General features: G+C 43.5%; 3 protein-coding genes and 1 long non-coding RNA gene across 7 annotated transcripts; 2 read left to right on the top strand and 2 right to left on the bottom strand.

Annotated features, from left to right (window-relative positions):
• Window positions 1-76157: 76157 nt before the first annotated feature.
• On the bottom strand, window positions 76158-96862 carry bend4 (BEN domain containing 4; the record flags this gene model as incomplete). The annotated part of the gene is made up of 7 exons (XM_079497420.1): window positions 76158-76390; window positions 77561-77801; window positions 79709-79735; window positions 83610-83701; window positions 84116-84404; window positions 86748-87094; window positions 96307-96862. 7 exons carry the CDS (start codon window positions 96860-96862, stop codon window positions 76158-76160), a joined length of 1785 nt encoding a protein of 594 aa, XP_079353546.1.
• A 7461-nt stretch (window positions 96863-104323) lies between these two features.
• Window positions 104324-110195, top strand: LOC306920599 (class I histocompatibility antigen, F10 alpha chain-like; the record flags this gene model as incomplete). The annotated part of the gene is made up of 5 exons (XM_079497410.1): window positions 104324-104512; window positions 105897-106172; window positions 108136-108435; window positions 108937-109361; window positions 110094-110195. Exons 1-5 carry the CDS (start codon window positions 104458-104460, stop codon window positions 110193-110195), a joined length of 1158 nt encoding a protein of 385 aa, XP_079353536.1. The 5' UTR covers window positions 104324-104457.
• Window positions 110196-115693: 5498 nt separating this feature from the next.
• Window positions 115694-129659, top strand: LOC306929436. Of its 4 annotated transcripts, none has more exons than XR_013790785.1 (6): window positions 115694-115754; window positions 115892-115925; window positions 116096-116160; window positions 117513-117637; window positions 117930-125470; window positions 129435-129659. It is a non-coding gene; the product is annotated as an uncharacterized lncRNA (long non-coding RNA). The 4 variants fall into 4 exon arrangements; XR_013790786.1 differs by having other exon boundaries at window positions 116096-116353; XR_013790787.1 differs by lacking the exons at window positions 115892-115925; window positions 116096-116160 and adding an exon at window positions 116216-116353 and having other exon boundaries at window positions 115706-115754.
• On the bottom strand, window positions 127724-128342 carry LOC306923589 (large ribosomal subunit protein eL20-like). Its single transcript, XM_079501775.1, has one exon. The coding sequence runs from the start codon at window positions 128322-128324 to the stop codon at window positions 127794-127796; it is 531 nt and encodes a 176-aa protein (XP_079357901.1). The 5' UTR covers window positions 128325-128342; the 3' UTR covers window positions 127724-127793.
• Window positions 129660-144179: the final 14520 nt, after the last annotated feature.

Genomic DNA, 144179 nt, shown 5'->3' with positions numbered 1-144179 from the left:
CCACGTAGCACTTTGATGCCTAGAGAATTTTGACAGTTCCATCTTTGCGTCCCTGAGTGGGCTCGAACCACCATCCTCTCGGTTAACAGCCGAGCGTGCTAGCCAATTGCGCCACAGAGACTTCTTACTGGAGTGATTTCTCTTTTTTTCGTGCCTGGTTTGGTACAGCCCAATCTGAAAAATACTTTAGTTTTTTATTCGAAAACAGCGGAGCTTACTTCGGCTAACGACTCTGGTGGGACTCGAACCCACAGCCTTTGAATATCTCTATTGATATGCCTAGAAGTCCAATGCGCTATCCATTGCGCCACAGAGCCTCCACCTCAAAGCTTGCAGTGGGTGGAGCCTCACTTAATTGAAATCTACTGGCGCTGGGTTCCAAATGACCTATAATGCCTGATAATATTGCAAGAACAAAAGCTTGGGCTACAAGGCACTGCTGGGAGTTGAACCCAGGATCTCCTGTTTACTAGACAGGCACTTTAACCAACTAAGCTACAGCGCCAATGTTTGCACACAGTTTTGCTTCCATTGGAGAGTAAAAGAAAACATATTGAGTGATTAAAGGCTAAACTAACTGAACTGTGTTGCTCGATGCTATGCAACCTTATAGAAAACCTTGGGTAGGGGGAAATAGCAGACTCAGAATTCACACTGACATAAACCAGAAACTTTCAATAGTACTGCCGTGTCGGATTGCTTATGTTGGGCACAACTAGGAAGCTTCCCACGTAGCACTTTGATGCCTAGAGAATTTTGACAGTTCCATCTTTGCGTCCCTGGGTGGGCTCGAACCACCATCCTCTCGGTTAACAGCCGAGCGCGCTAGCCAATTGCGCCACAGAGACTTCTTACTGGTGTGATTTCTCTTTTTTTCGTGCCTGGTTTGGTACAGCCCAATCTGAAAAATACTTTAGTTATTTATTCGAAAACAGTGGAGCTTACATACTTCGGCTAACGACTCTGGTGGGACTCGAACCCACAGCCTTTGAATATCTCTATTGACATGCCTAGAAGTCCAATGCGCTATCCATTGCGCCACAGAGCCTCCACCTCAAAGCTTGCAGTGGGTGGAGCCTCACTTAATTGAAATCTACTGGCGCTGGGTTCCAAATGACCTATAATGCCTGATAATATTGCAAGAACAAAAGCTTGGGCTACAAGGCACTGCTGGGAGTAGAACCCAGGATCTCCTGTTTACTAGACAGGCACTTTAACCAACTAAGCCACAGGGCCAATGTTTGCACACAGTTTTGCTTCCATTGGAGAGTAAAAGAAAACCTATTGAGTGATTAAAGGCTAAACTAACTGAACTGTGTTGCTCGATGCTATGCAACTTATAGAAAACCTTGGGTAGGGGGAAATAGCAGACTCAGAATTCACACTGACATAAACCAGAAACTTTCAATAGTACTGCCGTGTCGGATTGCTTATGTTGGGCACAACTAGGAAGCTGCCCACGTAGCACTTTGATGCCTAGAGAATTTTGACAGTTCCATCTTTGCGTCCCTGGGTGGGCTCGAACCACCATCCTCTCGGTTAACAGCCGAGCGTGCTAGCCAATTGCGCCACAGAGACTTCTTACTGGAGTGATTTCTCTTTTTTTCGTGCCTGGTTTGGTACAGCCCAATCTGAAAAATACTTTAGTTTTTTATTCGAAAACAGCGGAGCTTACTTCGGCTAACGACTCTGGTGGGACTCGAACCCACAGCCTTTGAATATCTCTATTGATATGCCTAGAAGTCCAATGCGCTATCCATTGCGCCACAGAGCCTCCACCTCAAAGCTTGCAGTGGGTGGAGCCTCACTTAATTGAAATCTACTGGCGCTGGGTTCCAAATGACCTATAATGCCTGATAATATTGCAAGAACAAAAGCTTGGGCTACAAGGCACTGCTGGGAGTTGAACCCAGGATCTCCTGTTTACTAGACAGGCACTTTAACCAAGTAAGCTACAGCGCCAATGTTTGCACACAGTTTTGCTTCCATTGGAGAGTAAAAGAAAACATATTGAGTGATTAAAGGCTAAACTAACTGAACTGTGTTGCTCGATGCTATGCAACCTTATAGAAAACCTTGGGTAGGGGGAAATAGCAGACTCAGAATTCACACTGACATAAACCAGAAACTTTCAATAGTACTGCCGTGTCGGATTGCTTATGTTGGGCACAACTAGGAAGCTTCCCACGTAGCACTTTGATGCCTAGAGAATTTTGACAGTTCCATCTTTGCGTCCCTGGGTGGGCTCGAACCACCATCCTCTCGGTTAACAGCCGAGCGCGCTAGCCAATTGCGCCACAGAGACTTCTTACTGGAGTGATTTCTCTTTTTTTCGTGCCTGGTTTGGTACAGCCCAATCTGAAAAATACTTTAGTTATTTATTCGAAAACAGTGGAGCTTACATACTTCGGCTAACGACTCTGGTGGGACTCGAACCCACAGCCTTTGAATATCTCTATTGACATGCCTAGAAGTCCAATGCGCTATCCATTGCGCCACAGAGCCTCCACCTCAAAGCTTGCAGTGGGTGGAGCCTCACTTAATTGAAATCTACTGGCGCTGGGTTCCAAATGACCTATAATGCCTGATAATATTGCAAGAACAAAAGCTTGGGCTACAAGGCACTGCTGGGAGTTGAACCCAGGATCTCCTGTTTACTAGACAGGCACTTTAACCAACTAAGCCACAGGGCCAATGTTTGCACACAGTTTTGCTTCCATTGGAGAGTAAAAGAAAACATATTGAGTGATTAAAGGCTAAACTAACTGAACTGTGTTGCTCGATGCTATGCAACTTATAGAAAACCTTGGGTAGGGGGAAATAGCAGACTCAGAATTCACACTGACATAAACCAGAAACTTTCAATAGTACTGCCGTGTCGGATTGCTTATGTTGGGCACAATTAGGAAGCTTCCCACGTAGCACTTTGATGCCTAGAGAATTTTGACAGTTCCATCTTTGCGTCCCTGGGTGGGCTCGAACCACCATCCTCTCGGTTAACAGCCGAGCGCGCTAGACAATTGCGCCACAGAGACTTCTTACTGGAGTGATTTCTCTTTTTTTCGTGCCTGGTTTGGTACAGCCCAATCTGAAAAATACTTTAGTTTTTTATTCGAAAACAGCGGAGCTTACATACTTCGGCTAAAGACTCTGGTGGGACTCGAACCCACAGCCTTGGATTATCTCTATTGACATGCCTAGAAGTCCAATGCGCTATGCATTGCGCCACAGAGCCTCCACCTCAAAGCTTGCAGTGGGTGGAGCCTCATTTAATTGAAATCTACTGGCACTGGGTTCCAAATGACCTATAATGCCTGATAATATTGCAAGAACAAAAGCTTGGGCTACAAGGCACTGCTGGGAGTTGAACCCAGGATCTCCTGTTTACTAGACAGGCACTTTAACCAACTAAGCCACAGCGGCCATGTTTGCACACAGTTTTGCTTCCATTGGAGAGTAAAAGAAAACATATTGAGTGATTAAAGGCTAAACTAACTGAACTGTGTTGCTCGATGCTATGCACCTTATAGAAAACCTTGGGTAGGGGGAAATAGCAGACTCAGAATTCACACTGACATAAACCAGAAACTTTCAATAGTACTGCCGTGTCGGATTGCTTATGTTGGGCACAACTAGGAAGCTGCCCACGTAGCACTTTGATGCCTAGAGAATTTTGACAGTTCCATCTTTGCGTCCCTGGGTGGGCTCGAACCACCATCCTCTCGGTTAACAGCCGAGCGTGCTAGCCAATTGCGCCACAGAGACTTCTTACTGGAGTGATTTCTCTTTTTTTCGTCCCTGGTTTGGTACAGCCCAATCTGAAAAATACTTTAGTTTTTTATTCGAAAACAGCGGAGCTTACTTCGGCTAACGACTCTGGTGGGACTCGAACCCACAGCCTTTGAATATCTCTATTGATATGCCTAGAAGTCCAATGCGCTATCCATTGCGCCACAGAGCCTCCACCTCAAAGCTTGCAGTGGGTGGAGCCTCACTTAATTGAAATCTACTGGCGCTGGGTTCCAAATGACCTATAATGCCTGATAATATTGCAAGAACAAAAGCATGGGCTACAAGGCACTGCTGGGAGTTGAACCCAGGATCTCCTGTTTACTAGACAGGCACTTTAACCAACTAAGCCACAGCGCCAATGTTTGCACACAGTTTTGCTTCCATTGGAGAGTAAAAGAAAACATATTGAGTGATCAAAGGCTAAACTAACAGAACTGTGTTGCTCGATGCTATGCACCTTATAGAAAACCTTGGGTAGGGGGAAATAGCAGACTCAGAATTCACACTGACATAAACCAGAAACTTTCAATAGTACTGACGTGTCGGATTGCTTATGTTGGGCACAATTAGGAAGCTTCCCACGTAGCACTTTGATGCCTAGAGAATTTTGACAGTTCCATCTTTGCGTCCCTGGGTGGGCTCGAACCACCATCCTCTCGGTTAACAGCCGAGCGTGCTAGACAATTGCGCCACAGAGACTTCTTACTGGAGTGATTTCTCTTTTTTTCGTGCCTGGTTTGGTACAGCCCAATCTGAAAAATACTTTAGTTTTTTATTCGAAAACAGCGGAGCTTACATACTTCGGCTAACGACTCTGGTGGGACTCGAACCCACAGCCTTTGAATATCTCTATTGATATGCCTAGAAGTCCAATGCGCTATCCATTGCGCCACAGAGCCTCCACCTCAAAGCTTGCAGTGGGTGGAGCCTCACTTAATTGAAATCTACTGGCGCTGGGTTCCAAATGACCTATAATGCCTGATAATATTGCAAGAACAAAAGCATGGGCTACAAGGCACTGCTGGGAGTTGAACCCAGGATCTCCTGTTTACTAGACAGGCACTTTAACCAACTAAGCCACAGCGCCAATGTTTGCACACAGTTTTGCTTCCATTGGAGAGTAAAAGAAAGCATATTGAGTGATCAAAGGCTAAACTAACTGAACTGTGTTGCTCGATGCTATGCACCTTATAGAAAACCTTGGGTAGGGGGAAATAGCAGACTCAGAATTCACACTGACATAAACCAGAAACTTTCAATAGTACTGACGTGTCGGATTGCTTATGTTGGGCACAACTAGGCAGCTTCCCACGTAGCACTTTGATGCCTAGAGAATTTTGACAGTTCCATCTTTGCGTCCCTGGGTGGGCTCGAACCACCATCCTCTCGGTTAACAGCCGAGCGCGCTAGCCAATTGCGCCACAGAGACTTCTTGCTGGAGTGATTTCTCTTTTTTTCGTGCCTGGTTTGGTACAGCCCAATCTGAAAAATACTTTAGTTTTTTATTCGAAAACAGCGGAGCTTACATACTTCGGCTAACGACTCTGGTGAGACTCGAACCCACAGCCTTTGAATATCTCTATTGACATGCCTAGAAGTCCAATGCGCTATCCATTGTGCCACAGAGCCTCCACCTCAAAGCTTGCAGTGGGTGGAGCCTCACTTAATTGAAATATACTGGCACTGGGTTCCAAATGACCTATAATGCCTGATAATATTGCAAGAACAAAAGCTTGGGCTACAAGGCACTGGTGGGAGTTGAACCCAGGATCTCCTGTTTACTAGACAGGCACTTTAACCAACTAAGCCACAGCGCCAATGTTTGCACACAGTTTTGCTTCCATTGGAGAGTAAAAGAAAACATATTGAGTGATTAAAGGCTAAACTAACTGAACTGTGTTGCTCGATGCTATGCACCTTATAGAAAACCTTGGGTAGGGGGAAATAGCAGACTCAGAATTCACACTGACATAAACCAGAAACTTTCAATAGTACTGCCGTGTCGGATTGCTTATGTTGGGCACAACTAGGAAGCTGCCCACGTAGCACTTTGATGCCTAGAGAATTTTGACAGTTCCATCTTTGCGTCCCTGGGTGGGCTCGAACCACCATCCTCTCGGTTAACAGCCGAGCGCGCTAGCCAATTGCGCCACAGAGACTTCTTGCTGGAGTGATTTCTCTTTTTTTCGTGCCTGGTTTGGTACAGCCCAATCTGAAAAATACTTTAGTTTTTTATTCGAAAACAGCGGAGCTTACATACTTCGGCTAACGACTCTGGTGGGACTCGAACCCACAGCCTTTGAATATCTCTATTGACATGCCTAGAAGTACAATGCGCTATCCATTGCGCCACAGAGCCTCCACCTCAAAGCTTGCAGTGGGTGGAGCCTCACTTAATTTAAATCTACTGGCGCTGGGTTCAAAGTGACCTATAATGCCTGATAATATTGCAAGAACAATAGCTTGGGCTACAAGGCACTGCTGGGAGTTGAACCCAGGATCTCCTGTTTACTAGACAGGCACTTTAACCAACTAAGCCACAGCGCCAATGTTTGCACACAGTTTTGCTTCCATTGGAGAGTAAAAGAAAACATATTGAGTGATTAAAGGCTAAACTAACTGAACTGTGTTGCTCGATGCTATGCACCTTATAGAAAACCTTGGGTAGGGGGAAATAGCAGACTCAGAATTCACACTGACATAAACCAGAAACTTTCAATAGTACTGCCGTGTCGGATTGCTTATGTTGGGCACAACTAGGAAGCTGCCCACGTAGCACTTTGATGCCTAGAGAATTTTGACAGTTCCATCTTTGCGTCCCTGAGTGGGCTCGAACCACCATCCTCTCGGTTAACAGCCGAGCGTGCTAGCCAATTGCGCCACAGAGACTTCTTACTGGAGTGATTTCTCTTTTTTTCGTGCCTGGTTTGGTACAGCCCAATCTGAAAAATACTTTAGTTTTTTATTCGAAAACAGCGGAGCTTACTTCGGCTAACGACTCTGGTGGGACTCGAACCCACAGCCTTTGAATATCTCTATTGATATGCCTAGAAGTCCAATGCGCTATCCATTGCGCCACAGAGCCTCCACCTCAAAGCTTGCAGTGGGTGGAGCCTCACTTAATTGAAATCTACTGGCGCTGGGTTCCAAATGACCTATAATGCCTGATAATATTGCAAGAACAAAAGCTTGGGCTACAAGGCACTGCTGGGAGTTGAACCCAGGATCTCCTGTTTACTAGACAGGCACTTTAACCAACTAAGCTACAGCGCCAATGTTTGCACACAGTTTTGCTTCCATTGGAGAGTAAAAGAAAACATATTGAGTGATTAAAGGCTAAACTAACTGAACTGTGTTGCTCGATGCTATGCAACCTTATAGAAAACCTTGGGTAGGGGGAAATAGCAGACTCAGAATTCACACTGACATAAACCAGAAACTTTCAATAGTACTGCCGTGTCGGATTGCTTATGTTGGGCACAACTAGGAAGCTTCCCACGTAGCACTTTGATGCCTAGAGAATTTTGACAGTTCCATCTTTGCGTCCCTGGGTGGGCTCGAACCACCATCCTCTCGGTTAACAGCCGAGCGCGCTAGCCAATTGCGCCACAGAGACTTCTTACTGGTGTGATTTCTCTTTTTTTCGTGCCTGGTTTGGTACAGCCCAATCTGAAAAATACTTTAGTTATTTATTCGAAAACAGTGGAGCTTACATACTTCGGCTAACGACTCTGGTGGGACTCGAACCCACAGCCTTTGAATATCTCTATTGACATGCCTAGAAGTCCAATGCGCTATCCATTGCGCCACAGAGCCTCCACCTCAAAGCTTGCAGTGGGTGGAGCCTCACTTAATTGAAATCTACTGGCGCTGGGTTCCAAATGACCTATAATGCCTGATAATATTGCAAGAACAAAAGCTTGGGCTACAAGGCACTGCTGGGAGTAGAACCCAGGATCTCCTGTTTACTAGACAGGCACTTTAACCAACTAAGCCACAGGGCCAATGTTTGCACACAGTTTTGCTTCCATTGGAGAGTAAAAGAAAACCTATTGAGTGATTAAAGGCTAAACTAACTGAACTGTGTTGCTCGATGCTATGCAACTTATAGAAAACCTTGGGTAGGGGGAAATAGCAGACTCAGAATTCACACTGACATAAACCAGAAACTTTCAATAGTACTGCCGTGTCGGATTGCTTATGTTGGGCACAATTAGGAAGCTTCCCACGTAGCACTTTGATGCCTAGAGAATTTTGACAGTTCCATCTTTGCGTCCCTGGGTGGGCTCGAACCACCATCCTCTCGGTTAACAGCCGAGCGCGCTAGACAATTGCGCCACAGAGACTTCTTACTGTAGTGATTTCTCTTTTTTTCGTGCCTGGTTTGGTACAGCCCAATCTGAAAAATACTTTAGTTTTTTATTCGAAAACAGCGGAGCTTACATACTTCGGGTAAAGACTCTGGTGGGACTCGAACCCACAGCCTTTGAATATCTCTATTGACATGCCTAGAAGTCCAATGCGCTATGCATTGCGCCACAGAGCCTCCACCTCAAAGCTTGCAGTGGGTGGAGCCTCACTTAATTGAAATCTACTGGCGCTGGGTTCCAAATGACCTATAATGCCTGATAATATTGCAAGAACAAAAGCTTGGGCTACAAGGCACTGCTGGGAGTTGAACCCAGGATCTCCTGTTTACTAGACAGGCACTTTAACCAACTAAGCCACAGCGGCCATGTTTGCACACAGTTTTGCTTCCATTGGAGAGTAAAAGAAAACATATTGAGTGATTAAAGGCTAAACTAACTGAACTGTGTTGCTCGATGCTATGCACCTTATAGAAAACCTTGGGTAGGGGGAAATAGCAGACTCAGAATTCACACTGACATAAACCAGAAACTTTCAATAGTACTGCCGTGTCGGATTGCTTATGTTGGGCACAACTAGGAAGCTGCCCACGTAGCACTTTGATGCCTAGAGAATTTTGACAGTTCCATCTTTGCGTCCCTGGGTGGGCTCGAACCACCATCCTCTCGGTTAACAGCCGAGCATGCTAGCCAATTGCGCCACAGAGACTTCTTACTGGAGTGATTTCTCTTTTTTTCGTGCCTGGTTTGGTACAGCCCAATCTGAAAAATACTTTAGTTTTTTATTCGAAAACAGCGGAGCTTACTTCGGCTAACGACTCTGGTGGGACTCGAACCCACAGCCTTTGAATATCTCTATTGATATGCCTAGAAGTCCAATGCGCTATCCATTGCGCCACAGAGCCTCCACCTCAAAGCTTGCAGTGGGTGGAGCCTCACTTAATTGAAATCTACTGGCGCTGGGTTCCAAATGACCTATAATGCCTGATAATATTGCAAGAACAAAAGCATGGGCTACAAGGCACAGCTGGGAGTTGAACCCAGGATCTCCTGTTTACTAGACAGGCACTTTAACCAACTAAGCCACAGCGCCAATGTTTGCACACAGTTTTGCTTCCATTGGAGAGTAAAAGAAAACATATTGAGTGATCAAAGGCTAAACTAACAGAACTGTGTTGCTCGATGCTATGCACCTTATAGAAAACCTTGGGTAGGGGGAAATAGCAGACTCAGAATTCACACTGACATAAACCAGAAACTTTCAATAGTACTGACGTGTCGGATTGCTTATGTTGGGCACAACTAGGAAGCTTCCCACGTAGCACTTTGATGCCTAGAGAATTTTGACAGTTCCATCTTTGCGTCCCTGGGTGGGCTCGAACCACCATCCTCTCGGTTAACAGCCGAGCGCGCTAGCCAATTGCGCCACAGAGACTTCTTACTGGAGTGATTTCTCTTTTTTTCGTGCCTGGTTTGGTACAGCCCAATCTGAAAAATACTTTAGTTTTTTATTCGAAAACAGCGGAGCTTACATACTTCGGCTAACGACTCTGGTGAGACTCGAACCCACAGCCTTTGAATATCTCTATTGACATGCCTAGAAGTCCAATGCGCTATCCATTGTGCCACAGAGCCTCCACCTCAAAGCTTGCAGTGGGTGGAGCCTCACTTAATTGAAATCTACTGGCACTGGGTTCCAAATGACCTATAATGCCTGATAATATTGCAAGAACAAAAGCTTGGGCTACAAGGCACTGGTGGGAGTTGAACCCAGGATCTCCTGTTTACTAGACAGGCACTTTAACCAACTAAGCCACAGCGCCAATGTTTGCACACAGTTTTGCTTCCATTGGAGAGTAAAAGAAAACATATTGAGTGATTAAAGGCTAAACTAACTGAACTGTGTTGCTCGATGCTATGCACCTTATAGAAAACCTTGGGTAGGGGGAAATAGCAGACTCAGAATTCACACTGACATAAACCAGAAACTTTCAATAGTACTGCCGTGTCGGATTGCTTATGTTGGGCACAACTAGGAAGCTGCCCACGTAGCACTTTGATGCCTAGAGAATTTTGACAGTTCCATCTTTGCGTCCCTGGGTGGGCTCGAACCACCATCCTCTCGGTTAACAGCCGAGCGCGCTAGCCAACTGCGCCACAGAGACTTCTTACTGGAGTGATTTCTCTTTTTTTCGTGCCTGGTTTGGTACAGCCCAATCTGCAAAATACTTTAGTTTTTTATTCGAAAACAGCGGAGCTTATATACTTCGGCTAACGACTCTGGTGGGACTCGAACCCACAGCCTTTGAATATCTCTATTGACATGCCTAGAAGTCCAATGCGCTATCCATTGCGCCACAGAGCCTCTACCTCAAAGCTTGCAGTGGGTGGAGCCTCACTTAATTGAAATCTACTGGCGCTGGGTTCCAAATGACCTATAATGCCTGATAATATTGCAAGAACAAAAGCTTGGGCTACAAGGCACTGGTGGGAGTTGAACCCAGGATCTCCTGTTTACTAGACAGGCACTTTAACCAACTAAGCCACAGCGCCAATGTTTGCACACAGTTTTGCTTCCATTGGAGAGTAAAAGAAAACATATTGAGTGATTAAAGGCTAAACTAACTGAACTGTGTTGCTCGATGCTATGCACCTTATAGAAAACCTTGGGTAGGGGGAAATAGCAGACTCAGAATTCACACTGACATAAACCAGAAACTTTCAATAGTACTGCCGTGTCAGATTGCTTATGTTGGGCACAACTAGGAAGCTTCCCACGTAGCACTTTGATGCCTAGAGAATTTTGACAGTTCCATCTTTGCGTCCCTGGGTGGGCTCGAACCACCATCCTCTCGGTTAACAGCCGAGCGCGCTAGCCAATTGCGCCACAGAGACTTCTTACTGGAGTGATTTCTCTTATTTTCGTGCCTGGTTTGGTACAGCCCAATCTGAAAAATACTTTAGTTTTTTATTCGAAAACAGCGGAGCTTACATACTTCGGCTAACGACTCTGGTGAGACTCGAACCCACAGCCTTTGAATATCTCTATTGACATGCCTAGAAGTCAAATGCGCTATCCATTGCGCCACAGAGCCTCCACCTCAAAGCTTGCAGTGGGTGGAGCCTCACTTAATTGAAATCTACTGGCACTGGGTTCCAAATGACCTATAATGCCTGATAATATTGCAAGAACAAAAGCTTGGGCTACAAGGCACTGCTGGGAGTTGAACCCAGGATCTCCTGTTTACTAGACAGGCACTTTAACCAACTAAGCCACAGCGCCAATGTTTGCACACAGTTTTGCTTCCATTGGAGAGTAAAAGAAAACATATTGAGTGATTAAAGGCTAAACTAACTGAACTGTGTTGCTCGATGCTATGCACCTTATAGAAAACCTTGGGTAGGGGGAAATAGCAGACTCAGAATTCACACTGACATAAACCAGAAACTTTCAATAGTACTGCCGTGTCGGATTGCTTATGTTGGGCACAACTAGGAAGCTGCCCACGTAGCACTTTGATGCCTAGAGAATTTTGACAGTTCCATCTTTGCGTCCCTGGGTGGGCTCGAACCACCATCCTCTCGGTTAACAGCCGAGCGCGCTAGCCAACTGCGCCACAGAGACTTCTTACTGGAGTGATTTCTCTTTTTTTCGTGCCTGGTTTGGTATAGCCCAATCTGAAAAATACTTTAGTTTTTTATTCGAAAACAGCGGAGCTTACATACTTCGGCTAACGACTCTGGTGAGACTCGAACCCACAGCCTTTGAATATCTCTATTGACATGCCTAGAAGTCCAATGCGCTATCCATTGTGCCACAGAGCCTCCACCTCAAAGCTTGCAGTGGGTGGAGCCTCACTTAATTGAAATCTACTGGCACTGGGTTCCAAATGACCTATAATGCCTGATAATATTGCAAGAACAAAAGCTTGGGCTACAAGGCACTGGTGGGAGTTGAACCCAGGATCTCCTGTTTACTAGACAGGCACTTTAACCAACTAAGCCACAGCGCCAATGTTTGCACACAGTTTTGCTTCCATTGGAGAGTAAAAGAAAACATATTGAGTGATTAAAGGCTAAACTAACGGAACTGTGTTGCTCGATGCTATGCACCTTATAGAAAACCTTGGGTAGGGGGAAATAGCAGACTCAGAATTCACACTGACATAAACCAGAAACTTTCAATAGTACTGCCGTGTCGGATTGCTTATGTTGGGCACAACTAGGAAGCTGCCCACGTAGCACTTTGATGCCTAGAGAATTTTGACAGTTCCATCTTTGCGTCCCTGGGTGGGCTCGAACCACCATCCTCTCGGTTAACAGCCGAGCGCGCTAGCCAACTGCGCCACAGAGACTTCTTACTGGAGTGATTTCTCTTTTTTTCGTGCCTGGTTTGGTACAGCCCAATCTGAAAAATACTTTAGTTTTTTATTCGAAAACAGCGGAGCTTATATACTTCGGCTAACGACTCTGGTGGGACTCGAACCCACAGCCTTTGAATATCTCTATTGACATGCCTAGAAGTCCAATGCGCTATCCATTGCGCCACAGAGCCTCTACCTCAAAGCTTGCAGTGGGTGGAGCCTCACTTAATTGAAATCTACTGGCGCTGGGTTCCAAATGACCTATAATGCCTGATAATATTGCAAGAACAAAAGCTTGGGCTACAAGGTACTGCTGGGAGTTGAACCCAGGATCTCCTGTTTACTAGACAGGCACTTTAACGAACTAAGCCACAGCGCCAATGTTTGCACACAGTTTTGCTTCCATTGGAGAGTAAAAGAAAACATATTGAGTGATTAAAGGCTAAACTAACTGAACTGTGTTGCTCGATGCTATGCACCTTATAGAAAACCTTGGGTAGGGGGAAATAGCAGACTCAGAATTCACACTGACATAAACCAGAAACTTTCATTAGTACTGCCGTGTCGGATTGCTTATGTTGGGCACAACTAGGAAGCTTCCCACGTAGCACTTTGATGCCTAGAGAATTTTGACAGTTCCATCTTTGCATCCCTGGGTGGGCTTGAACCACCATCCTCTCGGTTAACAGCCGAGCGCGCTAGCCAATTGCGCCACAGAGACTTCTTACTGGAGTGATTTCTCTTATTTTCGTGCCTGGTTTGGTACAGCCCAATCTGAAAAATACTTTAGTTTTTTATTCGAAAACAGCGGAGCTTACATACTTCGGCTAACGACTCTGGTGAGACTCGAACCCACAGCCTTTGAATATCTCTATTGACATGCCTAGAAGTCCAATGCGCTATCCATTGCGCCACAGAGCCTCCACCTCAAAGCTTGCAGTGGGTGGAGCCTCACTTAATTGAAATCTACTGGCACTGGGTTCCAAATGACCTATAATGCCTGATAATATTGCAAGAACAAAAGCTTGGGCTACAAGGCACTGGTGGGAGTTGAACCCAGGATCTCCTGTTTACTAGACAGGCACTTTAACCAACTAAGCCACAGCGCCAATGTTTGCACACAGTTTTGCTTCCATTGGAGAGTAAAAGAAAACATATTGAGTGATTAAAGGCTAAACTAACTGAACTGTGTTGCTCGATGCTATGCACCTTATAGAAAACCTTGGGTAGGGGGAAATAGCAGACTCAGAATTCACACTGACATAAACCAGAAACTTTCAATAGTACTGCCGTGTCGGATTGCTTATGTTGGGCACAACTAGGAAGCTTCCCACGTAGCACTTTGATGCCTAGAGAATTTTGACAGTTCCATCTTTGCGTCCCTGGGTGGGCTCGAACCACCATCCTCTCGGTTAACAGCCGAGCGCGCTAGCCAATTGCGCCACAGAGACTTCTTACTGGAGTGATTTCTCTTATTTTCGTGCCTGGTTTGGTACAGCCCAATCTGAAAAATACTTTAGTTTTTTATTCGAAAACAGCGGAGCTTACATACTTCGGCTAACGACTCTGGTGAGACTCGAACCCACAGCCTTTGAATATCTCTATTGACATGCCTAGAAGTCCAATGCGCTATCCATTGTGCCACAGAGCCTCCACCTCAAAGCTTGCAGTGGGTGGAGCCTCACTTAATTGAAATCTACTGGCACTGGGTTCCAAATGACCTATAATGCCTGATAATATTGCAAGAACAAAAGCTTGGGCTACAAGGCACTGCTGGGAGTTGAACCCAGGATCTCCTGTTTACTAGACAGGCACTTTAACCAACTAAGCCACAGCGCCAATGTTTGCACACAGTTTTGCTTCCATTGGAGAGTAAAAGAAAACATATTGAGTGATTAAAGGCTAAACTAACTGAACTGTGTTGCTCGATGCTATGCACCTTATAGAAAACCTTGGGTAGGGGGAAATAGCAGACTCAGAATTCACACTGACATAAACCAGAAACTTTCAATAGTACTGCCGTGTCGGATTGCTTATGTTGGGCACAACTAGGAAGCTGCCCACGTAGCACTTTGATGCCTAGAGAATTTTGACAGTTCCATCTTTGCGTCCCTGGGTGGGCTCGAACCACCATCCTCTCGGTTAACAGCCGAGCGCGCTAGCCAACTGCGCCACAGAGACTTCTTACTGGAGTGATTTCTCTTTTTTTCGTGCCTGGTTTGGTACAGCCCAATCTGCAAAATACTTTAGTTTTTTATTCGAAAACAGCGGAGCTTATATACTTCGGCTAACGACTCTGGTGGGACTCGAACCCACAGCCTTTGAATATCTCTATTGACATGCCTAGAAGTCCAATGCGCTATCCATTGCGCCACAGAGCCTCTACCTCAAAGCTTGCAGTGGGTGGAGCCTCACTTAATTGAAATCTACTGGCGCTGGGTTCCAAATGACCTATAATGCCTGATAATATTGCAAGAACAAAAGCTTGGGCTACAAGGCACTGGTGGGAGTTGAACCCAGGATCTCCTGTTTACTAGACAGGCACTTTAACCAACTAAGCCACAGCGCCAATGTTTGCACACAGTTTTGCTTCCATTGGAGAGTAAAAGAAAACATATTGAGTGATTAAAGGCTAAACTAACTGAACTGTGTTGCTCGATGCTATGCACCTTATAGAAAACCTTGGGTAGGGGGAAATAGCAGACTCAGAATTCACACTGACATAAACCAGAAACTTTCAATAGTACTGCCGTGTCAGATTGCTTATGTTGGGCACAACTAGGAAGCTTCCCACGTAGCACTTTGATGCCTAGAGAATTTTGACAGTTCCATCTTTGCGTCCCTGGGTGGGCTCGAACCACCATCCTCTCGGTTAACAGCCGAGCGCGCTAGCCAATTGCGCCACAGAGACTTCTTACTGGAGTGATTTCTCTTATTTTCGTGCCTGGTTTGGTACAGCCCAATCTGAAAAATACTTTAGTTTTTTATTCGAAAACAGCGGAGCTTACATACTTCGGCTAACGACTCTGGTGAGACTCGAACCCACAGCCTTTGAATATCTCTATTGACATGCCTAGAAGTCAAATGCGCTATCCATTGCGCCACAGAGCCTCCACCTCAAAGCTTGCAGTGGGTGGAGCCTCACTTAATTGAAATCTACTGGCACTGGGTTCCAAATGACCTATAATGCCTGATAATATTGCAAGAACAAAAGCTTGGGCTACAAGGCACTGCTGGGAGTTGAACCCAGGATCTCCTGTTTACTAGACAGGCACTTTAACCAACTAAGCCACAGCGCCAATTTTTGCACACAGTTTTGCTTCCATTGGAGAGTAAAAGAAAACATATTGAGTGATTAAAGGCTAAACTAACTGAACTGTGTTGCTCGATGCTATGCACCTTATAGAAAACCTTGGGTAGGGGGAAATAGCAGACTCAGAATTCACACTGACATAAACCAGAAACTTTCAATAGTACTGCCGTGTCGGATTGCTTATGTTGGGCACAACTAGGAAGCTGCCCACGTAGCACTTTGATGCCTAGAGAATTTTGACAGTTCCATCTTTGCGTCCCTGGGTGGGCTCGAACCACCATCCTCTCGGTTAACAGCCGAGCGCGCTAGCCAACTGCGCCACAGAGACTTCTTACTGGAGTGATTTCTCTTTTTTTCGTGCCTGGTTTGGTATAGCCCAATCTGAAAAATACTTTAGTTTTTTATTCGAAAACAGCGGAGCTTACATACTTCGGCTAACGACTCTGGTGAGACTCGAACCCACAGCCTTTGAATATCTCTATTGACATGCCTAGAAGTCCAATGCGCTATCCATTGTGCCACAGAGCCTCCACCTCAAAGCTTGCAGTGAGTGGAGCCTCACTTAATTGAAATCTACTGGCACTGGGTTCCAAATGACCTATAATGCCTGATAATATTGCAAGAACAAAAGCTTGGGCTACAAGGCACTGGTGGGAGTTGAACCCAGGATCTCCTGTTTACTAGACAGGCACTTTAACCAACTAAGCCACAGCGCCAATGTTTGCACACAGTTTTGCTTCCATTGGAGAGTAAAAGAAAACATATTGAGTGATTAAAGGCTAAACTAACTGAACTGTGTTGCTCGATGCTATGCACCTTATAGAAAACCTTGGGTAGGGGGAAATAGCAGACTCAGAATTCACACTGACATAAACCAGAAACTTTCAATAGTACTGCCGTGTCGGATTGCTTATGTTGGGCACAACTAGGAAGCTGCCCACGTAGCACTTTGATGCCTAGAGAATTTTGACAGTTCCATCTTTGCGTCCCTGGGTGGGCTCGAACCACCATCCTCTCGGTTAACAGCCGAGCGCGCTAGCCAACTGCGCCACAGAGACTTCTTACTGGAGTGATTTCTCTTTTTTTCGTGCCTGGTTTGGTACAGCCCAATCTGAAAAATACTTTAGTTTTTTATTCGAAAACAGCGGAGCTTATATACTTCGGCTAACGACTCTGGTGGGACTCGAACCCACAGCCTTTGAATATCTCTATTGACATGCCTAGAAGTCCAATGCGCTATCCATTGCGCCACAGAGCCTCTACCTCAAAGCTTGCAGTGGGTGGAGCCTCACTTAATTGAAATCTACTGGCGCTGGGTTCCAAATGACCTATAATGCCTGATAATATTGCAAGAACAAAAGCTTGGGCTACAAGGTACTGCTGGGAGTTGAACCCAGGATCTCCTGTTTACTAGACAGGCACTTTAACGAACTAAGCCACAGCGCCAATGTTTGCACACAGTTTTGCTTCCATTGGAGAGTAAAAGAAAACATATTGAGTGATTAAAGGCTAAACTAACTGAACTGTGTTGCTCGATGCTATGCACCTTATAGAAAACCTTGGGTAGGGGGAAATAGCAGACTCAGAATTCACACTGACATAAACCAGAAACTTTCATTAGTACTGCCGTGTCGGATTGCTTATGTTGGGCACAACTAGGAAGCTTCCCACGTAGCACTTTGATGCCTAGAGAATTTTGACAGTTCCATCTTTGCATCCCTGGGTGGGCTTGAACCACCATCCTCTCGGTTAACAGCCGAGCGCGCTAGCCAATTGCGCCACAGAGACTTCTTACTGGAGTGATTTCTCTTATTTTCGTGCCTGGTTTGGTACAGCCCAATCTGAAAAATACTTTAGTTTTTTATTCGAAAACAGCGGAGCTTACATACTTCGGCTAACGACTCTGGTGAGACTCGAACCCACAGCCTTTGAATATCTCTATTGACATGCCTAGAAGTCCAATGCGCTATCCATTGCGCCACAGAGCCTCCACCTCAAAGCTTGCAGTGGGTGGAGCCTCACTTAATTGAAATCTACTGGCACTGGGTTCCAAATGACCTATAATGCCTGATAATATTGCAAGAACAAAAGCTTGGGCTACAAGGCACTGGTGGGAGTTGAACCCAGGATCTCCTGTTTACTAGACAGGCACTTTAACCAACTAAGCCACAGCGCCAATGTTTGCACACAGTTTTGCTTCCATTGGAGAGTAAAAGAAAACATATTGAGTGATTAAAGGCTAAACTAACTGAACTGTGTTGCTCGATGCTATGCACCTTATAGAAAACCTTGGGTAGGGGGAAATAGCAGACTCAGAATTCACACTGACATAAACCAGAAACTTTCAATAGTACTGCCGTGTCGGATTGCTTATGTTGGGCACAACTAGGAAGCTTCCCACGTAGCACTTTGATGCCTAGAGAATTTTGACAGTTCCATCTTTGCGTCCCTGGGTGGGCTCGAACCACCATCCTCTCGGTTAACAGCCGAGCGCGCTAGCCAATTGCGCCACAGAGACTTCTTACTGGAGTGATTTCTCTTATTTTCGTGCCTGGTTTGGTACAGCCCAATCTGAAAAATACTTTAGTTTTTTATTCGAAAACAGCGGAGCTTACATACTTCGGCTAACGACTCTGGTGAGACTCGAACCCACAGCCTTTGAATATCTCTATTGACATGCCTAGAAGTCCAATGCGCTATCCATTGTGCCACAGAGCCTCCACCTCAAAGCTTGCAGTGGGTGGAGCCTCACTTAATTGAAATCTACTGGCACTGGGTTCCAAATGACCTATAATGCCTGATAATATTGCAAGAACAAAAGCTTGGGCTACAAGGCACTGGTGGGAGTTGAACCCAGGATCTCCTGTTTACTAGACAGGCACTTTAACCAACTAAGCCACAGCGCCAATGTTTGCACACAGTTTTGCTTCCATTGGAGAGTAAAAGAAAACATATTGAGTGATTAAAGGCTAAACTAACTGAACTGTGTTGCTCGATGCTATGCACCTTATAGAAAACCTTGGGTAGGGGGAAATAGCAGACTCAGAATTCACACTGACATAAACCAGAAACTTTCAATAGTACTGCCGTGTCGGATTGCTTATGTTGGGCACAACTAGGAAGCTGCCCACGTAGCACTTTGATGCCTAGAGAATTTTGACAGTTCCATCTTTGCGTCCCTGGGTGGGCTCGAACCACCATCCTCTCGGTTAACAGCCGAGCGCGCTAGCCAACTGCGCCACAGAGACTTCTTACTGGAGTGATTTCTCTTTTTTTCGTGCCTGGTTTGGTACAGCCCAATCTGAAAAATACTTTAGTTTTTTATTCGAAAACAGCGGAGCTTATATACTTCGGCTAACGACTCTGGTGGGACTCGAACCCACAGCCTTTGAATATCTCTATTGACATGCCTAGAAGTCCAATGCGCTATCCATTGCGCCACAGAGCCTCTACCTCAAAGCTTGCAGTGGGTGGAGCCTCACTTAATTGAAATCTACTGGCGCTGGGTTCCAAATGACCTATAATGCCTGATAATATTGCAAGAACAAAAGCTTGGGCTACAAGGTACTGCTGGGAGTTGAACCCAGGATCTCCTGTTTACTAGACAGGCACTTTAACGAACTAAGCCACAGCGCCAATGTTTGCACACAGTTTTGCTTCCATTGGAGAGTAAAAGAAAACATATTGAGTGATTAAAGGCTAAACTAACTGAACTGTGTTGCTCGATGCTATGCACCTTATAGAAAACCTTGGGTAGGGGGAAATAGCAGACTCAGAATTCACACTGACATAAACCAGAAACTTTCATTAGTACTGCCGTGTCGGATTGCTTATGTTGGGCACAACTAGGAAGCTTCCCACGTAGCACTTTGATGCCTAGAGAATTTTGACAGTTCCATCTTTGCATCCCTGGGTGGGCTTGAACCACCATCCTCTCGGTTAACAGCCGAGCGCGCTAGCCAATTGCGCCACAGAGACTTCTTACTGGAGTGATTTCTCTTATTTTCGTGCCTGGTTTGGTACAGCCCAATCTGAAAAATACTTTAGTTTTTTATTCGAAAACAGCGGAGCTTACATACTTCGGCTAACGACTCTGGTGAGACTCGAACCCACAGCCTTTGAATATCTCTATTGACATGCCTAGAAGTCCAATGCGCTATCCATTGCGCCACAGAGCCTCCACCTCAAAGCTTGCAGTGGGTGGAGCCTCACTTAATTGAAATCTACTGGCACTGGGTTCCAAATGACCTATAATGCCTGATAATATTGCAAGAACAAAAGCTTGGGCTACAAGGCACTGGTGGGAGTTGAACCCAGGATCTCCTGTTTACTAGACAGGCACTTTAACCAACTAAGCCACAGCGCCAATGTTTGCACACAGTTTTGCTTCCATTGGAGAGTAAAAGAAAACATATTGAGTGATTAAAGGCTAAACTAACTGAACTGTGTTGCTCGATGCTATGCACCTTATAGAAAACCTTGGGTAGGGGGAAATAGCAGACTCAGAATTCACACTGACATAAACCAGAAACTTTCAATAGTACTGCCGTGTCGGATTGCTTATGTTGGGCACAACTAGGAAGCTTCCCACGTAGCACTTTGATGCCTAGAGAATTTTGACAGTTCCATCTTTGCGTCCCTGGGTGGGCTCGAACCACCATCCTCTCGGTTAACAGCCGAGCGTGCTAGCCAATTGCGCCACAGAGACTTCTTACTGGAGTGATTTCTCTTATTTTCGTGCCTGGTTTGGTACAGCCCAATCTGAAAAATACTTTAGTTTTTTATTCGAAAACAGCGGAGCTTACATACTTCGGCTAACGACTCTGGTGAGACTCGAACCCACAGCCTTTGAATATCTCTATTGACATGCCTAGAAGTCAAATGCGCTATCCATTGCGCCACAGAGCCTCCACCTCAAAGCTTGCAGTGGGTGGAGCCTCACTTAATTGAAATCTACTGGCACTGGGTTCCAAATGACCTATAATGCCTGATAATATTGCAAGAACAAAAGCTTGGGCTACAAGGCACTGCTGGGAGTTGAACCCAGGATCTCCTGTTTACTAGACAGGCACGTTAACCAACTAAGCCACAGCGCCAATGTTTGCACACAGTTTTGCTTCCATTGGAGAGTAAAAGAAAACATATTGAGTGATTAAAGGCTAAACTAACTGAACTGTGTTGCTCGATGCTATGCACCTTATAGAAAACCTTGGGTAGGGGGAAATAGCAGACTCAGAATTCACACTGACATAAACCAGAAACTTTCATTAGTACTGCCGTGTCGGATTGCTTATGTTGGGCACAACTAGGAAGCTTCCCACGTAGCACTTTGATGCCTAGAGAATTTTGACAGTTCCATCTTTGCATCCCTGGGTGGGCTCGAACCACCATCCTCTCGGTTAACAGCCGAGCGCGCTAGCCAATTGCGCCACAGAGACTTCTTACTGGAGTGATTTCTCTTATTTTCGTGCCTGGTTTGGTACAGCCCAATCTGAAAAATACTTTAGTTTTTTATTCGAAAACAGCGGAGCTTACATACTTCGGCTAACGACTCTGGTGAGACTCGAACCCACAGCCTTTGAATATCTCTATTGACATGCCTAGAAGTCCAATGCGCTATCCATTGCGGCACAGAGCCTCCACCTCAAAGCTTGCAGTGGGTGGAGCCTCACTTAATTGAAATCTACTGGCACTGGGTTCCAAATGACCTATAATGCCTGATAATATTGCAAGAACAAAAGCTTGGGCTACAAGGCACTGGTGGGAGTTGAACCCAGGATCTCCTGTTTACTAGACAGGCACTTTAACCAACTAAGCCACAGCGCCAATGTTTGCACACAGTTTTGCTTCCATTGGAGAGTAAAAGAAAACATATTGAGTTATTAAAGGCTAAACTAACTGAACTGTGTTGCTCGATGCTATGCACCTTATAGAAAACCTTGGGTAGGGGGAAATAGCAGACTCAGAATTCACACTGACATAAACCAGAAACTTTCAATAGTACTGCCGTGTAGGATTGCTTATGTTGGGCACAACTAGGAAGCTGCCCACGTAGCACTTTGATGCCTAGAGAATTTTGACAGTTCCATCTTTGCGTCCCTGGGTGGGCTCGAACCACCATCCTCTCGGTTAACAGCCGAGCGCGCTAGCCAACTGCGCCACAGAGACTTCTTACTGGAGTGATTTCTCTTTTTTTCGTGCCTGGTTTGGTATAGCCCAATCTGAAAAATACTTTAGTTTTTTATTCGAAAACAGCGGAGCTTACATACTTCGGCTAACGACTCTGGTGGGACTCGAACCCACAGCCTTTGAATATCTCTATTGACATGCCTAGAAGTCCAATGCGCTATCCATTGCGCCACAGAGCCTCCACCTCAAAGCTTGCAGTGGGTGGAGCCTCACTTAATTGAAATCTACTGGCGCTGGGTTCCAAATGACCTATAATGCCTGATAATATTGCAAGAACAAAAGCTTGGGCTACAAGGCACTGCTGGGAGTTGAACCCAGGATCTCCTGTTTACTAGACAGGCACTTTAACCAACTAAGCCACAGCGCCAATGTTTGCACACAGTTTTGCTTCCATTGGAGAGTAAAAGAAAACATATTGAGTGATTAAAGGCTAAACTAACTGAACTGTGTTGCTCGATGCTATGCACCTTATAGAAAACCTTGGGTAGGGGGAAATAGCAGACTCAGAATTCACACTGACATAAACCAGAAACTTTCAATAGTACTGCCGTGTCGGATTGCTTATGTTGGGCACAACTAGGAAGCTGCCCACGTAGCACTTTGATGCCTAGAGAATTTTGACAGTTCCATCTTTGCATCCCTGGGTGGGCTCGAACCACCATCCTCTCGGTTAACAGCCGAGCGTGCTAGCCAATTGCGCCACAGAAGATTCTTACTGGAGTGATTTCTCTTTTTTTCGTGCCTGGTTTGGTACAGCCCAATATGAAAAATACTTTAGTTTTTTATTCGAAAACAGCGGAGCTTACATACTTCGGCTAACGACTCTGGTGGGACTCGAACCCACAGCCTTTGAATATCTCTATTGACATGCCTAGAAGTCCAATGCGCTATCCATTGCGCCACAGAGCCTCCACCTCAAAGCTTGCAGTGGGTGGAGCCTCACTTAATTGAAATCTACTGGCGCTGGGTTCCAAATGACCTATAATGCCTGATAATATTGCAAGAACAAAAGCTTGGGCTACAAGGCACTGCTGGGAGTTGAACCCAGGATCTCCTGTTTACTAGACAGGCACTTTAACCAACTAAGCCACAGCGCCAATGTTTGCACACAGTTTTGCTTCCATTGGAGAGTAAAAGAAAACATATTGAGTGATTAAAGGCTAAACTAACTGAACTGTGTTGCTCGATGCTATGCACCTTATAGAAAACCTTGGGTAGGGGGAAATAGCAGACTCAGAATTCACACTGACATAAACCAGAAACTTTCAATAGTACTGCCGTGTCGGATTGCTTATGTTGGGCACAACTAGGAAGCTGCCCACGTAGCACTTTGATGCCTAGAGAATTTTGACAGTTCCATCCTTGCGTCCCTGGGTGGGCTCGAACCACCATCCTCTCGGTTAACAGCCGAGCGCGCTAGCAAATTGCGCCACAGAGACTTCTTACTGGAGTGATTTCTCTTTTTTTCGTGCCTGGTTTGGTACAGCCCAATCTGAAAAATACTTTAGTTTTTTATTCGAAAACAGCGGAGCTTACATACTTCCGCTAACGACTCTGGTGGGACTCGAACCCACAGCCTTTGAATATCTCTATTGACATGCCTAGAAGTCCAATGCGCTATCCATTGCGCCACAGAGACTCCACCTCGAAGCTTGCAGTGGGTGGAGCCTCACTTAATTGAAATCTACTGGCTGGGTTCCAAATGACCTATAATGCCTGATAATATTGCAAGAACAAAAGCTTGGGCTACAAGGCACTGCTGGGAGTTGAACCCAGGATCTCCTGTTCACTAGACAGGCACTTTAACCAACTAAGCCACAACGCCAATGTTTGCACACAGTTTTGCTTCCATTGGAGAGTAAAAGAAAACATATTGAGTGATTAAAGGCTAAACTAACTGAACTGTGTTGCTCGATGCTATGCACCTTATAGAAAACCTTGGGTAGGGGGAAATAGCAGACTCAGAATTCACACTGACATAAACCAGAAACTTTCAATAGTACTGCCGTGTCGGATTGCTTATGTTGGGCACAACTAGGAAGCTTCCCACGTAGCACTTTGATGCCTAGAGAATTTTGACAGTTCCATCTTTGCATCCCTGGGTGGGCTCAAACCACCATCCTCTCGGTTAACAGCCGAGCGCGCTAGCCAATTGCGCCACAGAGACTTCTTACTGGAGTGATTTCTCTTTTTTTCGTGCCTGGTTTGGTACAGCCCAATCTGAAAAATACTTTAGTTTTTTATTCGAAAACAGCGGAGCTTACATACTTCGGCTAACGACTCTGGTGGGACTCGAACCCACAGCCTTTGAATATCTCTATTGACATGCCTAGAAGTCCAATGCGCTATCCATTGCGCCACAGAGCCTCCACCTCAAAGCTTGCAGTGGGTGGAGCCTCACTTAATTGGAATCTACTGGCACTGGGTTCCAAAAGACCTATAATGCCTGATAATATTGCAAGAACAAAAGCTTGGGCTACAAGGCACTGCTGGGAGTTGAACCCAGGATCTCCTGTTTACTAGACAGGCACTTTAACCAACTAAGCCACAGCGCCAATGTTTGCACACAGTTTTGCTTCCATTGGAGAGTAAAATAAAACATATTGAGTGATTAAAGGCTAAACTAACTGAACTGTGTTGCTCGATGCTATGCACCTTATAGAAAACCTTGGGTAGGGGGAAATAGCAGACTCAGAATTCACACTGACATAAACCAGAAACTTTCAATAGTACTGCCGTGTCGGATTGCTTATGTTGGGCACAACTAGGAAGCTTCCCACGTAGCACTTTGATGCCTAGAGAATTTTGACAGTTCCATCTTTGCATCCCTGGGTTGGCTCAAACCACCATCCTCTCGGTTAACAGCCGAGCGCGCTAGCCAATTGCGCCACAGAGACTTCTTACTGGAGTGATTTCTCTTTTTTTCGTGCCTGGTTTGGTACAGCCCAATCTGAAAAATACTTTAGTTTTTTATTCGAAAACAGCGGAGCTTACATACTTCGGCTAACGACTCTGGTGGGACTCGAACCCACAGCCTTTGAATATCTCTATTGACATGCCTAGAAGTCCAATGCGCTATCCATTGCGCCACAGAGCCTCCACCTCAAAGCTTGCAGTGGGTGGAGCCTCACTTAATTGGAATCTACTGGCGCTGGGTTCCAAAAGACCTATAATGCCTGATAATATTGCAAGAACAAAAGCTTGGGCTACAAGGCACTGCTGGGAGTTGAACCCAGGATCTCCTGTTTACTAGACAGGCACTTTAACCAACTAAGCCACAGCGCCAATGTTTGCACACAGTTTGGCTTCAATTGGAGAGTAAAAGAAAACATATTGAGTGATTAAAGGCTAAACTAACTGAACTGTGTTGCTCGATGCTATGCACCTTATAGAAAACCTTGGGTAGGGGGAAATAGCAGACTCAGAATTCACACTGACATAAACCAGAAACTTTCAATAGTACTGCCGTGTCGGATTGCTTATGTTGGGCACAACTAGGAAGCTTCCCACGTAGCACTTTGATGCCTAGAGAATTTTGACAGTTCCATCTTTGCATCCCTGGGTGGGCTCAAACCACCATCCTCTCGGTTAACAGCCGAGCGCGCTAGCCAATTGCGCCACAGAGACTTCTTACTGGAGTGATTTCTCTTTTTTTCGTGCCTGGTTTGGTACAGCCCAATCTGAAAAATACTTTAGTTTTTTATTCGAAAACAGCGGAGCTTACATACTTCGGCTAACGACTCTGGTGGGACTCGAACCCACAGCCTTTGAATATCTCTATTGACATGCCTAGAAGTCCAATGCGCTATCCATTGCGCCACAGAGCCTCCACCTCAAAGCTTGCAGTGGGTGGAGCCTCACTTAATTGGAATCTACTGGCACTGGGTTCCAAAAGACCTATAATGCCTGATAATATTGCAAGAACAAAAGCTTGGGCTACAAGGCACTGCTGGGAGTTGAACCCAGGATCTCCTGTTTACTAGACAGGCACTTTAACCAACTAAGCCACAGCGCCAATGTTTGCACACAGTTTTGCTTCCATTGGAGAGTAAAATAAAACATATTGAGTGATTAAAGGCTAAACTAACTGAACTGTGTTGCTCGATGCTATGCACCTTATAGAAAACCTTGGGTAGGGGGAAATAGCAGACTCAGAATTCACACTGACATAAACCAGAAACTTTCAATAGTACTGCCGTGTCGGATTGCTTATGTTGGGCACAACTAGGAAGCTTCCCACGTAGCACTTTGATGCCTAGAGAATTTTGACAGTTCCATCTTTGCATCCCTGGGTTGGCTCAAACCACCATCCTCTCGGTTAACAGCCGAGCGCGCTAGCCAATTGCGCCACAGAGACTTCTTACTGGAGTGATTTCTCTTTTTTTCGTGCCTGGTTTGGTACAGCCCAATCTGAAAAATACTTTAGTTTTTTATTCGAAAACAGCGGAGCTTACATACTTCGGCTAACGACTCTGGTGGGACTCGAACCCACAGCCTTTGAATATCTCTATTGACATGCCTAGAAGTCCAATGCGCTATACATTGCGCCACAGAGCCTCCACCTCAAAGCTTGCAGTGGGTGGAGCCTCACTTAATTGGAATCTACTGGCGCTGGGTTCCAAAAGACCTATAATGCCTGATAATATTGCAAGAACAAAAGCTTGGGCTACAAGGCACTGCTGGGAGTTGAACCCAGGATCTCCTGTTTACTAGACAGGCACTTTAACCAACTAAGCCACAGCGCCAATGTTTGCACACAGTTTGGCTTCAATTGGAGAGTAAAAGAAAACATATTGAGTGATTAAAGGCTAAACTAACTGAACTGTGTTGCTCGATGCTATGCACCTTATAGAAAACCTTGGGTAGGGGGAAATAGCAGACTCAGAATTCACACTGACATAAACCAGAAGCTTTCAATAGTACTGCCGTGTCGGATTGCTTATGTTGGGCACAACTAGGAAGCTGCCCACGTAGCACTTTGATGCCTAGAGAATTTTGACAGTTCCATCTTTGCGTCCCTGGGTGGGCTCGAACCACCATCCTCTCGGTTAACAGCCGAGCGCGCTAGCCAACTGCGCCACAGAGACTTCTTACTGGAGTGATTTCTCTTTTTTTCGTGCCTGGTTTGGTACAGCCCAATCTGCAAAATACTTTAGTTTATTATTCGAAAACAGCGGAGCTTATATACTTCGGCTAACGACTCTGGTGGGACTCGAACCCACAGCCTTTGAATATCTCTATTGACATGCCTAGAAGTCCAATGCGCTATCCATTGCGCCACAGAGCCTCTACCTCAAAGCTTGCAGTGGGTGGAGCCTCACTTAATTGAAATCTACTGGCGCTGGGTTCCAAATGACCTATAATGCCTGATAATATTGCAAGAACAAAAGCTTGGGCTACAAGGTACTGCTGGGAGTTGAACCCAGGATCTCCTGTTTACTAGACAGGCACTTTAACGAACTAAGCCACAGCGCCAATGTTTGCACACAGTTTTGCTTCCATTGGAGAGTAAAAGAAAACATATTGAGTGATTAAAGGCTAAACTAACTGAACTGTGTTGCTCGATGCTATGCACCTTATAGAAAACCTTGGGTAGGGGGAAATAGCAGACTCAGAATTCACACTGACATAAACCAGAAACTTTCATTAGTACTGCCGTGTCGGATTGCTTATGTTGGGCACAACTAGGAAGCTTCCCACGTAGCACTTTGATGCCTAGAGAATTTTGACAGTTCCATCTTTGCATCCCTGGGTGGGCTCGAACCACCATCCTCTCGGTTAACAGCCGAGCGCGCTAGCCAATTGCGCCACAGAGACTTCTTACTGGAGTGATTTCTCTTATTTTCGTGCCTGGTTTGGTACAGCCCAATCTGAAAAATACTTTAGTTTTTTATTCGAAAACAGCGGAGCTTACATACTTCGGCTAACGACTCTGGTGAGACTCGAACCCACAGCCTTTGAATATCTCTATTGACATGCCTAGAAGTCCAATGCGCTATCCATTGCGGCACAGAGCCTCCACCTCAAAGCTTGCAGTGGGTGGAGCCTCACTTAATTGAAATCTACTGGCACTGGGTTCCAAATGACCTATAATGCCTGATAATATTGCAAGAACAAAAGCTTGGGCTACAAGGCACTGGTGGGAGTTGAACCCAGGATCTCCTGTTTACTAGACAGGCACTTTAACCAACTAAGCCACAGCGCCAATGTTTGCACACAGTTTTGCTTCCATTGGAGAGTAAAAGAAAACATATTGAGTTATTAAAGGCTAAACTAACTGAACTGTGTTGCTCGATGCTATGCACCTTATAGAAAACCTTGGGTAGGGGGAAATAGCAGACTCAGAATTCACACTGACATAAACCAGAAACTTTCAATAGTACTGCCGTGTCGGATTGCTTATGTTGGGCACAACTAGGAAGCTGCCCACGTAGCACTTTGATGCCTAGAGAATTTTGACAGTTCCATCTTTGCGTCCCTGGGTGGGCTCGGACCACCATCCTCTCGGTTAACAGCCGAGCGCGCTAGCCAACTGCGCCACAGAGACTTCTTACTGGAGTGATTTCTCTTTTTTTCGTGCCTGGTTTGGTATAGCCCAATCTGAAAAATACTTTAGTTTTTTATTCGAAAACAGCGGAGCTTACATACTTCGGCTAACGACTCTGGTGGGACTCGAACCCACAGCCTTTGAATATCTCTATTGACATGCCTAGAAGTCCAATGCGCTATCCATTGCGCCACAGAGCCTCCACCTCAAAGCTTGCAGTGGGTGGAGCCTCACTTAATTGAAATCTACTGGCGCTGGGTTCCAAATGACCTATAATGCCTGATAATATTGCAAGAACAAAAGCTTGGGCTACAAGGCACTGCTGGGAGGTGAACCCAGGATCTCCTGTTTACTAGACAGGCACTTTAACCAACTAAGCCACAGCGCCAATGTTTGCACACAGTTTTGCTTCCATTGGAGAGTAAAAGAAAACATATTGAGTGATTAAAGGCTAAACTAACTGAACTGTGTTGCTCGATGCTATGCACCTTATAGAAAACCTTGGGTAGGGGGAAATAGCAGACTCAGAATTCACACTGACATAAACCAGAAACTTTCAATAGTACTGCCGTGTCGGATTGCTTATGTTGGGCACAACTAGGAAGCTGCCCACGTAGCACTTTGATGCCTAGAGAATTTTGACAGTTCCATCTTTGCGTCCCTGGGTGGGCTCGAACCACCATCCTCTCGGTTAACAGCCGAGCGTGCTAGCCAATTGCGCCACAGAAGATTCTTACTGGAGTGATTTCTCTTTTTTTCGTGCCTGGTTTGGTACAGCCCAATCTGAAAAATACTTTAGTTTTTTATTCGAAAACAGCGGAGCTTACATACTTCGGCTAACGACTCTGGTGGGACTCGAACCCACAGCCTTTGAATATCTCTATTGACATGCCTAGAAGTCCAATGCGCTATCCATTGCGCCACAGAGCCTCCACCTCAAAGCTTGCAGTGGGTGGAGCCTCACTTAATTGAAATCTACTGGCGCTGGGTTCCAAATGACCTATAATGCCTGATAATATTGCAAGAACAAAAGCTTGGGCTACAAGGCACTGCTGGGAGTTGAACCCAGGATCTCCTGTTTACTAGACAGGCACTTTAACCAACTAAGCCACAGCGCCAATGTTTGCACACAGTTTTGCTTCCATTGGAGAGTAAAAGAAAACATATTGAGTGATTAAAGGCTAAACTAACTGAACTGTGTTGCTCGATGCTATGCACCTTATAGAAAACCTTGGGTAGGGGGAAATAGCAGACTCAGAATTCACACTGACATAAACCAGAAACTTTCAATAGTACTGCCGTGTCGGATTGCTTATGTTGGGCACAACTAGGAAGCTGCCCACGTAGCACTTTGATGCCTAGAGAATTTTGACAGTTCCATCCTTGCGTCCCTGGGTGGGCTCGAACCACCATCCTCTCGGTTAACAGCCGAGCGCGCTAGCAAATTGCGCCACAGAGACTTCTTACTGGAGTGATTTCTCTTTTTTTCGTGCCTGGTTTGGTACAGCCCAATCTGAAAAATACTTTAGTTTTTTATTCGAAAACAGCGGAGCTTACATACTTCCGCTAACGACTCTGGTGGGACTCGAACCCACAGCCTTTGAATATCTCTATTGACATGCCTAGAAGTCCAATGCGCTATCCATTGCGCCACAGAGCCTCCACCTCGAAGCTTGCAGTGGGTGGAGCCTCACTTAATTGAAATCTACTGGCTGGGTTCCAAATGACCTATAATGCCTGATAATATTGCAAGAACAAAAGCTTGGGCTACAAGGCACTGCTGGGAGTTGAACCCAGGATCTCCTGTTCACTAGACAGGCACTTTAACCAACTAAGCCACAACGCCAATGTTTGCACACAGTTTTGCTTCCATTGGAGAGTAAAAGAAAACATATTGAGTGATTAAAGGCTAAACTAACTGAACTGTGTTGCTCGATGCTATGCACCTTATAGAAAACCTTGGGTAGGGGGAAATAGCAGACTCAGAATTCACACTGACATAAACCAGAAACTTTCAATAGTACTGCCGTGTCGGATTGCTTATGTTGGGCACAACTAGGAAGCTTCCCACGTAGCACTTTGATGCCTAGAGAATTTTGACAGTTCCATCTTTGCATCCCTGGGTGGGCTCAAACCACCATCCTCTCGGTTAACAGCCGAGCGCGCTAGCCAATTGCGCCACAGAGACTTCTTACTGGAGTGATTTCTCTTTTTTTCGTGCCTGGTTTGGTACAGCCCAATCTGAAAAATACTTTAGTTTTTTATTCGAAAACAGCGGAGCTTACATACTTCGGCTAACGACTCTGGTGGGACTCGAACCCACAGCCTTTGAATATCTCTATTGACATGCCTAGAAGTCCAATGCGCTATCCATTGCGCCACAGAGCCTCCACCTCAAAGCTTGCAGTGGGTGGAGCCTCACTTAATTGGAATCTACTGGCACTGGGTTCCAAAAGACCTATAATGCCTGATAATATTGCAAGAACAAAAGCTTGGGCTACAAGGCACTGCTGGGAGTTGAACCCAGGATCTCCTGTTTACTAGACAGGCACTTTAACCAACTAAGCCACAGCGCCAATGTTTGCACACAGTTTTGCTTCCATTGGAGAGTAAAATAAAACATATTGAGTGATTAAAGGCTAAACTAACTGAACTGTGTTGCTCGATGCTATGCACCTTATAGAAAACCTTGGGTAGGGGGAAATAGCAGACTCAGAATTCACACTGACATAAACCAGAAACTTTCAATAGTACTGCCGTGTCGGATTGCTTATGTTGGGCACAACTAGGAAGCTTCCCACGTAGCACTTTGATGCCTAGAGAATTTTGACAGTTCCATCTTTGCATCCCTGGGTTGGCTCAAACCACCATCCTCTCGGTTAACAGCCGAGCGCGCTAGCCAATTGCGCCACAGAGACTTCTTACTGGAGTGATTTCTCTTTTTTTCGTGCCTGGTTTGGTACAGCCCAATCTGAAAAATACTTTAGTTTTTTATTCGAAAACAGCGGAGCTTACATACTTCGGCTAACGACTCTGGTGGGACTCGAACCCACAGCCTTTGAATATCTCTATTGACATGCCTAGAAGTCCAATGCGCTATCCATTGCGCCACAGAGCCTCGACCTCAAAGCTTGCAGTGGGTGGAGCCTCACTTAATTGGAATCTACTGGCGCTGGGTTCCAAAAGACCTATAATGCCTGATAATATTGCAAGAACAAAAGCTTGGGCTACAAGGCACTGCTGGGAGTTGAACCCAGGATCTCCTGTTTACTAGACAGGCACTTTAACCAACTAAGCCACAGCGCCAATGTTTGCACACAGTTTGGCTTCAATTGGAGAGTAAAAGAAAACATATTGAGTGATTAAAGGCTAAACTAACAACTGTGTTGCTCGATGCTATGCACCTTATAGAAAACCTTGGGTAGGGGGAAATAGCAGACTCAGAATTCACACTGACATAAACCAGAAACTTTCAATAGTTCTGCCGTGTCGGATTGCTTATGTTGGGCACAACTAGGAAGCTTCCCACGTAGCACTTTGATGCCTAGAGAATTTTGACAGTTCCATCTTTGCGTCGCGGGTGGGCTCGAACCACCATCCTCTCGGTTAACAGCCGAGCGCGCTAGCCAATTGCGCCACAGAGACTTCTTACTGGAGTGATTTCTCTTTTTTTCGTGCCTGGTTTGGTACAGCCCAATCTGAAAAATACTTTAGTTTTTTATTCGAAAACAGCGGAGCTTACATACTTCGGCTAACGACTCTGGTGGGACTCGAACCCACAGCCTTTGAATATCTCTATTGACATGCCTAGAAGTCCAATGCGCTATCCATTGCGCCACAGAGCCTCCACCTCGAAGCTTGCAGTGGGTGGAGCCTCACTTAATTGAAATCTACTGGCGCTGGGTTCCAAATGACCTATAATGCCTGATAATATTGCAAGAACAAAAGCTTGGGCTACAAGGCACTGCTGGGAGTTGAACCCAGGATCTCCTGTTTACTAGACAGGCACTTTAACCAACTAAGCCACAGCGCCAATGTTTGCACACAGTTTTGCTTCCATTGGAGAGTAAAATAAAACATATTGAGTGATTAAAGGCTAAACTAACTGAACTGTGTTGCTCGATGCTATGCACCTTATAGAAAACCTTGGGTAGGGGGAAATAGCAGACTCAGAATTCACACTGACATAAACCAGAAACTTTCAATAGTACTGCCGTGTCGGATTGCTTATGTTGGGCACAACTAGGAAGCTTCCCACGTAGCACTTTGATGCCTAGAGAATTTTGACAGTTCCATCTTTGCATCCCTGGGTGGGCTCAAACCACCATCCTCTCGGTTAACAGCCGAGCGCGCTAGCCAATTGCGCCACAGAGACTTCTTACTGGAGTGATTTCTCTTTTTTTCGTGCCTGGTTTGGTACAGCCCAATCTGAAAAATACTTTAGTTTTTTATTCGAAAACAGCGGAGCTTACATACTTCGGCTAACGACTCTGGTGGGACTCGAACCCACAGCCTTTGAATATCTCTATTGACATGCCTAGAAGTCCAATGCGCTATCCATTGCGCCACAGAGCCTCCACCTCAAAGCTTGCAGTGGGTGGAGCCTCACTTAATTGGAATCTACTGGCACTGGGTTCCAAAAGACCTATAATGCCTGATAATATTGCAAGAACAAAAGCTTGGGCTACAAGGCACTGCTGGGAGTTGAACCCAGGATCTCCTGTTTACTAGACAGGCACTTTAACCAACTAAGCCACAGCGCCAATGTTTGCACACAGTTTTGCTTCCATTGGAGAGTAAAATAAAACATATTGAGTGATTAAAGGCTAAACTAACTGAACTGTGTTGCTCGATGCTATGCACCTTATAGAAAACCTTGGGTAGGGGGAAATAGCAGACTCAGAATTCACACTGACATAAACCAGAAACTTTCAATAGTACTGCCGTGTCGGATTGCTTATGTTGGGCACAACTAGGAAGCTTCCCACGTAGCACTTTGATGCCTAGAGAATTTTGACAGTTCCATCTTTGCATCCCTGGGTTGGCTCAAACCACCATCGTCTCGGTTAACAGCCGAGCGCGCTAGCCAATTGCGCCACAGAGACTTCTTACTGGAGTGATTTCTCTTTTTTTCGTGCCTGGTTTGGTACAGCCCAATCTGAAAAATACTTTAGTTTTTTATTCGAAAACAGCGGAGCTTACATACTTCGGCTAACGACTCTGGTGGGACTCGAACCCACAGCCTTTGAATATCTCTATTGACATGCCTAGAAGTCCAATGCGCTATCCATTGCGCCACAGAGCCTCCACCTCAAAGCTTGCAGTGGGTGGAGCCTCACTTAATTGGAATCTACTGGCGCTGGGTTCCAAAAGACCTATAATGCCTGATAATATTGCAAGAACAAAAGCTTGGGCTACAAGGCACTGCTGGGAGTTGAACCCAGGATCTCCTGTTTACTAGACAGGCACTTTAACCAACTAAGCCACAGCGCCAATGTTTGCACACAGTTTGGCTTCAATTGGAGAGTAAAAGAAAACATATTGAGTGATTAAAGGCTAAACTAACAACTGTGTTGCTCGATGCTATGCACCTTATAGAAAACCTTGGGTAGGGGGAAATAGCAGACTCAGAATTCACACTGACATAAACCAGAAACTTTCAATAGTTCTGCCGTGTCGGATTGCTTATGTTGGGCACAACTAGGAAGCTTCCCACGTAGCACTTTGATGCCTAGAGTATTTTGACAGTTCCATCTTTGCGTCCCTGGGTGGGCTCGAACCACCATCCTCCCTGTTAACAGCCGAGCGCGCTAGCCAATTGCGCCACAGAGACTTCTTACTGGAGTGATTTCTCTTTTTTTCGTGCCTGGTTTGGTACAGCCCAATCTGAAAAATACTTTAGTTTTTTATTCGAAAACAGCGGAGCTTACATACTTCGGCTAACGACTCTGGTGGGACTCGAACCCACAGCCTTTGAATATCTCTATTGACATGCCTAGAAGTCCAATGCGCTATCCATTGCGCCACAGAGCCTCTACCTCAAAGCTTGCAGTGGGTGGAGCCTCACTTAATTGAAATCTACTGGCGCTGGGTTCCAAATGACCTATAATGCCTGATAATATTGCAAGAACAAAAGCTTGGGCTACAAGGTACTGCTGGGAGTTGAACCCAGGATCTCCTGTTTACTAGACAGGCACTTTAACGAACTAAGCCACAGCGCCAATGTTTGCACACAGTTTTGCTTCCATTGGAGAGTAAAAGAAAACATATTGAGTGATTAAAGGCTAAACTAACTGAACTGTGTTGCTCGATGCTATGCACCTTATAGAAAACCTTGGGTAGGGGGAAATAGCAGACTCAGAATTCACACTGACATAAACCAGAAACTTTCATTAGTACTGCCGTGTCGGATTGCTTATGTTGGGCACAACTAGGAAGCTTCCCACGTAGCACTTTGATGCCTAGAGAATTTTGACAGTTCCATCTTTGCATCCCTGGGTGGGCTTGAACCACCATCCTCTCGGTTAACAGCCGAGCGCGCTAGCCAATTGCGCCACAGAGACTTCTTACTGGAGTGATTTCTCTTATTTTCGTGCCTGGTTTGGTACAGCCCAATCTGAAAAATACTTTAGTTTTTTATTCGAAAACAGCGGAGCTTACATACTTCGGCTAACGACTCTGGTGAGACTCGAACCCACAGCCTTTGAATATCTCTATTGACATGCCTAGAAGTCCAATGCGCTATCCATTGCGCCACAGAGCCTCCACCTCAAAGCTTGCAGTGGGTGGAGCCTCACTTAATTGAAATCTACTGGCACTGGGTTCCAAATGACCTATAATGCCTGATAATATTGCAAGAACAAAAGCTTGGGCTACAAGGCACTGGTGGGAGTTGAACCCAGGATCTCCTGTTTACTAGACAGGCACTTTAACCAACTAAGCCACAGCGCCAATGTTTGCACACAGTTTTGCTTCCATTGGAGAGTAAAAGAAAACATATTGAGTGATTAAAGGCTAAACTAACTGAACTGTGTTGCTCGATGCTATGCACCTTATAGAAAACCTTGGGTAGGGGGAAATAGCAGACTCAGAATTCACACTGACATAAACCAGAAACTTTCAATAGTACTGCCGTGTCGGATTGCTTATGTTGGGCACAACTAGGAAGCTTCCCACGTAGCACTTTGATGCCTAGAGAATTTTGACAGTTCCATCTTTGCGTCCCTGGGTGGGCTCGAACCACCATCCTCTCGGTTAACAGCCGAGCGCGCTAGCCAATTGCGCCACAGAGACTTCTTACTGGAGTGATTTCTCTTATTTTCGTGCCTGGTTTGGTACAGCCCAATCTGAAAAATACTTTAGTTTTTTATTCGAAAACAGCGGAGCTTACATACTTCGGCTAACGACTCTGGTGAGACTCGAACCCACAGCCTTTGAATATCTCTATTGACATGCCTAGAAGTCCAATGCGCTATCCATTGTGCCACAGAGCCTCCACCTCAAAGCTTGCAGTGGGTGGAGCCTCACTTAATTGAAATCTACTGGCACTGGGTTCCAAATGACCTATAATGCCTGATAATATTGCAAGAACAAAAGCTTGGGCTACAAGGCACTGCTGGGAGTTGAACCCAGGATCTCCTGTTTACTAGACAGGCACTTTAACCAACTAAGCCACAGCGCCAATGTTTGCACACAGTTTTGCTTCCATTGGAGAGTAAAAGAAAACATATTGAGTGATTAAAGGCTAAACTAACTGAACTGTGTTGCTCGATGCTATGCACCTTATAGAAAACCTTGGGTAGGGGGAAATAGCAGACTCAGAATTCACACTGACATAAACCAGAAACTTTCAATAGTACTGCCGTGTCGGATTGCTTATGTTGGGCACAACTAGGAAGCTGCCCACGTAGCACTTTGATGCCTAGAGAATTTTGACAGTTCCATCTTTGCGTCCCTGGGTGGGCTCGAACCACCATCCTCTCGGTTAACAGCCGAGCGCGCTAGCCAACTGCGCCACAGAGACTTCTTACTGGAGTGATTTCTCTTTTTTTCGTGCCTGGTTTGGTACAGCCCAATCTGCAAAATACTTTAGTTTTTTATTCGAAAACAGCGGAGCTTATATACTTCGGCTAACGACTCTGGTGGGACTCGAACCCACAGCCTTTGAATATCTCTATTGACATGCCTAGAAGTCCAATGCGCTATCCATTGCGCCACAGAGCCTCTACCTCAAAGCTTGCAGTGGGTGGAGCCTCACTTAATTGAAATCTACTGGCGCTGGGTTCCAAATGACCTATAATGCCTGATAATATTGCAAGAACAAAAGCTTGGGCTACAAGGCACTGGTGGGAGTTGAACCCAGGATCTCCTGTTTACTAGACAGGCACTTTAACCAACTAAGCCACAGCGCCAATGTTTGCACACAGTTTTGCTTCCATTGGAGAGTAAAAGAAAACATATTGAGTGATTAAAGGCTAAACTAACTGAACTGTGTTGCTCGATGCTATGCACCTTATAGAAAACCTTGGGTAGGGGGAAATAGCAGACTCAGAATTCACACTGACATAAACCAGAAACTTTCAATAGTACTGCCGTGTCAGATTGCTTATGTTGGGCACAACTAGGAAGCTTCCCACGTAGCACTTTGATGCCTAGAGAATTTTGACAGTTCCATCTTTGCGTCCCTGGGTGGGCTCGAACCACCATCCTCTCGGTTAACAGCCGAGCGCGCTAGCCAATTGCGCCACAGAGACTTCTTACTGGAGTGATTTCTCTTATTTTCGTGCCTGGTTTGGTACAGCCCAATCTGAAAAATACTTTAGTTTTTTATTCGAAAACAGCGGAGCTTACATACTTCGGCTAACGACTCTGGTGAGACTCGAACCCACAGCCTTTGAATATCTCTATTGACATGCCTAGAAGTCAAATGCGCTATCCATTGCGCCACAGAGCCTCCACCTCAAAGCTTGCAGTGGGTGGAGCCTCACTTAATTGAAATCTACTGGCACTGGGTTCCAAATGACCTATAATGCCTGATAATATTGCAAGAACAAAAGCTTGGGCTACAAGGCACTGCTGGGAGTTGAACCCAGGATCTCCTGTTTACTAGACAGGCACTTTAACCAACTAAGCCACAGCGCCAATGTTTGCACACAGTTTTGCTTCCATTGGAGAGTAAAAGAAAACATATTGAGTGATTAAAGGCTAAACTAACTGAACTGTGTTGCTCGATGCTATGCACCTTATAGAAAACCTTGGGTAGGGGGAAATAGCAGACTCAGAATTCACACTGACATAAACCAGAAACTTTCAATAGTACTGCCGTGTCGGATTGCTTATGTTGGGCACAACTAGGAAGCTGCCCACGTAGCACTTTGATGCCTAGAGAATTTTGACAGTTCCATCTTTGCGTCCCTGGGTGGGCTCGAACCACCATCCTCTCGGTTAACAGCCGAGCGCGCTAGCCAACTGCGCCACAGAGACTTCTTACTGGAGTGATTTCTCTTTTTTTCGTGCCTGGTTTGGTATAGCCCAATCTGAAAAATACTTTAGTTTTTTATTCGAAAACAGCGGAGCTTACATACTTCGGCTAACGACTCTGGTGAGACTCGAACCCACAGCCTTTGAATATCTCTATTGACATGCCTAGAAGTCCAATGCGCTATCCATTGTGCCACAGAGCCTCCACCTCAAAGCTTGCAGTGAGTGGAGCCTCACTTAATTGAAATCTACTGGCACTGGGTTCCAAATGACCTATAATGCCTGATAATATTGCAAGAACAAAAGCTTGGGCTACAAGGCACTGGTGGGAGTTGAACCCAGGATCTCCTGTTTACTAGACAGGCACTTTAACCAACTAAGCCACAGCGCCAATGTTTGCACACAGTTTTGCTTCCATTGGAGAGTAAAAGAAAACATATTGAGTGATTAAAGGCTAAACTAACTGAACTGTGTTGCTCGATGCTATGCACCTTATAGAAAACCTTGGGTAGGGGGAAATAGCAGACTCAGAATTCACACTGACATAAACCAGAAACTTTCAATAGTACTGCCGTGTCGGATTGCTTATGTTGGGCACAACTAGGAAGCTGCCCACGTAGCACTTTGATGCCTAGAGAATTTTGACAGTTCCATCTTTGCGTCCCTGGGTGGGCTCGAACCACCATCCTCTCGGTTAACAGCCGAGCGCGCTAGCCAACTGCGCCACAGAGACTTCTTACTGGAGTGATTTCTCTTTTTTTCGTGCCTGGTTTGGTACAGCCCAATCTGAAAAATACTTTAGTTTTTTATTCGAAAACAGCGGAGCTTATATACTTCGGCTAACGACTCTGGTGGGACTCGAACCCACAGCCTTTGAATATCTCTATTGACATGCCTAGAAGTCCAATGCGCTATCCATTGCGCCACAGAGCCTCTACCTCAAAGCTTGCAGTGGGTGGAGCCTCACTTAATTGAAATCTACTGGCGCTGGGTTCCAAATGACCTATAATGCCTGATAATATTGCAAGAACAAAAGCTTGGGCTACAAGGTACTGCTGGGAGTTGAACCCAGGATCTCCTGTTTACTAGACAGGCACTTTAACGAACTAAGCCACAGCGCCAATGTTTGCACACAGTTTTGCTTCCATTGGAGAGTAAAAGAAAACATATTGAGTGATTAAAGGCTAAACTAACTGAACTGTGTTGCTCGATGCTATGCACCTTATAGAAAACCTTGGGTAGGGGGAAATAGCAGACTCAGAATTCACACTGACATAAACCAGAAACTTTCATTAGTACTGCCGTGTCGGATTGCTTATGTTGGGCACAACTAGGAAGCTTCCCACGTAGCACTTTGATGCCTAGAGAATTTTGACAGTTCCATCTTTGCATCCCTGGGTGGGCTTGAACCACCATCCTCTCGGTTAACAGCCGAGCGCGCTAGCCAATTGCGCCACAGAGACTTCTTACTGGAGTGATTTCTCTTATTTTCGTGCCTGGTTTGGTACAGCCCAATCTGAAAAATACTTTAGTTTTTTATTCGAAAACAGCGGAGCTTACATACTTCGGCTAACGACTCTGGTGAGACTCGAACCCACAGCCTTTGAATATCTCTATTGACATGCCTAGAAGTCCAATGCGCTATCCATTGCGCCACAGAGCCTCCACCTCAAAGCTTGCAGTGGGTGGAGCCTCACTTAATTGAAATAAACTGGCACTGGGTTCCAAATGACCTATAATGCCTGATAATATTGCAAGAACAAAAGCTTGGGCTACAAGGCACTGGTGGGAGTTGAACCCAGGATCTCCTGTTTACTAGACAGGCACTTTAACCAACTAAGCCACAGCGCCAATGTTTGCACACAGTTTTGCTTCCATTGGAGAGTAAAAGAAAACATATTGAGTGATTAAAGGCTAAACTAACTGAACTGTGTTGCTCGATGCTATGCACCTTATAGAAAACCTTGGGTAGGGGGAAATAGCAGACTCAGAATTCACACTGACATAAACCAGAAACTTTCAATAGTACTGCCGTGTCGGATTGCTTATGTTGGGCACAACTAGGAAGCTTCCCACGTAGCACTTTGATGCCTAGAGAATTTTGACAGTTCCATCTTTGCGTCCCTGGGTGGGCTCGAACCACCATCCTCTCGGTTAACAGCCGAGCGCGCTAGCCAATTGCGCCACAGAGACTTCTTACTGGAGTGATTTCTCTTATTTTCGTGCCTGGTTTGGTACAGCCCAATCTGAAAAATACTTTAGTTTTTTATTCGAAAACAGCGGAGCTTACATACTTCGGCTAACGACTCTGGTGAGACTCGAACCCACAGCCTTTGAATATCTCTATTGACATGCCTAGAAGTCCAATGCGCTATCCATTGTGCCACAGAGCCTCCACCTCAAAGCTTGCAGTGGGTGGAGCCTCACTTAATTGAAATCTACTGGCACTGGGTTCCAAATGACCTATAATGCCTGATAATATTGCAAGAACAAAAGCTTGGGCTACAAGGCACTGGTGGGAGTTGAACCCAGGATCTCCTGTTTACTAGACAGGCACTTTAACCAACTAAGCCACAGCGCCAATGTTTGCACACAGTTTTGCTTCCATTGGAGAGTAAAAGAAAACATATTGAGTGATTAAAGGCTAAACTAACTGAACTGTGTTGCTCGATGCTATGCACCTTATAGAAAACCTTGGGTAGGGGGAAATAGCAGACTCAGAATTCACACTGACATAAACCAGAAACTTTCAATAGTACTGCCGTGTCGGATTGCTTATGTTGGGCACAACTAGGAAGCTGCCCACGTAGCACTTTGATGCCTAGAGAATTTTGACAGTTCCATCTTTGCGTCCCTGGGTGGGCTCGAACCACCATCCTCTCGGTTAACAGCCGAGCGCGCTAGCCAACTGCGCCACAGAGACTTCTTACTGGAGTGATTTCTCTTTTTTTCGTGCCTGGTTTGGTACAGCCCAATCTGAAAAATACTTTAGTTTTTTATTCGAAAACAGCGGAGCTTATATACTTCGGCTAACGACTCTGGTGGGACTCGAACCCACAGCCTTTGAATATCTCTATTGACATGCCTAGAAGTCCAATGCGCTATCCATTGCGCCACAGAGCCTCTACCTCAAAGCTTGCAGTGGGTGGAGCCTCACTTAATTGAAATCTACTGGCGCTGGGTTCCAAATGACCTATAATGCCTGATAATATTGCAAGAACAAAAGCTTGGGCTACAAGGTACTGCTGGGAGTTGAACCCAGGATCTCCTGTTTACTAGACAGGCACTTTAACGAACTAAGCCACAGCGCCAATGTTTGCACACAGTTTTGCTTCCATTGGAGAGTAAAAGAAAACATATTGAGTGATTAAAGGCTAAACTAACTGAACTGTGTTGCTCGATGCTATGCACCTTATAGAAAACCTTGGGTAGGGGGAAATAGCAGACTCAGAATTCACACTGACATAAACCAGAAACTTTCATTAGTACTGCCGTGTCGGATTGCTTATGTTGGGCACAACTAGGAAGCTTCCCACGTAGCACTTTGATGCCTAGAGAATTTTGACAGTTCCATCTTTGCATCCCTGGGTGGGCTTGAACCACCATCCTCTCGGTTAACAGCCGAGCGCGCTAGCCAATTGCGCCACAGAGACTTCTTACTGGAGTGATTTCTCTTATTTTCGTGCCTGGTTTGGTACAGCCCAATCTGAAAAATACTTTAGTTTTTTATTCGAAAACAGCGGAGCTTACATACTTCGGCTAACGACTCTGGTGAGACTCGAACCCACAGCCTTTGAATATCTCTATTGACATGCCTAGAAGTCCAATGCGCTATCCATTGCGCCACAGAGCCTCCACCTCAAAGCTTGCAGTGGGTGGAGCCTCACTTAATTGAAATCTACTGGCACTGGGTTCCAAATGACCTATAATGCCTGATAATATTGCAAGAACAAAAGCTTGGGCTACAAGGCACTGGTGGGAGTTGAACCCAGGATCTCCTGTTTACTAGACAGGCACTTTAACCAACTAAGCCACAGCGCCAATGTTTGCACACAGTTTTGCTTCCATTGGAGAGTAAAAGAAAACATATTGAGTGATTAAAGGCTAAACTAACTGAACTGTGTTGCTCGATGCTATGCACCTTATAGAAAACCTTGGGTAGGGGGAAATAGCAGACTCAGAATTCACACTGACATAAACCAGAAACTTTCAATAGTACTGCCGTGTCGGATTGCTTATGTTGGGCACAACTAGGAAGCTTCCCACGTAGCACTTTGATGCCTAGAGAATTTTGACAGTTCCATCTTTGCGTCCCTGGGTGGGCTCGAACCACCATCCTCTCGGTTAACAGCCGAGCGCGCTAGCCAATTGCGCCACAGAGACTTCTTACTGGAGTGATTTCTCTTATTTTCGTGCCTGGTTTGGTACAGCCCAATCTGAAAAATACTTTAGTTTTTTATTCGAAAACAGCGGAGCTTACATACTTCGGCTAACGACTCTGGTGAGACTCGAACCCACAGCCTTTGAATATCTCTATTGACATGCCTAGAAGTCAAATGCGCTATCCATTGCGCCACAGAGCCTCCACCTCAAAGCTTGCAGTGGGTGGAGCCTCACTTAATTGAAATCTACTGGCACTGGGTTCCAAATGACCTATAATGCCTGATAATATTGCAAGAACAAAAGCTTGGGCTACAAGGCACTGCTGGGAGTTGAACCCAGGATCTCCTGTTTACTAGACAGGCACGTTAACCAACTAAGCCACAGCGCCAATGTTTGCACACAGTTTTGCTTCCATTGGAGAGTAAAAGAAAACATATTGAGTGATTAAAGGCTAAACTAACTGAACTGTGTTGCTCGATGCTATGCACCTTATAGAAAACCTTGGGTAGGGGGAAATAGCAGACTCAGAATTCACACTGACATAAACCAGAAACTTTCATTAGTACTGCCGTGTCGGATTGCTTATGTTGGGCACAACTAGGAAGCTTCCCACGTAGCACTTTGATGCCTAGAGAATTTTGACAGTTCCATCTTTGCATCCCTGGGTGGGCTCGAACCACCATCCTCTCGGTTAACAGCCGAGCGCGCTAGCCAATTGCGCCACAGAGACTTCTTACTGGAGTGATTTCTCTTATTTTCGTGCCTGGTTTGGTACAGCCCAATCTGAAAAATACTTTAGTTTTTTATTCGAAAACAGCGGAGCTTACATACTTCGGCTAACGACTCTGGTGAGACTCGAACCCACAGCCTTTGAATATCTCTATTGACATGCCTAGAAGTCCAATGCGCTATCCATTGCGGCACAGAGCCTCCACCTCAAAGCTTGCAGTGGGTGGAGCCTCACTTAATTGAAATCTACTGGCACTGGGTTCCAAATGACCTATAATGCCTGATAATATTGCAAGAACAAAAGCTTGGGCTACAAGGCACTGGTGGGAGTTGAACCCAGGATCTCCTGTTTACTAGACAGGCACTTTAACCAACTAAGCCACAGCGCCAATGTTTGCACACAGTTTTGCTTCCATTGGAGAGTAAAAGAAAACATATTGAGTTATTAAAGGCTAAACTAACTGAACTGTGTTGCTCGATGCTATGCACCTTATAGAAAACCTTGGGTAGGGGGAAATAGCAGACTCAGAATTCACACTGACATAAACCAGAAACTTTCAATAGTACTGCCGTGTAGGATTGCTTATGTTGGGCACAACTAGGAAGCTGCCCACGTAGCACTTTGATGCCTAGAGAATTTTGACAGTTCCATCTTTGCGTCCCTGGGTGGGCTCGAACCACCATCCTCTCGGTTAACAGCCGAGCGCGCTAGCCAACTGCGCCACAGAGACTTCTTACTGGAGTGATTTCTCTTTTTTTCGTGCCTGGTTTGGTATAGCCCAATCTGAAAAATACTTTAGTTTTTTATTCGAAAACAGCGGAGCTTACATACTTCGGCTAACGACTCTGGTGGGACTCGAACCCACAGCCTTTGAATATCTCTATTGACATGCCTAGAAGTCCAATGCGCTATCCATTGCGCCACAGAGCCTCCACCTCAAAGCTTGCAGTGGGTGGAGCCTCACTTAATTGAAATCTACTGGCGCTGGGTTCCAAATGACCTATAATGCCTGATAATATTGCAAGAACAAAAGCTTGGGCTACAAGGCACTGCTGGGAGTTGAACCCAGGATCTCCTGTTTACTAGACAGGCACTTTAACCAACTAAGCCACAGCGCCAATGTTTGCACACAGTTTTGCTTCCATTGGAGAGTAAAAGAAAACATATTGAGTGATTAAAGGCTAAACTAACTGAACTGTGTTGCTCGATGCTATGCACCTTATAGAAAACCTTGGGTAGGGGGAAATAGCAGACTCAGAATTCACACTGACATAAACCAGAAACTTTCAATAGTACTGCCGTGTCGGATTGCTTATGTTGGGCACAACTAGGAAGCTGCCCACGTAGCACTTTGATGCCTAGAGAATTTTGACAGTTCCATCTTTGCATCCCTGGGTGGGCTCGAACCACCATCCTCTCGGTTAACAGCCGAGCGTGCTAGCCAATTGCGCCACAGAAGATTCTTACTGGAGTGATTTCTCTTTTTTTCGTGCCTGGTTTGGTACAGCCCAATATGAAAAATACTTTAGTTTTTTATTCGAAAACAGCGGAGCTTACATACTTCGGCTAACGACTCTGGTGGGACTCGAACCCACAGCCTTTGAATATCTCTATTGACATGCCTAGAAGTCCAATGCGCTATCCATTGCGCCACAGAGCCTCCACCTCAAAGCTTGCAGTGGGTGGAGCCTCACTTAATTGAAATCTACTGGCGCTGGGTTCCAAATGACCTATAATGCCTGATAATATTGCAAGAACAAAAGCTTGGGCTACAAGGCACTGCTGGGAGTTGAACCCAGGATCTCCTGTTTACTAGACAGGCACTTTAACCAACTAAGCCACAGCGCCAATGTTTGCACACAGTTTTGCTTCCATTGGAGAGTAAAAGAAAACATATTGAGTGATTAAAGGCTAAACTAACTGAACTGTGTTGCTCGATGCTATGCACCTTATAGAAAACCTTGGGTAGGGGGAAATAGCAGACTCAGAATTCACACTGACATAAACCAGAAACTTTCAATAGTACTGCCGTGTCGGATTGCTTATGTTGGGCACAACTAGGAAGCTGCCCACGTAGCACTTTGATGCCTAGAGAATTTTGACAGTTCCATCCTTGCGTCCCTGGGTGGGCTCGAACCACCATCCTCTCGGTTAACAGCCGAGCGCGCTAGCAAATTGCGCCACAGAGACTTCTTACTGGAGTGATTTCTCTTTTTTTCGTGCCTGGTTTGGTACAGCCCAATCTGAAAAATACTTTAGTTTTTTATTCGAAAACAGCGGAGCTTACATACTTCCGCTAACGACTCTGGTGGGACTCGAACCCACAGCCTTTGAATATCTCTATTGACATGCCTAGAAGTCCAATGCGCTATCCATTGCGCCACAGAGACTCCACCTCGAAGCTTGCAGTGGGTGGAGCCTCACTTAATTGAAATCTACTGGCTGGGTTCCAAATGACCTATAATGCCTGATAATATTGCAAGAACAAAAGCTTGGGCTACAAGGCACTGCTGGGAGTTGAACCCAGGATCTCCTGTTCACTAGACAGGCACTTTAACCAACTAAGCCACAACGCCAATGTTTGCACACAGTTTTGCTTCCATTGGAGAGTAAAAGAAAACATATTGAGTGATTAAAGGCTAAACTAACTGAACTGTGTTGCTCGATGCTATGCACCTTATAGAAAACCTTGGGTAGGGGGAAATAGCAGACTCAGAATTCACACTGACATAAACCAGAAACTTTCAATAGTACTGCCGTGTCGGATTGCTTATGTTGGGCACAACTAGGAAGCTTCCCACGTAGCACTTTGATGCCTAGAGAATTTTGACAGTTCCATCTTTGCATCCCTGGGTGGGCTCAAACCACCATCCTCTCGGTTAACAGCCGAGCGCGCTAGCCAATTGCGCCACAGAGACTTCTTACTGGAGTGATTTCTCTTTTTTTCGTGCCTGGTTTGGTACAGCCCAATCTGAAAAATACTTTAGTTTTTTATTCGAAAACAGCGGAGCTTACATACTTCGGCTAACGACTCTGGTGGGACTCGAACCCACAGCCTTTGAATATCTCTATTGACATGCCTAGAAGTCCAATGCGCTATCCATTGCGCCACAGAGCCTCCACCTCAAAGCTTGCAGTGGGTGGAGCCTCACTTAATTGGAATCTACTGGCACTGGGTTCCAAAAGACCTATAATGCCTGATAATATTGCAAGAACAAAAGCTTGGGCTACAAGGCACTGCTGGGAGTTGAACCCAGGATCTCCTGTTTACTAGACAGGCACTTTAACCAACTAAGCCACAGCGCCAATGTTTGCACACAGTTTTGCTTCCATTGGAGAGTAAAATAAAACATATTGAGTGATTAAAGGCTAAACTAACTGAACTGTGTTGCTCGATGCTATGCACCTTATAGAAAACCTTGGGTAGGGGGAAATAGCAGACTCAGAATTCACACTGACATAAACCAGAAACTTTCAATAGTACTGCCGTGTCGGATTGCTTATGTTGGGCACAACTAGGAAGCTTCCCACGTAGCACTTTGATGCCTAGATAATTTTGACAGTTCCATCTTTGCATCCCTGGGTTGGCTCAAACCACCATCCTCTCGGTTAACAGCCGAGCGCGCTAGCCAATTGCGCCACAGAGACTTCTTACTGGAGTGATTTCTCTTTTTTTCGTGCCTGGTTTGGTACAGCCCAATCTGAAAAATACTTTAGTTTTTTATTCGAAAACAGCGGAGCTTACATACTTCGGCTAACGACTCTGGTGGGACTCGAACCCACAGCCTTTGAATATCTCTATTGACATGCCTAGAAGTCCAATGCGCTATCCATTGCGCCACAGAGCCTCCACCTCAAAGCTTGCAGTGGGTGGAGCCTCACTTAATTGGAATCTACTGGCGCTGGGTTCCAAAAGACCTATAATGCCTGATAATATTGCAAGAACAAAAGCTTGGGCTACAAGGCACTGCTGGGAGTTGAACCCAGGATCTCCTGTTTACTAGACAGGCACTTTAACCAACTAAGCCACAGCGCCAATGTTTGCACACAGTTTGGCTTCAATTGGAGAGTAAAAGAAAACATATTGAGTGATTAAAGGCTAAACTAACTGAACTGTGTTGCTCGATGCTATGCACCTTATAGAAAACCTTGGGTAGGGGGAAATAGCAGACTCAGAATTCACACTGACATAAACCAGAAACTTTCAATAGTACTGCCGTGTCGGATTGCTTATGTTGGGCACAACTAGGAAGCTTCCCACGTAGCACTTTGATGCCTAGAGAATTTTGACAGTTCCATCTTTGCATCCCTGGGTGGGCTCAAACCACCATCCTCTCGGTTAACAGCCGAGCGCGCTAGCCAATTGCGCCACAGAGACTTCTTACTGGAGTGATTTCTCTTTTTTTCGTGCCTGGTTTGGTACAGCCCAATCTGAAAAATACTTTAGTTTTTTATTCGAAAACAGCGGAGCTTACATACTTCGGCTAACGACTCTGGTGGGACTCGAACCCACAGCCTTTGAATATCTCTATTGACATGCCTAGAAGTCCAATGCGCTATCCATTGCGCCACAGAGCCTCCACCTCAAAGCTTGCAGTGGGTGGAGCCTCACTTAATTGGAATCTACTGGCACTGGGTTCCAAAAGACCTATAATGCCTGATAATATTGCAAGAACAAAAGCTTGGGCTACAAGGCACTGCTGGGAGTTGAACCCAGGATCTCCTGTTTACTAGACAGGCACTTTAACCAACTAAGCCACAGCGCCAATGTTTGCACACAGTTTTGCTTCCATTGGAGAGTAAAATAAAACATATTGAGTGATTAAAGGCTAAACTAACTGAACTGTGTTGCTCGATGCTATGCACCTTATAGAAAACCTTGGGTAGGGGGAAATAGCAGACTCAGAATTCACACTGACATAAACCAGAAACTTTCAATAGTACTGCCGTGTCGGATTGCTTATGTTGGGCACAACTAGGAAGCTTCCCACGTAGCACTTTGATGCCTAGAGAATTTTGACAGTTCCATCTTTGCATCCCTGGGTTGGCTCAAACCACCATCCTCTCGGTTAACAGCCGAGCGCGCTAGCCAATTGCGCCACAGAGACTTCTTACTGGAGTGATTTCTCTTTTTTTCGTGCCTGGTTTGGTACAGCCCAATCTGAAAAATACTTTAGTTTTTTATTCGAAAACAGCGGAGCTTACATACTTCGGCTAACGACTCTGGTGGGACTCGAACCCACAGCCTTTGAATATCTCTATTGACATGCCTAGAAGTCCAATGCGCTATACATTGCGCCACAGAGCCTCCACCTCAAAGCTTGCAGTGGGTGGAGCCTCACTTAATTGGAATCTACTGGCGCTGGGTTCCAAAAGACCTATAATGCCTGATAATATTGCAAGAACAAAAGCTTGGGCTACAAGGCACTGCTGGGAGTTGAACCCAGGATCTCCTGTTTACTAGACAGGCACTTTAACCAACTAAGCCACAGCGCCAATGTTTGCACACAGTTTGGCTTCAATTGGAGAGTAAAAGAAAACATATTGAGTGATTAAAGGCTAAACTAACTGAACTGTGTTGCTCGATGCTATGCACCTTATAGAAAACCTTGGGTAGGGGGAAATAGCAGACTCAGAATTCACACTGACATAAACCAGAAACTTTCAATAGTACTGCCGTGTCGGATTGCTTATGTTGGGCACAACTAGGAAGCTGCCCACGTAGCACTTTGATGCCTAGAGAATTTTGACAGTTCCATCTTTGCGTCCCTGGGTGGGCTCGAACCACCATCCTCTCGGTTAACAGCCGAGCGCGCTAGCCAACTGCGCCACAGAGACTTCTTACTGGAGTGATTTCTCTTTTTTTCGTGCCTGGTTTGGTATAGCCCAATCTGAAAAATACTTTAGTTTTTTATTCGAAAACAGCGGAGCTTACATACTTCGGCTAACGACTCTGGTGAGACTCGAACCCACAGCCTTTGAATATCTCTATTGACATGCCTAGAAGTCCAATGCGCTATCCATTGTGCCACAGAGCCTCCACCTCAAAGCTTGCAGTGGGTGGAGCCTCACTTAATTGAAATCTACTGGCACTGGGTTCCAAATGACCTATAATGCCTGATAATATTGCAAGAACAAAAGCTTGGGCTACAAGGCACTGGTGGGAGTTGAACCCAGGATCTCCTGTTTACTAGACAGGCACTTTAACCAACTAAGCCACAGCACCAATGTTTGCACACAGTTTTGCTTCCATTGGAGAGTAAAAGAAAACATATTGAGTGATTAAAGGCTAAACTAACTGAACTGTGTTGCTCGATGCTATGCACCTTATAGAAAACCTTGGGTAGGGGGAAATAGCAGACTCAGAATTCACACTGACATAAACCAGAAGCTTTCAATAGTACTGCCGTGTCGGATTGCTTATGTTGGGCACAACTAGGAAGCTGCCCACGTAGCACTTTGATGCCTAGAGAATTTTGACAGTTCCATCTTTGCGTCCCTGGGTGGGCTCGAACCACCATCCTCTCGGTTAACAGCCGAGCGCGCTAGCCAACTGCGCCACAGAGACTTCTTACTGGAGTGATTTCTCTTTTTTTCGTGCCTGGTTTGGTACAGCCCAATCTGCAAAATACTTTAGTTTATTATTCGAAAACAGCGGAGCTTATATACTTCGGCTAACGACTCTGGTGGGACTCGAACCCACAGCCTTTGAATATCTCTATTGACATGCCTAGAAGTCCAATGCGCTATCCATTGCGCCACAGAGCCTCTACCTCAAAGCTTGCAGTGGGTGGAGCCTCACTTAATTGAAATCTACTGGCGCTGGGTTCCAAATGACCTATAATGCCTGATAATATTGCAAGAACAAAAGCTTGGGCTACAAGGTACTGCTGGGAGTTGAACCCAGGATCTCCTGTTTACTAGACAGGCACTTTAACGAACTAAGCCACAGCGCCAATGTTTGCACACAGTTTTGCTTCCATTGGAGAGTAAAAGAAAACATATTGAGTGATTAAAGGCTAAACTAACTGAACTGTGTTGCTCGATGCTATGCACCTTATAGAAAACCTTGGGTAGGGGGAAATAGCAGACTCAGAATTCACACTGACATAAACCAGAAACTTTCATTAGTACTGCCGTGTCGGATTGCTTATGTTGGGCACAACTAGGAAGCTTCCCACGTAGCACTTTGATGCCTAGAGAATTTTGACAGTTCCATCTTTGCATCCCTGGGTGGGCTCGAACCACCATCCTCTCGGTTAACAGCCGAGCGCGCTAGCCAATTGCGCCACAGAGACTTCTTACTGGAGTGATTTCTCTTATTTTCGTGCCTGGTTTGGTACAGCCCAATCTGAAAAATACTTTAGTTTTTTATTCGAAAACAGCGGAGCTTACATACTTCGGCTAACGACTCTGGTGAGACTCGAACCCACAGCCTTTGAATATCTCTATTGACATGCCTAGAAGTCCAATGCGCTATCCATTGCGGCACAGAGCCTCCACCTCAAAGCTTGCAGTGGGTGGAGCCTCACTTAATTGAAATCTACTGGCACTGGGTTCCAAATGACCTATAATGCCTGATAATATTGCAAGAACAAAAGCTTGGGCTACAAGGCACTGGTGGGAGTTGAACCCAGGATCTCCTGTTTACTAGACAGGCACTTTAACCAACTAAGCCACAGCGCCAATGTTTGCACACAGTTTTGCTTCCATTGGAGAGTAAAAGAAAACATATTGAGTTATTAAAGGCTAAACTAACTGAACTGTGTTGCTCGATGCTATGCACCTTATAGAAAACCTTGGGTAGGGGGAAATAGCAGACTCAGAATTCACACTGACATAAACCAGAAACTTTCAATAGTACTGCCGTGTCGGATTGCTTATGTTGGGCACAACTAGGAAGCTGCCCACGTAGCACTTTGATGCCTAGAGAATTTTGACAGTTCCATCTTTGCGTCCCTGGGTGGGCTCGGACCACCATCCTCTCGGTTAACAGCCGAGCGCGCTAGCCAACTGCGCCACAGAGACTTCTTACTGGAGTGATTTCTCTTTTTTTCGTGCCTGGTTTGGTATAGCCCAATCTGAAAAATACTTTAGTTTTTTATTCGAAAACAGCGGAGCTTACATACTTCGGCTAACGACTCTGGTGGGACTCGAACCCACAGCCTTTGAATATCTCTATTGACATGCCTAGAAGTCCAATGCGCTATCCATTGCGCCACAGAGCCTCCACCTCAAAGCTTGCAGTGGGTGGAGCCTCACTTAATTGAAATCTACTGGCGCTGGGTTCCAAATGACCTATAATGCCTGATAATATTGCAAGAACAAAAGCTTGGGCTACAAGGCACTGCTGGGAGGTGAACCCAGGATCTCCTGTTTACTAGACAGGCACTTTAACCAACTAAGCCACAGCGCCAATGTTTGCACACAGTTTTGCTTCCATTGGAGAGTAAAAGAAAACATATTGAGTGATTAAAGGCTAAACTAACTGAACTGTGTTGCTCGATGCTATGCACCTTATAGAAAACCTTGGGTAGGGGGAAATAGCAGACTCAGAATTCACACTGACATAAACCAGAAACTTTCAATAGTACTGCCGTGTCGGATTGCTTATGTTGGGCACAACTAGGAAGCTGCCCACGTAGCACTTTGATGCCTAGAGAATTTTGACAGTTCCATCTTTGCGTCCCTGGGTGGGCTCGAACCACCATCCTCTCGGTTAACAGCCGAGCGTGCTAGCCAATTGCGCCACAGAAGATTCTTACTGGAGTGATTTCTCTTTTTTTCGTGCCTGGTTTGGTACAGCCCAATCTGAAAAATACTTTAGTTTTTTATTCGAAAACAGCGGAGCTTACATACTTCGGCTAACGACTCTGGTGGGACTCGAACCCACAGCCTTTGAATATCTCTATTGACATGCCTAGAAGTCCAATGCGCTATCCATTGCGCCACAGAGCCTCCACCTCAAAGCTTGCAGTGGGTGGAGCCTCACTTAATTGAAATCTACTGGCGCTGGGTTCCAAATGACCTATAATGCCTGATAATATTGCAAGAACAAAAGCTTGGGCTACAAGGCACTGCTGGGAGTTGAACCCAGGATCTCCTGTTTACTAGACAGGCACTTTAACCAACTAAGCCACAGCGCCAATGTTTGCACACAGTTTTGCTTCCATTGGAGAGTAAAAGAAAACATATTGAGTGATTAAAGGCTAAACTAACTGAACTGTGTTGCTCGATGCTATGCACCTTATAGAAAACCTTGGGTAGGGGGAAATAGCAGACTCAGAATTCACACTGACATAAACCAGAAACTTTCAATAGTACTGCCGTGTCGGATTGCTTATGTTGGGCACAACTAGGAAGCTGCCCACGTAGCACTTTGATGCCTAGAGAATTTTGACAGTTCCATCCTTGCGTCCCTGGGTGGGCTCGAACCACCATCCTCTCGGTTAACAGCCGAGCGCGCTAGCAAATTGCGCCACAGAGACTTCTTACTGGAGTGATTTCTCTTTTTTTCGTGCCTGGTTTGGTACAGCCCAATCTGAAAAATACTTTAGTTTTTTATTCGAAAACAGCGGAGCTTACATACTTCCGCTAACGACTCTGGTGGGACTCGAACCCACAGCCTTTGAATATCTCTATTGACATGCCTAGAAGTCCAATGCGCTATCCATTGCGCCACAGAGCCTCCACCTCGAAGCTTGCAGTGGGTGGAGCCTCACTTAATTGAAATCTACTGGCTGGGTTCCAAATGACCTATAATGCCTGATAATATTGCAAGAACAAAAGCTTGGGCTACAAGGCACTGCTGGGAGTTGAACCCAGGATCTCCTGTTCACTAGACAGGCACTTTAACCAACTAAGCCACAACGCCAATGTTTGCACACAGTTTTGCTTCCATTGGAGAGTAAAAGAAAACATATTGAGTGATTAAAGGCTAAACTAACTGAACTGTGTTGCTCGATGCTATGCACCTTATAGAAAACCTTGGGTAGGGGGAAATAGCAGACTCAGAATTCACACTGACATAAACCAGAAACTTTCAATAGTACTGCCGTGTCGGATTGCTTATGTTGGGCACAACTAGGAAGCTTCCCACGTAGCACTTTGATGCCTAGAGAATTTTGACAGTTCCATCTTTGCATCCCTGGGTGGGCTCAAACCACCATCCTCTCGGTTAACAGCCGAGCGCGCTAGCCAATTGCGCCACAGAGACTTCTTACTGGAGTGATTTCTCTTTTTTTCGTGCCTGGTTTGGTACAGCCCAATCTGAAAAATACTTTAGTTTTTTATTCGAAAACAGCGGAGCTTACATACTTCGGCTAACGACTCTGGTGGGACTCGAACCCACAGCCTTTGAATATCTCTATTGACATGCCTAGAAGTCCAATGCGCTATCCATTGCGCCACAGAGCCTCCACCTCAAAGCTTGCAGTGGGTGGAGCCTCACTTAATTGGAATCTACTGGCACTGGGTTCCAAAAGACCTATAATGCCTGATAATATTGCAAGAACAAAAGCTTGGGCTACAAGGCACTGCTGGGAGTTGAACCCAGGATCTCCTGTTTACTAGACAGGCACTTTAACCAACTAAGCCACAGCGCCAATGTTTGCACACAGTTTTGCTTCCATTGGAGAGTAAAATAAAACATATTGAGTGATTAAAGGCTAAACTAACTGAACTGTGTTGCTCGATGCTATGCACCTTATAGAAAACCTTGGGTAGGGGGAAATAGCAGACTCAGAATTCACACTGACATAAACCAGAAACTTTCAATAGTACTGCCGTGTCGGATTGCTTATGTTGGGCACAACTAGGAAGCTTCCCACGTAGCACTTTGATGCCTAGAGAATTTTGACAGTTCCATCTTTGCATCCCTGGGTTGGCTCAAACCACCATCCTCTCGGTTAACAGCCGAGCGCGCTAGCCAATTGCGCCACAGAGACTTCTTACTGGAGTGATTTCTCTTTTTTTCGTGCCTGGTTTGGTACAGCCCAATCTGAAAAATACTTTAGTTTTTTATTCGAAAACAGCGGAGCTTACATACTTCGGCTAACGACTCTGGTGGGACTCGAACCCACAGCCTTTGAATATCTCTATTGACATGCCTAGAAGTCCAATGCGCTATCCATTGCGCCACAGAGCCTCGACCTCAAAGCTTGCAGTGGGTGGAGCCTCACTTAATTGGAATCTACTGGCGCTGGGTTCCAAAAGACCTATAATGCCTGATAATATTGCAAGAACAAAAGCTTGGGCTACAAGGCACTGCTGGGAGTTGAACCCAGGATCTCCTGTTTACTAGACAGGCACTTTAACCAACTAAGCCACAGCGCCAATGTTTGCACACAGTTTGGCTTCAATTGGAGAGTAAAAGAAAACATATTGAGTGATTAAAGGCTAAACTAACAACTGTGTTGCTCGATGCTATGCACCTTATAGAAAACCTTGGGTAGGGGGAAATAGCAGACTCAGAATTCACACTGACATAAACCAGAAACTTTCAATAGTTCTGCCGTGTCGGATTGCTTATGTTGGGCACAACTAGGAAGCTTCCCACGTAGCACTTTGATGCCTAGAGAATTTTGACAGTTCCATCTTTGCGTCCCGGGTGGGCTCGAACCACCATCCTCTCGGTTAACAGCCGAGCGCGCTAGCCAATTGCGCCACAGAGACTTCTTACTGGAGTGATTTCTCTTTTTTTCGTGCCTGGTTTGGTACAGCCCAATCTGAAAAATACTTTAGTTTTTTATTCGAAAACAGCGGAGCTTACATACTTCGGCTAACGACTCTGGTGGGACTCGAACCCACAGCCTTTGAATATCTCTATTGACATGCCTAGAAGTCCAATGCGCTATCCATTGCGCCACAGAGCCTCCACCTCGAAGCTTGCAGTGGGTGGAGCCTCACTTAATTGAAATCTACTGGCGCTGGGTTCCAAATGACCTATAATGCCTGATAATATTGCAAGAACAAAAGCTTGGGCTACAAGGCACTGCTGGGAGTTGAACCCAGGATCTCCTGTTTACTAGACAGGCACTTTAACCAACTAAGCCACAGCGCCAATGTTTGCACACAGTTTTGCTTCCATTGGAGAGTAAAATAAAACATATTGAGTGATTAAAGGCTAAACTAACTGAACTGTGTTGCTCGATGCTATGCACCTTATAGAAAACCTTGGGTAGGGGGAAATAGCAGACTCAGAATTCACACTGACATAAACCAGAAACTTTCAATAGTACTGCCGTGTCGGATTGCTTATGTTGGGCACAACTAGGAAGCTTCCCACGTAGCACTTTGATGCCTAGAGAATTTTGACAGTTCCATCTTTGCATCCCTGGGTTGGCTCAAACCACCATCCTCTCGGTTAACAGCCGAGCGCGCTAGCCAATTGCGCCACAGAGACTTCTTACTGGAGTGATTTCTCTTTTTTTCGTGCCTGGTTTGGTACAGCCCAATCTGAAAAATACTTTAGTTTTTTATTCGAAAACAGCGGAGCTTACATACTTCGGCTAACGACTCTGGTGGGACTCGAACCCACAGCCTTTGAATATCTCTATTGACATGCCTAGAAGTCCAATGCGCTATTCATTGCGCCACAGAGCCTCCACCTCAAAGCTTGCAGTGGGTGGAGCCTCACTTAATTGGAATCTACTGGCGCTGGGTTCCAAAAGACCTATAATGCCTGATAATATTGCAAGAACAAAAGCTTGGGCTACAAGGCACTGCTGGGAGTTGAACCCAGGATCTCCTGTTTACTAGACAGGCACTTTAACCAACTAAGCCACAGCGCCAATGTTTGCACACAGTTTGGCTTCAATTGGAGAGTAAAAGAAAACATATTGAGTGATTAAAGGCTAAACTAACAACTGTGTTGCTCGATGCTATGCACCTTATAGAAAACCTTGGGTAGGGGGAAATAGCAGACTCAGAATTCACACTGACATAAACCAGAAACTTTCAATAGTTCTGCCGTGTCGGATTGCTTATGTTGGGCACAACTAGGAAGCTTCCCACGTAGCACTTTGATGCCTAGAGAATTTTGACAGTTCCATCTTTGCGTCGCGGGTGGGCTCGAACCACCATCCTCTCGGTTAACAGCCGAGCGCGCTAGCCAATTGCGCCACAGAGACTTCTTACTGGAGTGATTTCTCTTTTTTTCGTGCCTGGTTTGGTACAGCCCAATCTGAAAAATACTTTAGTTTTTTATTCGAAAACAGCGGAGCTTACATACTTCGGCTAACGACTCTGGTGGGACTCGAACCCACAGCCTTTGAATATCTCTATTGACATGCCTAGAAGTCCAATGCGCTATCCATTGCGCCACAGAGCCTCCACCTCGAAGCTTGCAGTGGGTGGAGCCTCACTTAATTGAAATCTACTGGCGCTGGGTTCCAAATGACCTATAATGCCTGATAATATTGCAAGAACAAAAGCTTGGGCTACAAGGCACTGCTGGGAGTTGAACCCAGGATCTCCTGTTTACTAGACAGGCACTTTAACCAACTAAGCCACAGCGCCAATGTTTGCACACAGTTTTGCTTCCATTGGAGAGTAAAATAAAACATATTGAGTGATTAAAGGCTAAACTAACTGAACTGTGTTGCTCGATGCTATGCACCTTATAGAAAACCTTGGGTAGGGGGAAATAGCAGACTCAGAATTCACACTGACATAAACCAGAAACTTTCAATAGTACTGCCGTGTCGGATTGCTTATGTTGGGCACAACTAGGAAGCTTCCCACGTAGCACTTTGATGCCTAGAGAATTTTGACAGTTCCATCTTTGCATCCCTGGGTGGGCTCAAACCACCATCCTCTCGGTTAACAGCCGAGCGCGCTAGCCAATTGCGCCACAGAGACTTCTTACTGGAGTGATTTCTCTTTTTTTCGTGCCTGGTTTGGTACAGCCCAATCTGAAAAATACTTTAGTTTTTTATTCGAAAACAGCGGAGCTTACATACTTCGGCTAACGACTCTGGTGGGACTCGAACCCACAGCCTTTGAATATCTCTATTGACATGCCTAGAAGTCCAATGCGCTATCCATTGCGCCACAGAGCCTCCACCTCAAAGCTTGCAGTGGGTGGAGCCTCACTTAATTGGAATCTACTGGCACTGGGTTCCAAAAGACCTATAATGCCTGATAATATTGCAAGAACAAAAGCTTGGGCTACAAGGCACTGCTGGGAGTTGAACCCAGGATCTCCTGTTTACTAGACAGGCACTTTAACCAACTAAGCCACAGCGCCAATGTTTGCACACAGTTTTGCTTCCATTGGAGAGTAAAATAAAACATATTGAGTGATTAAAGGCTAAACTAACTGAACTGTGTTGCTCGATGCTATGCACCTTATAGAAAACCTTGGGTAGGGGGAAATAGCAGACTCAGAATTCACACTGACATAAACCAGAAACTTTCAATAGTACTGCCGTGTCGGATTGCTTATGTTGGGCACAACTAGGAAGCTTCCCACGTAGCACTTTGATGCCTAGAGAATTTTGACAGTTCCATCTTTGCATCCCTGGGTTGGCTCAAACCACCATCGTCTCGGTTAACAGCCGAGCGCGCTAGCCAATTGCGCCACAGAGACTTCTTACTGGAGTGATTTCTCTTTTTTTCGTGCCTGGTTTGGTACAGCCCAATCTGAAAAATACTTTAGTTTTTTATTCGAAAACAGCGGAGCTTACATACTTCGGCTAACGACTCTGGTGGGACTCGAACCCACAGCCTTTGAATATCTCTATTGACATGCCTAGAAGTCCAATGCGCTATCCATTGCGCCACAGAGCCTCCACCTCAAAGCTTGCAGTGGGTGGAGCCTCACTTAATTGGAATCTACTGGCGCTGGGTTCCAAAAGACCTATAATGCCTGATAATATTGCAAGAACAAAAGCTTGGGCTACAAGGCACTGCTGGGAGTTGAACCCAGGATCTCCTGTTTACTAGACAGGCACTTTAACCAACTAAGCCACAGCGCCAATGTTTGCACACAGTTTGGCTTCAATTGGAGAGTAAAAGAAAACATATTGAGTGATTAAAGGCTAAACTAACAACTGTGTTGCTCGATGCTATGCACCTTATAGAAAACCTTGGGTAGGGGGAAATAGCAGACTCAGAATTCACACTGACATAAACCAGAAACTTTCAATAGTTCTGCCGTGTCGGATTGCTTATGTTGGGCACAACTAGGAAGCTTCCCACGTAGCACTTTGATGCCTAGAGTATTTTGACAGTTCCATCTTTGCGTCCCTGGGTGGGCTCGAACCACCATCCTCCCTGTTAACAGCCGAGCGCGCTAGCCAATTGCGCCACAGAGACTTCTTACTGGAGTTATTTATCTTTTTTTCGTGCCTGGTTTGGTAAAGCCCAATCTGAAAAATACTTTAGTTTTTTATTCGAAAACAGCGGAGCTTACATATTTCGGCTAACGACTCTGGTGGGACTCGAACCCACAGCCTTTGAATATCTCTATTGACATGCCTAGAAGTCCAATGCGGGTTCCAAATGACCTATAATGCCTGATAATATTGCAAGAACAAAAGCTTGGGCTACAAGGCACTGCTGGGAGTTGAACCCAGGATCTCCTGTTTACTAGACAGGCACTTTAACCAACTAAGCCACAGCACCAATGTTTGCACACAGTTTTGCTTCCATTGGAGAGTAAAAGAAAACATATTGAGTGATTAAAGGCTAAACTAACTGAACTGTGTTGCTCGATGCTATGCACCTATATCATATTATGATCAAATTAGAGCTGTCATATATTTGTTTGTTTGTTTTCCATTAGGCCTACAATCTCACATTGTTGCTCTTGTGAATTTGTAGCTCTTCAGAATTGGGTATACGCTCAGGTCAGGATACTGGCATACTTGCTTTAGAAACAATGTTGCCTCTCTCAAGAGGACAGGGCCTGTGTGTGAGACTATTCTTTAATGATATCCACGTGAAACGAATAGGTGTGCCAAATATAGTTATTTCAACACTTTAGGAGATAATGAGCTGAGCTCCACCTACAAAGCAGTATTTATTCAGTACCTTGGAATCACAGCGACATCTAGTGGGAGTGTGGCAGTACTGAACAGCTCCATTGAAGGTCAAGGGATTGTACCATTTGTTTACAAACATTGATAGTAAGGGCATTTTATCAGGTATTTGACCAATCTGGGAACTAAATCGTTACCAAGAAATTTCTTCACCAATGTGTTTCTTAAGGTGTCTAATAACATGTACTAAAAGTTTGAAATTCAACTCCCGTGGGAAATTGAGTTATTAGCATAATATGTGACCATACCCTTAACATCCTATATAAGGCAAAACAGTCCAAATTTCATCATTCTTTAAGGTATATTCAAAGATTTCACTTAATTCAAATATCACTTATTTTTTCTTATTTTTTGGATAATCCTCCCTACTATAATGTGTGCTGACCATATAAGGAGTTCCTCCCTGTCCCCAGTGAGCCCCTGGGGTCAAAAAACCCTAGTTTCGGTTTGGGCTTTGGGTGGCAAAGCCTTCATCCAATCAGGATGAGAGGGGCCTTCCTCCAATCATAATCGAGTGGGGCGGGCCTTGCTGCACATGCTGTTGGTCTGTTGTACTTCCCCCACTGTAGAGCGTGTGCATGTACACATCTTGTTACTGGGGTGGACCGGGATTTTTTCCAAATCACCCAAATCACTGAATGCTCCTTTAAGTAGCATGTGACATATGAAACTAGGGTTTTCATGATTCTGAATCCATTCCAAGCATTAGTTTTGCACAAAAAACACTCATTGGGCTAAATTAGGCCATATCCACTTGACCAAATGTGCTGACCTCATCACGTTTGTGAGGCCGTTTTCCTCCCAAGGAGTGTTTTTTGTGCAAAACTAATGCTTGGAATGGATTCAGAATCATGAAAACCCCCTAGTTTCATATGTCACATGCTACGTAAAGAATGATGAAATTTTGACTTTTTTGCCTTATATAGGATGTTATGGGTATGGTCACATATTATGCTAATAACTCAATTTCCCACGGGAGTTGAATTTCAAACTTTTAGTACATGTTATTAGACACCTTTAGAAACACATTGGTGAAGAAATTTCTTGGTAACGATTTAGTTCCCAGATTTTCATAGATTTCTCTTACTATGAGACTTCAAGAGTCGATGCACAGCACAGGCGGCTGTTTCATGTCATCAATTCCCAACAGATGCCAAAACCTGTTGTTTTGGGCAGAGCTGGTTTCAGTCCATTCTTGTGTGTGGACCCATAAGGTTCCATTTGGTTCCATTAACACTCAAGGGCTCAACTCCATTTGACAATAAGATGCTCAAACTCAAGGCTAAGGCTAAACAATATAAAAGGCTTGCAACGACAAACTAACGTCGAGGCTCTTTGGATGCAGATAGAATAGTAGGCCTATTTCTAATTACAAATGAGCAAAAAGTGGACATTTCGGTCCTCAGACCATTGATTGATTGATTGAAAATTGTATTCACAGTTAGAATGGGTAGGCTATACATTTCAAACGAAAGCACAAGTCAATACAAAAAAATCACACCCGTGTGAAGTGAGGGGCAATATTAAAGTCTAACTCATGTTGATTAGGTGATGTAATGGTGATGAACACAAACATTAAATTATGTTTATTGTTAATGGCAGGACAAGATGAGGTACATTTTCCCTTCATTGTCAATGGCGTTTTTAAAACAAACATTGAACTAACTAAAAACAAACATTAAACCTGTGAAACCCTCAATAACTGCTAAAACCAAAAGAATGATCTGACAAAACACATCCAGGTCCATACAAGGGAAAATCCCTACAAGGCCTACAGTTGCCATGTTTGTGGCAAGGACTTTACTCGTAATGGAAATCTGAAGAAACACATGGCGATCATACAAAGGAAAATGCCCTTTAGTTGTACAATTTGTGATAAAGGCTTTACTTTAGACACATGGAGCCCTATTAAGCAAGACGAAAAACCCATGCGGTAATACAGATTTCGCCCTCGCTCTGCGCCTTTTCGTATTATGGAAGCCGTGGTGAGCGCTCACTCATATGGAATACCACGTTCCTGCATAATTTAGCATTGGGGGAGTGTCCATATGTTAATTATTTTCGCTTTGCGCTAATTTGCTATTAAGCCCCTTGACCTAAAAACACTCAGCGCATACCGATTCCGCCTGGGTCTGACCACGTCTTAAAAGCAAAAAGCACTGTTTCATTTTACACTTGAGCGGCTCTGGAGTGCTGCTGGAGTGTTGCCATGTCTGTTTATTATAAGCGGCTTCTTTTTCTGCAAAGATGCTTGTAAATATTGGTAGTTGTGGTTGCTTTTCTTGTTTCTAAAGTGCTTATTTGGGCTTTTCTCCTAATGTTGTTTAAACCAGTGATCCTCACACAGCGACATTCCCATGTCAAGGACCCCCAGATTAATGCATTTGCCCAACTAAGCCAGTGACCCCCATGACAGATTTGTGTTTTTAAATGTTTCAATAACATTTTTCAAAAATATTCCACAATTGTCACTTTTTTCAAAGATTACTTTTGAAAATAGCAGATCTACCAGCTCACAATGCATCACATTCATTCATTAAAACAATGAACTCTGACTGCAGGGGGATATATATTTATAATGATCATTCTAACAATGTGCAAGAAAATATGTAAAAAGAAGGAAGAACTTTATATTTGTGGACAATCAAAATATGCTGGAAATTTTAATGTGGTGTCATTAAAAGGAATCTTGATATGGCAGACTCACTATCTAGAAAATAAAAACATGGCACTTCATTTAAAATAGGTTGTAGACCCCTGTTATATGCGATTCTTTTGGGAGTATGTTTATATACCTATTTACTTGTTTCTATGACACATGGCAACAGCGAGTTTTCTGGCTTTCTCGTTGAGATTATAAAGGGTCATATATCGCTCATTTCTCAACCTTTTTTAGAAATTAAAACATCTCCATACTCATTGGGAGGTTTGCTTTCATACGCTGTATCACACCCGACTCAATTCTTCTTCAATAATATGCTACGAGCGAAGACCATAACATTGGGGCCGCAGCAATACGCATGGCGCACGTATGGCATTTCAACTCATTCCTTCGTCGTGACTAGAATGAAATAAAATAAAATAAACGTTATTTTACTGGTGTTTTTCAATAGAAACAAATAAAGAGCGTGTGTGCAACAGTCAGTGCATATACGTGCATGCACTATAGGCTATATTTCCTCCTTGTCGGGATGGTGAGCTGAGCTCTTCACAGCCCGTTTGTCTTTCATATTATTCTTATAATATTTGATATTATAAACACTCATGGTTCTCTCATTTCTCAACCGTTTTTTAAAATGTAAAAATCCCCATATTCCTTAGGAATCTTGCTTTCATTCGCTGTATGGTACATGGTTCTATTTTTATCGAATTAAACAATATCAAACGAACTTGTATGTTCGGGGGTTAGACGATTCTGGGAACATTACGCATGGATTGCCTATTTGCCAGCCAATGCTGCGTATCTACTCGCAGTTCCATTCCGATCTGAAAGGTATAGGTAGGTGCCATTTCAAAGTCTTAGTTATTCATTTATGAATCAAATCAACTAGAATAAAGATTTTTACAGCTGTTTTTCATGCTTAGAACAGAAACAAATTAAGTGATGATGTGCGTATATCTCCCTCCCTTAGCATATGGCTGCGCCGCTGTAATGACTTTCCAATGAAAACTGCAAGTTACTTAACAAAATAGAGACATAGGCCTACAAGCTATATGCACATCATGGCTGTGACAGCTTGTGGATCTGTTCTTTGGAGGCATAAAGGTGACAGCATGCAGTGCAATATGAATAATGAACCCAAATGTGACAAAGTCATGTCATGTCTATGGTGCCAGTCTGCAGAAATGTAATACCACTTGCCGAAAAGGGCGCATCATCAGCTGGTGTCGTAAAGAGAATAGTACGGACATGTTCATTGGGTAAGCCTCAAAACTCCCTTAAACACTCCCATGACTAATTCAAGGCCGTTTTGCTCACACCACGGGGTGTCGAAAGCGCTTCTTACCTGGCCCATAATTGTAATATGACATTGCACCCGCCCCCACGTCTTAAAAACTGTAAAATTATATGTAATTAGATTCCACTTGCTTAATAGGGCCCATTGAGCCCTATTAAGCAAGACGAAAAACCCATGCGGTAATACAGATTTCGCCCTCGCTCTGCGCCTTTTCGTATTATGGAAGCCGTGGTGAGCGCTCACTCATATGGAATACCACGTTCCTGCATAATTTAGCATTGGGGGAGTGTCCATATGTTAATTATTTTCGCTTTGCGCTAATTTGCTATTAAGCCCCTTGACCTAAAAACACTCAGCGCATACCGATTCCGCCTGGGTCTGACCACGTCTTAAAAGCAAAAAGCACTGTTTCATTTTACACTTGAGCGGCTCTGGAGTGCTGCTGGAGTGTTGCCATGTCTGTTTATTATAAGCGGCTTCTTTTTCTGCAAAGATGCTTGTAAATATTGGTAGTTGTGGTTGCTTTTCTTGTTTCTAAAGTGCTTATTTGGGCTTTTCTCCTAATGTTGTTTAAACCAGTGATCCTCACACAGCGACATTCCCATGTCAAGGACCCCCAGATTAATGCATTTGCCCAACTAAGCCAGTGACCCCCATGACAGATTTGTGTTTTTAAATGTTTCAATAACATTTTTCAAAAATATTCCACAATTGTCACTTTTTTCAAAGATTACTTTTGAAAATAGCAGATCTACCAGCTCACAATGCATCACATTCATTCATTAAAACAATGAACTCTGACTGCAGGGGGATATATATTTATAATGATCATTCTAACAATGTGCAAGAAAATATGTAAAAAGAAGGAAGAACTTTATATTTGTGGACAATCAAAATATGCTGGAAATTTTAATGTGGTGTCATTAAAAGGAATCTTGATATGGCAGACTCACTATCTAGAAAATAAAAACATGGCACTTCATTTAAAATAGGTTGTAGACCCCTGTTATATGCGATGTTTATAGACCTATTTACTTGTTTCTATGACACATGGCAACAGCGAGTTTTCTGGCTTTCTCGTTGAGATTATAAAGGGTCATATATCGCTCATTTCTCAACCTTTTTTAGAAATTAAAACATCTCCATACTCATTGGGAGGTTTGCTTTCATACGCTGTATCACACCCGACTCAATTCTTCTTCAATAATATGCTACGAGCGAAGACCATAACATTGGGGCCGCAGCAATACGCATGGCGCACGTATGGCATTACTCATTCCTTCGTCGTGACTCGAATGAAATAAAATAAAATAAACGTTATTTTACTGGTGTTTTTCAATAGAAACAAATAAAGAGCGTGTGTGCAACAGTCAGTGCATATACGTGCATGCACTATAGGCTATATTTCCTCCTTGTCGGGATGGTGAGCTGAGCTCTTCACAGCCCGTTTGTCTTTCATATTATTCTTATAATATTTGATATTATAAACACTCATGGTTCTCTCATTTCTCAACCGTTTTTTAAAATGTAAAAATCCCCATATTCCGTAGGAATCTTGCTTTCATTCGCTGTATGGTACATGGTTCTATTTTTATCGAATTAAACAATATCAAACGAACTTGTATGTTCGGGGGTTAGACGATTCTGGGAACATTACGCATGGATTGCCAATTTGCCAGCCAATGCTGCGTATCTACTCGCAGTTCCATTCCGATCTGAAAGGTATAGGTAGGTGCCATTTCAAAGTCTTAGTTATTCATTTATGAATCAAATGAACTAGAATAAAGATTTTTACAGCTGTTTTTCATGCTTAGAACAGAAACAAATTAAGTGACGATGTGCGTATATCTCCCTCCCTTAGCATATGGCTGCGCCGCTGTAATTACTTTCCAATGAAAACTGCAAGTTACTTAACAAAATAGAGACATAGGCCTACAAGCTATGCACATCATGGCTGTGACAGCTTGTGGATCTGTTCTTTGGAGGCATAAAGGTGACAGCATGCAGTGCAATATGAATAATTAACCCAAATGTGACAAAGTCATGTCATGTCTATGGTGCCAGTCTGCAGAAATGTAATACCACTTGCCGAAAAGGGCGCATCATCAGCTGGTGTCGTAAAGAGAATAGTACGGACATGTTCATTGGGTAAGCCTCAAAACTCCCTTAAACACTCCCATGACTAATTCAAGGCCGTTTTGCTCACACCACGGGGTGTCGAAAGCGCTTCTTACCTGGCCCATAATTGTAATATGACATTGCACCCGCCCCCACGTCTTAAAAACTGTAAAATTATATGTAATTAGATTCCACTTGCTTAATAGGGCCCATGGAGCCCTATTAAGCAAGACGAAAAACCCATGCGGTAATACAGATTTCGCCCTCGCTCTGCGCCTTTTCGTATTATGGAAGCCGTGGTGAGCGCTCACTCATATGGAATACCACGTTCCTGCATAATTTAGCATTGGGGGAGTGTCCATATGTTAATTATTTTCGCTTTGCGCTAATTTGCTATTAAGCCCCTTGACCTAAAAACACTCAGCGCATACCGATTCCGCCTGGGTCTGACCACGTCTTAAAAGCAAAAAGCACTGTTTCATTTTACACTTGAGCGGCTCTGGAGTGCTGCTGGAGTGTTGCCATGTCTGTTTATTATAAGCGGCTTCTTTTTCTGCAAAGATGCTTGTAAATATTGGTAGTTGTGGTTGCTTTTCTTGTTTCTAAAGTGCTTATTTGGGCTTTTCTCCTAATGTTGTTTAAACCAGTGATCCTCACACAGCGACATTCCCATGTCAAGGACCCCCAGATTAATGCATTTGCCCAACTAAGCCAGTGACCCCCATGACAGATTTGTGTTTTTAAATGTTTCAATAACATTTTTCAAAAATATTCTTATTGTCACTTTTTTCAAAGATTACTTTTGAAAATAGCAGATCTACCAGCTCACAATGCATCACATTCATTCATTAAAACAATGAACTCTGACTGCAGGGGGATATATATTTATAATGATCATTATAACAATGTGCAAGAAAATATGTAAAAAGAAGGAAGAACTTTATATTTGTGGACAATCAAAATATGCTGGAAATTTTAATGTGGTGTCATTAAAAGGAATCTTGATATGGCAGACTCACTATCTAGAAAATAAAAACATGGCACTTCATTTAAAATAGGTTGTAGACCCCTGTTATATGCGATTCTTTTGGGAGTATGTTTATAGACCTATTTACTTGTTTCTATGAGACATGGCAACAGCGAGCTGTCTGGCTTTCTCGTTGAGATTATAAAGGGTCATATATCGCTCATTTCTAAACCTTTTTTAAAAATTAAAACATCTCCATAATCACTGGGAAGTTTGCTTTCATACGCTGTATCACACCCGACTCAATTCTTCTTCAATAAAATGCTACGAGCGAAGACCATAACATTGGGGCCGCAGCAATACGCATGGCGCACGTATGGCATTTCAACTCATTCCTTCGTCGTGACTCGAATGAAATAAAATAAAATAAACGTTATTTTACTGGTGTTTTTCAATAGAAACAAATAAAGAGCGTGTGTGCAACAGTCAGTGCATATACGTGCATGCACTATAGGCTATATTTCCTCCTTGTCGGGATGGTGAGCTGAGCTCTTCACAGCCCGTTTGTCTTTCATATTATTCTTATAATATTTGATATTATAAACACTCATGGTTCTCTCATTTCTCAACCGTTTTTTAAAATGTAAAAATCCCCATATTCCTTAGGAATCTTGCTTTCATTCGCTGTATGGTACATGGTTCTATTTTTATCGAATTAAACAATATCAAACGAACTTGTATGTTCGGGGGTTAGACGATTCTGGGAACATTACGCATGGATTGCCAATTTGCCAGCCAATGCTGCGTATCTACTCGCAGTTCCATTCCGATCTGAAAGGTATAGGTAGGTGCCATTTCAAAGGCTTAGTTATTCATTTATGAATCAAATGAACTAGAATAAAGATTTTTACAGCTGTTTTTCATGCTTAGAACAGAAACAAATTAAGTGATGATGTGCGTATATCTCCCTCCCTTAGCATATGGCTGCGCCGCTGTAATGACTTTCCAATGAAAACTGCAAGTTACTTTACAAAATAGAGACATAGGCCTACAAGCTATGCACATCATGGCTGTGACAGCTTGTGGATCTGTTCTTTTGAGGCATAAAGGTGACAGCATGCAGTGCAATATGAATAATTAACCCAAATGTGACAAAGTCATGTCATGTCTATGGTGCCAGTCTGCAGAAATGTAATACCACTTGCCGAAAAGGGCGCATTCCATGAGGACATCAGCTGGTGTCGTAAAGAGAATAGTACGGACATGTTCATTGGGTAAGCCTCAAAACTCCCTGAAACACTCCCATGACTAATTCAAGGCCGTTTTGCTCACACCACGGGGTGTCGAAAGCGCTTCTCACCTGGCCCATAATTGTAATATGACATTGCACCCGCCCCCACGTCTTAAAAACTGTAAAATTATATGTAATTAGATTCCACTTGCTTAATAGGGCCCATGATGATTTATACATGAGGGGAAACACCCTAAAGTTGTGAAGTCTGTAAAGGTTTTGGTGATATATGGATGTTCTGAAGCAAGACATGACGATTCATACAGGGGTAAAACTGGGGTTGCACAGTTTGTGGCAAATGTTGTATTCAAACTGGTTACCTGAAAAGCAACATGAGCATTCAAGTCAACGTATAGTTGTGCAGACTGTGGTACAGGTTTTAATAATTTGGTAAAAATAATAATCATACAAGAGGAAATGCATAGTTTGTTACATCCTAAGAAACAATATACACAGAGAATGCTGTTAATTTAGCAGTAACTAACTCTCTTCCTTAACGGCTGCCCGTAATTAAACATTCAGGCAGGTGGAGTTTGCTTTCAGGTTGCCCGACAGACAAGTGCTAAGGGCAAATTTAAAATAAGTCATATTATAGCTGAGATATTTGGCGTATATATTGAGATATCGCACAGCCCCAGAATTCGCAAGTAAAGTATGAATGTGTATGAATCATGATGATCCATACACTTTAGATGCAACATTTGCACTAAAGGCTTTGTTCAGAAGAATGATCTTAAGAGACACATGATGATACATAGAGGGGAAAAGCCCTATATTTGCACAGTTTGCAACAAATTCAAATTTATTCAAATGAGTGATCTAAAGAAACACATGCTGATTCACTGGAATATAGGTATAGTTGCACAGTCTGTGGCAAATGTTTTATTCAAACGGGTAGCCTGAATAGGCACATGTGGATGCAAACAAGGAATACAACTAGTTGTGCAGACAGAATAATTTAGTCAAATGAATAGTCTATAAAACATGATGATGCATACTGTACCAATATGTAAAGGAGACAAAAACACCTTCTTTCCAGCCCGCAACCTGCAGGGTTGACACAACACTATCATCCCCTCCCCTAACCCCTCCCCTTTATCATACAACTACAGCTGTGGGTGTGGCTTCAGTTCAGGTGGATCACCACCCACCAGGCAAACCAGGCATACTTAATGAACTGGTGTCCACATAAAAGCATGGTTTTAACAAATACTGTACACTTTTGGGAAAAAGTTCTTCCCGCTTACATTGTAATAATACCTGATGATCATGTTTTAGGGTGGAAAAAAATCGTGGCACTCCATCTTTAAGATTCTATTGATAACTTCTAAAGCCTGACAGGGATTGTCTCCCAGCTACTGTACATCAAAGCTTTGCTACCCCCCTACTGTATATGAACCAGGGCTCTGCCTTACACACGAGGAACCACTCCTTTTTTCGTTGGTGTTTTCAGCACAAAGGCTTGTTTTATTCATAATAAATAAAAACCCAACAACAGAAACTATTCCATTTATTTTTTTGTTTTGTAAAAAAATCATCTTGACATTTTCACAGTGTTAAACACAGTCAGCATAAATATGCATATGCCATCAAAATGCAGAGAAATCACAGGGAAATAAATGCTCATATCAGGACAGCACAAGAACAACAGAACCTATAGCAAGGTGTCTGTGGCACTTTTTTTTTTTTTTCCTACTTGGCCTTAAAGAGAAAAGTGGCATTTCAAGACACCTCACACAATATTGTACTTTATATTACACATTTACACAGCACAGTCACCTATTCTTTTTTTCATTGTATCATTGTAACTAAACACGGTCATGTAATAACTCTACATTCACACGTAAATAAAAAATAAAAAGAGTTTTGTTACTCGAGTCTTAATAAAGCAAAAAAAACAAAAAAAAACATACTGTAATGATTTTTTTTTTTAAAGTCTCAGTTCACGTTGTAGTTCTGCTTTGGATTAAGCCAAAATGAGACAAAGAAGCACACAGAAGGGCCATAACCACAACGCTTCGGTCTCTATATATTTGTTTTTGGAGTTGATATTTTTGAGTTTTGGATTTCAGACACTGTCAGGTACTCAGGTTATAGGCATGGGCAATTATTGACACCGATATTTAGAACCGACAATCTCACTTATCCTGATCAAATAATCGAGAAGCATTTTTTTTTCTATTTCTTATAAATCAATGAATCGACACAAACAATTCTAATAGATTCATTCAAATCAATTAAACCGGATTAGTCCGATTAAACACATAGCGCTGTTACATTTTGTTGTACAACGGTGGCAAGCAAAATATCAAAAAATGTGTAGATCTGCTAATTTCACAATTGTGCATGATATTGATCTGAAGTCGCCCAGGCCTGATTTAGGTTCATGTAATGACGGCCACACACCATACGGGCATGCCAGGCCTGTGTACTTTCCCTAGCCATGACATCCTTGCAGGCTTATGCAAAGGTTAAATAGCATGTTATGTAGACAGATGCCAAGTTAATTTGTTTCATTTGGTATTATACTGTTTTAGACTGATGATAGGGTCTTGGTTTACCTATAATCCTAGATTAACTATGTATCTGATGCAGAGGCGTATCTACAATAAGGCGAGGGCAGGCGGCCGCCTGTCCAAATCCATTTCTTGCCTGGCCAAAATCCATACAATGAGAAAAAAATAGGACAAAAACAAGACATGAGAACTATTAAAATGGACAGCTGATTGGCCGTTGCGGTAGAGCGCGACCCTCAATCACCCATTGGAATGTAAATGCATGCCTTTCAGCCTTTGTATCCCACTCGTCTGGCAGGTATATCTCTTTGAAAACCTACGATTGTGCGCGGGGAGACGACAATTAACATATCTTGCCTGGCCAAAACGTAATTCCTGGATACGCCACTGATCTGATGTATTACCTCGTGTTTATGACCTAGTTTACTGAAAATTGCTCTGGATTAAGAGCATATTCTACAGTAAATGCCTGAATTGTAAATTGTGATGAAGAGCAGTGGTTAAGAAAATCATTGTCGCTGTCGGACAGGAACCTTGCATGTCCATATTTCAACTTTGTATGTTGTTTCATAAATTAATGCCTTATAGTCAATTCGTGGTATAGAGTGTCGCCGCACAAAAGTAGCGGAGGTAGCTGATATACGAGCTCACAACGCGTTGCATTGTATTGTATTGCAAGGAAAGTGATTAAGTGTGTGTGTGTGTGTGTGTGTGTGTGTGTGTGTGTGTGTGTGTGTGTGTGTGTGTGTGTGTGTGTGTGTGTGTGTGCGTGGCTGCGCACGCGTGTGTGATAAATATTGAACCAATGAAAAGTATTAACAAGAGCTTGTGACTAATTAATAAGTACATTGGATCCACTGGAACACTTTGTTCTCTTTTCCATTTCCCGGAAAAGTAACAGTTTTGGACATTGAAGGTTTCCACCCGACAGGGACGTCACGTAGGATTAACCTCGCGTCACCAGGCTTTCCACCTCGGAGGAAAGCCTGGTCTGTGTTACAAAATTGCCGTGTGAACCGGTCTGGCGCGGATGATATCGTTACGTCATGTTGTAGTCATTGTTTTGTAGTTATCAGGCAGGAACCATCATCTGGAACTTCCTTTCCCTCAAACCGGAAGAATAACAATAAAAGCTCTCACAGCCTACAACATGGCGTAGCGATATCATTCGCTCCCGACCGGATCATAAACCCGAAAAGGAATGCTTGCCCAGGCTAACGTAGGATGGACACAAATTCTGAAAGAAACAGAGAATTACATCATCCATTCCAAGTGTCAACTATTTTGTATACATTTGGCAAACTGAGAGATGCACTTTCATTGATCCTCCTTGGGAATTTCTAAGAAATGCAAAGCGCAACAAGGCTTCTAAAGATATGTACAGTATCTGACTGTCAATTTCCAGCTTTCTTTGCACCCTCAATAACGTCACTAGAAAGCAATCTACACAGTAAAATGTAACTCCGAAGAGTTTAACACATTCCGTAAACTCAGTTAATTTAACACAAAGGATTTTGTGTTAGAATAATTTTTTTGTTTGTTTTAATTTCTTTCACAGAAATGAGTTTAGTTTTACGGTTCTTTTTTTTAACTATAAAGAAACTCATTATAAAATCATTCTCTGAGGCACTCGTTAATGATGCTTAGCCAACGATATGTAATTGTATGGACACAGTCACTTTCCATAATGGCAGTGGTTGAACACAGGGCATCCTATCCAAACCTTTCATGGATGTTTTCTCAGAAGCTTGACTTTGAATTGGGCAACATTCAAATAGGAGTATAGCTCATACATTGAATACCTTTTTTGACCTCTTTCCTAACGTGGAATTGAACACAAAACAGTCTAGTCTCAATGAGGTTAGGTTGCATAATACCCCCCCCCCCCCCCCCCTTAATATGGGCGCTGATATTCCTATTAATACTATTAAGACCAAACCACTGAAAAGGGTATAGCACAAATGGAAGACTCATTTTATGTGAAATCTGAAGAGTCTCTTAATTCCGGACCAGCGCTCTTCTTCCACCAATCCGATGCTATTATTATACCCAACAACCAGTGGTAGAGGCAGGTGAAAAAAACTCCATCCAGAAGGCAGCGGAGCTCAGAGCATGCGCGCTGGCTGGGTCATATAGGCTCGTTCGAAGAATTAGAAGCCCCTTTGGGACCAAACACTGTGCAGTCAGTATTCGGTCAGACAGATGTGTTTTTATCAGCTTGCAGAGCTGATCAGTGATCAGACTTTCTGGTCTAGTCACGTGGTCTAGTAGCGATGTAGTGGCGAGATGTTCATGATTGGCTGCAGGCCTCTAAGCCAATGGGAGACTAGCCCTATACGGCCAATGGGATAGTTCTAGCAGAAGCCCTTGGCGGCTGATTTCATTTCCTTCTTCTGGGACACTAAGCCCAACAGCCAATGGGACACTAAACCCACTCTCCTCTCCCCCTGCCGCACCATGACTACAGTTTATTTATTTATTTATTGTTATTTTTGAGCGATCAAAATAAGCGATTCAGCGTATGACCCAGCACGCACGGTCGGAGCTGCAGTGTGCTCTAGGAGTTTTTTCACCTGTACCACTCGTTATTGGATATAATAACATCAGATTAAGGTAAGAAAATGGTTAATCCGGAATTCTCCTTTTAAAACTCCATATGGTTGACCGGAGTCCCTCAGGGCTCTGTGCTTGGGCTTTTTCTTTTATTGTGGGGAAAGCGTGCACTGAAGTGGATGTCCACACACAACTAGAACGACAACACTTGGTGTGTGAGACTGTGGACGAGCCCTTTAGGCAGAGGCGGTTCCAGGGGGTGGCCTCAGGTGGCACAGGCCACCCCCTTGAATGCGATGCCCGTTGAGGTGCCAGGCAAGGTGCCACCCCATTTACAGTACACCACTTTGTGCATTTGGATATATACGCTCCGAGAGCTGAATGGACCCGGGCCGCGCGTCACTCTTTCTTGGTCATTCGGACGAATGCGCAGATCATCGCCGATCGGAATATTCCAAGCACTGACTGACTAATGGTTTGCGTCTTCAGGTTACATGACAACAATGACGGTCGGATGAAGTGTCATTGCAAAATGTGACGGTTGTGGATTCTTTGCCCTATCTACTCCAATCAAATGAACGTTCAGAAATACTGCAAATTATGCACTCTAGGACGCCAGTAAGTAAATACTCACTGTCTGAAATGTCTTTATTAGGAGTAACCCCTTGAGATGAACCATCTCGTTTTCAAGAGGGTCTGCAAATGACTAAATACTGAGTTGGTGGTGCCCGGGATCAAACCCATGACGCCATGGTGCAAAGGCTACCCTACCAACGGTGCTGACAACAGACCCCTGGAGGGAGGGGTTGGGTGGCATTCACCGCCGCTCTGCTCACATGCTCTGGCCACTGGTAGTGTCTTTGAAATTATACTTTAATATCTGTTCTGTTGTAAGAATGAACATGCTGTCTTGGAATGATTTGTAAAATAGAAAATACATCTCTAGGAAATAGAGAAATTAGGCTATATGTAATAAAAATATATAAACATAGCAAGACACTGTAATGTTAGTTATTAAAGTAGACTATGCGTAGTAGTGTAGACAAATGCTATTCAGACACGCATGTGTGTGTCTGTGTGTGTGTGTTGAGTGCGTGCGCGCGTGCGTGTGCAAGCGCGGCACGCGTGTGTCTGTCTGCCTTTAGGTTCTTCTTTTTGATCAACCAAATCCATGCTGGTAAAACAAAACAAAAGAACGCCACGAAACCTGTTTGGAAAGGGGATTACAACAGTTCTGTTCCCTATGGTCTACTTCCAGTGGAATGTTTGACTTTGCCTGTGCAGGGACAGGAGATGGTCAGTGTTTTTTGGGGGCTGGGGGTGCTTCTTAGTACTGTATGTCAATGGTTCTCAACCCAGCTTGCTATTGCATTATAGGCCATGGACCCCCTCCCTCTGAGAGTGGGCGAATGGAGCCAAATGTTGGTTCAATACATTCGTACACTCTCAGAATGAAGAGTTGTTCACATCAAGCACGATAACTACAGCGATAACTGTGGCTATGACCAGTTGGGGAGCAGGAGTCCCCAGTAATCCCAGGTCAGGAATGGCCAGCAATGTGTCGAAATATATATGTATATACGTGTCCATTTCATGGTGGAAATGGGCTCTATATGCACACAGAATAACTCTTCCCACTTTCGGGCCCCTTCCATAAAGTTATAAAGGATAGAGGGCGGCATGCCCCGCCCCCTGCAATCCAAAATGTGAAGTGCTCAATGTTAAACCCCAGCTGCACACGGTTTCCTCCTTAGAGTATTTATTAATAGAGACGGCACCAGGAGGAAACCCTGAGGCGAAATGGACATAGTGGCCGAATTTGGTAGTGCAGCTACCAAATTCTCGAGTTCATGTTATTGGGCCCATGACACGTGAACGCTATGTTTCATACGTGAGTGCGCGCAAATGGCGCAATGATAGTCAACGGCCAGCGCGTTCATGTGTTTGGGCAAATCCATCCCACTCTGTTCCTACCCGGAAGGAGGAGTGAAATCGCCTCATGCGCTTTTGAGCAACTTAATGCAAGTGGATGGGAGGAGAAATCCGGTGCCGTCTCTATTAATATATACTCTAAGGATTCCTCACACTAAATGCAGGGGCTCGCCTGCAGTTCCAGCTCTGACCACTACGTCTTGCAGCTTCAAGGTTGGCCAGCCTTTCTGGGGGCTTGGCCCCTTCCCTACTTCCTTCACAGGTGTTACCGATGATACTAATTAAGGCTTTATTCCATTTAGTGTAAAAACTTTTTTTTAATTTCAAGGACCCCCATAACTCTGAGTGTACAAATGGAACTGTAAGGGTCCATTTGGTTCCATTTGTACACTCTCAGAGTTACAGACGTGTACGGGGCCATTTGGAACCCACTCAAGGACACCTTGAGACCCACATGGTGTAGCATAGTGTTTCCAGTGAGCCAACACGCACAATAGCAGCACCCTGACTCTGTTTGACCAGAATGGAACAGAGCCTTCATTAGTATCATCGGTAACACGGAAGTAGGGAACGAGCCCAAGTTCCAAAATGGTGTGTGAACTATTATTGCCAATAGCAGGCCAGTTACAGTTTCCCTTTTCTTTTCTTTTTTAAAAATGATGATTTTTCTCTTGCATTTGCCATCATATATATCATATCTGCATCTTCCAACCTGTAGAATAGTGACACGCCCACTTTGGTTCCAAGTTCATTCAGGGCATGAAAAAAACAGTAAAAACGTATTTTTTGGTTCCAGTTTTGAACCAACTTTTAGGGTTCTGAACCTATTCATTTTCAGTGTAAACTCTCTGGTACTGGCTCAAAAGAACGGAACTGGTTCAACCCTGCGGTGGAAAAGGGACCAGGCCTCTCCTCGTCCACGCGTGCTCCGACACAGCTGGACTGTTTACAGTTTACAGTTATCGCTGATCGGTGCGGACGCTCACATAATCATCGTTATAGTTGACGTGCTTGGTGTGAATGACCCTTTACAGACCGGCAAGGGGTCCATTCGGTTCCTTATACTATCAATCATTTCGTCTGAGTAACACCTGGAACCCCCTCAAGGACCCCTGGGAGGGGGGTGCATACGTTTGTTAGACATGCTAACAGTCCGACATGTGGCTCCCGACATGTGGCAGGTTAAAACAAACCCTTGGCAGGTTAAAACAAACCCGTGGCTCCCGACATGTTAGACATGCTAACAGTCCGACAGGCATTCGTCCGACAACGCCGTCGCTCCCGACATGCGTGGCCGGTTACAACTAACCCGTGGCGGGTTAAAACGAACATGTGGCTCCCGGCATGTGGCAGGTTAAAACAAACCCTTGGCAGGTCAAAACTAACCCGTGGCGGGTTAAAACTAACCAGCGGCTCCCGCCTTGTGTGGCAGGTCAAAACGAACCCATGGCAGGTTAAAACTAACCCGTGGCTTCCTGTGAGGTTATAGGTTTAGGGTTGGGTTTTGGGTAGGGAGTCGGACTCATGACTGTAGTACTGTTAGTACGTCGGCCCAAACACATGCACAGCCCTGGGAGGTGGGGACGGGGGACGGGGACGGGGGTTCACCACCCTCAGTCCGCCTGGCCGTTTTGGCATCCTTTCAGGTACAGTTCGTCTTGGGAGAGGTGGCCGTCGAAGGCCTCCATGTAGAGGCTGCTGGTGCTGCTGCCGCTGCTGCCCAGGAAGGTGCCCACGGCGCGGCCCTGGCGCGCGTGCCCCACCGCGTCGCTGAACACCTTGTTGATCTGCTCCTCGCTCGGCATCCACCAGTCCGGGTTGGAGGCACAGTGCATCCGGATGAACTCTGGAGGAATATAACAATCACACCCGTGTGAAATGAGGGGCGGTCTTATCATTGTACACATCATCATGACGTAAAATAGACACTGTTGGGCTCTATTTCCGTCCATGCTAAACCCCTTATACCGGTACCTAAACTTCTTTGCCTTTTTTTTACTATTTTGAAAAAAGGTTTTTGAATAGTTAAAATAGCCGATCTACAAGCTCACAATGTGTCGATGTAGATCGGCTAGTTGTACTAGCAGTTAGATGGCTAGTTGTACATGGACGAAAATAGAGCCCACTATGCCGATTTGCTCAGACACTATGACGTAATTTCTCCATTCATTGTCAATGGGAATTGAATGTTTGTGTAGGACAAACATAGACACTAATGGCTCATTCATAGTCTGGATTTTCGGTGGTGAGGTGACCACCGCACTACAACATGACGTCACGAGCCGCAGTGAAGAGCAAACCACCGCCACCGCCCCAGTCCTGTTTTTACTCACCACCGCTGAACGTTATATCAGCTCCGGTGGTCAGCTCACCACCGGAAATCCAGACTATGAATGAGCCTTAAGCCAATTGCTCAGACACTATGAAGTAAAATTCTCCATTCATTGTCAATGGGAATTTAAAGTTTGTGTAAGACGGAAATCTACACTAATAGCTGAATATAGGTAAAAATAATCACACTCGTATGAAGTGAGTGGCGCCTTCTTTGGGGGGTGCATATGTTGGTTAGACATACTAACAGTCCGACAGGCATTAGTTCGACAACACCGTCGCTCCCAACATGCGCTGCCGGTTACAACTAACCCTGTGCTGCAGGTTAAAACTCACCCGTGGCTCCAGACATGCGTGGCAGGTTAAAACTAACCCGTGGCTTCCTGTGAGGTTAGGTTTAGGAGACATACTAACAGTCCGACAGGCATTAGTTCGACAAGACTGTGGCTCCCGACATGCACTGCCGGTTACAACTAACCCGTGGCAGGTTAAAACTAACCCGTGGTTTTCATATCGTAAATATGGTTGCTAACATGGGTTAGCGACTATAGCGCTGTGGGCGTGTCCACATAAAAACTACATTTTAACAAATTCCTAACATAATAAACTCCTTACATAATAATAATACCTGGTGATACATGTATTGTTTTTGTTATTATTATTTTCGGCCGGTGTTGTCGTATACCTCTGAGGCAGCTGACTTTGACGGGGTTGAGCGGTCGTCTCTCCACGCCGGGCTCTCCGGAGTGGACCGAGCGCTTCCTCTTGCCCAGGCCACACGAGTACTTGAGCTCGTCCGTGGTGAACACGAAGCGGATCAGGTAGCGCAGCAGCCGGCGGCCGTCCTTTTTGGAAGAGTTCACCGCCTCGTCCCATTGCTTGTTGGAGATGAAGAGCGGATAGTTCCCCAGGAGCTGTTTGCTGCCCTGGAAGAGGAAAACACAAAGTGGAACAGGAGTTGTTTACTGCCCTGGGGCCTGTTTCACGAAACTTGGATGAACTAATCCAGGATTTAAGACAAAACCAGGCTTGTTAAATCCTGGTCTGTATAGCCAGGGGCCTGTTTCACGAAACTTGGATTAGAGATTAAACCGGGATTTAACAGATATCCTGTCTTAATATATCCTGGATCAGCTTTCATGGTTTCACTGGTTTCATGAAAGCTGGTTAATCTTCCCAGATACATTTTGCCAGTTAACCTGGATATGTTGAGGCTTGATTCGGTTTCATGAAAGCAATGCCACACTAGTTACCATGGAAACTAATGCTGTGGATTTAGCCTGCTCCGGACCAGGCTAACAGCCAGGTTTAACCTAATCCTGATGTCTTTACTGTTCATTAAGCAGTCAATCTGATGATTCCAATGATTCTTTCCACACTTATTCAATTATTATGGGTTTATGTTGCCTTATTTTTATCGGTCTGCATTAAAGGACTAATTTAAGCATATACAAAATCAAATATCAATCAAATATATAGGCTGCACAATCTCATCATGACAGTATGTGAGCTTGTAGATCAGCTACTTTTGGTGAATGTTCTCCCAGAATAGGTGGTGGTGTAAGGGTAAGAATAATTATTATATTATATTATATTATATTATTTGTAAAAGTGAAAACTACTAAATATTACCATTACTCATTTCACCCACTATTGAACCCATGACCCACGGTTCACTAGACTGGCCCTTGTCTGGTCAACATTCCCCTTCTCCAAATGTAGCTGGGGAAGGTAGGGAGCTACAATATGGCCAAATATCACGATGCTACATTATCATTATGCTTACAATATTAATAATTTTGTTACATTTATTATGACGATTTCATTGAAGTTTTAAGTAGTGGTAAAATGTAGACTATATTTTTGGGGTAGTTAATCATTCAGTCTATCCACTATTGAGACTATTTTCTCTCTTTAATTACAGCAGCAGTATTTATTTTAGAAGCTTAAATCCTTGTATCATTAAGTCTGTAATAGATTAGTAAAGATACTGAGATATACAGAAGGGGGGCAGTAATGCAACTATTAAGGATGCCGACTGCCATAATACCCCACGAAGAAGAAGGATCAGTAAATCTGTGTTCCACCGAATGGGTCTAGTGAGAAAGGGCCAGGCTGTGTATTTAGCCAGGCTTGATGATCCTGGCTCGCCAAATCCGCCCATTTTAAGCCTCGCTTGGCTTTAGTGGAACGGAATAAACCAGGCTGTACAGACCAGGATTTAACAAACCTGGTTTTGGCTTAAATCTTGGATTAGTTAATACAAGTTTCGTGAAATAGGCCCCAGGTTCCCAAACCCAAACTAAAACAACAAAGATCTTTCATTCATACAGACTGAGACATGGGGACACTTTCAACATGCCACCCTGCCTCCACTATACCCTGCTCAAAAAGACACTTTTCGTTGCTGTAGGGCAGAAACCTAACGTATCCACACATTTTGAGCTTGTCGATCTGCTATTTTTGAATCCTGAAAAGCAACAGTTTTGGACATGTTGAGGTTTCCACCCGACAGAGAGGTTTTGAGACACTTGGACAGTAAAGTACACACTGGAATACCTAGCTACTACTCATTTGTCCAATGTCAAAACCAAAGCCTGTGACTGGCACATATTATATCCCATTAATCATCAAAATGCATGAATGCAGTACGAAACAGAAACCGGAGTGGGGTGCATACTTAGTTTTAGTTGTAGGACTATTGACTGGTCTAACCAATGACTAGTCTAAACCAAAAACTGTCTAAACTAAGTACTGCACCCACTGGAGTAATATGTGTGTGTCAGCCCATTGCAGGCTTCAATGTAAACACCATTGTGAAAACATTACTGACCTCAAAGACTGTTTGGTGTTCTTCTTCCTGGAGAGAGAGAGAGAGAGAGAGAGGTTTATTTAGATCTACGCTTCTGACTAAACCTCCTAAGTCCATTGGATCATCAAACTGTCGTTCAAACCACCTAACTCCAACTCAGTTTTATTTATTTTTGTTTTTCGTCTGATAGACATAATAACAAATATAGCTGCAAGCAGCGATAAAGCGGGACCAAGATAGAAGAAGAACAATGCGCAATAAGAACAACACGCACAAATGAGACTGACGAGCTGAGTTGTCGGTACCGGGATTTGAACTCACAACCTTGTGGACCGAAGGCGGGAGCTCTACTAAATGACCTACACAGAGACAATCAGTGAATACATTGTAAACTGTAAAACCATTTACTGATTTGGTAACAAGAAGGTGTGTCCTCATTTTGGGCATGTCTTTAACCATTACTACAGTGTGTTTTCACGCACAGTTAAAGTGTGTGTGTGTGTGTGTGTGTGTGTGCGTGCCTGCCTGCCTGCCTGCCTGCCTGCGTGCGTGCGTGCGTGCGTGCGTGCGTGCGTGCGTGCGTGCGTACAAACTTCTCTTTGTGTGTGTGTGTGTGCGCGTGCGTGCGTGCGTGCGTGCGTGCGTGCGTGCGTGCGTGCAAACTTCTCTTTGTGTGTGTGTGTGTGTGTGTGTGTGCGTGCGTGCGTGCGTGCGTGCGTGCGTGCGTGCGTGCGTGCGTGCGTTAGGCAGACATTCGTTCATAACCATGGATTTGGATTGAAGATCATCTCTTTAGTTTTTGTGGTGTTTAACATAAGGTGGCAATTATCACACCAGTCTTTAAAGTTATTGATCTCACTGATATAGCCCACAACAATATGTACAAATAAGACTGACAAGCTGAGTTGTCAGTAGCTGGATTTGAACACACAACCTTGCGGTCCAAGGGCAAGAGCTCGACTGACTGAGCTACACGGAGACAATCAGTTACTCCATTGTTAAAAGGGAAATCATTCAGTGTTAGTTCAGCATAAGTACTCAAACTTTAGTGTGTGTGTGTGTGTGTGTGTGTGCGTGCGCGCGCGCAATTTTCATTGGCTCATAAAAACTTCATTTTTTCACTTAACAAAAATGTGCTACGATTATTTGTCCGTATATGTCCAAAGTTCACGTGTAGACGTTTTCGTGCATTTTGAGCAAAGATTCTGGGAGGAGTTACATTTGAACTGTTTTTCATATAATTCAAAATGGCGGGTGATCTAAAGGTCAGAGGTCAAAAGTCAGAACAGGAAAGTTGTTCGGCATGAGGAGACACATATGTGTATCAAAGTGTCATTGCCAACGGTCAAACGGTTCATGAGATATGCACGTTCAAAGTTTGCAAGTTTGCACGTTTTGCATCAATTGAGTGCTATAGCGCCACCATTTGGCCAATCATGATGGGCTTCGCAAAGTCACCATTTGGCATGGTCCTCTATCATGTTGACAAGTTTTGCGAAAACCGACTGCACGGTTCAGTCAGAACAGCTATTTTTGGCGGAAGGAGAATAAAATAAAGCACTGATCATAAAATTCAAAATGGCGGGTGATCTAAAGGTCAGAGGTCAAAAGTCAGAACACGAAAGTTGTTCAGCATGAGGATACGCATATGGGTATCAAAGTGTCATTGCCAACGGTCAAACGGTTCATGAGCTATGCACGTTCAAAGTTAGCATTTTAAATTGAGCGCTATAGCGCCACCATTTGGCCAATTGTCTTGGGCTTCGCATATTCACCGTTTGGCATGGCCCTCTACCAGATTACAGCGTTTCGCGAAAACCGACTGCACCATTCAGTCAGAACAGCTATTTTTGGCGGAAGGAGAAGAAGGAGAAGGAGAAGAAAAATAAACACAAAAACAAAGAGTGACCAAAGTCACTGCGTGACTTCTTGGTCCCTAACTATCTCCACATTAATGGTCAAAAACCTCCAAACTGGGGCCCCCGCTGGCCTATAGTTTTCCAGGTGCATGCCACATATGGGCTCTGGCCTGACCCATTCATGACAACCTTTGCTGCATGTCTCTCCCCCTGTCTCCCTCCCTCTTTCCTGTCCGTCTTCACTGTAACTATCAATAAAGGCACAAAAGCCATTGGAGCTGGGTAAAGTGATGATAAGGACACATCTAACAATGTATAAAGTCACCATACCAACTTTGATGAGGCAGTATTGTGCTGTTTTAAAAACATTTATTTTTTTAATTTACAGAAAAGTTAATATTTTGGACATAGTTGGTTTCTGCCCGGCAGCAGAGATATACTGTATGTGAATAATAAATACATACAACAAATCTATATGGGATTGAATGTGTTATAATTCTACGTGCATGCGTGAGCTATGGCAGATGAAAATGATCCAATGGCAGATTCAGTAAAGGTCTGCAGTAAATCATTGGCACTTCCAGTAAATCATTAGAGGTCCCCAGCGAAATGTGTTAATATATCACAATCATTTTAACCACTTTACTATACATCGGGCTATTTGAAAACAGGCGACCTACAAGTTCAAAATGCATCGCATCGCAACACATTTTGAGCTTGTACATCTGCTATTTTCAAAACAATCTTGAAGGAATGTGAACATTTTTGAATAGTTATGAAACTGTACAAAATTCCCTATAGCAATTAATTTAGTGCAGGCATGCTTTAGGCACTTCCAGTTCCCAACTTGCACTTTAGCTGAGGCCCTCTGAGTAAAGAGGACCCCAGTTGTGTTTGAATGCAGATGCAGCTACTGTATGAACCAACATGGGTTGATCAATTCTACTGCCAACATCTTTATATGGAAACCCCTAAAGGGCCTTGCAAACGGGGAGCGAGGAACGCACACGTTGTTGCCTGGATCAACGACAGGTCTGCTACAGGTCTGTTCAAGAGGGGCGCGACAACGCAAGCGTAAACAAAAAAGCTAAACCGAATCCAGGTCTGGTGAGTCGCGGGCGTGTGCACGTAACGACCACGCGCGCAACAAAATCACAGGACCGCACTCACGTAAATACGCTTGCGTTGTCGCACCGTGACTTCTCCGAGCAAAAACGCAGGTCTCATTGAAAATGAACTATAGGCGCGTTTTATCGCTCCCCGTTTGCAAGGCCCTTAAAGCTACAATCACGGGCCTGGGACGTGGCTCAGCGGTCCAGGCACCTTGGCTGGTAATCCAGTCTGGCAGTGTGCCGCGGGTTTGACTCCCGATCCCGACGGCCTTCACTGCATGTCATCCCCCCACCTCTATCCCCATTTCCTGTCAGCCTACTATTTATAAAAAACTATAAAATAAAGGCGAAAGCCACAAAAAAAAAACATAACATTTTTTTTTTTTTTAAAGCTACAATCACGGTGTCATCTTTGATCCCCTCTTTGACTGGCGCCCTGTGGTGGGCACAGCATCCTGAGTATTACATACCCTTTTAAAGGCTATCCTTTCTAATAAAACCGCAGGAGGCCTTGGACGTGTATACACGTCTTTAGGTATTTTTTATTGATTGATATATATATATATATATATATATATATATATATTATTTTTTTTGGTTGGCCTTAACTTCTGCACCGTACTCGCATGTGCGCTGCCGTTCACTTCCTTGTTTGCGGCCCGATTAGAATGGCTCGTAACTCGAAATCTAGGGAGCTCTCCATGGTTTTGACTAGAAGGAAAATGAATGTTCTGTCTTCATTTCTGACTTCAGCATGCCTCTCGTTTGGAATATAAACGCGTCTAGAGAGACTTTAGCGTGACCAGCATGAGGTAAGAACGGAAGATTATGCCTCCCGGTTTTGGGGGGGAACGGAAGGTGGGGCTTTTCAGAGTAAAATCTGCCATATCTGCTGGCACTCTAGCGCCTTTATTTTGAAGAATTTCCCGGCAAAGGTAGTGTTAACCTCACTTCAACAAGCTGCTCCTCTGGCATGGGCTGAACCAGCTGGTTATGGAATTGGAGAACAGTCTTGAAGTAGTCCAGCACATTTTGACAGGGCACTGCAAGAAGAAAAAAAGGTTAATATTGATTGATTGATTGAATACTTTAAATTAGTCAGAAATGTAAACAGTAAAGAGTACAGTAAAGCACTTAGGGCCCTATTTTCGTCAGTGCCTAACCCCTTATCCCTAAACTTCTTTGCCTTTTTTACTATTTTGAAAAATACTAGAAAATTGTTCAACTAGCCAATCTACATCAACACGCTTGTAGATCTTGTTTGTTTGAACTATCCAAAAGTGTTTTTCAAAATAGTAAAAAAGGCAAAGAAGTTCAGGGATATGGGTTAGGCACTGACGAAGATAGGGCCCCTCGTCTACAAGGATATCACTGATATTCAGGTCCTGAATGGAATAGCACGGTCTGGACCCCCTCCCACACTCGGTTTTGACTCGGACTCGACAGCGCTCTCGTACCCGGCACCGTGTCCAGCTTGTTGCGGAGCTCCTCGTTCTCCTGCTGCAGGGACAGCACCTCCTGCTCCAGCTCCAGGCAGCGCGGGCAGCAGCTCTCCTCCTCCTCCTCGTCCTCCTCGGGCAGCGTGGACGACGGGTGGCCGTAGGACTCGGACGGAGTCGGCGAGCTCCAGCCTCCTCCTCCTCCTCCTCCTCCCAGGGTGGGGCCCTCTGGGGAGACCCCAGACCTGGGCTCGGCCGGTGGGCACCGCTCGTCCTTTAGGCCCCCTGCGACGGCCAGGTGCGCCTGCTGCGAGGGGGGTGGGGGCATGATTGTCATGGTCATTGTATCGGCAATATATCGACCTAAATAAATATGCAATACCGAATAATATATTGTTGCTGTTGGGCAGAAAACTCCCCTTCCCTCCCCTTCCCTAACCTCTCCCTCTTAACCATCATACAACAATGTATGAACAGGTGTGGGCACGGCTTCAGTTCATGTGGGTTGTGCTAAGGTTAATGAACTGGTGGGTGTGGCCACATAAAAAAACATAATTGTAACACTTTTTTGACAAGAATCTTCCTCCTAGTATAATCATAATACCTAATGATCATGTTTGGGGGGGCGGATCACAGCACTCTGTCTAAAACTGGTATGCAACTGGTCAATTTGACCATGCAATTACTCAGTGATCGGATATCGCCCAAAATGTCGGTATGCAGAACAATTGTTCATTATACTACATTGTTATTGTGGTTGCTTATATCTAAAGTTTATATTTTGCCATACCTTGATATGCAAGAGCCTAGATGTCTCCACTATGCCTGATAGCTATTGCTTTGGTACCGCCTATACCATATATTGTTATGGTTCTGCTTGTCCTTGTAGCAGCTAGTAGAAGTATGGTTTGAGACCTGTGCTCTTTGGCAGAACTACCGTACCACCGGCCTGAGTGCTACTGCAGTGGTTCCCAAACTTTATCATGTCAAGGACCCCCAAATTGACACTAATTAGCCCGCGGACCCCCATTTGAAAAGATATGCCCGGGACCTCCCATAAGAGAAGGTTTTTACGGCTCTAGCAGTGATTCTCAAGCCGTTTAATTTCAAGGACACCCAGTTTGTCATGCAGACCCCCTTTTAAAACACTTTAATTGCCCGGGGTTATTTAATCCATTACATGAATGCGCCCATATGATTTATAAACACGGACCCCTTTTCCGGACCGACCGGCGGAAGTTGATGATGTGTGTGTAGCAGCTAACAATAGCCACACCACTCTAGAGTCGATCGACAACAATGGGAGACAAGAATAAATCTATCGAGACTAGCGACTGGACCGCGGAGCGCCGTCTAACACAGGATCTTTTTTCATAAAAAGACGGGATGATTTAGATTGCGAGTTATGAACGTTTTAAGATTTTCGTTTTCATCAGCTAAACAGAGGAGGGAGTTTTTCGATGACGTCTCACTCTTGCGCGTCACCGAGGATTGCCCAGGAGGCGCGCCTGGGCTATAGAGCCATGCGATCCGTTCTCAATAATCTTCGTCTTTTGGACAATACTTCGTCCTGGGCGTCGGGCGTTACTAATAGAAAGGACAAACAAAGTACTTTGTCCTGGGCGATGGGAGTGTTAATAGCATCTCTGGGACCCCAATGTATATTGTAAAATTATTTAACTCTGAGAGTGTACACTCTCTAAGTTACAGACGCATAAGGGTCCATTTGGTTCCTAATTATCATTTAGCTGGGGACCCCCTGGAACTCTCTCAAGGACCCCTAGGGGTCCCCGGACCCCACTTTGGGAACCACTGTGCTATTGTACTTCTCCCCCAAGATGCATCATGAGCTTTTAGATTGGCTATTTTCAATACTTCTATAACATTTGGTTTTTAATTTCTTAGATTTTTCTTTTATTTCTTCATGAAACTACTGAATTAAATTTATTCAATCTATTTTTAATTCATGCTAAACTTTTTGGGGAATCTTTTTTTTTTTTAAATATCTTTAAATAATAATAATTAAAAACCAAATGTAGGAAACTAAAAATGTGTAGGACACAAATGTGTCCGCGACCCACAAATGGGTCCCAAGTGTTTGGGCTTTAAAGCATAACCATCACCACCTGTAATATTGTCTCGACTCCTATTGCCTCAAGTCAAGACAAGAGTTGAGACGAAGAACCATTTAAGTCCATAACAATTATCCATCATTTATAAATTATGGATAAGGGTTCAGGACAGTTGGGACTTTTTAAGGCAGGGGTTCTCAACGTTTTTGGCCGGGGACCCCCGGAAATGCTTTGGCAATGTCTCGGGACCCCCGCCCCCTCCCGACCCCCAATATAAATTGACTGCTACAATAACCTTAACCCATTTTGGGCGGGAACCCCTTTTGGTGTTTTAAGCATTATGTTATAATTTAGCTATTGAAAAATAGTCTGCTATTTTTGAAAAATCGTGAAAAAAAATAATAATTTGGGGACCCCCCAAACTAATTTGGCGACCCCCCGAGGGGTCGCGACCCACGGGTTGAGAACCCCTGTTTTAAGGAGGAGGCAGGATAAACAATGGACTTAAATGGTTCTTCGTCTCGACTCTCATTTTCCACTGATTGATCCAGATATCCACGGCAGGCGCATCCCTATACCTGCTGCTGTTGAGGCCCCGTCAGCAGGTAGGTCTGCAGGGAGTCGGTGAAGATGCGGAGGAAGGCCGAGGTCTGCTGCTGGTTCCACTGAGTCCGCTGGGTATCCTGGTCCGGCTCGGTGGTGGAGCTGCTTTCCTCCGCCCTCGGGGGCTTCCCCGCCACCAGGGAGGAGCAGTGGCCCCCCTGGAGGAGGGCCTGGCCTCCCCCACCCGGGCTGCCGCCCTCCTGCTTGATGTTGGAGGTGACCGCCGGGGAGGAGGAGGGGGGCTCCAGGAGGCGGCCATTGTTCAGGAGGCTGAGGACGCGGCTGCACTGCTGGGCAAAGGCGTCCAAGATAAGACGATTCTCTACGGAAAAATGTGTGAAAGACGTGGGGTGTTAGGTGTTTTTCTTTCTTTTTTATGTTTTTCTTTTTCTTTTTACTTAAATGCACCGTTTTGGGCATTTCCTGCTAAAAGCAATTTTTATGGCTAAACACCTCGCCTGATGACACGCTCAGGTGAGTTTCAGTGTCTCAGAAGAGAAGAGTACTAAGCTGCTATCCAGGACAACAGCCCCCCCCCCACAGCCCCCCCCCCCCCCCCCCCTGATTGTCATGGTACACGCACACACGCACGCACACACGCACGCACAGCAGAAAATCTAATCTGTACATTGAAACGGTACGCACTATAGGATGGGGTCAACATCTGTCTGAGAAGATTGGGAGTGACTGCAGTTCTTTATTGATAGGGTACAGTAATTTGACAGGAAAGGGGAAGAGAGACGGGGGGAAGACATGCAGAAAAGGCCGAGGGGCTCGGGACTTGAACCCGCGACACGCTGTCAGGCTGGATTATGGGCCTAGGTGCCTGGACCGCTCAGCCGCGGCCCAGGCCAGTGACTGCAGTTCTAACTGCAATGGGGAGTTCATTCCACAGTTTGGGGAGCCAGAAGGGAGAAGAGTCTGGGATGTGTGGAGCATAGATATTAAAAAAATAGATGCCTCATTGGCTGCTGCAGTTCGTTGTAGCCATGTGTGTTGACGGGAGGGCGGAAGAATTTACACTGGTACGCCGGAAGAGTGGACGGCACACTACGTCACACTGCCACTCAAGTGATTACTGGCCAATCACAGCGCATCTTTTCCGGGACTTATCAGACCCGAACATGCGCTCTGTGACGCACACTCATGCTTCCGTGGGGCTTCACAAGGAATCTCGGGAGTTCTTTGCCCTCCCTTGAGCACATACGCTCCAGAGCCGAAAGGGGCATCTACCTTTATATGTCTATGGTGTGGAGCGTTGTCCCGGATGTTTAAGGGAAGGTTCTGACAGCTTCCCTGCGTTAGCTGATCTGAGTGAGGGAAGGGCTTGTAGGGCTTTCAAGGTATGGGCGTGCCATACATTTGATTGCTTTGTAGGTCAACATCAGTGTTTGTACTCAGTAACTGGGGTAGGGTGTTAATTTATATAAAAAGTTAAAATATGGAGGTAAGAGGTTTCTTGTCCGACAGCAATGATAAACGCAAAAGGCAATTTGGCCCTTGCAAGTATGCGTATACTCGCGCGTGCGTATGTGCGCACACACACACACACACACACACACACACACACACACACACACACACACACACACACACACACACACACACACACACACACACACACACACACACACACACACACACACACACACACACACACACACACACACACACACACACACACACACACACACACACACACACACACACACACACACACACACACAGGGGTTGTGAGCGGCCCCCACTGCTCTGCCAGTCACTGAGACGTGTCTATCGGCCTGGCACAGATGCGTGTCGCATTTATTAATATGCACACGGTCTCCGTTTACCCGTGGAGATGTATCTGATATCCCCCTCCTCCTCTCGGCCCGCTTCCATGGCACTGCGTGCCTCAGAGAGCCTCATAAAATTTCATTAAATACAACATGCTCGGCGGAGGCACATTTATGAGCCCCATTTATTTTAATCACAACTCTTTGGGACGGCTTTTAGATGCAATTTGCATTATTGCACGCCGAACTCGTGGCTGGGTCCTTGGAAAATGAAAAAGATGTCAAATTATTTGAGACAAGCAGAGGAGAAGAGCCGTGATCAGGTTTTTATTGTTTTCTTACCAATACGTATGTAACAGAAGATTGTACAGTACACTACACTACACTACACTAGTGATTGTACAGTACACTTTTTTAAACCGACATTTAGGGTCTGGGCGGCTGGCATAGCTGTCTGGGCTTGGCTGGTAATCCAGTCTGGCAGTGTGCCGCGGCTTCGACTCCCGATCCCGACGGCCATCTCGATCTTCTCTAATGGGGGTCCCTGGCATATCTCTTCAAATGGGGGTCTGCAGGCTAATTAGTGTCAATTTGGGGGTTCCTTGACATGAAAACGTTTAGGAATGGGAACCACTGACCTATAGAGCAGGGGTTCTCAACGTTTTTGGCCGGGGACCCCCGGAAATGCTTTGGCAATGTCTCGGGACCCCCGCCCCCTCCCGACCCCCAATATAAATTGACTGCTACAATAACCTTAAACCATTTTGGGCGGGAACCCCTTTTGGTGTTTTAAGCATTGTTATAATTTAGCTATTGAAAAATAGCAGATCTACAAGCTCATAGCGCGCCACCGAGTGGCGCGCTACGAGCTTGTAGGTCTGCTATTTTTGAAAAATCGTGAAAATAAAATTTAAAAAAAAATCTTTTTTTGTTTTGTTTTTTTAATAATTTTGGGACCCCCTAAAATAATTTGGCGACCCCCCGAGGGGTCGCGACCCACGGGTTGAGAACCCCTGCTATAGAGCGTCACAGTCCTGCCCCCTTTCATGACGACGCCAGGCCCAGGAAATGATTCCCAGTGCATTTTTCCCATAGACATTTCAAAAAGTATTTATTTAAAGACGGTTACGCCGTGGACAAAGCCAACTCGAGTCGTGACAACTCATGACAACAAACACAATATTTTGGACCAAACAAATAATTACAAAGAAGAAAAACATCAAAAAATTGTGTTTGTTGTCATGATTTGTCACGTCAAGAGTTGGCTTTGTACGAGGCTTAAAAGGTCTTTAAATAAATACTTTTTGAAATGTCTATGAGGAAAATGAACGGGGAATCATTTCCTGGGCCCTGGTAGGGGGCGGGACTGCGACGCTCTATCGTCTATAGCACCTATACTTAGGTTGAAAGCATATGAGCTGCATAGCTCGTGAGGCTATAGGTTGAAAGTGGCACCATTTTTGGTACTAATAAACAGATCTACATGCTACTCTGTGTGACCATGCACATCCTCTCCTCACATGCTGCCTGCCTGTCTGTCTGTTTGTCTGTCTTCTACACAGCCAGTTTCACACCAACATGCACAACCCTCACCAACACAATGATTAATATAGCTGCAAGCAGTGATAACAGGGGACAAGCAATAAGAGAAAAAAACTAGAAAAAGTGCCCTTCTGGGCACAGGTCTCCACCAGGAGGATAGGACTGTGTGAGATGTTTGGCAAAATGTTTAGGATTAATATAAACATGTTTTTGAGGCATTTTGTTCCAAAAATGTGTTTTGCAAAAATCAACCTGTTGGTGGCGCTATAACAGGCCAATGTGAAAAGGATGGGATATATTCCTCAGCCTAGTAAGAAAATGTGTGAAAGATTTCACGTCAATTGCATGCTGAGTTCATGATTTGAGGCTTTTGTTCAAAACGGGGCAATCTTGCAAACTGTGAAAGCCAATTATAGCCAATTAGGATGGAATATGAAATATCGGACAGATCCGACTTGAGCACATGACCATAGAGATACTGTGTAACGATTTGTGAGATTTTTGGACAGAATCTGGAGGAGTAATATCAAAAAATGTGTTTTACAAAAGTCGGCCTCCTGGTGGCGCTATAAAAGGCAGATGTGGAAAATGCAGGTCAAAGGTTTGTCCTTGGCCTCTAGGGAGTGTGCATGCAACGTATCACGCAGATCTGTGCCGTTTTAGGTAAAAAATGTGAAAAGCTGCCTCATGGTGGCGCTATAACAGGCCGTTCTGGAAAATGTGGGGCAGAGGTTCATCGTTGGCATCCAGGGAGTGTGTGTGCAAAGTTTGGCATTGATCGGGCCAACGGTGCCGGAGATTAGCTGATAACGGACGGACGGAAGGACGGACGGACGGACGGAAGGAAGGACACACACACACACACACGGACGGAGTGCAAAACCTACTCTCTCCCCATGCCTTCGGCCTGGTGGAGACAATAAGGAACAAAATGCCAATACACTGACACGAAGCTAGACAGGAACGCCCAAAAACGTCACATCCGGTTTTAGCCTGGGGTAAGAATTTTCTATGGCTGCCAATGCAACTTGGTCCAATCCTTAATCACATACGGACAAACATCTATGCCGATGCTATCTAACTTGCGGAGGTAGCGTGCCTTGTCCACGGGCAACAGATCTTTCAACGTATGGCATTGCAAATACGTTTGATAATCGCTACTCTGCTCAATATTGTTTTGAAAATGCCGCAAATTGCATTGCAGTGAACGAGCGCAAATCACAACTTCCCCAGGGGGTGGGCGGAGTCTGTGCATATACACTGACAAGTGTCAGTGTATAATGTACAATAAGCCATAGATAGAACACTGAAGGAAAGATAAAGAAAACCATACAATTAACAAATGAGCATTTTAAATAGCTGACCCTAACTTCAGTAAAACTATACCTAAACCTAACCTGGTGTAAGTAAACATGCTTAAAGGGTAATACCACTTTTTGAGAGGTTTGGGTTGTTTTCTTACCTTATTATGGGCAAACTAGTCCATTCCATGAGTTATTTCGCTCCGTTGTGTTGTTTATTAGCAATTTAAGAAGTAAAACAGAAATAGAAAAGTCGCTCATTGACTTCCATTGTAATGGGGAAACAGCTCTCAACGTCACTCTTTTAGCACATAAACCAACGCAACAAAAGCTGATTCTGACAGGTTATGACATCAGGAAAACTCATGCGGTTTTATTTTCAATAAAAAATGTCAATGTTGTCTTGTTTTGACTAATTTGTGTAGAAAGAAGATCCGGTAGGCCTACGCCGACCAAATCACTGCTGTTCGCGTTGAGTAAAAAACGATCTGATTGGACCAAAACTGTACACCCACTCCTGAAGCGTATTATTGGAATGCCGTTGAGCCACGACGGGGACGTAAACTAATGGATTTGATCTCGTCCGCTTGTCACTAAAAACATACGCAATGGACGTGTTTGAGGGAGACACTTTAGAAGACACTTTAGAAGAAGTGTCTGTGTCTAGGACTGCTCGTATGCGAGGCTGCAGCTGGGTGCATCTCAAACAGCGTGGAGACTTGTTTACAAACGAAACCTCGCAAGATGTCCCTGCGAGAGTTGTGAAGGCCGTAGTACTGCTTCAGTATATCTCCGACTAAAATAGTAACTTTATAAATCTATCTTAAAAGACGAAAATAAAACCGCATGAGTTTTCCTGATGTGATAACCTGTCAGAATCAGCTTTTGTTGCTGTTGGTTTATGTGCTAAAAGAGTGACTTTGAGAGCTGTTTCCCCGTTACAATGGAAGTCAATGGGGTGGTATTTTTATTTCTTAAATTGCTAATAAACAACACAACAGAGCGAAATAACTCATGGAATGGACTAGTTTGCCCATAATAAGGTAAGAAAACAACCCAAACCTCTAAAAAAGTGGTCTTACCCTTTAATCCCCTCAAAGGTAATCACACTTAAGCATTTGACCTCCATTAACCTCAGAGGTTAATAAGCCAGACAAAATCTAAATATATGATTTAGAAACTGTATTTCTAGTAAGACTAAAACATAATGGCCCAGACTCTTCTTCAACAAAGATGGCGCAAGCAAACGTTCTTTGTTCTGTACTTATACATATACATAATTGTATGGTACAAAACACTGAAGTCCTTCAACCAGAAACCTAACCCTGAACTCAGTAAAACTATGTGGAATCATGATGATGATGTATGATGATGAGAACATCATTATACATGACATTCCGTGCTCAGCCAATCAGCTGAACACATTCTGTGCTCAGCCAATCAGCTGAACACATTCCGTGCTAAGCGGACAATACATTCCGGACTTAAGACTGACATACACACAAAGCTGTGCATAGGAGTGGCTATAGTGCCGCTCAAAAGGCTATACGCAATGCCTGTCTTCTAATTGGTAGCGAAATACTACTTGATACACGATACAATGATAACTACAATGACTGCATTAGGACTAACAAGTAATCTCATGTCAGTTCTGGACTACGGTGATGTTATTTATAGAAATGCTGCCCTTACGACTCTTCTACCCCTAGATACAGTTTATCACTCAGCACTAAGGTTTATTACAGGTGAAAACTATAGCACTCACCATTGCACCCTTTACGATAAAGTCGGTTGGTCTTCCCTCTCTAAGAGGAGAACCATGCACTGGCACCAGTTTATTTTTAAAGCCATTGATGGGAAGCTACCTCCATACATCACATTGCTGTTACAATGGAAAATAAATACTCGCCAGACCTGTTCAAGTGAATGGCTTTCTCTAGAGGTCCCATCCGTCCAATCAGAATTAGGTAAATCAGCTTTTTGCTTCGATGCCCCCACCACATGGAACACTTTACAACAAACATTGAAAATTAACACCCCAATATCCTATGGTCAATTTAATAACCTGCTTTTGAACCTCCCTACCTCAATATGTAACTGTTTTTAACTTGTGTTTTGTCTCAATGTCTGTATATTGATGTCTCTCCTTACATAGTTTTGATTTGTGTTTTATGTCTTAAACTGTTTCATAAAATGTATGTAATCTCGGCAGCATTGAAAATGAGGGAGAACCTCAATTGCTCTTTCGAGAATAAATAAAGGTTTCAATCAATCAATCAATCATAGAGATGAGTGATGTCATACTCCAAATTAACAATAATATGTACGTTGGAGACTGGAGATGACATTACTTGTTTTGTTACCCCCACGAATCAACCATGCATTAGCAGGGTCCAGATTTTGGCCCCAATCAAGTTCCGTGTTCCGGGCTAGTGTCGTTCACGGAGACTGAAGATGACATCAGATTTTTTGAGGGGCGCTAGCCCCTCCTATATACAGCTTTTGTCCACACACATCTCAATATTGCCATTGACAATGAAAGGAGAAATGAGGTCAAATGTCCGCCAAATATGACGTACATTTCGTCCTCACACGTCTCAATATTTGCCATTGACAATGAAAGGAGAAATTGGGTCAAATGTCCGCCAAATATGACAGAAATTAACAAACATTAAATGCCATTGACAATGAATGGAAAATTTATGTCATATGTAGACGAGCAAATCGGCTAACCAATCACATAAATTCAGTCATTCATTCATGTATAATGATAAGAGCGCCCCTGACTTCACACGGGTGTGATTTTTGTTTCGCTGATTGGCTGAAGGGGATAATTGTCTGTCAATGCTGTACTGCTGCAACCACCATGCATTAACAAGGTCCAGACTCGACACAAATTAATGTAAATGCGATTTCAAGGGGGAGTGGTTAACCAGGCTAGGCAGACCTAAAAGTCAGAGGTCCTTTGACGAATGACTGTGAGCTGCCTTCAGTTATTGAGCGATTCCCACAACCCTTTACCATATTGCCGAATTCCGTGGAAAATTACAACACATAACTGCCAAAACTGCAAAAAATGGGTCTTGTTACAAGTTACAAGTAGAAGTCCCGTATTCAAAATGTACTTGAGTAAAAGTACAAAAGTATCTGCATCAAAATATACTTAAAGTACCAAAAGTACCAAAGTACTCAACTCATGGTTCAGAATGTACGTTTTCAGTTCAAAATGTATAAAATAAATCTTTTGAAGGTAGGCGATCTACGAGCTCACAATGCATCGCATCGGGACGCATTGTGAGCTTGAAGATCTGCTATTTTCAAATGGCTGGAATATATATTATATAGGGCTGAAGTGGTTAGTGTGTTTTGTAACGATAATAAAACTAGTAAAGTTTCCATATACTGTAATTGTAATGGAGTAAAAGTACAATATTTTCCTCAGACATGTAGTGAAGTAGACCACTGCTCTTATGTATCTCCAATATTGTAACTTTGTGTTTTCTCGTAAATTAACACTGTACTTGATCATCATACAACAGCGTCACACAAAACTATAAAAAGTAGCAGATATACAGTACATGCTTGTAGATCGAGCTTGTAGATCTGCATCACAGCCTGTAGATCTGCTTGTAGATCTGCTTTTGCCATTTTTGAATTTGAATGCTGAAAAGCAACCGTTTTGGACACCTGGGCTTATGACTCACATCATGGCACATTGCAGGTGGACATGACACCCCAAATCTCATCTTGTATTCACTGACATGTATATAGTCTATAGCCTCGAGCACAATTTAACCGCACTAAACGTACTAAACTGTGCAGAAGATCGAACGGTTGCGGGTTGCTTGCCCGCAAAAGGACAATAAACACAGCATTAATATCTGTTTAGAGATGGGGATGTTTGATTTAGAGGAGCAGTATAGTATAGTATTGGGAATAGATTTGATTGTTTTCTTCTTAATGTAGGTTCCCATGGTGGACCCAGCCCTGTTCTCAGGAATCAATTTATTCATTTGAGAAGCAAATGAAATGAACAATATGGACTAAAATGAGGCACGTACAGTATACGCACGCACACACACACACACACACACACACACACACACACACACACACACACACACACACACACACACACACACACACACACACACACACACACACACACAATGTAATTATGGATTTCAGCATGCATAAACACTAGTTTCCATCGAGACTGCCCTCGCTCTCATACAACATTGGACCAATCGATGCAGAGAGAAGAAAATGGGAAAGAATAGGCTAGCTAATGTAGGAGGGAAAAAAAACAAAGGAGATGTTCTCAGCATAAATGTCATGTTTTCCTCAACCATTCTTGTGTGCTGAACACAGGCCTTTGGAATATTAAAAATCACACTTGTGTGAAGTGAGGGGCGCTCTTATCATCATACGTCATTACATTCCTATGAGAGAGGGTTACAGGGGTCCCCGGAAGTTAACCACTTTGTCTACATTGGTTATTTGAAAATAGCCGATCTACAAGCCCACATCGCACCACGATGTGATCGGTTGTGAGATTTCATTGCATAATATGCTTTTTCCCAACAAATCTTGGAAATAATGTTCAACCACACAAATCGACATCGTATGGGGGAATTAGGGGTTCCCTAGCTGGCTCAAAATCATGGCAAAGAGGCCTATACATTAATGTAGGACTCCAAATGATGATATTTGAGATGAGAACCATAAGCCTAAACCTAGTCTATAAGCCATCCTAGGCTACAGTGCACACCTTGAAGTGGGCTCCCTCCCTGTTCCCTAAACTAGGCTACTCTAGTCTCTCATCAGTCATCACACACTTTTCTTTTCTTTTTTAAGTTTTCCAAGCATACATTTCTTCACACACATTTCAAAAAGAAAAAAGTTTGGAAACCAACCTGAGCTTATGCCGTACGTGCAGTCCGGGGACTCGTGGCTGCTGAGCGCGGCTCTTCCAGGCGCATATCTGGAGTCATGGCTACCCGCTGAGAGGCTGCTGCTGCTGGCCCGTCTCTGCTGCTGCTGCTGGCTGCCAAGTGATGCTGCTACGCTGGATGTCGCCGCTCTGCTGCTACTTGGCCTGTTCTCACAGGGGAAGCGGTGTGGATGCTGCTGACTGCTGCTGATGGTCGCTGTGCTGGTTGTGGCGGCGGTCTCATGCTGCTGGCTCTGCTGGAGCCGGGGCGACGATGCTGCCGCCGCCGCCGCTGCGTGGTGATGGTGATGCGGCTGGAACGGATGCGCCTGCCCGGGGTGGTAGGTGAAGTGGTGTCCGCCGCCGTCGCCGAACAGAGGGACCTCGACCACGGTGGATCTGTCAAAGCGCGACTTGCCCGCGGCGGCGGACCTCTTGTTGTTGTGGAGGGGCTTGAGGGTGCTGTAGGGACCCCGCTGCTGGCGGCACATCTTCGGGGCGCAGGGTCCTTCGTCCGCGGGCTGCATCTCTCCCTCCATCGCGGCCAATGTGTCATCAAGAAAGACAACGCACACCCACCGTCGGTCCCGTCCTGTATGGTCGCTATTGTCGCGTCCTTGTGTGTGTGTGTGTGTGTGTGTGTGTGTGTGTGTGTGTGCGTGTGTGTGTGACTGACTGACTGACTGACTGACTGACAGACAGGCAGGCCTGGCCTGGTGTGTGTGTATGTGATGTGATGATGTGATGACTGGGGTTGTCTATTTTCGTCACCGAGCCGTCTGGCTTTGGTCTGTCTCTCGCTCATACACACACACACCATAGCCTAGTGGCCGGGGAAGGGTGGGCTTATTTACTGACAAACCCCCTGCTCCAATCCCCAGACAGACAGCAGGGCCCGTTAATGGTGCCTGCCTGCAGGGAGACCGACACACACACACACACGCACACACACACACACACACACACATGGCAGGCGGGACTTGAGCGCCTCTGTCTCTTTATTCTAGTGTGATCATGATGATGTGTCCACTATGGAGCAGCTCTGGGCTCAATAACCAAGCAAGCCTGAACACAAGCTAAATGGAACAGAGCGAAATTCTACCAGTGATGGCAGAGGCCATTTTGTCGCTGACAAGCTCTAAAGTCAGCACTCAGCAGAGCCAGAGACTGAGAGAGAATATTTACCACACAGCTGCTCATCTCAGTGGCAGATGATTTAACTCCTGGAACCAAATGGACCCGTTAAGGTAGCCTATAGGCTGCCTATAGGCCTATTCTATTATTTAGTGTTCTCGAAATAGTAAAATGGAGAAGCATGTTCTGTGTTAAATCATAACAAATCTGATTGAATACAGACGAAATAAATAAATAAAATAATATTGCTATACTTCATTTGGCATACCTATCCTAAAAGTGTATTTCAAATGCATAGCCTATGCAATATGTTTAACATTCTATTTAAGATAGGCCTATAGGTAGCCTACCAAAGCTAAGATGTTGTATAGATGAATTAGAGGCCTCAGTTCACATGTACTGCCTATAGTAATGGCCTAAACCTATACTAATGCCAGCTAATGCTGCAACCAGGTGTTTGAAATGAGTTACAGCTTCAGTAAATCAATACTGCCTGGCAGGATATAGGCCTAATCCTGTGTGAATAAGAAGAAATGACAGTCATATACTATAGACTTCACTAGAGCAATGGTTCCCAAAGTAGGGTCCATGGACCCCCAGGGGTCCTTGGGGGAGTTAGGGGGTCCCCAGCTATATTGTTTGGAACCAAATGGAACTCTGAGAGTGTACAAATGGAACCAAATGCACCTTAACAGGTCCATTTGGTTCCATTAGGCTACCGATCATTTCAATCAATCAATATACCCGTACTGTGAAAAAGATCTGGAAATAGATAGACACACACCAGAACAAATATGTCCATGGAGACAGCGGAACAAAAATGTCCATGCACAGACTGGTCCCATTTGGTGGAGGGGCAGGTGTTTTTTTCTTGTGTGCTCCATCATTTTTGCACAGAGCGAGGTAGCCTATAGAGTGAAAGCATGAAGGGAGAGACATAAACATATAATAGGCCTACTGCTTAATATATTCATCTTTTTTCTTTTATTGTTTTTCGCGTTTTACAAACGGGACAAACAATACAAACAACAAACACAAAATCATGAATACAAACATGTTAATATTAGGCTACTCAAAGATGTGTAATTCGCTACACTTGCCATTTTGGTTGCAGTGTCCAGTCTATTCCACTGGGGGGCACCAATGCATGTAAAAGTTCACTTTTATACAGTTACCTGACCAGAGTCCTTAATTCATACAGGCACACTAGCAGTGGTGGAAAGTAAATTTACTTAAGTACTGTACTTAAGTAACATTTTGAGTCATTTTTACTTTACTTGAGTACAGGGGTCATCGCCGTGATGGCTTGTGGCGGACATTTTTGTCAAAATAAAATTTTTGCCACAGGCATACAAAATGAGTGGACAGTACACAGAAAGAGCTAGCCCTGAATGAACATAGCAGGTCTGTAACTCTGAGAGTGTATGTATTGAATATGTATTGAATAAATGGGAACAGCCAACAGCATGTCGAAGTCTGGACATTTGATTATTTTAAACGAGTCAAAAATGTTTGTTCAAGATTTGTCACTATAGTCATCACAAATGTGATGGATTCAGAATAATGAAAAAACCCTAGTTTGACCCATCACGTGCTACTGAAATCCTAGTCCTACTATAAATGCGCCACGTCTCTGTCTGTCTGTGTGTGTGTGTGTGTGTGTGTGTGTGTGTGTGTGTGTGTGTGTGTGTGTGTGTGTGTGTGTGTGTATGGTTCTAATGCACGTAACTCGAGAACCATTTGCCCCACCGACTTCAAATTCGACACATGCGTTCCACACCCCACAGGGAGTGCAGTGCCCGGTATCGAGTCGGTCGGACCCACGGTTCTCCAGAACCACCACAAAAGGCTCTGGTAAGGCTCTGCCAGTGGGCCTAATGAGGCCAAGTCCTCTCACCTGTGCAATTTCCAGCCTCTGCCTCAGACAAATGTTTACGCCCCTTTTGTGATATTTTGCTGGGCCCTATACATGCACCACGTCTCTATGTGTACGTACTAGGCCTGTCAGTCGATTAAAATATTTAATCGCGATTAATCGCATGATTGCCCATAGTTAATCGCCGATTAATCGCAAATTAATCGCATATTTTTTATCCGTTCTAAATATACCTTAAATCAGTGGTTTTTAAGATTTTTCATATCAAGGTCCATTATTTATTCTGCATTTGAGCCACGGACCACCATTTGATGACATTTAGCCTTCCAGACCCAAACTAAAGAACTGTATTGATGTTGGTACCATTAGGAGAGATAACAGGCTGTATGTTGATCAAAATAACATTTTTTCTAAGTTCTCTAATTGTGTAGACTTTTGTAAATTAACTTTAAGTAATGCATTTGTTTAACAATTATTCAACTCTTGAGAGTTAAAGATCTATAAGGGTTCATTTGGTTACCAACCCTCCATCATTTAGCTGTGGGCCACCTGGAATCCCCTCAGGGACCACTGGTGGTCTTTTCAAGTTTTAAATACTCAACATGGGAGAATGCTTGCTTTATTGCAAATGCCATGGAAGGGGGAAACAAAATCATAAACTCAACACACACACACACACACACACACACACACACACACACACACATGAGAGCCCCTGCCCCTCTCTCCTGCAAGTCAACATTAGCTTTAGCACTCATTAGCATGGTCTGTGTAGCATGATTAGCATCAAGCTTCCACAACTAACTAACTATGTTTGTCAACCAAAACTGCCAGAGTTTTGCTTTTGCCCAATGCCCACTTCAAAGAGCTTCTGATCTAACACATTGTGAAGCAAATTAATTAATAACGAGCCGAACGGAGGCATTCAGCCTCTGCTCACAGCTCAACTGTGCGCAGCCCTATTAGCCTGGTAAATAAACCAGACCGAATCAGCCGTTGGCAAAAAAAAGTTGCCTACCAGCGGATTACGGTCTGGCGAGGCTCAGTAGCACGCCTCTTTCCTACAGCAGAGAACAGGTCGGACCAATCGGGACACGGTATGCAATATAGGCGGGCTTTGGTACAGTGACGTTCAATGCTTGAGACCTTTGACTGACAGTAGCTCTGACCAATTGCGTCGAAGAGAAAATGTTCCCCGGGAAATGAAATCCAAGTGGAGCCAGCCCAGACTGATATACCGCGACAGTGTTGTGTGATATTAGTCTGGCTTATTAGCCAGGCTACAGCCCTATAGTACTGACGGTCCGGAGTCCGGACTGAGTGTGGGAATGGTAGAGAGAGAGTGGGGGGCGGGGGGGGGGGATGAGAGAGAGGCGGGGCTATTGGAATCTGCCTGCCTGCATTCAGATGCATGCGTCTCTCAACCGTTCTGTCAAACTTCACCGTGCGTTAATCGCGCGTTAATTAAATTAACGCCGTTAAAAGGACGTTGAGTTAACGCACGATTAACGCGTTAACTTTGACAGCCTTAGTACGTACATAATACTGTACGTCTGTAATCCACATAACTCGAGAACGATTCGCCCCACCAACTTCATTCAATTTGACATGCGTTCCACACCACCACAAGGAGTGCAGTGTCTGGTGTCGAGTCCGTCGGATAGCTGGTTGTCCAGAACCAGCACAAAAGCCTCTGCCCAGGATCCGGACAGTAGATCACACCTGATCACCCCTAGATCTCCATATATGGAGCTGGCCTGTTTTGACATCACAGTGATGTTCTGACATCTGCATAGACTCCATATTTGGGCATGCCTGAACAAAGATGTTTTTGAAAGATGTTCGATTTTGATGTCAAGTACAACGCTAAGAAGAGCATAACTCTGATTGTGAGAAGTAAGGAAGACAGTAAGCTGGTATTTCCTGATTTCTACCTGTCTAGAATGTCATTAAAAGAATGCAAAGAGACCAAATATCTAGGTCATTTTATAACAAATGACCTATCTGATGATAGAGATATTTTTAGACAGCGGCGTAAACTGTATGCTCAAGCCAACACACTCATACGTAAGTTTAATTTCTGCTCTGTTCCAGTGAATATCTCACTTTTTAAAGCCTATTGTATTCCGCTGTACACTGCCCACGTGTGGCGACACTACAAAAAGGGCAGCCTGCAAAAAATGACAGTGGCCTATAATGACTGCATGAGACTGCTGCTCAAAGCCCCAAGATGCTGTAGTGCCAGTCAAATGTTTGTAGAAATAAATGTACCCACTTGCCCTGCTGTGCTACGAAACCTGATGTATAGATTTATGTGCAGGTTAACAGACTCTGAGAACAGCATCATTGCATCACTTTCTAACCCTGCTAAGAGCTCTGTCAGGCTGTCATCTAAGCTGTGGAGCCACTGGCGTTCTAGCCTGTATGTACAGAGATAAGTCCCCCCTGTTTGTTGTCTCCTCCACCAGGCCGAAGGCATGGGGAGAGAGTATGTTTTGCACTCCGTCCGTGTGTGTGTGTGTGTGTGTGTCCGTCCTTCCTTCCGTCCGTCTGTGTACAGCTAATCTCCGGCACCGTTAATCCGGTCGATGCCAAACTTTGCACACACACTCCTTGGATGCCAACGATGAACCTCTGCCCCGCATTTTCCAGAACGGCCTGTTATAGCACCACCATGAGGCAGCTTTTCACATATTTTACCTAAAACTGCACCGATCTGCGTGAAACGTTGCATGCACACTCCCTAGAGGCCAAGGACAAACCTTTGACCTGCATTTTCCGCATCTGCCTTTTATAGCGCCACCAGGAGGCCGACTTTTGTAAAACACATGTTTTGATATTACTCCTCCAGATTCTGTCCAAAAAACTCACAAATCGTTACACAGTATCTCTATGGTCATGTGCTCAAGTCGGATCTGTCCGATATTTCATATTCCATCCTAATTGGCTATAATTGGCTTTCACAGTTTGCAAAATTGCCCCGTTTGGAACAAAAGCCTCAAATCATGAACGCAGCGTGCAATTTACGTGAAATCTTTCACACATTTTCTTACTAGGCTGAGGAATATATCCCACCCTTTTCACATTGGCCTGTTATAGCGCCACCAACAGGTTGATTTTTGCAAAACACATTTTTGGAACAAAATGCCTCAAATCATCCAATTGCCATCAAAGGCAAAACATGTTTATATTACTCCTAAACATTTTGCCAAACATCTCACACAGTCCTATCCTCCTGGTGGAGACCTGTGCCCAGAAGGGCACTTTTTCTAGTTATTATTTATTTTGTTACATTTTTTAATAAGAATTTGAAGGTTTTCACAAACCTTAGGTTAGGTTTTAGAAGCCTCAGGTCTAAAAGGGCTAATTGTGACAGCTGGAGCTGTACAGCAGGGCTGTACTGTAAATTGCAATGATGACACAACCAGAGAGGGCCAGCCTCACCGGGCCACAGACCACAAAACCTTCAAAGATAAAATAAATTCTATTGACTACATCCTACGCGAAAATGCCAGAATGATCATCCTATGAAGTCTAATAGCTAGCGATCTGAATAAGATCGCTAGCTATTACACAAAAACAAATAAAATTAAGAAACCTTGAAGACCTTGATCTCTTAGTTCACCACCTTAGGGAATGACAAACGCATTAGCCTCCGAGGGCTTCTTTTAGTAATAAGCAATGGAAGCCCATTTCCACCACTAAGTCAAAATAATAATAATATTTTCCCCCTCCTTTACAATTATGTACCATATTTGACTTTATTTAGTTTTCTTTTTTTCCATATATATATATATATATATATATATATATATATATATATATATATATATATATATATATATAGTTATTCTGTCTTTATAATTTGCTTATTATGTATAAGCAAATTATGTATAGTATATACTTTTATTCTGCTGTGGAGGCACATATATACTACGCTTGGCAGTATATTGAGACCAATAGTCGGTTGTTTTATTTGTCATTTTATTATATATATATATAGGAATTGAAGTGAATTGCTTTTCTGGTTTGACTGTGGCCGATATGGCATATTTTGGCAATGTGTGACATACAGGATCATCTATAAATGTGACATGCTCTGTCATCATCAGTTAGATCTTGCTGATATAAATAATACATTAAATACATTAAAATGAATTGTTCACGGCATGGCTGCTGCGAACAAATTGGTGAACTTAATCTTTGCAAACTTCAAAACTAATCTATTTCCTTTCTGAATTGAGTAGATATTTCACAGAACATGAATACTAAGACATTCAAATCACACAACGCTCCACAACAGCCAAACATTATTTTGACAGAAAACCTAATATTTCTTCATTTTAAACATCAGCTTCATCTGACTAATTCTGAGAGTGCAGGTCCTTATTCAATATTGTTTTGTTAAATTAGATGCTTACTGTTACATACCAAATACCAATGTTACATAGCAATGTTACATGACACTGTGCCATATTTACCGGTATGCTATTGTTAAGAAATGTTATTTACAAATTGTGTTTTTCATTGTAAATTACCCCACATTGGAGATTCAGGTAAAATATGAGATATGATCTTCTTACACTGGACCTATGACAGATTCTACTGATCAGAGAGAGAGAGAGAGAGAGAGAGAGAGAGAGAGAGAGAGAGAGCCAATGGCTTATAAACAATTTCTCTTTCGATTTCAGATTTGTAGAACACACCTTAAATTGCCTTTTAGTTGTACATAAGTTGAATGTCATTTTTGCTTTGCATTTACTTACCAATAAAGTGCATTTACAACATCTTCAAGCCGCAAGTGTGGCTGATCTTGTCTGATTGTGGCTCTGCTCTCATAATGCTGGTAAAACAGTAATACCCAAGGATTGTATCTAAGAAGAAATAGGCCTGTGACATGACAACTTTTAACAGAATGTAGAAGCAGAACTGTTTCACCTGGCCTTTATATGAATGTAATGTCTCCTACAAAGGCGGCACCAATATTAACAGGACTTTGGACCCAAGGCAAACGGGTAGACGGGTAAAGTACAGTATACTCGCATACTCGTCAATTCAACTGCCGGAATAAGTCCTCACTGAAACCTTCCAAGCAATGTCCTGAGACTATTGGATAGTAACAATATGTATTCCATATTAACATTCCTGATTGTTGGGACATTGTGGACAGTGAACTGTGGTGAGTATTGTGTTTTTAACTAATTCTAATCAGGACTAATATATCCTACAACCATTGGTCAGTTTATTCAATGTGAAGAAACACTTTGTTTTCTTCTTTTTTTAAACTTGTGTTACACCGTATACTGGTGGTGACTGATCCAACATTTGAACAAGACAGAACAAGCGTTTATCATGCAGTTATTCGTATTGTATTTTTACAGCCTAAAAGTGAAAGTAAGGGGCAATCCAGACGAGGACGATTTCGGTGTCCTGAATGTCAATTCAGGACAACTATAAACACATTTCAAAACAATTCTGTAGAATTTTATTAAATTATTATTTCTTTTTTTCTTTTTCTTTTTTTTTGTAATTGAAATACAATTTGGTATTATTTAGGAAATAATATCTATTACATAATGCTAGGCAGGCAGGAAATACTAGGAAGAAAGGGGACTGGAGGTTTTTATGTCACCCAAATAAAAGAACACCCATCTTTTCATTTGAAAGTTTTTCCTCAAAGCAAAAATGCCTGATATACAGCCTACATCACCTGGAGTCTGGAAACATACCTCTCCAACCACACTGTACTGCACAAAGATCAGCAAGATGGACACAAGATTCCCGGATTGGTGATCATAAAACCATAAATTGTATTTCAATATGACCAGCTTTATTTCAGGAAGCGGGGTAAACAATGTCATAATCCCTGGCAACACAAGTTTCAACTTGGGCCCATGGTGATTATTATATCTCAATGGCAGACATTAAGAGAGGCCATATTTTGGTGGATATCTCATTTTGAAATTATTGTTAAATTCCAGTGATTGTTGCTGAGAAGTATCTTACTAGTGTGACCCTCCAAAAATCAAACAGAGGACACTGATAATCCCAAAGTTGCTACCATCACATGGAAAAAGGAGGTTACAGATGGAGAAGATATACCAGTGGTTCTCAATTTATTTTAGGCTGTGACCCCCCCAAAATAATCATATTTGATCTAGGGATCCCCACCCTGACAAGCACTTAGGATTGAAGGAGTTGAGTCATTACATATACAGTCAAAACATAAATAAATACAATTAAAATAATATGTGGGGACCCCCAGGGGTCTCGACCCACAGGTTGAGAACCACTGAACTAGACCATGCTGGCATGACCGAGAGTGTATGTGGGATGACTGATTCATAAATGATGCCAACAAAACACTGTGCGCGTTGTCCCTCGCACAGCTCCCAAGGTTGACAAGCCAAGAAATATTTCACAGATAAATTGGAATACCAAAAATATAGACCACTAGTTCTCATACATTATATTATATGTATCTCTATGTCTGTTTGCTTACCTGTTTGTCTTTCTGGTGTATATATATCTAGTGTTTTTCTTCGTCTTCTTTTTACTTCCAGAGCAACACTCACTCACCTACATCTACACAGCTTTCTCCAAGCCTATCGACCTCCCAGGGATCCATGTGTTCACAGCCATGGGCCTGCTGGATGGCAGAATGATTGACTACTATGACAGCTCGCTTAAGAAAAAGATCCCCATGCAGCCGTGGATGAAGGAGAAGCTGGACAAGGACTACTGGGATAAAGGCACGCAGTCACGCCAGAGCAAGGAGCAGTGGTTCAAAGTCAACCTGGGGATCCTCAGGGATCGAATGAGACACAGCAATGACACCGGTTAGACATCCAAGCATTTCCTATACCGTAAAGTTATATATGTTTTAAAGTTAACTCAGTGTTAATCACTCTTATTCTTAAGGTCACGTATTGCGCTATAACAGGCCAATGTGAAAAGGGTGGGATTTATTCCTCAGCCTAGTAGGAAAGTGTGTGAACAATTTCACGTAAATTGCGCTCTGCATTCATGATTTGAGGCTTTTTGTTCTAAACGGGCCAATCCTGCAAACTTTGCAGCCAATGTTAGCCAATTAGGATGGAATATGAAATATCAGACAGATCCGTCTTGAGCACACGACTATACTGTGTAACAATTTTCGGGATTTTTGGACAGAATCTGGAGAAGTAATATAAAAAAATGTGTTTTACAAACGTCGACCTCCTGGTGGCGCTATAAAAGGCAGATGTAAAAAGGTTTTTCCTTGCCCTCTAGTTTCATGCAGATCGATGTAGTTATAGGTAAAAATGTTAAAAGCTGGTGCTATAACAGGCCGTTCTGGAAATGTAGGGGCAGAGGTTCGTCTTTGGCATCCAGGGAGTGTGTGTGCAACGTTTGGCATCGACCAGGCCAATGGTGCCAGAGATTAGCTGCATGGTAACGGATGGACGGACGGACACGGACGGAATGCAAAACATACTCTCCCCTGACTCCCCATGCCTTCGGCCTGGTGGAGACAATAATATAGTGTGAAACTGGGCTGTCAAGCTAATTTTAAGTCATTGGCCTGATTGGGCTAAATGGAACTTCAGGCCTTAGTTGTGCGCATGAATGTACGGCCTTTCTTTTCCAACCTGCTCTCATACAGTATATGTGTCTCAGTATCAGCTATATATGATATATCTACAAAATGTTTCACTTTGCGAATCTAGATGAAGATTGCCTAGCCATCATTCATTTTAGGATTACATAGGCTACAAGAAGGCTGTTTTGGTAGCCCCAACCTTGCCATTAATTAACCATTTGAAATTGAACATTAGCACACACAAATATATAACAAATTGTAAACGTAGTCTACGCAATATTCTACAATAAAAAGATAATCTGAGATAAACAGTAGGATCTTGCACTGCTGCTAATCCTTTAAACTATTTAATGTGCACAATTTAAATAACAAAACAAACTCCTGGGAGGGCAAAAAAAAAAAACTCAGCCATGATATTTTGTCCATGTAGCCTACTGTAGGCTATTGTATACATTTCGGTTCTGTTGTAGCTATTTATTCGTATGAGCAACATAGGCATGGTTCTTTACCATAGCAAATTCCAAGCTCAGCAAGTACCAGAACAGACTTTTTTCTAAGTGGGCTCAGGGGCAATACCAAATGGTGATATGTTGCCTAAATGCTATTGACTAAGGCCTACTGATGATTGGTCCTATAAGAACCCTGAAGTCACATGCGTGAACTGATGGAAGCTCACTATGCTGCAATCAACACCGTATATTAGTGCTGTCTGGTAAAATCAGAAGGTCAGTAGGTCACCGGTTTGCCTCACAGCCCCGGTCTATAGCCTATCAAAGTGTCCCTGAGCAAAATACGTCACCCCTAAATACCCCCCAAATCCAAGCGCTCATCATCATATAGAACCATTCCTCCCACACGATTAAGGTCTCCCTAATATTGTTACGGTCACCCTGTGTTTGTATCTTCTCTTTGTGAGCATGTCTCCCATTTTGCTCGTGAGATATAGACTGCATTTTGTTTGTCTGTTTGCTGTGGTTCGAGTGAGTCTGAGTGTCACACTGTGTGTAAAATGGATAATTTTCTCTCATTTATTTCATCCTAACTCTCTTGTTGTGTTGTGTTCTTTTAGTCCCATAGAAAATGGCATTAAACTATAAAGAAACGTTTAAACTAGATGTTGTTTTGTGTCATGACCTTCCTTCCAGACTGTTTCCTCTGTTATGATGCCTCATAAGTTGTTGTGCCTTCCCCTGTCATTGTATTCTTAACCTTTTCACCAGATTTACACATTCTTCAGTGGAGGCATGGCTGCACGGCCGAGAATCGAGCTGGAGATGACTGGAGATTAAAGTTCATCAGCGGCAAGGATGAATACAGCTATGACGGTGACGACTTCCTGTCCTTTGATGATGTGAATAAGCGCTGGATCGCCCCCAACCCATTTGCACTTCCCACCAAGCGGAAGTGGGACGAAGTCAAGATGCTGAACGACTACACCCAAGGCTACCTGGAGAGAGAGTGTGTCAACTGGTTAAGTAAATTTGTTGGTTACGAGGGAGAGGATATCAGTTTTAAGAACAGTGAGTATTAGTTTACATTATTAACACCTTTCATACATTGTGTTTGTGTGTACAAGTACATGCAGCACAATATGCGCTACAGGTACCACTAAGGACGGATACACCAAAAGACTAAAATATCAAATAATAATAAACTTTATTAGTGTAACAGTTTTCAAAAGAATGTCAAAATGTGCTCTGACTAGATGACAGTGGAATAGGAACACTGATTTGGTTGGAGCATCCCTAATGTTTTATTGGATAATCAATAAATATAGATTTTTCTGTAAAGAGATTCAGCATAATGATAAATGATGCTACAATATTTCTGCCAAATGTTGCTTATAGCCATTCAGCAGAGTTTGATTTGAAATTCATAGCACTGTCACAAACAAATACACTTTTGACAAGTATGATGAATGAGGAAGTGAAATGAACCTGAGTGAAAATAAAAAGATTCTCTACAATGCCATAGGCCTATGCATCTACTCAAAACTCAAATTTGTCCTCATGGCGTCTCAGAACCACCACAGCTCCATGTGTATGCCAAGAAGAGCAAGAATCCGACCTCCATCATTTTACACTGCCTGGCAACAGACTTCTTCCCCAAAGAAGTTACCCTGACCATCAGGAGAGATGGGAAGGTGGTGGATCGACTGGACGGCATGAGCACCACAGGTGTTCGACCCAACGGCGATGGCACTTACCAGATCATGAATCGAGTGGAGATTGTAAGAAGTGACTCTGCCAAATACAGCTGTGAGGTGATACACCCTGCGACCAACACTCGCAAGTACCAGGTTTGGGGTGAGATGCTTGTTTTCATTTTGACGTTGAATAATTTGCTTAATCTTCACATGTCAAGGGAGTGTTTCATGAGTATGTACAAAAAACAGAGGCATTTTACTTCATTAGATGTTAAAATGGAGACTCGCAACTTCTCGCAAGTTTTTGTTTATTTTATTTCATCTATTCTAAAACGTGCATCTCCCGTCCGTCACCCACCCATGCCTCCATATATGGTCATGCCTCGTGACATCACGTCTCCATATATGGTCACGCCTTTTGTCATCACGTCTCCATATATGGTCATGCCTTGTGACATCATGAAGTATATCATGAAGACCCTTAGATCTCCATATGTGCTTTGTGACACGCCACGCCTCCATATATGAAGATCACGACACTGACCTCATCTAACCCTGGATAACCATACATGGAGAAGACTGGATCATCACCTACTGTAGATCTGCATATATGGAGCCAGCCAGCAACGCTACATCTGACCTCAAACCTCAAACCCTTAGATCTCCATATATGGAGCTGACCTGTTCTGACATTCCATATGTTGATCCTTTCCCACCCGTCCTTCCTGTTCTGACATTCCATATGTTGATCTGACCTCATCAAACCCTGTACACTCAAGACACGCTCCAATATGGCCAGTACAGAATGAATTCCATATGTTGATCTGACCCCCCATGCCAAAGCGCCAGCGCTCGCCCAGCAGTCTGCCATCATTCAGGCGGATGTGTGCACACAAGTGAGGTCGCTTCTCACCCTCAGGGCGTCTTACTGGTTATAGGGTATGTTACTGGGCATGCATGCCTGGTTAGAGTTCTGGAAAATGTTATCAATAAACCATGTAATGTAATTACACAATCCTGTCTTGGTTTTAGACCACTTTGAGCCACCTGACGACTCTGGACTCTGGATCGACGACTCTGGACTCTGGATCGGAGTTATTCGTCCTGGTGTTTTTTTTTTGCTGGGACTCTTAGTGGCTGCTGTGATCTACTGTGTCTGTGTGAAGAAAAGACAAGGTTGGGTTCATTTTAAAACAACTTTCTCTTTTTCTGCTTAGTTGCGGCTTCTCTTTAAAGTTATGACTATGAGTAACTAACACTAACAGTGTGCTTAAAAAGTCAAGACCTGAAGCTATACAGCAATGTAACACAGAAAGTAAAACTTCATAGAAATTACAAGTCTCAAACAAAGAAACTGGTTATGGCTGTCATATCAAAGATATGAGATGAGTACAAAGGTCTCATTTTATTACACTGCACACAGTGTGATTATAGGTCACGTGGGAAACCAGTCTCTCTCTCTCTCTCTCTCTCTCTCTCTCTCTCAGTCATTATCAGGAACTGGTTTTTGAAGTTTCCTTCCTTGTACTATTGTACAAGGAAGTAAATTAAATATCTCTCCAGGAATGCTGGTTCCACTTTGAAAAGCAAAAAACTAAACAAAAATACATTGCTGCTTTTCACAAAGTTTTTCATAGAGAGCAAGAGTTTATATTGTACATCAGACCATTGACAGAGATGGTATTAAAGCACAACCACTTTTACTGGTCTGGCAAATCCCACTAGAACTCCTCGCTGAAACAAGTTGCGTTTCCTTTGTGTTGGCTCCCTCTCAGTCTCGATGGAGGAAATTAATATATGAATATTGTTTAGCAATTTCCCCTACTAGCACTGGTGAAACATCGCACTTATTAACCCTGGGGATCTGGAAATGTACATTTATTTTTTAAGTTAAAACTCTCAGAACACCTTACAACAAATGAGTTGGTAGGTAGTTCAGTGCCTTGCTCAAGGACACTTTAGAATGGCAGCAATGATTGAAACAGAAACCTTCCTATATGAGACTTTCACTCAACTTTCAGGCCTCTTTTGCCTAATGATCCTAACAGCCATGCCACACACAGATTATTTTACTAAATTGACGCTATTGTAGTTAAAGAAATAATGATTTGCAATGCTAATGTAGCATCTTTGAAATGAATTAATATAACAGTTTCACATTTTCTGTAGAGGTAAATGATGTAAAACCATCTTCATCCTAAAAACGACCTGACCTAATACAACATTGTTTATATTTCCAGAGAGAAAGACTAAAACTTCTAGCAATTCCAAGGACTCAGGTAATACTCTAAACCAAAATGCTATGACAATATGCTTTTAGGATCAAAATCAGAATTGTTTTATTCAGAACTAGATGGCACAGGTCTCCACCAGGCCAGGTCAGGTTGTGGCCTCCTGGTGGTGATTTTTGGACAGAATCTGGAGGAGTAATATGAAAAAATGTGTTTATAATAAAAAATAGATTATTGCTATAGGTTTCATCTGCATCCATCCAGCTTTGTTTACAAAATAAAGAAAGAAAGGCATTTAAACAAGTCTGTTCAGTGTCTCAATTTGTCATCTTGGCAGGGTTGGCAGAGCAAGGCAGTCTTGGGGACGAGATGAAGAACCTGAATGGTATGATAATGTGTGCCTGTTTTTTAATAATAATAACAACAACAACAACAACAACAACAACAATAACATAACACTAACATAGTCAAGTTTCACATTTTCTAAAGAAAAATACTGTTTGGAATTTGTATGACATAATACAACACTGTCTACATTTACAGCAGGAAAGAGTGAAACTTCTAGCAACTACTACTACTCAGGTAAGACTCTAGTCTAAACCAAACGGTTTGACAATATGTTTTTAGCATCAAAATCTGAACTAAACTTTTCAAAATAAACTTTTGTTTTTGCTATACAGGTTTTTATACAGGAATTAGAATATCGACTTAGGGATTTCATCTGCATCCATCCAGTTTTGTTTACAAAAGAAATAAAGAAAGGCAGATCAACATGTCTGTTCACTGTCAGTTTTTTTCCCCCTTTTTTCAGGGTTAGCAGGGGAACGCTGGGATCTGGAAGAGGTTGACACAGAGAATAAATGGAAAGGTACTGTATGATCATGTTTGCCCTTCTCTACCATTTCAAAATTGACATTTCTTTATTATTATTCTTTATTATACAAACGGTATTGTTGAATAGAATAGAACTGATTTGAATGGTTGTATTCTCAAAAACAAGATACTCATGATTGACAAGTACAAACAAACAATAAAATGTAAGGTACAAAATCACATAATTGATTCTTTGCCATTTTGAGAGTGAATGTTGAACTTATGGCCATATGTTGTTGTTTTTTTCTAAATATACTGTCACTGTACACAGTTACTTTTCATTGATTGTTTAAATACTTTATTAACAGTTTGCAATTAGTACAGTGGTACAGTTTTACAATGATTGTTAAAAGGATAACCCTAGGCCAGGGGCTTATTTCGATCCAGCTGAGTGCATTAAGCACTGCAAAACTCATTCATGGTTTAACTCTTCCTTTTCTTTGCAGATTCCAGTGAGTTCAGGGACTCTGGTAATTACTTTCTATATCCCTGCATTTTTACTTCACTTCACTTGATTAATTAAATGTCAAGTACAAAGTTATTTTCCATAAGGAAGACAACTATTAACTCAAGAATGAGATCATATTGACATCGGTTATCTGCCATAACAGCAATTATTTATATTGGATATCGATATCGGCCAAAATGTCTCATCCCTAATTTTAAGAGATTGAAATCACAAAATGAAATAGAGTGACAAAACTGTAACAAATAATTAGCCCAAAAAGAAACCAACCAACTAAATGCTGCTTTTCCTTCACTCTTCAAGCCCAAGGCTCCATCAGTGTGCGCTCCAGCTCCACCCCTGAATCCACCATCCTCTTGGGGGGAAATGCAGAGTATATACTACATAGGCTCATGGCTGAGGGAAGTAGGGGTGCTGGGGGGGCTGGAGCACCCCCTCCCCCCAGGCACAGCCACCCCTCGGACGAGAGGGGGAAAATAATAATTAATTTTAATGTTTTTAATTAAAACAGATTTCTGTTACTAGTTTGTTTATGCTTTGTTTATTTATAGTTTGTTTACTTTTGTGTTTTTATGTTTTATGTGTTCCGCCCTATGGACCCCCCTGTGAGTGTCTTGAATAAAGTTTGAATTGAATTGAAAAAAATAACTCCATATTTGGGCATAAAAGGGACACGGCACGGACATAATAACTGCAGGGTGGGGTATGCAGTGCGGCCAGAGGTTTTCTAAAAACGGCTTTTCGTGTCAGCTGTTCTGACATACACACATGTTCGGGGAGACCTCCTCTACAACACCCCAATCTTGGCTAAGCGGTAGAACGTGTAAAAAGAAAAGCGTCATGGTGGGCCGTCCAGTGCGGCCAGAGGTTAGAAAAGTGCCTTTTCCAGAGACGCTGGACCAAAAAACTTCTCTTTATGTCCGCTGTTCTGACACACGCACACGTTCGGGGAGACCTCCTCTACAACGGCCACCGGAAGCCTTATTCGTGCTCCCTTATCCGTGATCACGGACCACTGGCGGTCTACTAAGAGGATTTAAACCCAAGAAAGCCTATATGTCTTGTTTCCATTGGGGTCCTTATGTAGGCCTATTGAGGTAAATGGTGCATTTATAGTGCCTTTATTCAAGGCGCTTTACAGAGTTTGTGCATTACATTCACTCATTCACACACACTTATACGCCGATGCCGGAGGAAACCATGCAAGGCACCAATCTGCACATCGGGAGCAATTAGGGGTTCAGAGTCTTGCTCAAGGACACTTCGACACTAACTCTGGGGGAGCCCGGGTATGAACTAAGGTTCCCATCCGGTCACTCTACCCCTGAACCACTGCCACCCCAAGGCCCCGAGGTTGACAGTATAAACATCTAAATTATTTGCAACTATTGACTCAAAAGACATGTCATGTCTGAATGACTGGAGTCCTGTGGGCAAAAGGCTCAACATGAAATGATATCAACTATCAAGCATAGTTTGTTAGATTACGGTGCCCTCCAGTGGGTATAACAAGTACTACATTCAGAAATGTTTTTTTAGAAATTGTTCTCTCAATCCAATTTTTGACTGTTTTGACAACATACAATCTTAAAGGTAGGGTAAGTGACATTCCTTTGTTAAAATAAGTGTTAAATAACTATATATTCTGATTTTTATTTATTAGATCCCCATTACCATTAGCTTAGTTAGTGATGGCCTACTGCTACAGCATAGACTCTTCCTGGAGTCTCAACCAGCCTCATCATCAACAACACAATTTACATCAATACACAACATTCATACAACAGACTCATCACAACATACAACACAAAGACACCATACCTGTCTAATACATTCAAGTGCAGTCAGTTATGGGACCTTTGCTTTAGTGCGAACACGCCATCGCACTCACACAGACCCGAAGCTGATTCTACAAATGCCTTCTAAAGCATTAGTTCTGAAATATTTTCATGTCAAGGACCCCCCCAAAGGACCCCCCCCCCCCCCCCCCCATCTGAAAATGTTTTGTCCAACAAGATTTTTCAAAAATGTGAAGTGAAGTGAATAATTTACAAGCTTGCACTGTGTACATCTACTAGTTTTAAGAACCACTGTTCTAAATAAAAAAATCACACCCGTGTGAACTGAGTGGTGCAAGGTCTTATATAGCCTGATCAGCTGTGGTCTGACGTCACATACTAACCATAGCAACCATGCTCGTTTTTGAGTGGTGTAAACCACTCCTACAACTGGCTTTGTTAGTTTACGTGTCTGTCTGTTTGTCTGTCTGTCTGTTCGTACCAAAAAATGAGCATGGTTGCTATGGTCACCCAGTTCACACGGGTGTGATTTCATTACGTCAGACATTACGTCAGACCACAGCTGATCAGTCTATATAAGACCTTACACCACTCAGTTCACACGGGTGTGATTTTTTTGGTTGCTAACCATAGCAACCATGCTCATTTTTGAGTGGTGTAAACCACTCCTACAACTGGCTTTGTTAGTTTACGTGTCTGTTCGTACCAAAAAATGAGCATGGTTGCTATGGTCACCCAGTTCACACGGGTGTGATTTCATTACGTCAGACATTACGTCAGACCACAGCTGATCAGTCTATATAAGACCTTACACCACTCAGTTCACACGGTGTGATTTTTTTGGTACGAACACGGGTACACGGGTACAAAGCCAGTTGTTGGAGTGGTTTGCACCACTCAAAAAACGTATGTTTGTTGGAGAGGGGGGGAGAGAGAGAGAGAGAGAGAGAGAGAGAGAGAGAGAGAGAGAGAGAGAGAGAAAGATATGTATGTTTTTTTTGTTTTTCCACACGCAAAATCTAAAATGCATTTATGCTTTAATGGCGCAGACTAGTCTAAAATGACACTGATGCTTTCCCTGTTTTAATGGGTGTTGTGAACTTTCCCATGCAATCTAAATGGCAGCCTCTGCTGGACAGTTCCCCTTCCCACAGCTCCCCTTTTCTGCATCATCAATGATCAACAGCTGGTTTCTGCCATCACCACTCTGGACTGATTATCCACTGACAATCAGGGTGTGCCCACATACAAACACTCCTATCCCTCACACACACCAGTCATTCCACTTAATCTCCAGACCAGAAGCCATGCGTGAATGAACAATGTAAGCTTTGTTCCTGTATTTGCTTTACTTACTTTATTTTGAGTTACAGACCTGATCTACCTTATAATATCTGAATCTACACTTTGAACAGTATTCTGATTTGTTCTATAGCTCTTTCTGTTATTTGACTGTTTCAGAACCATGGTTGTCTGGAAATGGGAAAATAAACCAGTAAGATTTGCACTAAAATCCTGTTGATGTCACATCTCTTTAACTTGATAATCTATTGGTGGTCAGCAATCCTAAACATCAGCAAATACTTATTAATGGGGCAAAAATAAATTTCACAAACGTGACGGCCCTTTACTGACGGATCCCCCAAAACCTCTGTGGTCCTCCAGGTATGACCCCTCTGCAAAGAGTGTATGAAGTGGAAGATTTGGTGAAGACTGGAAAGCTTAACCTGGTAAACTAACACTTCTAAAAGTAGTACAAATGTTGTAAATGCCTTGTTGGCGCAGTGAGACCTGCTGAGTGGACCACAACTCAAAAGGTTGGACAAACGTCCGTGATGAAGCAAGCAACATCAATAAGGCTCTGCTGACGCTGGGCAGAGTGATCAGCGCCTTGGTAGAGGATGAAACTCACGTCCCTTATCGGTAAGCTGTGGTTGTTGTACGACCGTGGATCTTTAGGTGGGCCACAACTACATTTTTAGCAACTATATACAACTACTTTAGTAGTAAGGTATTCTTGCAAAAAAAGGATGTTCAGAGCGACCATAGGCACACACACGTCACGCGCACACACACACTAAGGCCTGACTCGCACCTTCGCATCTAGCATACAACATTGTTGGATGCTAGATGCATGAGACTTGTTTACTGATGCAAGCTCGCAATGCATTTCCAATGGAAGTCACATGGTTTGACATACAACATACATACAACACAAATGTTGTTGTCAAACCATGTGACTCCCATTGTGAGCTTGCATCAGTCAATAAGTCTCATGCATCAGCTATACATCAATCTGTTGCGACGGTGTGAGTCAGGCCTTACTCTTGTAGAGGCTTAGTCAGTCTTGCATCCAATTCGTACAAACTTATCTCGATCCTCCAGAGTCTTGATAACTGTTGGACCACCTACTGGTGAGAGGTTTGCCTCCTGCATTGCAGCATTCAGTACCTGCTTTAATTGTAGTATCTGTAAAAACAAACAAATGTGTTACTCTAATGTAACATTTCCATATTATGTTGGCTCCTTGCAACGGAAGAGAAACATTTCAATTCCATAATTTAAGTTAGCCTTGTGGACACCAGGGGATATTATACTTGCCTTTTCCAAGCCATTGTCAACCTCTGACAGGAGCACCGGTGGCATTGGCTCCACTACGCCATTTATGGCCTACTAGTGTGCAACAAGCAAGTAGGCACTCGACAGAGTGCAGTTCTAGTTATGTCTTTCTGCCAGTGTTACATTTACACCCTTGGAACAGATCTGTAATCCAATACATTGATTTGTTCCCAACTTCCCCTTCAACTGCACTTGGTATAATGTGCGTAGGTGTCCCTCCTGGATATGAAATTGACACTTTGTAGTCCTTCAAGAAATGTATATAGGGTTGAACTGGCTAATGTTAGTTTTGTAATCAAATCTGCAAAATGAATAGTAACTACAGCTGTCAAATGAGGTGGCGTAAAAGTACAATATTTGGATCTGAGATGTATTGGTAATGCTCAAGTAAAGTACAAATGCCAAGTAAAGTAAATGTGTATGTTGTGCCACTAACTTGAGTCACTTATCCTTGTGTTTTCAGTCCCTTCAGTGCAGCGGAGAGCAAGGGCACCCGCAATGTAGTAAACTGTGAGGCCGGGAGGTGACTGTGAAGACTTCCAGGTCTGACAGGACACAGCAGCCAGGAAAGCCTACACCTTTGACATGGTGAGCAGGCATTTAAAAAAAAAACATGCACAACAACTGATTCCACATTTCAACATCAATTGCAAACAAAATGTACTGCTTAATCAGGCCAATTGGCTTTTCATGTCCACTTTTGACCCTTTTCTGAATCTGAACATCGTATCCAGATTAAACCAAATTCTAAATTTTACTTTATCTGATCTTACTAATTATACTAGTAAAAATACTAGTTATTTAACTAGTATTTAACTAACTGTTCAAAATCGCACAGTACGTGATCCCTTGCTGATGTATATTTGTTGTGATTTGTCAGCTATGGACAGACTGGGACCGGCAATACCTTCACCATGGAAGGTGAACGAAGCCCAGATCTGCAGGTCACTTGGGAGGATGTAAGTTTTTCACACAACAAGCAAAGTACTGCAGGGCATTGTTCGGGGCAGTTACAAGCTGCATAATGAAGTGAACAGGGTGATTTAAAAAAAAAAAACACACACACAATTTTTCTTTTTGGACTGAGGTTTTGTATGCTTTCAGGTTTCCATTGATGTATACTAAATCAGTCACACAAATGTGTGCACAGTGCAATCATGTTCATTTGGGTGCAGTTAAGGTTCTGTCAAATCTGCCAAATGGACAAAGTGAGCTTTTATGATTATTTTAGTTTAATAGTTTGTAGATCAATTTAGCCCCATTTCAGGAATGGTGCAAAGGTTGCATTCAATATTTTTCATGTTTTTGGATAGGCATAACCACTAACAAATGTGTTGAGCTTATAAACAAAAGCTCATGACTAGGGTCCAATTCATGTAGGCATCCAATTTTGTATACCTTACCTGTAGTTCTCAGCGGACAAGTACACCCCATTCTTGTCTCGAGCGGCAGCCAGGTCACGCTTCAAGTGCTCAATTTCCTCTGCATTCCTTGAGTGGGGGTGAGAAAGGAGTCCACATATAAGATGACTGACATTCAGCTTTGTTGGAACATTACATTATTTCAGACCAAGGTGTTTGTCAAAAACAGACATTCTCAAGAACTGATGGTGAAGCTAATGTGTCACATCTGTACAGTCTACTACAGTGTACTTTATAGTTTAAAGGGTAAGAACTTTGGTAGAAGTTTGGGTTGTGTACCTAGCCATGATATAACTCCAATGTGGACAATAAATCTAAATTGCTCCAGTGATTAGAAATTGATTATTCAAAATATGCTCCTTGTTGACTTACATTGTATGCTGAAACGGCTCTCAAAGTCACTCTTTTAGTACATAAAACAAACAAGTTGATCTAGACAATATTATAGAACCAAAACTCCCACCAAAACATTAAAAAAAAAATATATATATAACTTCCGTTTTTGCCTTTTTTATTAAAACCCAGACTGAATCCGGATCTTCAAATGGTAAAAAATCAAAACAGGAACTTAACATTTTTATTCATTTGGTGACTTTGAGAGCTGTTTCGGCATACAAGTCAATGAGGAGCATATTTTGAATCATCAATTTCTAATCACGGGAGCATTTTTTTTTCTTGTCCACATTTAGAGTTACATCATGGGAGGGTAACGACACAGCCCAAAATGGTCTTTCACTTTAAAGGCTAAATTCCTAACATGACTTGTTTCTCCATGTACATCTATGAGTGTCTTCTTGGTCCTCTTCTGGTTAATCTCTGGCTTATTGATGACGTGCTTTGCTCTGTGCTGACATACTCCAAGGTCTCCTACACAGCACAGAGACCACGCAGCACCGTCAACATAGTTCAACCCATTTATATATTTATTATATATAATATATTATTATATTATTTATATATATTATATTATTTATTTATATTATATATTTTAATAATAATCTTGTCCCGAAGGATATTCGTCTTCAGTCTGTTCAACACCCACATCAAAAACAACACAGAGCACATAACACCAAGACAATACAGAAACATGAGGTCCACTGTGTACAGAACCATCCTATCGGCGGGGCAGTTTGTTTAATGCTTAAAGCTGCTATAAGCAATAATATGTCAAAATTGTAATGTTTTATTTTTTTGGTATTCAGACAGCCAGCAATGGGTAGAACGCTCCCCAAAATAAATTAGTCTCTGTGACACATCTAGGGGCCGCAATCTGCATTCAAATATTTTCCTAGAAGCTTTGTCATTGGTCGATTTGCCTGTCTGCTTCCTGATTGGTTAGTCACTGCGACCGGGTTTTTTTCGACCAAAGACAAAGCTTCTAGGAACATCTTTGAATGCAGATTGCGGCCCCTATATGTGTCAGAGACTAAATTATTTTTGGGAGCGTTCTACCCATTGCTGGCTGTCTGAATACCAAAAAAATAAAAAGGTCATTAATTTTGACTATCTATTATTGAGATTACTATTTAAACCAAAGAGAATGGATTCAGTTTTTCCCAGGTGTAGAGATAGTTTGTTATCAGCGAGCCAGGTGCAGATTCTACCGAGCTCAGAACTGAGGGCCTTTTCAACCTGCAGCTTGTTGATGTCGGAGACCAGCAGTGCTGCGAACAGGAACAAGTTGCAGGCACAAGCTGATGTCATGTCGTTAACATATATTAGGAACTGTGTGTGTGTGTGTGTGTGTGTGTGTGTGTGTGTGTGTGTGTGTGTGTGTGTGTGTGTGTGTGTGTGTGTGTGTGTGTGTGTGTGTGTGTGTGTGTGTGTGTGTGTGTGTGTGTGTGTGTGTGTGTGTGTGTGTGTGTGTATACATTTCCTTTCCGTCTAAATGTGTGCATCAGCTAGGTTTGGGAACCACTGCCTTAATTATAAATGATACTTCTGTAGAACGACAGTTTCGTTCGCGGGAAAATAAGTATTTCGGTCTGGTCTTTTAGTTTTTGTTACCTTGTAGGTGGTTGTACTGTTAACATGAAAAATAATCGTGATAATATCGTGGATTGTGATACTGCTTGAAAAATAATTGATTATATATTTTCCATATGATCGCCCACTCCTGCTCTCGCAATGCATACAGGGTATCTGTACATTTCTAAAGTGATCATTCAAGGACTTTATAGACCCTTTTAATACCTCTATACAAAATAAAGATGTAAAAGAAAAAATAAGACCAATACTGAATCAAATGTACTATAACAAACTGTCAACATAACAAATGATCAAACATTACATGTTGGCAGATCTACAAGATCACATTGTGAGCTTGTAGATCTTGTGATCTGCTATTTAAAAAAAATCATCAGTGGAACAGAGTCAAACTAAATGTAATGTCTCAACTCCTATACAATTCCAAGTAGGTGGGGTGGTGGGGGGGGTCCCCACTTCTGATCTTTTTAGGGGGTCACGGCCTGAAAGATTTGAGAACCACTGATCTGCGACACTACATACTAATTCCTACACAGGTTGTGTTTATAATTATAACCACACCCCTGGGCAAGTTAAGTTTACTGAGGTTAGGTATAGTTTTCTTGAGGTTAAGGTTGGGGTTAGGTTTAGGTATAGTTTTACTGAGGTTAGGGTTGGGTTTAGGCTGTCAATCACAGCGACTGGCCAATCGCAGCGCGTCGACTGCACAACCCGTGTAGGCTTTGGTATGTCGCGCCGCCCTAAGACATGTCAATGACATCATCCCTGTCGGATGGACATCCTTATATTGTATGTCCAACATGACTGACTTTATCATTGTGGCCTTTTCATGTTTGAAAATGTATGACCATTTCTCAACATGTAAATCGATCATGTTGATTTATGCAAAAATAATATCAAATAATTGTGATTTAGATGAATGACTCGCTCACGTACCAAACTGGGGGTTGAAAATCACTGATGTGTAAACATACTGGCGCTGCTGCTGGATGTCAGCAGATGGGTCAGATCCAGATGGTTTAGATGTGGCCATGGCTGAAGGTCACTGGTACGCGGGTTTCTGAACAGTCCACAGAACTCCTCTGGTTTCTGAACGGTACACGACACTCCTCTGAGACAAAAATGAATGGGCTGTATGCACACACGCCATTTTGGAAAGAACTTGGGCTGCCCCCTTCCTTCACAGGTGTTTCAGATGATGCTAATGAAGGTTCTGTTCCTTCTGGTCAAACTGAGTCCAGGTACTGCTATTGTGCATGGGTGGCTCACTGGAAACACTGACTGCACTAGTGGGTCTCAAAGTGACCTTGAGTGGGTTCCAAATGGCCTCGTACTCTAGGTTATGGGGGTTCTTGAAATTAAAACATTTGAGAACCACTGTACACTAAATGGAACAGAGCCTTAATGATTTCATTACGTCAATTACGTCATTGGCCATAAAGGGGTCTTAACGTCCCTGGCAATCAGTACATAGTGATATCGGGCTCGTCTTAACGTCCCTGGCACTTAAACTGTTTTAATTAGAATCATCAGCAACACCTGTGAAGGAAGGAGCCTGGAAGTAGGAAGAGTTATTCTCTGTGCATAGAGCCCATCGCCAAGTTATATTCGGATAGCAAGTTACATTGCAATAGAGCAGGGGTCTTCCTCAACAGGTGTTCAGGGATCCTTACTCTAGCGGTCCTCCAGTGTGAAGAAAAAAGCTTTGGCAGCCTCCCCTGTAGTAACTCTAACCATTTGAACCATAGAAAATATAAGTTCTACAAGCTCAAAACACCTCGCACTGCGTCCGCGAGGCGTTGTGAGCAATGTGAGGTCAAGTTTACCAAGTATGGAGGGTTTAAGTGGTTAGATGTCTTAAGCCCTAACCACACCAAAGGGTTGAGACGGTTTTAGCGTTGTATGAAATGTAATCTGCAACATAATTATATTATACAATATGTAGTTGATCTGATTACTGAAAAAATGTGATTGTCAGAGGCATTTTGGGGTAAGAGTTGGGAACCTGACATAAATCAACATAATTCAAGGGTGCTGAATACTTATAATTTGCATAACAAAATGGCTACAGATTTGGAACTATTTCAAACAATGTGATAACAAAAGCAAGCAAAAATGACAAAGTGAATATAACAGTGTGTGCAAGGTATTTGTAATGTAATTAGTGGTAAGCTAAGCTTACTCCTAAAAATTATAGGCCTCCATTTACAGAAAATGCTCCATGTGCATCCCCCTGATTTTATTTTATTTTCTACTTATCTGTATTTTCGGCATCCTTATAACATCCTAAGATTAGATGGATACAGATTTAGATGATCCCATGTAAAAATCCTGGGCAAAGTAGTATACATTTGGCCCCTTAAACCAGTAAAGATTCTGGGAAAAGTAGTCTACATTTGGCCCCTTAAACCAGTAGGATTTCACTTTGAAATGTAATTTGTCATTTCAACCGCTTTCAAAGAATAGCCGATCTTTAAGCTCACTAGATCTGGTCCATGCCTTTGCAAAGGCATTATGGACCATAGCTACAAGCTCATCGCGTTGTGAGCTTGTAGATCGGCTATTTCCGAAAAGGAAAACGCACCGAATATGAACATTTTCGTGGCCAAGCCCAAAATATGGGATGCACACGCAGAGCCGACACATCAAAGGTCCGACATGCGGAAATCAGAGACGGTCCAATATGGGATTACTTTGAATATGACAGCGAGAGAGACACAAGGAAGTGCCTTGTGGAAAAGGATGATCGTAAAATATGGGGAGCACGTCTGAAGGGTGTATATAGGCCTATTGTATAAGGATTGGGCATTCGTGGAATGAGCAACACAGCTAAATGTGTGGGTAGCGCCCCCAAAACATTTGCCAAAATGGCAAGTGGTTGGTATTCACCCTTGCCACAACAGCTTGGTTTGGTATGGAGCAGTATCTCTACAATTTACAATTTACAATTTAGGCATTTAGCAGACGCTCTTAATCCAGAGCGATTTACATTCTCTCACGGGCAAGACAGAAATTGTCATAATTAAAGGCAATCTCAATGCAGTGAGATTCCGGAGCCAGTGGCGATCCCATATCTTCAGAATCTGGGACCTAACGCCATCCTCCAGGATGACCACGCTCGCCCCATAGAGCCAGGATCACAGAGTACCTCCAAAATGTAGGAGTGCAGAGGATGGAATGGCCTCAACTCAATTGAACACTTGTGGGATCAGATTGGGTGTGCTGTAAGAGTATGTGTGACCAACAGAACCACATGTTTTTTCCGTATTACTGTGGGAGAGTGCAGTCATCCAATCCACTAAGCAACTCGAAGCAAGGGTTGGTATACATTTGCAATTTTGGCACATTTTTGGGGGGCACTACCCACACGTTTAGCTGTGTTGCTTACAATCTATACCTCGTTGTACAGGTGACAACGATCAACGATTCAAATTATATACAACATAATACCAATTGGTATTATCAAAGTGGAGAAATAAAGGACGTTTCTTTTGTTGCAGAGTTTATATTTTTAAATGGTATATTTTTATATACTTACTCTGATCTTTTTGAATCCTATACCTGAAATAAAAACAAATAAACTAACAACTAAGCATTTTCACCAAAATAAAAACTAAACTAGCAAACCCGCTCTAAACTCCAATCCAAAACTATTATAGCCTTGGGACAAACAATAGACAGCTAATAGTCACTTACAAAAACAATCACCCATCGTTTACTGACAGCATGTACATGACTGTAAAGGTGTTCTTCCTCAGAACACCTGGGACTGAAGCTCTCTCTGCACTGGGGACAGCTGTAGACTCCAGTCTCCTCATACTGGTCCCAGTAACCTCCAATACAGCTGCTACAGTAACTGTGTCCACAGTTTAGAGTCACTGGTTCCTTTAGAAGGTCCAGACAGGACAGCAGAACACACTGCTCTACGGGAGGTTTCTGTCCTCCCTGAGCCCGCCTTAGGACACCTGCGTTACCGTTTGACAGGTGTACCGGCCCAGTCAAACTCCCCACCTGTCCCCGGAGCGGGTCGCGCGGAGCGGCCGCTTGCCGCCAGAAGCGAGAGCCCGCTAGGGGCTCACACTTGTGTTCTGAAGAGAGAGAAAATATCCGCTTGTGGTTGAACTCGACTCACACACTACACGATCATTTCCCCATATATGTTGACCCTTAATAATTTTGGAAATATCAGATTGTCCCCTTACGCACGATTGGTCGATCGCGGAAAAAAACCCCTGATCAGAACACTTCTAGAATTTCTCACAAACTACCCAGCTTTAGCACTCTATAAGCCAAAGTAAAACAGTACTTCAGAGACCGTTACCTTTTTGCATGGGTCATCGAAGAGGTCGAGCTTTTCGCCAACATCATCTCCAGGACTCAGCAGGTCAAACGGCTCCTCGTTATAGATCTCGATGAGGGACACTTTGACAGAGAACTTTGAGCCACTCTCACTCCCTGAGCCACTCTCACTCCCTATCAGCATACATGTCAAAGATCTGATGCAGCGTCCTGGGGATTATCCCAGCCAGTGGGTCCTGAAAGCAAACACAAGGTCATGGTAACCCACTGGTACGATATTTCGCCATGTGTTCTTTGTCCATTTGACAGATATTAACTTAACTGCACCCAAATGAACATGATTGCACTGTGCACATGCATTTGTGTGACTGATTTAGTATACATCAATGGAAAACTGAAAGCAGACCAAACCTCAGTCCAAAAATAAATTGTGTTTTGTTTTTTTTAATCACCCTGTTCACTTGTAACTGCCCTGAACAATGCCTTGCAGTACTTTGCTTGTTGTGTGAAACACTTACGTCCTCCCAAGTGACCTGCAGATCTGGCCTTTGTTCGCCTTCCATGGTGAAGGTCTTGCCGGTCCCAGTCTGTCCATAGCAGGCACTCTGAGCTGCTGGAGAGCCTGCGTCAACAGGGGGCCACCATTGAACTGCAGGCCACCACTGATGCACTGTGTTCAGCCTCCAGCTCTCGTTCTACCTCCAGAGTAAAGCAGGTAAACTCTTCAACCCACTAGCGGTCAAGCTACACCAGGCTTTTCTCGCGCGTTTACCCTAAACGCGTGGCCCACGCGTGCGTTTTTTAAAATAGGACTGGACCTAAATTAAACGCACGCGCGGGGGTAAACGCACGCGCGGGAGTAAACGCGCGCGTTTTGTGTGAGAAAAGCCTGGTGTAGCTTGGCCGTAAGACCTGAGGCCAACTGACTGCCCTACAAAGCCAAAATGCACTAGTGACATTTTTGGACACAGGCTAATTTGACCTCCCTGGTAGTAGTTACTGCACTTTGACTTTGTCGGGCAGAACGGTTTTCTTAAAAATGTATGTTATGTCAGTGGTCGTGTTTTTGGCCAAGGACCCCATCTCAAAATATCATCTTCCAGTGTCTCTGTGAGGTTGTAGATCGGCCATTACTTCCAACAATTGTCAGTTAATGGGTTATTCATTTGTGTTTTTGTTTTTTTTAAATGTGTATATGAACTTCTGAAATTGAATAGTCCTTGGCTTTTAGGTAGCATTCTAATGATCAACTGTGGTGTCTAGGATTTGCTTGAGGTTGAAGCGGCCTCCGTCTCTTACAACGAGAACGACGAGAACTTGGTGTTGGTATTCTTAAGTATGTGGCTATGAAAATGAATAGCCAAGACCAGAATCCTCCACCTTAATAACTTCACCGGAAAGATAAACCATGTAAAACCTTTAACCCATGTATAAAAGACTCAACTCTATGAAAAAAAGACCTGAAAGAATTTGGACACACAGGCAAAGGACGTAAAGTATTTCCAAGTTATCTTTAGTGAGTAGTCAGATCCAGAGCGTGTACAGTTGTAAAGGATAGAGGAGAGAGAGAGGTCTCCATGATGCTTTGAACACTTACACATTTCTCATAGGCACAAACATTTATACCAAAAAATATGTCTGTCTGTCCCCAGTTGTCGAAATGTCATATCATAGTGCTGTCAGCGTGCTGTCATCGGACGACAGTTGGTCTGAGGCCTGTTTTTGACTTCAGTCACGTTCCTTGATCCTGTTTTTGTCTCTTTATCACTAGGGTGAGAGTATGGTTCTGTTGTTCTCATCTTTAAGGCCATTAGGTTGTTGTTTTCCTTCTCAAATGTCATTTTTCCTTGGTATAAGTGACAATCTGCAGTGGATGACAACTGATAGCAAATTCAGTACACACGTAAATATGTATATGACATGGTATGACAGGGCAGTCCTGGCATACAGACATTACATTAAGAGACAATACAAGGTATTTTTAACATTGTTATAAGGTGTGAACATAAAAATATGAAACAATAAAACATAATTAAACAAAATACCTATCAACTCCCACATCTGTTCACATATTAGACCATGTTAAAAATCAACATCTACATACATCTGTATGCTGGGTTTTAGACAATATTCTAAAACTGACTAGTGGGCAGGCAAAATGGCTTATAATGTAGGCTGATAACTCATGGAAAGCATAAAAAGACTGTATGTGTGTGTGTGTGTGTGTGTGTGTGTGTGTGTGTGTGTGTGTGTGTATATATATATATATATATATATATATATATATACACATACGTGTGTGTATATATATGCAACAGTATCATATGTGATGAAGCAGAAACACTAATTCACAAGCTCCCTGTAGATGCAGCACGATCATTGTACCTCAACATGTGTGTGTGTGTGTGTGTGTGTGTGTGGACAGAGAGCAACGGGCCCTCTCTGTCAAACGGACCAAGTCTACTGGTTTGCATGTGTCTCTCCCGTAGTCTTTTTCCTACATTTCTCCGTTCTCTTTATTTCTCCTTACGTCCTCTCTCCTCTCTCCTGAGGCTTTTACTTTCTCATGCGTTTCCTAGTTGTTCTGTCGGTATCTGGGGAATCTTACGGTCAAATCATACCTGTGCTAGTCCCACATCTGGCGCGCTATAGCATGGATTTAATTTGGTCGTTTTTTTTGTTTGGGGTCCTTTCTGATATCCATGCATTCAGAGTTATATTTAAGGGGGTCAGTTAACCTCTGGACCATCGTAGTGTGGGACCGCAGAGACTTGCTCATGGCTCTCTTGGAGCAACCACGGAGCCCTCTGCTGAAAGACATTATTGTCTGGAGACAAAGACACTTGCACAGAAAAATCTATCTAATGTTTAAGATGAGTCAACACATGAAAAATGTCTTTCTTCATCAGATATGATACAGATATGATACATTGTGTCTCATGTCAGTGATGGAGCCTGTCTGGTAATGTTTTTTTTTTCCTTTTCCACAATACGTTTAATTTTGCCGCACAATATGAACTGAAAATACACAAATTCCTTTAGTAGAAGGTGTTTGGTCTCTTGGTGGTGAAGCGGGGCTTGTGCTGGCGACGAAGGACCCTGTGGGGCAAAGGGAACTTGATCTTGGAGTCGTGGAACTGCTTGACGGCAGGTCTGCGGCACTTGCCGGCAGCAATGACTGCGACCTTCATGATCTGGATAGAGTGAGCACGGGCACGATGGCGGGCTCCCATATCCCGATAGCACATTGTGACGGCCCCAGAGGTGGTCAGGTCCCTGTACTCTCTGTACATGTTGTGGGTGCCGCTACGAGAGTCATAACGCAGCCAGATGCCAAAGTTCTTCACCTTGAGGGGAGTCTTCTCGTGCACCAGGCCACAGTAGACCGTCTCTCCGTTGGCCTTCTTCATCTTCCTCAGCTGGGAGACAAAGTACCAGAAGCGGGACTTGGCCACCACATGGTTTGTGGCAAAGATCCTCATGCGGTACAAAGGAGGAGCGGGGTTCTTGGCAGAGGGCAGGAGACGCCCTACGACTTTGTATTCCCTAAGTGTGCCGGACGCCTTCATGGTGTCTCTCGCTCACTGCCACAGTAAAAGGATAGAGGAGAGAGAGGTCTCCCAAGATGCTCTGAACACATGTCATCTCATATGCACAAACATTTATACCAACAAATATGTCATAGTTTCAATAGGTTGAAATGTCATGTCATCGTGCTGTCAGCGTGCTGTCATCGGGCGACAGTTGGTCTGAGGTCTGTTTTTGACTTCAGTCACGTTCCTTTCTTATCCTGTTTTTGTCTCTTTATCACTAGGGTGAGAGTATGGTTCTGTTGTCAGGGTCATCTTTAAGGCCATTAGGTTGTTGTTTTCCTTCTCAAAGGTCATTTATCATTTTTCCTTGGTATAAAGTGACAATCTGCAGTGGATGACAACTGATAGCAAATTCAGTACTACACGTAAATATGTATGACATCATGGTATGACAGGGCAGTCCTGTGCATACAGACATTACAAGAGACATACAAGAGGTATTTTTAACATTGTATAAGTTGTGAACACGTAACAATAAAACATAATTAAACAAAATACCTATCACTTGGTCTGCAACGACAACCACGGTTGTCGTTGCAGACCAAGTCTTCGACAACCACTGGACAGATGAATCAGTGGGTGGGTAGCACCAAACATGACTGAAGATTCAGCTGTCCAGTGGTTGTCGAACTTTTTAATCTCAACCTGGGACCCTCTTGGGGTCCAGGCCAGGGACCCTTCCTGATTTCAAATTGACCATAAGGGCATATTCGTACTACAGTTTTAGGTGATGAGGTGACCAGCTAAAACGGTGGTTGGTAAAAGCGGATGTGTTTGGGTGAGCGGTGAAGCGCTTGCCACCACAGCGTGAAGTATTTGGTGGTCACCTTATCGCTAAAACTGTATAGTCTGAATAGGCCTTAAGTCTCTTAACTGAGTGTACAAATTGAACCAAACCTTGTACACGTTTTATGGGGGTCCTTGACATTAAAGTTTGAGAACCACTTTCGTATGCGACAAAGTTACCGTCAAAAGTTGTCTTTAGAGGTTGTGGGTATTTGTTAATATTATCCTGATTAACCTCAGGATTGCATTCAAAGCTGAATTTATTAGCTTCATTTCAGTAATCTTCACCTTTCCTTTCAGGCTTCCCAGCAACGGAAGAGGCGGCGAGTCCCTAAGACTGAAACTCAGGCGCCTAAGTCCAAATTGCCTCGCTAAACTAAAGCGTTTGACATTTTCCATGTTTCATGTTCCAACATGTTGTTCAATCTTAAACTTCTGTTTTTAATGCATTATTAATCGCTTGCATTTGAGTATTTTTGCCATTTTTGTTTGACCGATTAAAATAATAAAACGCTTTTTTTCATACGTTGCCTTTTGTAGCTTTAATTTGAGCTCAAATCACAATCAAACCAGATTCAGTACTGTTGATCCCTTGGTCTTTACCAAACTCTTGTCCACAAATCATACTTGTACACGACACAAACATGTAGTCCTGACATCCTGCTTCTGCAATAATGTTACTTCGGGTGGAAACCCTTGCACAGATCCTGCTCAGAAATTGTAAATGTCATGGAAAAGGTTTTTATTTAATATTTCAAAATGTGAAACTTTCATGTAGCCTATCTGTTTATTTAGATAGTGTAACGAAGACTCACTTCTAGTCATGAATTGATATTGGATATTTAGTCCCCATATATGGGGATATCCGACTAGGATGTTGGGCTACATGACATATCCGACTAGCACGTTGGGCTACATGACATATGATATGTCTAGTATGATTATCCCTATATTTGGTCCCGGTTGACCTAGTGTTGATATCCGATCGATGTGGTAGAACCCATATATGGATAGATCTTATTGGCTCAGTCATCGTGACAAAGCATAGTCGGATAATATATAATAGAGGTATGCTCCTGTTTTAATTGGACACCACTGCCCTAAGTAATCAGCAATAGAGCTTTGAGCTATTTAATAGATAGGATGACTATGTATTCATGGTAACAGGTACGGTCGCCCCAATTCCAACTCGCTCCAGCTTTTTTCCGCCGACCTCACGCCGACAGCTCGTTGCGGCGGTTCTTGTATTCTTTATTTAGTTTTACTGAGAATAAGGTTAGAAATACGTTTAGGTTTAGGCATAGTTTTACTGAGGTTAAGGTTAGGAATAAGGTTAGGTTTAACCGTTTAAGCATAATTTACTTAGATTACTTTAGGAATACCAGGCCGGGCTGTCCCGCCGGCTGTACGCCCGGGGCGAGTTGGTAAAGGGGCGAGTTGTTTTGTATTCTTTGGCTTATACAAGAGTGCTCACATGAACAATAACCTGTTAGGGCCGCCGTATTCTAATTATCTTCTATCTATAAATGCACCACGTCTCTGTGTGTACGTATGTACGTCTGTAGTCCACATAACTCGAGAACCGTTCGCCCCACCAACTTCAAATTTGACACATGCGTTCCACACCACCACAAGGAATGCAGTGCCCGGTCTCAGCTATCACACCACACTCGGTTAAGCGGGAGAGATGTAAAAAATAAATAGCGTGGTGGTCCCACTGGGCCGTCCAGTGCGGCCAGAGTTTTTTTTTAAAGTGCCTTTTCCACACACTATAGTAGTGGCCGCTGGACAAAAGACGGCTTTTCGTGTCAGCTGTTCTGACATTACGCACATGTTCGGGGAGACCTCTACAACACCCCGATCTTGGCTAAGCGGAAGAGGTGTTACATAAAAAAAAGCGTGGCTGGCCTCCAGTGCGGCCAGAGGTCAGAAAAGGGCCTTTTCCAGAGACGTTGGCATGGAAAGGAAAAAACTGCTCTTTGTGTCAGCTGTTTTGACACACGCACACATTTGGGGAGACCTCCTCTACAACGGCCACCGGAAGCCTTATTCGTAATCACGGAACACTGGCGGTCTACTAAGAGGATTTAAAGCCAAGAAACCCTATATGTCTTGTTTCCATTGGGGTCCTTATGTAGGCCTACTAAATTCATCGAACTTCGACACTAACTGGGAACCTTGCGGTCGCCATCCGGTCACTCTACCCCTGAGCCACAGCACAAAGATGGTGTCTTTGTGCTGTGTTGTATGTTGTGATGAGTCTGTTGTATGAATGTTGTGTATTGATGTAAATTGTGTTGTTGATGATGAGGCTGGTTGAGACTCCAGGAAGAGTAGCTGCTGTAGCAGTACACTAAGCTAATGGGGATCTAATAAATACATTAAAAAATACTATCAGAATATCTAGTTATTTAACACTTATTTTAACGAAGGAATATCACTTACCCTACCTTTAAGATTGTATGTTGTCAAAACAGTCAAATTGGATTGAGAGAACCATTTCTGAATGTAGTACTTGTTATACCCACTGGAGGGCACCGTAATCTAACAAACGAATAAACGATGACTTGATTGAGAACATTTCATGTTGTTGAGCCGTTTGCCCACAGGTCTCCAGTCATTCAGAAATGACACATTTTGTCACCTTGTTTTTTAATTTTGTTACATTATAGTGAGCTCATACCTCATCCCTTTTTTTTTTTCTTTTTTTTTTTACATCAGTTCTTGTGGGAACAAATACAAATTTAACTTTTTCTTAAAACTCAAAGTTGGCCTAGCCTATTACTTTAAAATAAAAGATCAAAAGAAAATGCATTTTCAGGTCGGGATACCAATTATATCCTATCCATAGAGAGAACTAGTACAGGATATAGTATAAACGAGTGAAATTGGAAGTGATGACACAATGAAATGAGCAGACTTTATTGGAACTGAAACAGTATAAAATTGAAGCTAATAAATGGGTACTCTCTCCTGATGAGTTGACCATTTTCAATCCACCTGAAACATTTATATTAATATTTATATTAAAGAGCTAGAGAGATTGACCTGTGTTACTGGACAAACACTTATAGCAAATGAACACTATCAGAATATAGGGCTTTAACATTTTACCAAATATGTCACTCAACCATATTAATACCAAGGTTGGATTTCCACAGACAATATTCTGATAGCTCTACCCCTACAGCTTCATATGCTACTTTCTTACCACAGGCCCAGGACTGCCAAAGCAGCACTGTTTTCGTCGACTAAAACTAAGACGAAAAATGTCCGACTACCTTTTCTCACTGAGGAAAACTAAATGGAAACTAAATGAAAACTAAGCTACAGTATGATGACTAAAATATTGACAATTTCGTCAAATAAAAACTAGACTAAAATGTTAGGAAGGGACTAGTGGACAAGAGATCCAGTATAAGTCGTTTTACACTTGGTTGCATGCTGAAAATAGCAGATCTACAAGCTCACAACGCGTCGTGCTGTGACACGTGAGCTTGTAGATCTGCTATTTTCAGCAAGTGTAAAATCAGCCATTACGACGGCATCAAGGCCCACCAAAACACATTTTAGTCGACTACATCAACTGTAGATTTAGTCGACTAAAATCTTATGATATTTAGTCAACTAAAACTAGACTAGCACCAAAACATTCCAGGTGACTCAAATGTCACTAAAACTAAATGAGAACTATTCAAAAGACTATGACTATAACTAAAATAAAAATGTGCTGCCAAAAACAACACTGCAAAGCAGTCTCCAACAATGAACTCAAACGTTTTGTTTCCCCCCCTTATGTGTCATTGTGTATTTATATGATCAATAACCTTTAATCGAAGCCAAAATGCACAAAATATATCTCAGTATTGAATAGACTGCTGTGAAACTTGCAGAGTGCATTCATGCTGTCCGGAGGATGGAGCCTATACATGACTTTGGTGACTCCATGACATAAACATTGGAAGTGCGGTCGTAGGTAACTGCCCACTGTGTTTAGCACTTACAGCAAAGGCCCCACTTACTCATCCTCTCCATGCCAACGCTGTACTGATATTTTATTTTGAGCAGTCAACTAAAAGAAAATGTGAAGTCCTTTATTTCCTTGTCTACCGAAATCCGTCTCTGTCTGTCTGTCTGTGTGTGTATGGTTGTAATCCACATAACTCAAGAACCGTTTGCCCCACCGTCATCGAATTTGACACACACGTTCCACAACCCCACAGGGAGTGCAGTGCCCGGTTGTCTGGGGTTGTCCAGATTCCAGAACCGCCACAAAAGGCCTCTGGCCGGGCTCAGGACAGTGCCCTTTCCCCGGGCTCCATATATTGCACTGGCCTGTTATGACATCACAAATATGTTCTGACATCTGCATAGACTCCATATTTGGGCATGCCTGACAAAGAGCTCCATATATGGGCATAAAAGGGACACAGACGTAATAACTGGGTGGGGCATGCATTTCCAACTTGCATCATTCCAAGTGGACATTTGCATGTGTGCATGTCCATGGACTTTGTTGGGGCATCCATAGCTGAATGGGTAGAAAGAAAGTCCATCTGAGAAACGGGCTCCTCAGAGCTCCCCCCTAGCGCTCATCACAACCATCTGAGCAGCCATCAGCCGGGTGAAGCTGAAACTGAATTTCCCTACACAGTCTCGCCCAGTCCCCTCTTTCCCTCACCAAAGCTGAACTTCTCCTGTCAAAGCTTGTTTCCTTAAAGACTCGTGGCACCAGAGCCATGGTGGCCTGTGCCAGTAGTTTCATTGCATTGGGAAAACGTAGCCCCGATTTTCTGCAGTTTCTCTGCTATCATTGCAGTATGATCCACTAGCAAGTGCTATGTGGGGAAATAATGAATATGAAGGACGCAGCAGCAGCCTATACAAAGGAAGGCGGAAGCTGTTCCGTCCACACTTGCAGAGCCACATTAGCTCTGCATTCAACACCATCCTCCCCCACAGACTGGTGGACATACTGGGGGAACTGGGTTTTCCACACAACACCTGCATGTGGATTAAGAGCTTCTTGTCTGGTCGCAGCCAGAGGGTTAGAGTGGGCGATCACACATCCACGTCCCTCAGCCTCAGTACCGGCTCCCCACAGGGCTGTGTACTGAGCCCGCTGCTCTACACCCTCTACACACACAAACTGCAAAGATGTAAAATAAGGAGCTGGACAGCGGGCTTTGGCCAGATAAAGAAGAATAGAATAGAAGACAAAAGTGCGTAAACACAAACATTCTGCAAACTGTTGATAAATACAAATACTTCAATCAATCAATCAATGTTACAGTGAGCCAGCCAACATAATTCTTTAATAGGCTACACTTGAATTAGCACATACATTTTTATATACTTAGCTATTTGATATTAATCTGCGAATGGGTCGTTTATGATGATAAGCATGCCCTATGCCTAGTTCCTGCCATTTCTGCATTTGGGCCTCTTTTGGGATTGTTTGTGTAGTCTACCTGGATTCAGCGACATGTAGATATGTACCCTCATTGATGGTTGCTGCTGCCCTCTTGTGGACAGTTCAGTTCTCCATTAACCTCCATTTCAGCCCCAGGCATTGTAAACTGTAATACTACAAATGGCTTGCTAATTGCTATTTTTGCTAAGTAAAACCAAAAAAGTACATGAATGAAATCTTTTGAAATGTTTGAAAACCTTACCAATATAGGAATGCCAATTAAGGGTTAATTGTGCTTAACTATAGCCAAATTATTTACAACAACTGCTCTCTTGTACTGAATGTAAAGTGGTAAAAGCATTACAGTCTTAACTATAGGCTACTAAATTAATTAAATTCATGATACTTCCCTGTTCAGCAAGTGTATATCTCCACTACTATACTGGGGAGGGGGAGCTCATACCTTCCATATATTCTAATTAAATATAAACCGACAGTTCTAACAATTAATTCACACAATATCCAGGAAAGACCACAAACTGTTACAAACGGGTATAGTACAATGTAATATTTTCCACATTCCATATTTTACACTACAAGACTACACACGTAATATTTGCTATACAGTTTACGGTGTGTGCCAAGGTGTAAATATAGGCTGGTAATCTGCTTGCTATATATATATATATATATATATATATATATATATATATATATATATAGCAAGCATATTGGCTCTGCATTCAACACCATCCTCCCCCACAGACTGGTGGACATACTGGGGGAACTGGGTTTTCCACACAACACCTGCATGTGGATTAAGAGCTTCTTGTCTGGTCGCAGCCAGAGGGTTAGAGTGGGCGATCACACATCCACGTCCCTCAGCCTCAGTACCGGCTCCCCACAGGGCTGTGTACTGAGCCCGCTGCTTGAGTCTACACCCTCTACACACACAAACTGCAAAGATGTAAAATAAGGAGCTGAACAGCGGGCATTGGCCAGATAAAGAAGAATAGAATAGAAGACAAAAGTGCGTAAACACAAACATTGAAGACAAAAGTGAGGACGCAAATTGTGATTAGCCAGAATGAGATGATGTATGATGGTAATGCTCCTCACTTCACACAGGTGTGATTTTTTATTTACAAGCTCATACGTTGTAGGTTGGCAGAGAATAAAATCACACCCGTGTGAAGTGAGGGGCGCTGTTAACATCGTACATCATGCATATTTGCTCAGACACTATGACGTAAAATTCTCCATTCATTGTCAATGGGAATTTGTTTGTTTAAGACGAAGTTTGTGGACGGTAACTAAAAGCTGAATGTAGGAGGGGCTAGCGCCCCTCAAAAATAACAATTATTATTATAATAAATCACACCTGTGTGAAGTGAGGGGCGATCTTATCATGATACATCATCTTATTCCGGCCAATCAGAATTTGCGTCCTCGACTTCGTCTTCAATGTTTGTTACGCAACGTTTGTGTTTACACTAACACTGTTGTCAAATTATACACAGTATACAGTTTAAGTGCTGAAAGTACAGATCAAATGTGACAGAACAGAAGACCACCTATAGTCGCCTCTGATAATTGCAAACAACAGCTACCACCCTGACTTTTATGGACTGGCAGTTAGGTCCCAATGTCATCCATCACACTTATGTGACCACTGCTTCCAGGATCCAAATGTTGGGGTCACTTCACTTGCAATTTAGGGCAATTTTATCACACACTGACTCTCCACTGCCCACTTGTGGTCAAGTTACAAAAAAGAAAGTATTCAGAAACATCAGGTAGCCTGTATGTGCTATGAGGATTTTCCTCAAAAGGCCTAGATGGTGCAGTGCGAGTGAAATGTTTGTGGTTGCAAGAGTCAATACTTTCAAGCCGTTCTTCAGAGCTTAATGCATAGATGTGTCGCTTGGTTGAGTCTGTGAATAGGATCATTGTCAGTATAAGTAACCCTGTGAGGGGTATACATTGGCTTAAAGGGACACTTCACCCCTTTTGTAACCAGATCTCATTTTGTTTGGGAGAGAAGAAACACTTTCCTGGGGTTTTTATGTGGGTATTTTGTGTTTTTAGATAGTTTAGTATTTCCAAGTGTCCATGATGTCATGGACACTGGGCTCACTTACTTCCTGGACTATGTTGTCTCAGTAACAGCGCAGGCACACCTGAGCTTCCATGCCAAAAGCCGCTGTCTGCCGGTGTCTCTTCCTGGTTTTTAGACAGCTGGTGGATGGAAATGAAGCTCCACCCACGCGGCAGAATGCCGCTGGGGCAAGCTTTTCCGGGAATCTGGCCGACCCGTGTCCATGACATCATGGACACTTTGAAATACTAAAATATCTAAAAACCCTAACCCATGACATTACCTGCATAAAAACCCCAGGAAAGTGTTTTGTGTCTCCCAAACATCATTAAAATAAGGTATGGTTGCAAAAGTGTCCCTTTAAAAGCCTGTATTTCTATAACTGTCACAAATGGCCTGTATGACATTTTCATTTGGACTGTTTTATTTATGCTTATTGTTGGTGTTTTTAATGGAACTTGCACCTGCAATAAAGACATTATTTGATTCATGCATGCTGTGGTTATAATGAATATAATGAATGAAATAAACCAAGAAAGTACAACAATATATATAGATAGATAGATAGATAGATATTTATTTGTCATTGCAACAAGTACAACGAAATTAAAAGTGCCAACCAATCAGTGCATCATAAACTGGCTATAACAAAAAAAAACTATAAAAGCTAATACAACAAAACACACACACATAACCGTACTTCATGTTATTGCACAAATCCCTATTTCACAACATATATTGCACAGTACACCCTTAGTTGCAGCTGTTATTGCACAAAACCCTGATTGTACTTAACTTAGAACCAGCACAAAAAACATGTAATATGTAACGGATCATTTCTTAGCAGCATTTAGTGTGGCTACCGCTGTGGGATAGAAACTGTTGCTGAGTCTGTTGGTCCCTGACTTGAGCACTCTGTACCGTCTACCTGACGGCAACAGTTCAAACAGTGAGTGACCGGGGTGAGAACTGTCCTTTATAATGTTCTGTGTTTTTTTGAGACAGCGGGATCTGTGTAGGTCCTCCAATGTGGGAAGAGGGCAGCCAACGATCGTTTGTGCCGTGTTAATGACTCTCTGGAGCTTTTTCCTCTGAGCTACTGTACAGCTGGTGTACCACACGCATATACAGTATGTTAGAATGCTCTCTATGGCACACCGATAAAAGGACACCAGCAGTCTCTGTGTGATGTTATTCCCCCTGAGCACCCTCAGGAAGTAAAGTCTCTGCTGGGCCTTCTTCAGCAGCTCAGAGGTGTTCACATTCCAGGTCAAGCCCTCCTCTATGTGGACTCCCAGAAAGCAGAAAGAGGACACCCTCTCCACACAGTCCCCATTTATGATCAATGGTGGAATGTCCGTTTTCTTTCTCCTGTAGTCGATGACAAGTTCCTGGGTCTTGGATGTGTTCAAGAGCAGGTTGTTTTCTCTGCACCAGTCAGTCAACTGCACCACCTCATCCCTGTAGGCGGACTCATCCCCCTTGGAGATGAGCCCTACTACTGTGGTGTCATCTGCAAACTTCACCATGGTGTTGCTGCGGTGGGCGGGGGTGCATTTGTGTGTGTAGAGGGTGTAGAGCAGCGGGCTCAGTACACAGCCCTGTGGGGAGCCGGTACTGAGGCTGAGGGACGTGGATGAGTGATCACCCACTCTAACCCTCTGGCTGCGACCAGACAAGAAGCTCTTAATCCACATGCAGGTGTTGTGTGGAAAACCCAGTTCCACCAGTCTGTGGGGGAGGATGGTGTTGAAGGGACACAGACGTAATAACTGGGTGGGGTATGCATTTCCAACTTGCATCATTCCAAGTAGGCCAGTGCCTAATGGGCACCGCTAATATTTCATGACATGAGTGCAAGAGAGTTGTTCACAATTTTGCCACTTAAAAGGACGTACACAAGAGGTGAGGACATTTGCATGTGTGCATGTCCATGGACTTTGTTGGGGCAGCCATAGCTGAATGGGTAGAAAGAAAGTCCATCTGAGAAACGGGCTCCTCAGAGCTCTCCCCTAGCGCTCATCAAAACCATCTGAGCAGCCATCAGCTGGGTGAAGCTGAAACTGAATTTCCCTACACAGTCTCGCCCAGTCCCCTCTTTCCCTCACCAAAGCTGAACTTCCCCTGTCAAAGCGTGTTTCCTTAAAGACTCATGGCGCCGTAGCCATGGTGGCCTGTGCCAGTAGTTTCATTGCATTGGGAAAACGTAGCCCCGATTTCCTGCGGTTTCTCTGCTATCATTGCAGTATGATCCACTAGCAAGTGCTACTTGGGGAAATAATGAATATGAAGGACGCAGCAGCAGCCTATACAAAGGAAGGCGGAAGCTGTTCCGTCCACACTTGCAGAGCCACATTAGCTCTGCATTCAACACCATCCTCCCCCACAGACTGGTGGACATACTGGGGGAACTGGGTTTTCCACACAACACCTGCATGTGGATTAAGAGCTTCTTGTCTGGTCGCAGCCAGAGGGTTAGAGTGGGCGATCAGACATCCACGTCCCTCAGCCTCAGTACCGGCTCCCCACAGGGCTGTGTATTGAGCTTGCTGCTCTACACCCTCTACACACACAAACTGCAAAGATGTAAAATAAGGAGCTGGACAGCGGGCATTGGCCAGATAAAGAAGAATAGAATAGAAGACAAAAGTGCGTAAACACAAACATTCTGCAAACTGTTGATAAATACAAATACTTCAATCAATCAATCAATGTTACAGTGAGCCAGCCAACATAATTCTTTAATAGGCTACACTTGAATTAGCACATACATTTTTATATACTTAGCTATTTGATATTAATCTGCGAATGGGTCGTTTATGATGATAAGCATGCCCTATGCCTAGTTCCTGCCATTTCTGCATTTGGGCCTCTTTTGGGATTGTTTGTGTAGTCTACCTGGATTCAGCGACATGTAGATATGTACCCTCATTGATGGTTGCTGCTGCCCTCTTGTGGACAGTTCAGTTCTCCATTAACCTCCATTTCAGCCCCAGGCATTGTAAACTGTAATACTACAAATGGCTTGCTAATTGCTATTTTTGCTAAGTAAAACCAAAAAAGTACATGAATTAAATCTTTTGAAATGTTTGAAAACCTTACCAATATAGGAATGCCAATTAAGGGTTAATTGTGCTTAACTATAGCCAAATTATTTACAACAACTGCTCTCTTGTACTGAATGTAAAGTGGTAAAAGCATTACAGTCTTAACTATAGGCTACTAAATTAATTAAATTCATGATACTTCCCTGTTCAGCAAGTGTATATCTCCACTACTATACTGGGGAGGGGGAGCTCATACCTTCCATATATTCTAATTAAATATAAACCGACAGTTCTAACAATTAATTCACACAATATCCAGGAAAGACCACAAACTGTTACAAACGGGTATAGTACAATGTAATATTTTGCTTGCTTGCTATATATATATATATATAGCAAGCATATTAGCTCTGCATTCAACACCATCCTCCCCCACAGACTGGTGGACATACTGGGGGAACTGGGTTTTCCACACAACACCTGCATGTGGATTAAGAGCTTCTTGTCTGGTCGCAGCCAGAGGGTTAGAGTGGGCGATCACACATCCACGTCCCTCAGCCTCAGTACCGGCTCCCCACAGGGCTGTGTATTGAGCTTGCTGCTCTACACCCTCTACACACACAAACTGCAAAGATGTAAAATAAGGAGCTGGACAGCGGGCATTGGCCAGATAAAGAAGAATAGAATAGAAGACAAAAGTGCGTAAACACAAACATTCTGCAAACTGTTGATAAATACAAATACTTCAATCAATCAATCAATGTTACAGTGAGCCAGCCAACATAATTCTTTAATAGGCTACACTTGAATTAGCACATACATTTTTATATACTTAGCTATTTGATATTAATCTGCGAATGGGTCGTTTATGATGATAAGCATGCCCTATGCCTAGTTCCTGCCATTTCTGCATTTGGGCCTCTTTTGGGATTGTTTGTGTAGTCTACCTGGATTCAGCGACATGTAGATATGTACCCTCATTGATGGTTGCTGCTGCCCTCTTGTGGACAGTTCAGTTCTCCATTAACCTCCATTTCAGCCCCAGGCATTGTAAACTGTAATACTACAAATGGCTTGCTAATTGCTATTTTTGCTAAGTAAAACCAAAAAAGTACATGAATTAAATCTTTTGAAATGTTTGAAAACCTTACCAATATAGGAATGCCAATTAAGGGTTAATTGTGCTTAACTATAGCCAAATTATTTACAACAACTGCTCTCTTGTACTGAATGTAAAGTGGTAAAAGCATTACAGTCTTAACTATAGGCTACTAAATTAATTAAATTCATGATACTTCCCTGTTCAGCAAGTGTATATCTCCACTACTATACTGGGGAGGGGGAGCTCATACCTTCCATATATTCTAATTAAATATAAACCGACAGTTCTAACAATTAATTCACACAATATCCAGGAAAGACCACAAACTGTTACAAACGGGTATAGTACAATGTAATATTTTGCTTGCTTGCTATATATATATATATATAGCAAGCATATTAGCTCTGCATTCAACACCATCCTCCCCCACAGACTGGTGGACATACTGGGGGAACTGGGTTTTCCACACAACACCTGCATGTGGATTAAGAGCTTCTTGTCTGGTCGCAGCCAGAGGGTTAGAGTGGGCGATCACACATCCACGTCCCTCAGCCTCAGTACCGGCTCCCCACAGGGCTGTGTATTGAGCTTGCTGCTCTACACCCTCTACACACACAAACTGCAAAGATGTAAAATAAGGAGCTGGACAGCGGGCATTGGCCAGATAAAGAAGAATAGAATAGAAGACAAAAGTGCGTAAACACAAACATTGAAGACAAAAGTGAGGACGCAAATTGTGATTAGCCAGAATGAGATGATGTATGATGGTAATGCCCCTCACTTCACACAGGTGTGATTTTTTATTTACAAGCTCATACGTTGTAGGTTGGCAGAGAATAAAATCACACCCGTGTGAAGTGAGGGGCGCTGTTAACATCGTACATCATGCATATTTGCTCAGACACTATGACGTAAAATTCTCCATTCATTGTCAATGGGAATTTGTTTGTTTAAGACGAAGTTTGTGGACGGTAACTAAAAGCTGAATGTAGGAGGGGCTAGCGCCCCTCAAAAATAACAATTATTATTATAATAAATCACACCTGTGTGAAGTGAGGGGCGATCTTATCATGATACATCATCTTATTCCGGCCAATCAGAATTTGCGTCCTCGCCTTCGTCTTCAATGTTTGTGTTACGCAACGTTTGTGTTTACACTAACACTGTTGTCAAATTATACACAGTATACAGTTTAAGTGCTGAAAGTACAGATCAAATGTGACAGAACAGAAGACCACCTATAGTCGCCTCTGATAATTGCAAACAACAGCTACCACCCTGACTTTTATGGACTGGCAGTTAGGTCCCAATGTCATCCATCACACTTATGTGACCACTGCTTCCAGGATCCAAATGTTGGGGTCACTTCACTTGCAATTTAGGGCAATTTTATCACACACTGACTCTCCACTGCCCACTTGTGGTCAAGTTACAAAAAAGAAAGTATTCAGAAACATCAGGTAGCCTGTATGTGCTATGAGGATTTTCCTCAAAAGGCCTAGATGGTGCAGTGCGAGTGAAATGTTTGTGGTTGCAAGAGTCAATACTTTCAAGCCGTTCTTCGGAGCTTAATGCATAGATGTGTCGCTTGGTTGAGTCTGTGAATAGGATCATTGTCAGTATAAGTAACCCTGTGAGGGGAATACATTGGCTTAAAGGGACACTTCACCCCTTTTGTAACCAGATCTCATTTTGTTTGGGAGAGAAGAAACACTTTCCTGGGGTTTTTATGTGGGTATTTTGTGTTTTTAGATAGTTTAGTATTTCCAAGTGTCCATGATGTCATGGACACTGGGCTCACTTACTTCCTGGACTATGTTGTCACAGTAACAGCTTCCATGCCAAAAGCCGCTGTCTGCCGATGTCTCTTCCTGGTTTTTAGACAGCTGGTGGATGGAAATGAAGCTCCACCCACGCGGCGCTGGGGCAAGCTTTTCCGGGAATCTGGCCGACCCGTGTCCATGACATCATGGACACTTTGAAATACTAAAATATCTAAAAACACATGACATTACCCGCATAAAAACCCCAGGAAAGTGTTTTGTGTCTCCCAAACATCATTAAAATAAGGTATGGTTGCAAAAGTGTCCCTTTAAAAGCCTGTATTTCTATAACTGTCACAAATGGCCTGTATGACATTTTCATTTGGACTGTTTTATTTATGCTTATTGTTGGTGTTTTTAATGGAACTTGCACCTGCAATAAAGACATTATTTCATTCATGCATGCTGTGGTTATAATGAATATAATGAATGAAATAAACCAAGAAAGTACAACAATATAGATAGATAGATAGATAGATAGATAGATCTTTATTTGTCATTGCAACAAGTACAACGAAATTAAAAGTGCCAACCAATCAGTGCATCATAAACTGGCTATAACAAAAAAAAACTATGAAAGCTAATACAACAAAACACACACACATAACCGTACTTCATGTTATTGCACAAATCCCTATTTCACAACATATATTGCACAGTACACCCTTAGTTGCAGCTGTTATTGCACAAAACCCTGATTGTACTTAACTTGGAACCAGCACAAAAAACATGTAATATGTAACGGATCATTTCTTAGCAGCATTTAGTGTGGCTATACCGCTGTGGGATAGAAACTGTTGCTGAGTCTGCTGGTCCCTGACTTGAGCACTCTGTACCGTCTACCTGACGGCAACAGTTCAAACAGTGAGTGACCGGGGAGAGAACTGTCCTTTATAATGTTCTGTGTTTTTTTGAGACAGCGGGATCTGTGTAGGTCCTCCAATGTGGGAAGAGGGCAGCCAACGATCGTTTTTGCCGTGTTAATGACCCTCTGGAGCTTTTTCCTCTGAGCTACTGTACAGCTGGTGTACCACACGCATATACAGTATGTTAGAATGCTCTCTATGGCACACCGATAAAAAAACACCAGCAGTCTCTGTGTGATGTTATTCCCCCTGAGCACCCTCAGGAAGTAAAGTCTCTGCTGGGCCTTCTTCAGCAGCTCAGAGGTGTTCACATTCCAGGTCAAGCCCTCCTCTATGTGGACTCCCAGAAAGCGGAAAGAGGACACCCTCTCCACACAGTCCCCATTTATGATCAATGGTGGAATGTCTGTTTTCTTTCTCCTGTAATCGATGACAAGTTCCTGGGTCTTGGATGTGTTCAAGAGCAGGTTGTTTTCTCTGCACCAGTCAGTCAACTGCACCACCTCATCCCTGTAGGCGGACTCATCCCCCTTGGAGATGAGCCCTACTACTGTGTTGTCATCTGCAAACTTCACCATGGTGTTGCTGCGGTGGGCGGGGGTGCATTTGTGTAGAGGGTGTAGAGCAGCGGGCTCAGTACACAGCCCTGTGGGGAGCCGGTACTGAGGCTGAGAGACGTGGATGTGTGATCGTGAT

Source organism: Electrona antarctica (genome assembly GCF_951216825.1).
Source record: "Electrona antarctica genome assembly, chromosome: 1".
NCBI lineage: Eukaryota > Metazoa > Chordata > Actinopteri > Myctophiformes > Myctophidae > Electrona > Electrona antarctica.
This window is presented reverse-complemented; position numbering and strand designations above follow the sequence as displayed.

What these genes read in the sequence shown, in the direction of transcription:
- LOC306923589 (XM_079501775.1), bottom strand. Translation starts at nt 128,324, where the DNA reads ATGAAGGCGTCCGGCACACTTAGGGAATACAAAGTCGTAGGGCGTCTC.